Raw genomic sequence first — 144,179 nt, forward strand, 5'->3', positions numbered from 1 at the left:
GCCGATATGTAAGGTGAACAGAAATGCGAAGTTGAATGCTGTCTACTTTCAGTCATTCGTTATGACTACCATCTTCTGTACAGACATCCCTAGTTTATATGGAGAGGACACTCAACAGGTGTGCATTTATGTGGACAAGGCCTCAAGCAATACAGCCCGAAATTCCCTCCACTTTTATCAGGAGCGGGAAACAGGGATCCATGTTATCCCATTTCAGGACCTTCTGGTGAAAAGCCCTGATGCCAGTCCTATGGATTTCTGTGCACTTTTGAAACATTGTCATCCACGCATCTTTTGAAATCCTGCAGAGAGGAATGGGATAGGATTCCCATACCCATTCTTCAACGTAGTTTGCTACAATGTAAACTCCAATGTAGGGCAATGTAAGACTATAATTTCTTAGATTTAGTATTAGTGATAAAGTGGATGTGTTCAAAAACCTTGTACCAACTCAACAAAAACTAACATTCCAGGATAGGATATTTTTAAAGACTGCAGAAGTTCATTCTAATGTTGTACGAACAGGATTTCATATGCTATCCAATATTTGTAAATAAATGTGCATTGAATTCGAAAGTGTGTGTGTGCAGTGGAAAGTTTTCATTTAACAGAATTAGTTTCAGCTTTCCTTTACTTGTAGTAAATAAGAATTCAATTTCCATACCAGAGGTATGACATGTATGTAAGAATGTCTAAAATTCCCTTATATATGCAGTGGTGGAGTGGTTAGAACAGCACAGAGTCCAGAGTTGGAGAACTGCCCTGTTCAAGTTGACTGTTCTTTCTATCAACACTTTTTTTCTTTGCACATGCCAAGGCAATAATTTAGAAGTAGTAGAAGAAAGTCCAGTCTGGGAAAGGAAAAAGTAAGAAATGGAGAATGTACAGGTTTCACTGAAGATTGAAATTATGTGTAAAACATTCAGATCAGCAAAACAAAAACAAATAAATAATGTTGCTGATACAATTTTATGAATCATAGTATTATTAAACAATACACACATAACCTACACATCATTCCATTTTACATAGGCACCAATAATACACACGCACTGGCAACACTAGGATGGAGGAAGTGTGGTGGGGGACCTTGAGGTACACTGTGAAGTGAAACTCAAGGAGCACACCGCACTTGCCAGCTTGCACATACATATGAGATATTTATGCCTCTTTAGTGTAGCAGAGGGTGTGGTAATGCATAGTGCGATTTTGCAACACTGGATATAGCTAGTTGTTGCATCAGAGATAACACCTGACTATTTGTATTTTCTTCTGGTATTTCTTCTTCATTGATTCATTGAATAAGGTAGTTTATTTTGTCTTAATTATGTATTATTTTGTCGTGAGTGTGGAGCATTTAAAAATGCCCAATTCATTGCCACACCCTGTATTGGCAAGTTCCATATTTCAATAGATGGCAACACTGTGCATCATTTCCACAACTGAGTTATGCCTGTCAGTCAGCAGCAGTTATCATCAACCAGTCGCCTCATGTGGGAGAGTGCTGAAATTACAAATTACGATTCTTTTTTCTGTCACATCCATCAGTCATCCAGTTGCAAAAATCTTTGAGAGCAGCAATAAAATAACCCGTAGCACAACAGTCCGTGAGGGCCAGGGCCTACCTACCGACTGCCAGTCTCACTTCCACCTGCCTAGGTGGGAGATCATTCAAACAGTTACGGGGTGACATGTGGCAGCATGACGAACTCCCATTCGTTCTTGTAGGTTTCCATGACCAGATTATGCTACTCATTTGTAGCTCCCCAATTTCCTCATGGTGATGGGTGGCCACCGTCCCATACACAGGCCAAAATCTCAGGAGAAAAGTTGCTAGCTTCCCCCAGGAGGCTCAAACCTGCGCACGTTCTGTAGTCTGAGCCCAAAGCATAACAGCTTAGACCACACGGCCATGGTGCGGGACCTTCAAGCAGCAATGAGCAGTTACATTTCCTATATTGTGGATATTGGGTGGATGGAAAGATAGAAGAAAGAGTTTTGAACAAAATTATACATTTAATAGTACAAGAGTAAACTTTATAAAACAAGTATGGCATACTGACCCAATTACACAAAATATATAAAATGATACATTTTTCTTCTCATTCTTTTTATTGATTCTTTTTGGAGAACATCCAATTTCTCTTCTTCCTGTTCCTCCCCTTCTTAGCTCCATTGTTCTTTAGAGCTTTCACTAGAAAAAAGCAAAATGGTACTTTAGTGATAAATGTGCATTACCAAAAAGTTGGCATGGATTGTCTACCATTCATATGTGTATGAATATACTGCAGTATTAGAATATTTATAAAACTTTGAAATATAATGTATGTAGAAGCCATAGGAGGAGTAGGGGGTGGATGTAGGGATCAACATTTTTGTGACCACATTAACTGTCATAAGCTTACATAGTTTTTGAGCTGAATTTCTTATACAATATATGTAGGTAATGGTACCTAAACTTTTATAAAAACTAAATTCCCTGATCATTCATTACTGCAATTGAAGAGTAGAAATATATAGTGGGATCAGTGAAAAAACAAAATTTTGGGAAATTGAAATGTTGTTCTTACCTCTGTCAGTTTTTCAAAAGGGAATTTCAGTTTTAGGAAACATGCTCATTTGTTCAGTTTAAAATACTTTATGGGGGTAAAAATGAAAAATCTTAGTTTTGAAATGTGCTATATACATATGTTTAATAGCCTGTCATGTATTGCCACTATTCAATTGTATATGAACATGTTTAGGAGGAGGTCACTATTTTTTTCTAAATACTCACACTTAGAATCCCAGTTAACAAAGTTTAAAATATTCACTGCACATGTGAAGGTAGTAATGTGAAGACAAACTCAACAGTAGTTGACTGCTGGGTAGGTGGTAGGAAGCAAGTAAGTATCAGGTGTGGGTGAGCTTCTATATGTTGCCATGTATTAACTAATAATTGACCAAATAATGATTTTTTTCCACTGAAAATTTATAAGAATTATAGTGCAAATAATACACAATTACAGTGAATTGTAGTACTATATTACTCCAAAAACTCTACCAAACTCGCTCAAATATTGCAACAGCCATCTAGTTGGCCATATATGTTAAGTGGTCGACATTTGAACATCCTTGTCAGATATTCAATTGATGTTCCCTGGACCAACATATGGATATGCAAAGGATATCTAATTGACATCTGATGGATATTCCTGGATATCCACTTCAGCACGAACACCCACAAGACACCATTAGATGTCCCCTGGACATATGTGCTGTATGGGATATTAACTGTGTCACTGATATGGATGAAGAATATTATAACAGTTATATGACATGATTTCTGAAGAAACAGAAGTTTGAAAACTTTTTGTCCAATACATTTTCAAACTTGATTTTTAAACATTTCTAAAGTATTTCATTTTTAAAGTATAGATATCACATGCAAACTATTCTGATTCGAAAGATTGTAGACAAATTTAGAGTGGGTGCCTGATATATCCTTCTGTGGCATGTCATTGGTAATTGTTGTGCATCTTTATTTTCAATGTCACCACATTATAATTCAGAGATTAATTCATTACCAGAATTAATATTAAATACCAACTTCACACCATGCCTGGCAAGCACCAAGATATTTTCCTCCCAATATAGCGATGCTTCCTACAAAGATATAGTGATATAGCTAAGTTGGAAATTCCTGCTTGCAGATATCTGATCTTAACCTGATAGGTTAAAGCAAACATAATTTGACTGGGGTGAGATTCTGGAGTAAATGTGTTACAATGGAAGTTGTGTACTGTTTAGATTCAAAGAAACATGAGGGAAACTCACCTTTATTTCTCCTTGTGTCTGGTGGGCAGAATGTAGCTGGGACTCGACCGAAAGCTAAATTAGCGGGTGTTAAGATGTCTGTATCAATTGGTACCCAGAGCAATCCTTGATTGTGCATATCAGTTCTAGTCCTAACGTTGTAACTGGCATGTAGATCATACAAGTTATTGCTGCTAAAAATAAAAAAAGTTACACACAATACTGAAATAAACAAATAACAAAATTAAGCCTACACTACAATTTCATTCATATGTTGACTCACATGGGGATAATTTACTAGGATGGGGCGATATGAACTTTTGGTCGATACCAATAAAATACTAATATAAAATTTACCGATCCGATATAAAATTCCAAATGATCCTTGAAGAACCTGAATGGTTCATTGACCTTCTTAATAAATGTATATTACCATATGACCATAAGGTGTGTAGTACCTGTAAATTCCGCCATTGTGTGAGGGCAGCACTGCCAAGTGGCAACAGCTGACCGGCGGGGTCGAGTGATTCACGTCAGACACTTGCTGTACAGACTGTGAGCGTGCACTATGTTTGTGTGCAATTCGTGTTTCGAAGTGGGCTGGCTGTTAGTACTCCGTAAAGCTGTAGTATTTGTGTACTATGTTTGCTTCTTATTTCATTTTGTGAAATAAATCTGTTGTTCAGCATATGGGCTTTCTGTGCAGTGTGGTGTTAAGTGGCGCACGAACAACGGACCAAATATCAGACCGCACAACAAAACACGAAGTTTTTGACCGTTATGTTACGAATTGTGCTGCGAAGGGAGAAGTTGATTTGATTACGAAGGTAAGCATCTGTTCCGTGCCATGTACTGTGATGGTCGCGAATGTCGAAAATGGTCTTTGACTACCAGCTACGTGCGTTTAGTGGAAAGGATAACTAGGTCAATAGTTGCAGCAAAATGCCAGCAAAACCAGACATTGAACAGTCATTGAAGTAGTTGGAATCTAGACTAGGAGACGTATTGCAGCAGCAGCTATCTACCTTTGGATCCCAGATTACCGGCTTGCAAGAAAATGTTACCTCCCTGCAAGAGAACGTTATGGTGAGGGATATAAAAAGATGGATTCTCAGCTGTCGTCATTGGGTTTGAAGTTTTCTGAGGTGGAAAAAAGGGTGAGTGCGAAAGTGGGAAATGTGGAGGAAAATGTTACAAGGAAATTAAGGTTAGTAGAAGACTGTGTTGCTAATGTGAAGGAGAAAATTGCCAATGTAGAAACTAGTATTTCGCATGTTGACGAAAACGTGTCTAGAAAACTAGATCAATTAGAATCTAACTTTAATGACGAATTTGTTCGCCTTGAAGCGAAGGTTGAGAAAAGAGTTACTGATTTGTGTGTTCAAACTCGTGAGTCTTTAACTGATGTAAAGAATAATTTTGAGTCATTTCGTAATCAGTTAGAAACAAAAATTGACGAGGTTGCAAAAAACTGCTCCGATCAAAGTAACAAGTTACAAGAAAGGTTGAATGAACACGTGAAACAGAATGATCTTGAACTTCGAGAAATAAAGTCCATTATCGGTACTAACCAATCTAGGTACGACACTGTTCTTAATAAAGTAGGTGAACAGAATGCTAGTATTGTTCAGTTACATGAAGAATTCTCAGAACTTTCAACAAAGACAGGTCAAACAATACAGGACCTAAGTCAAAGCGTTCATTTAGTATCAAATAAATTGCAGGATGTGAAATTACATATAAGGGTTGTGTTCAACAAGTAACTGACATTGCGTCAAAAGTAGAAAATAAATTTATTGACTTTGATTATCAGTTAAGAGATATTTCGAAAGACTTAAGAGCATTGCAGGTCATTGCTCAGCAACAAACTAACAAAAGTCCAGTGCAAAGCACCAGTAGACTTAGTGATTTAAATAAATATCCTAGTAGCATTGCTAGTTATTGTTTTTCTTGTATGTACGCATTGCTTGCATGATAGAATTATTTTCCTGTAGTTTACGGTTATTACAAGCATAAGAAAACAGTTTTTTCTTTGTGACGTTTCAGGAGAACACACGCTCCTTTCATCAGACATTTATTTTCATTTTGACTAAAGATACAGTTATAACAATGGTTAGTAATTTTTAAACAAAAAGAATCTGTTATATAATGGATGTTGTCAATGTTACATTGTTGTAATATAGCAACTTAACTGTGAAAAAAGCAGTCATAAAATTGCAAAAATTTTTAGAAGTTTTAATTTCAAAATTGTTTTTAAATCACCAAGAAGTTTGGAATGTACATTTAATGAATTCAAAATGAGAAACTCGCTACCAGATGTGGAAACCACAGGAATATATAATATAAGTTGTTCATGTTCAAAAGATTATGTGGGACAAACAGCAAGGAAAATGGCAATAAGATGGCACGAACATGATTTGGACATTATAAATCTAAACCCAAGAACAGGTTTGTCAACTCATATCATCGAAGAGAAGCATTTGATTAAAAAGAGAAGGGTTTTAAAAAGATTAACGGGAAAAACAGAGTTGAATGTCTGGGAAGCCTCGTTCATTGCAGAAGAACACTGGAATAAATTAAATAATGAAAATGGTAACATAGATCCAGTGTGGAGTTTTCTTTTTCACAAATGGAGTAAGCCACCATCTTTAAAATTTAATGTAACAGAAAACATCAAGAGACTTTGTGAAAACAATGATGAATTTGAATTACCTGATGATATTTGGGATTCATAATTTAAAAAAAAAAAAAAAAAAAAAAAAAAATTAAAAAAAATAGACTGCTTTTTTCACAGTTAAGTTGCTATATTACAACAATGTAACATTGACAACATCCATTATATAACAGATTCTTTTTGTTTAAAAATTACTAACCATTGTTATAACTGTATCTTTAGTCAAAATGAAAATAAATGTCTGATGAAAGGAGCGTGTGTTCTCCTGAAACGTCACAAAGAAAAAACTGTTTTCTTATGCTTGTAATAACCGTAAACTACAGGAAAATTATTGCTAGTTATGTACGTTTTTCAAGATCTAGTCAAATAGATGAGAGATATCCAGTAGAAAAATGGTCCAATGTTACATATAGAAAGAAAACTACTAGTACAAAGTCTGATACTTCTAGTTCTGATACAGAAAGCTCAATACAGTATAAGAAAAAACTATATAGACTTAGTCATTCTTTGAGAACAAGTGGAAATGGTGTTAACAAAAGAAAATCTAGTTTTAATAAAGATAGAAAAGGTTATGTAGCTAGTGAAACTGAATCTGAAACTGATATTGGAAGGTTGCCAAATTTCAATGCTACAAGGACAGATTACTTAGCGTCTCAGTTTTTAAAAATAATTGAAGATAGTTTTGTAATGTCAGACATTCCAATTAAACATTACATGAAGTACATACCTATGGTTCTTAAGGGTGTTGCAAAACATTGGTTTGATCAAAACAAAGAGTTGATAGATGATTATGAAACTTTTAAAGCATTGTTTCTAAATGTGTTTGAAAGTCCATCATGGAAGAGTACTTGTTTGACAAATGTACTATGTAATGTAGTTCAACCTGAAATGAGTGATCAGCAAAAACTTATTCTCATTGATCATCAAATGCCAATGAAAGTGAAAGAGGCTAAACTTAATCAGCCCAATATCTCATTGGGAATTGCAGCTGAATTGGTTTCAAGACATGAAGCTCTTTATAATTTCTATGATGTAGATTCAAAGCCATCCAGTAGGTTTGTTAGACAAGTAAATGTAAGAAAGTTTGATGCTAATGTTGAACCAAATACATCCAGAAATGTAAATAATAGTGCAAGAAATGTTGGTAACAACAATCGTGATAGATTTAATTCCTATAGAAGGTATAACAACAATACAGATTATCAATTTGGAAATAATATTGTAAGCAATAGATCTCTAAATAATTTCAATGATTACCAAGGAGGTTACAGAAATGAAAATTATAGTAGATTTAATGATAGAAATAGATATAATCCATATAATAGGTTTAATCAGAGGAAGCCTCGGATGCGAACAAGTAGTACTAATACTGAATTTGAAGAAAATACTGGTGTAGTACATGCAGTAAATTTTCCAAATAGGAATAATAGTAGTGGTGTAAGAGAAAATTCTTCTTTGAGAGCTGAAGCCTCTACATTTTTGCCTCATGTAAGTTTAAACTGAATTGTGAGCCTATTAGTATGGCAGGGTACAATAGGCGAAGATAATGCTGTTGTGTCATACCAACATAAGATACAAGATTTTGACAGTAGTGATGAAACTTTATTGAAAACCACTACCATAAATTCAGAGTATAGACCTAAGCTTAACACTTCTGTACATATTTGCCAAGTAGATGTTGACTTTCATAATGACTTGATGATAGAAGAAGAGAAATTCAGTACAAAAAACATGAATTTGCCTATTAATGTTAGACAAAAAATAAAAGGTACATGCTTTATTAATTGTGAAATTAATGGTTTAGATCATAAATGCCTCGTAGACTCGGGTAGTGAACTCTCGTTACTCTCTGCAGATAAATGGAAAGAGATTACTCAAGAAGTAACACAACCAATTTTACAACCAGTAACAGACATAATACTTGTAGATTATTCTGGCAAGAAACAACACAATGATATGATCCACATTTTTATGTGACGTCACCAGTAGAAGATATGTCACTAATGTATTTATTTTTGTAAAAGAAAGCGTAATTTCTTTGTTATTATATGTAATAATGCACCTTGTTTGTAATATATATCTTTTGTTTATCGTTTATTGTATTTTATGCTACATTATAGGTAATTTAATGTATCTTTGTTTGCAAGAGTGCACTATACGAATTTGTATTTCTAAAGATGTATAGATGTCAGTTTTGTTGATAGTATCCTTTTGTAGATAGTGGATGATTCATCTGTACTTTAATCTGTGTTCTCGAAAATAGTATAAAAGCGAGGATGTCGCGTAAGAATCATCACACTTTTTCGCCACGGATCGACGAAGCTTTTAAACTTAAAAAGAACTCCTCGGTGTTGTGCATACATCTTGGTATGGTAGTTCGGGGCGCAAGCTAGGCCTATGTGAACATAGGTACGCCGATAGCCATGCATTGATGATATGCACAATACTGCAACCATTCTACGTCAAATAATAAAGTTAGCCTAAAGATTAATTTGGAAATAAAAGGCTAAAGAGCAAATATTGGCTCAGTTATCATTGCATATCTCTTGGTGTGGTAGTTCGGGGCGCAAGCTAGGTCTATGTGATCATAGGCTTGCCGATAGCCACGCATTGAGTTTTATGCGTTTTAATTGAGTCAATTCATCGACAAAGCGAAATCTTCGCCTTCGTCTCAAGTATAGTTGCATTATAATTGCAATAAATAAAGAATAAAACTTTTCAGTTTATACATACGGCAGTAATGTGGTTTTATTTCTCTGTGCTGTGAATATTGTCTTTGCCTAACACTATCCCTGTACCTGAGAGGAGTCTGTGTACTTCACCGAGTCTCATCGTTCACCGCTGAGTATTATTAAGTTAATATTAATAGTATAATAATACGACGCGTCTAAATAATTGTGCTTTAGAATGTATCAAGTGGCAGCTCAACGTGTTGGCTCGATTTTGTAGTGTACAAGGGCAAGACAATTGTTTAAAGTTGAGATTCATTGTGCAAGAGCACTAAACTTTTATATTTGTAGAAAAGCACAGAACTACTTTGTTCGAAATGGAAAGAAAACATTTGCGTAGCGCAAATAAAAATCTTGCTTCAAATTCAGAGCTTAATATTCCCAATTGTTGTCGGAACATTGATAAAGATAAAACCACATTTGTGTGCAAGAAATGTACAAAGCTTCTACATTATGAATGTTGTGGCTTAGATGTTCGATTTGAAAGCCACGAAGCTACCGATTTCGTTTGTAAAGAATGTGAATCATTGTCTACAACTATTACATCTGATCCATTAAATATGTTCGAAGCTTTAAAAACCATGATTGAAGGAATTAGCAAGCAGCAAGTTGAAAGTATGGAAACATTACAGGCTGATATTAGCAAACAGTCTGAAACACTGCAGGCTGATATTAAACAGCAAGCTGATTCCATTACCAGCTTGAAAGCTGATATCTGCAAACAGTCTGAAACATTGCAGGCTGATATGTGTAAACAGTCTGAAGCACTGAAAGCTGATATCTGCAAACAGTCTGAAACACTGAAGACTGATATCTGTAGACAATCTGACATATTGAAGGAAGATATCCTCAGAGAATGTGCGTTGCTAAAGGATGATATCGGTAAGCAGCACGATGAATCTATGAAAGCTTTAAGAGCTGAAATAGGCGAGATGGCCTGTGAAATACAACAACTAAAGTCTGAGAACGAGAATACTAGGGCCCGATTCTCTGAAGAAATTTGGCAGGCTAGAGAGATGGACTTTGATGAGTTCCGGCGTAGCTTGGCAGCCGATGTTAATAAAGCCACGGAAAGTGTTCGCATCGATGTAGAGGATATTAATTCGAGATTCACTGAGGAGTGCAATAAGATTATTGAAAAACAGCTGACCATGGAACAGATATTGGCCGAGGACGAGACTGACAAAATACAGTTTCGGGCTGAGGTCCAAGAAAATATTAGTCAGATTTCAGTAACTGTGTCTCAAAGAAGCAAGGACGTTGAGGAAATAAAAACTCAAGTAGAACAACTTACGAATCAGTTAGAGACCATGCACGTTACCCGCCAAACGGAAACAGAAACTGGATCTCGAACAGCTGGTCATCCGTCTGTAGTTGCTTGCTGAGAGTGCAGCGTTGCCAACCATGAACATTGAACTAAATGAAGCGATGGACAGAGCCGGTGGAGAGAGAACTAGAGAAGACAAACAAGTCTGTCGCCCACGAGTTACTGCTGATTCAAGAGCTAATGAAGTGGCATCTGCTGTTCCACCTACCTTTAGTCTTTCGGGTGATGACAGAGGTTACAGAGAGCGTGAATCTCGCAGGGCCCGGCACAGTCTTTATGAAGAAAGGACAAAGAGGGAACGTCTAGAAAGGAAGAAAGATCGCAGTTCCTCCTCTTCCAGCACCAGCTCTGACTCTCAGTATCAAGCAAAAATCAGGAAGCGAACACGAAGGCATGGAAATTCAAGGAGCGGGCCAGATGAGTCGCCGCCAACAACTCAGCGATCAGCAATGACTGGAACTCCAAGGATGGCAGATCTTAATTCCTTGTCGAAGTTCAAGGGAGACCTGGAAGCCCAGAATGCTGAGCAATACTTAAAAGAACTTAATATCAATTTTGATTTAATGCAGATTCCATACGAATACCGATTGGAAATTATTCCTCGGCTTTTCAAGGGCCAGGCTGAGCATTGGTTTCGAGCAAACCAGTTAGAGTTCAAGTCCTATTCTGATTTCTGCTGTCGTTTTCGCAAACAATATGCTTCAGAAGAGGCCAAAGAGAGGCAGCTGACAGCAGTGAGATCTCGCCGATACTTAAAGCAGTCCGGTATGAGCATGGAGGAATATGCCTGGTCTATTTACTCAGCCTACCGCAATCTGTCTGCCCATTACATAGAACCTGCGATTGTGAATTTAATCATCTCCCAGCTTCCATATAGAGCTCGCAGTCTGAGTCTAGCTAATTCTCCTCAAACTGTACGGCAGATAGCCGACTTTCTGAAAAGGTTCGAGGTGCTTGAAGAGCAGGACAGTTGGAAGCCTGTGTGGAATAGGGAAGGTGCAGGCCAGGGAAATGCTCCCAGACAAAATAGAATTGGAAACCAACAACCCAGAGTCAGACAAGTTATGCAGAACCAGAGGAATGGATATTCCAATTACAACAGACGACGTAATCCTCCTAGAAGGGATGGCAGGAACAACTACGCACATGGGCCGCATCGTTCCAGATCTGATCCAGAAGACCATTCCCGTGACTCTTCACGTAACGCCTCTGAACCCAGTAATTTCAGAGCGATGGCACCTCCGTTTGAACCTTCTGCTTCACGTTTGACGAACGAGCAATATCAAAGCGTCTACATAACCAGAGACTTTTGTTGGGCACCATCGACTAGTGCTAATCCGAGTGGTATGCAGTCGGATTTAGCCAGTCGCCCAACGTGAATTCTTCGTTCCCGATCACGGTTTGGCTAAAATCTTGGACTTCTCTGGGAACCGATGACAGCGATATAAATAGTGAAGATAATCATCTTTTTGTTGTGCTGACTCTCAATGAGGGAGAACAAAGTTTAGATAGAGCACTACAACAGGCAGTTAGAAAGGAAAATTTACCCAGGGCTCCGTTAATTAAAGCAACTGTAACCGGCGTCGATTTTATTTGTGTTCTGGACACTGGCAGCGAATGTAATCTCATGAGCTACGCCATTTGGAAGAAGATTAAAGAGAAGCTGCCGTCATTGCAGTTACAAACATGTCCAGATGTTAGGCTGACTGATTTCACTGGGAGAAACAAAACTAGAGTTGTAGGATGTAGACAAGTATATCTGGAGATTGCTGGAAGAAATTTATTGGACATGTTTGTCTTGAAGGGTCTCGAAGCTGACTTTATTTTGGGCTACCCATTCCTCAGGAAATATGAAGCAGTAATTGACCTACAGCGCGAGAAGTTATCCCTCACCGTAGACGGAGTTCCGGTAGAGTAGGACCTCGTGAATAATGGATCTTCGAAAGGGACGTATGTAAGAAATGTCGATCAGTGGACGGCTAGTCCTGACGACATTCTGCAGAAGGTCAATGCGAATGAGATTTTATGCGAAAGGGGTAGAAGCCAATTGAAAGACGTCTTATTGAAGCATAGAGATGTATTTTCCGAGACACCAGGTACTATTAAAAACTTCCAGTGTGAGATTGAACTCACCACCACAGAACCTGTGTATCGATCTCCATATCCCATACCTATAGCAAAAAGGAAACTCCTGGAGGAAGAATTAGAAAAGTGGAGACAATGGGGTGTTATAATTCCTTGTAATTCCCCTTACTTGAACCCTTTAATTGTAGTCGACAAGCCTGACGGTACAGTATGCCCATGCATTGACTTCAGAAATTTGAATAAAATTGTACGTGTTCCACGAAATTCAGTTGAGCCCATTTCGAATGCCTTACAAAAATTTAAAGGTGCTCGTTATTTTACAAATCTGGATCTGGCTTCTGGATATTTACAGATCCCTGTAAAAACTGACTGCCAACCATGTACTGCCTTCTCCTATAAAGGACGTCAGTGGATGTTTGCTCGAATGCCTTTTGGTATCTCTAGTGCTGTGTCAATTTTCATAGCTGCCATGCATGCTGTATTTGGTCCTGAAACCGAAGAGTATCTAACTCAATATATGGATGACTTGCTGATTTTCGACAAAGAACTCTCCAAGCATCTCGAACATCTGGACAAAGTGTTGCAGCGACTCCAAGAAGTGGGGATGACTGTAAAGCTGCGAAAATGTGAATTTGTCAAAAAGGAAATTACCTACTTGGGTCACATTGTTTCTGGAGATGCTATCAAAATCCAACCAGACAAAAATTCAGCCGTTAAATTATTTCCTAAACCTAAAACTAGAAACGATGTTCGGAAATTTCTTGGCCTCGCCAACTGGAGGCGGAAGTTCATTGAAAATTTTGCAGCTAAATCTGAACCGTTCACCAAGCTGTTAGGTAAAAATCAACGTTGGATTTGGCGAGACGAGGAAGAACAAAGTTTCCAGCTACTGAAGAATGAACTTGTAAGAGATGCTGAATTAGCACAGCCTGATTTTGAACAGGAATTCTGTATCCAATGCGATGCTTCTGGGAAAGGATTGAGTAGTATTCTTTTCCAAATGGATGGTGAAGAGAGGAAGGTCATTCAGTATGCAAGCCGAAAACTGAAGGAGAACGAACGCCATTACTCCATCCATGAGTTAGAATGTTTGGCCATAATCTTTGGAGTTGAGAAGTATGCTGTTTATTTGAAAGGTAGGCCTTTCACTATCTACAGTGATCATAAAGGGTTGGTATGGTTACAAGACGCCCGTAACTGGAACAGTCGTTTGACTCGCTGGTCTCTAAAACTCCAACAGTACCAGTATAAAATAGTATACGTCTCTGGTCGCTAAAACGATCTGGCAGATATTTTATCTCGGTATCCTGCTGATGATATACCCCAGATTCATCCTGAAAATAGCCAGCAGACATTCAGAATAAACTACCTGTGGGCCGAAAGAGGAGAAATAGATGACGTCGACAAGTGGAGAGAGGCACAATCTGAAGATGAATTCTGCAAAAATTTACTCCAATCTCTAAATTCTCAGGAACCTAACCTCAGATTGCATCGTTCCTATCGCATTCAGGAAGGGATTTTATTTAAGAAAGGATCGGATAATCAGTTCCTTTGGAAATTGTGTGTTCCGGTGGTAATGAAGCAACCTCTCTTGAAAGTAATTCATGATGAAGCTGGACATTTTGGAGTATCCAAGACATTGAAGCGACTTGCAGTACGATACTTCTGGAAAGGCATGAAGGATGACGTGATACAGTACATCCGAGATTGTTGAAATTAGTGCCCAGAGTAAACCAGACAAATTAGGGATACTCAAGGAGACCCTTCATATCAGTCCCAAGCAACCTCATGAGATGCTTTCTCTGGACTTGATTGGGAAGCTTCCTCGGTCTAATGGATACCAGTACATCTTGAGCCTTATTGATGTGGGTACACATTTTGTCTCCGCATATGCTTTACGGACTGCCAGCACCACAGAAATTATAAACACGCTTCAGAGAGGATATTTTGCTCACTATCCAAACGTTACGTTTACCCTAAGCGACAGAGGAGCTCAGTTTACCTCTAAGCAGTGGAAGGAATTTACCAAAAGCCGTGGTATCCATCATGTTTGCACAACAGCTTACAATCCAAAGGGGAACATGGTAGAACGAGCAAATCAAGAGATAGTCAGATTACTTCGTTTATTTTGTTATCGAGAACATCAGACTTGGTCTCGATACATATCAAAAGTTGTTTGGTTAATTAATTATTCCATTTCTGAGACTACTGGATATTCACCTGCTGAACTATTCTTCAACCATCCCATACCCAGAGAGATCCTAACCCATTTCAATTGGCCCGAACGGGAAGAAGCCCAACCGGATTGGAAGTCCAAATTATTCTTAGCCCAAGTCAGGGAGAAGAAGAAGCTGTCGAAGGATTTAAAACAGAAGGGAAACGCCAAGACAGTGACAGTTGGAGACTTCGTGATGGTTAAAAACCATTCCTTAAGCTCCTCATTAGATAGGACCATTCAAAAGTTATTTATGTTGTGGATAGGACCTTATCTAGTGGACAAAGTGGAAAATAATGTTGTGACATTGCTAATTCCAAGGACGAAAGAATTATATGGTAAGGTTAACTTGGATAACCTAAAACTGGTGCGTTTTTCGGAGGATAAAAGGAAAGAATTTGTACTTTAAAACTAAGTTTCCTCCAGGTAGATAACTTCCTTCCTGAAACTTAGTTTCCGAAAGGAAGGGGCAGATGATATGATCCACATTTTTATGTGACGTCACCAGTAGAAGATATGTCACTAATGTATTTATTTTGTAAAAGAAAGCGTAATTTCTTTGTTATTATATGTAATAATGCACCTTGTTTGTAATATATATCTTTTGTTTATCGTTTATTGTATTTTATGCTACATTATAGGTAATTTAATGTATCTGTTTGCAAGAGTGCACTATACAAATTTGTATTTCTAAAGATGTATAGATGTCAGTTTTGTTGCTGGTATCCTTTTGTAGATAGTGAATGATTCATCTGTACTTTAATCTGTGTTCTCGAAAATAGTATAAAAGCGAGGATGTCGCGTAAGAATCATCACACTTTTTCGCCACGGATCGACGAAGCTTTTAAACTTAAAAAGAACTCCTCGGTGTTGTGCATACATCTTGGTATGGTAGTTCGGGGCGCAAGCTAGGCCTATGTGAACATAGGTACGCCGATAGCCATGCATTGATGATATGCACAATACTGCAACCATTCTACGTCAAATAATAAAGTTAGCCTAAAGATTAATTTGGAAATAAAAGGCTAAAGAGCAAATATTGGCTCAGTTATCATTGCATATCTCTTGGTGTGGTAGTTCGGGGCGCAAGCTAGGTCTATGTGATCATAGGCTTGCCGATAGCCACGCATTGAGTTTTATGCGTTTTAATTGAGTCAATTCATCGACAAAGCGAAATCTTCGCCTTCGTCTCAAGTATAGTTGCATTATAATTGCAATAAATAAAGAATAAAACTTTTCAGTTTATACATACGGCAGTAATGTGGTTTTATTTCTCTGTGCTGTGAATATTGTCTTTGCCTAACACTATCCCTGTACCTGAGAGGAGTCTGTGTACTTCACCGAGTCTCATCGTTCACCGCTGAGTATTATTAAGTTAATATTAATAGTATAATAATACGACGCGTCTAAATAATTGTGCTTTAGAATGTATCAACAAGGTATTAGGCAAGATCATTGTTAATCTAAGTTTTGATGGAGAAGATATTTTAATAGAATTTGTAGTGGTAAAAAACCTAAATGTTGGAATTTTATTAGGTTTACACTTCTCATACAATGTAGGAGCCAATATTGATTTTTCATGTAATGAATTCTTATTCAAGACGGATCAAGGTAATAAGTTGATTAAGCTTTTACCATGTGTATCTGAAGAAGTAGATGGTATATTTCAAGAATGTTTGAATGTTGGATTAAATAAAAATGGATCAGAAATGGTTGCCAATACTACAGATTTGAGAAACAAGGTAGATCAGGCAGAAATCTTGTCAATAGAAGAAAAGAAGCAATTGTTTAATTTGGTTGTAGAGTTTCAAGATTTATTTGATGAAAAACCAGGTGTGTGTAATGTATATGAACATAACATTGAACTAGATACTCAAGAACCATTAGTAAGTAAGCCTTACCCTATTCCTTACCAATATAGAAAGGATGTGAGAGAATATATTGAAAAATTGTTAGAATGGGATATAATTGAAATGTGTGAATCTCCATATTTAAATCAATTAGTTGTAGTACCTAAATCTTCTGGAGGTATAAGAGTGTGTACAGACTTTAGGCTTATAAACTTACATAAAAAAATCAGCCAATTACGTCCAATAAATATTGAACGTGCTTTAAGAGGATTTAAGAATAAACCTTATGTTTCAGTCATAGACATGTCTGCTGGATTTCATCAGATACTTCTTACAGAAAAGTCTAGGCCTTACACGGCATTTGCTTTTGAAGGAAAACAATTTCAATTCAAGAGATTGGGTTTTGGTACATGTAACGGTGTCCAAGCTTTCACAATGGCTCTGATCTGAGAGAAGTATTTGAAAAGCTTAGGCAAGCTGGAATGACCATAAAGTTGAAAAAGACATTTTTCTGCAAAGAAAAACTATTGTATTTAGGACATATCATAGATATAAAGATGGTATTAGTATGAATCCTGATAGAGTTAAGGCAATAGCGGAATTACAACCTCCTAAAGATGTTAAAAGTCTTCAAAAAATCAGTGGATATTTTACTTGGTTAAGGAAGTTTATTCCAAATTTTTTGAATTTATGTTCACCCTTGTATGAGTTGCTGAAAAAAGGGAAAAAATGGCACTGGGGAGACAAAGAACAATCTAGTTTCGATTTGTTAAAAGAAGCAATTGTACAGGATGTCAAGCTTTATCATCCAGACTTTGAAAACAGATTTTACATTCAAACCGATTCATCTTCTGTTGGTCTTGGTGGTTACTTATAACAAATTATTAATGGTGAAAACATGTAATATCATACATGAGTAGAACTCTTAAGAATTATGAGTCACACTATACAATTAGTGAATTAGAATGCCTTAGTATTCTTTTTTGTATTGATAAATGCAAGGAATATCTCCTAGGTAACAGATTTACTATTGTATGTGATCATCGTTGCCTAATTTGGCTTCGACATGCAAAAAATTGGAATTCACGTCTTTTGCGATGGTCTTTTACAAGTCCAAAATTATGACTTTCAAGTGGAGTACTGCAGAGGAAAAGATAATTTGTTAGCGGATTTTCTTACTAGAAATTTTCCAGATCAAAGTACTCAATACTTGCATGTAAATGTAGTAGATTTATTTAGGAATGATGTTATTAATATACCAAAAGAAGTTGTTATGGATGAACAAAAGAAAGATTTTATTTTTAAACCAATCATTGATTATTTATCTGGAAACATAACTATAGGTACTTTAGAGCCTAGATCAAGAAACTGGAAAACGTATTTTAAGTTACAAGATGGAATTTTGTTGTATCGTGATTTTCATTTCATTAATCATTATAAGTTGTGTATACCTATATCTTTAGTTCCAATACTTTTAAGGTCATATCATGACAACATGGGTCATTTTGGAGCAGACAAAATGCTCAGAAGAATGAATAAAATATTTTATTGGTCTGCAATGAGAAAAGATGTGCAGAAATATGTTAAGAATTGTGAGGTATGTCAAAGAACCAAAGCTGACAGACATCCATCTAAAAACGTATTTTCATTTCATGATTCTTCTTCAAATGGTGTTATTTTATTTTTTGACGTGCAAGGGCCACTTGTCAGGAGCAAGTGTGGCAAGAAATATTTGTTGACAATTCAAGATTTAAAAACAAGATATCTTTTTGTTTATCCTATTCGTAATTGTAATAGATAGTATTTTAAGATGTTTGAAAGAAGGATACATCAGACATATGGGTATTCCAGATGGTATTGTTTCTGATAATGCTACAACATTCCATTCAAAGAAACATGTGGATACATTAAGTTCTCTAGGTATTAAAGTAATGTATACTCCAAATTATCATGCAAGTTCTAATTTAGTAGAAAGGGTACATGCAGAATTGAATAGAATGATGCGTATGTGTTGTTCAGAAAGTCAAGAAGACTGGCCAAAATATATAGTTATTATTGTTCATTTAATCAATCATAGTATCCATTCCAATTTAGGATATGCACCAGTAGAATTAATGTTCAATCGTAAGTTAGATGCCAGTGTAGTAAATTATTTTAATATTCCCCAGACAGAAGAAAAGAATTGGGATGATAAACGTTTTTCAGCCACTATGCAGGATATAAATAAGAGAAAAATGAGAAACTTGAGACATAATGTAACAGAAAAAAGATGAGATCAAAATTCATGATTTGGTATTTCTCAAAACACATTATCTCAGTAGTCTTGTTGACAAGAGAATTAGAAAATATTGTAATGTATACGAAGGTCCCTATTATGTTTTTAAGGAACTCAGAAAAGGTGTATTTAGTTTAATTGAATTAAGTAAAGGAAAAGTAACAGAAAACCATCATGTAGAAAACTTGAAAAAATGGAATTGTAGTGTAGAAAAAAGGAAATTTTATTTGGATGAATTTATGAACAAATATCCTGAAGTGTGGAACCGGATAAAAATTTAAGTTGATTTTTGTTTATTGAAATATTTATTTTGAACTTTGGACTAAACTTGTTATATTTTCTTGTATATTTTGTGTATTGTAAATATTTTTTTCCTATGTCAAAAATTTTTCTCTTGGGAGGGGGAGATATGACCATAAGGTGTGTAGTACCTGTAAATTCTGCCATTGTGTGAGGGCAGCACTGCCAAGTGGCAACAGCTGACCGGCGGGGTCGAGTGATTCACGTCAGACACTTGCTGTACAGACTGTGAGCGTGCACGATGTTTGTGTGCAATCTGTGTTTCGAAGTGGGCTGGCTGTTAGTACTCCGTAAAGCTGTAGTATTCATGTACTATGTTTGCTTCTTATTTCATTTTGTGAAATAAATCTGTTGTTCAGCATATGGGCTTTCTGTGCAGTGTGGTGTTAACCAGATGACTACAATGTAAAAGAACTTGCATATTTAGACATTTACTTTATTAAAAAGTAGGGCATGAAGATTATCCATAAAAATTATAACAAAACGGCTGAATTTTGCACTAAATTAAGAGATATATATAGATATATCGGATAGGCAAAATTATCAATCATTTTACAGATAAACCAATATGATACCGATAGAGTCTCGATTAATCTGTCCCATCCTTTTAATCTACTAACTGAGCTATCATTGAGCTAGGTCTCAGTTCTTTTTGACCCATACTTTTCACTCAATTGTACAGATTACTATAACATTTTTACCATGTTAAAGTTACTTGAACAGTTTGAATTTGATTGTGGACTGTACGATCAAACGGGGAGAATTACAAGTGCCCTGTACAAGAAGTAAATAATAATAAAAAGTGCCACTATAATTACAATTATATATTTCAGTACTTACTCCTGGCACTGAGCAGTGTGCTGAAGAACACTTATAAAGGCTCCCACTTTGGGATCATGGCTGATCACATAATGACCTGGTTGTAGCTCTGTGAGACCTGAGAGTACAGAATGAAGGCTTCCCATCGCATCAGCAGGTTTGAATCCTACATTTTCTCCTTCTCTTGATAACTTTTGTGCATCAACTAGCTCAGTCATAATTATCTCACCAGTAAATGCATTTATACGAGCTGGAACAGAGAATGAATAATTTTTATAGTGTGCATTGCTATTCAAAGATTTATCAAATATGGAAATAACAAGGACATAATTTGGCCTTGGCATTTTTTTTAAACCAGTATGTAGAATTTTACTATCTAGATATTTAGCATTTAAAAATGAGGCTCTTATCGGTGTCTCCAAACAGACCAGAGGTAACAAACATTAGTTATGGCACATGGGCGTCGGTAGGGGTGCTCGAACCCTTCGGTCAATCCCCCCTGGAAATTTCCATCTACTTTTTTTCAATTTATGGCAATTTATAAACTAAGCACTTTATTTCACATCATTTTGCGTCATTGTTTAAAAATGGTCTTGAGATATCGAATTTGGTACGAAACTTTCATAATTTGCAACACTGAAACTCTGTTAATTTCTAACTTTCACACGTTCCGAAGCTTCTTATACTACTGGGTTTGCTGCTACTGCTACTAATGTTAGAAGTAACTATTATGTCATCTTGGTTCCTACTATATTATCTATATTATGCATATAATAAACTTATTGGGTGCTAAAGTGAACTAAACTAAAACTGCTACTGCTACTAATGCTGCTACTACTGCTACTAGCAGTAATAATAATATAATAAAAATAATAACAACAATTTAAAATACCGATAATGCAATAATTTTAAAAATGAACCCCCTCGACAAATTTCTGCATATGCCACTGGTCTGTATCACAATATTTTTGAGGGGAGCGGGTGTCCTCAACATCTTCGATTCGACCCCCCCCCCCCACCCTAGGAAATATTCTGGCGATGCCCATGCTATGGAAATATTATTTTCTTCTCCCTTTCCATCATAAAAAAATTACAGAAACTCATCTTGGTTGCAGCAAGTGTCATACTGGCATAATGTAGCTGTTCATAGATGTCCTTCTGCCAATTGTTCAATCATTTCAGTCAGATCATGCACAATCATTTTAGTGAGGAACCACTTTTACTTTTTATTCCTTCTCCAAAATGTTGATAACCTTTTGAGATTTTTAGTTTCACGTTTTGTGTTTTCTCCTGATTTTAACACACATGTAAAACAGGGATTTCCAATGTTTTCTCTAATGACGCATTCTCAAAGTGCTAAATTAAATTTTAATATCTTTTTTTCTTAAATAAATAAGCAGAAAACGTGTTTGATGATTACTGTTGGGTTGGTGGCAACTACTGGCTAACATAGCAATATTTTGCTTGTAGGCACTTGACACACTTGTATTTCATGTAAGTAGCAATAATTATATCAGAACTATTTAAGAAAAGAAGAAAACACAATCATTTAACAAACTTGATATAGAACTATTTATGAAAAGAAGAAACACAATCATTTAACAAACTTGATATTTTCCAAATACATGCCTTAAGTCACAAAATCTGTCATGCTGTTCACCAGAGATAAACAGAAATTGCAAAATATTCCAAAATAATAATAAAACTAATTACCTCGATATATGAAAACTAACGGTTTCACAAGTATGTCTATCCATTGCCTTGTAACTTCACTTAGTGTTGATTTTTCTGCTCCAAAACCAGGCTGGTACTCTAGTTTAGGTACAATGCATAATCTTTTAACTTCTTTATTTCGAGATACCTGAATAATAAAAGATTAAGTACATTTCATCTAAAACTTTAGTCAAACATAAACTAGCAAGTATCACATAAAGTTAATGTTTTATACAAGAAATGGTCTTATATCTAGTGCTGGCATATACTTTATTATTTACTATATATTTATAAAAAGTACAGGTAAGTTTTTCACAAACTTATTATTTGTATCATCTGACCAACTGAAGTAGAAAGAAAAACACTTCCATTCCATAAGAACACAAATGTCCAGGAGACATTCAATTGATGTCCTTAGAATATTGGGCAGCCATTGCATATCCCCTGGATATCCATGTTCATCCCCGAAGGATCCTCCATGTGAATCGTTTTTGGATTTGTTTTGAACATTTTGTGGACCATCTCTGGATATGTTTTGAACATTTTATGGACCATTCTTGGATACATTTTGGACATTCTGTCTATCATTTTTGGATATGTTTTGGACAACAGTACTACTTGGTTTATGTGAAAAGTATGTTATCTGGATGTTTTTATTTGATTGGGGCTAAGAAAAGCATATATTGTGGACTAGAACTGATCCTAATCTGGACATTATCCTGATACCGTATTTACGCGTGCATAATGTGCGTGTGTGTGTATAATGTGCACCCTGGTTTTTGATGGGGATAAGTGACAAACAATTATATCTCATATATAATGTGCAGTATAATAATCCAGTTTCAAGAAATAGATTTCTTAGTTGTAGGTTGTAAAGCTATTTTTATGCCGATCATGAGTGAATGACATCATACCTATTCAATGAATCACCTGTTGCTATGTGGACCAAAAGGAGAAGAATATCACTTGTGTATGCAATGAGTCACCAACCCACGCTACATCCCCCCTCCCTCCACTGTGTTTAGCATCCCAAAGCTTTCAATCTTTAACCACCTTATTTTTTCCGTAATAATAGACAGCAAGATCAAAATTACATTATGGATTTGCAGTGCTCAGAAAGTTATTTTCTATTTTTTCTTGCCCATCAATACTACTGATACACATCCCATGTGACAGGAGGTGCATTCTCGAATTCTGCCAGAATGGCACTGCTTTTCTTGGTGTCACAGAACATTACATAACAAAGTGAAAAATCGTGGGAAATGGCCTTCAAACTTTTATACGTGGTTTTGCTCATTCCTTCTTTACTTTTTCTAAAAAAAAACTTAAAAATATATATTTTTCCGTGACTAACGTAACATTTTTTCGAGGCACATTCAGGACCCTCAAACTAGAAGTTAGCAGCACAAGATTTCTTCGATTAAGGCATTTATACACTACATATACAGGGAGGTTATTGCAGCATGCCACCGCTTCAGCATCGGCCGCTTGCCGGTCCAGTCATGCAACAGGTGCCGGCAAATTGCGTAACAGATAGCCCGTAACAGAAACCGCTTGTTTTGTAATGTTTCCACTTTTCACAATTACAGTTACAATTACAATTGAAATAAGCACGTACCTTGTCGCACGGATGCAGGAAAAGGTGTCCTCCCAAATACAAATATTTCCGGCACCTTATTTCTGACATCTAATCTTAGATTAGACATCGCTACTTTATCCTCAGTTGACAGAAAGGGAAGACAGCATCCCGGCGCATAAAGCAAACCGAAAGCGTAAAATGATATTTAAAAGTAATAATAATGATGATCACTAACCTCCTGTGTTATAAGAGATGTTGAAAATGACTTCCTTCAACAGCAATACAACACGTTTCTTAGGTTCAAGAGATCCTGTCTATCGTAATCCCTGACCACTTTTCTGCAAGAATTCGTTTTCACGTAATTATCGTACATAAAAACTCTATGTTCAAGACTATATTTGTTTAACGACATAAGTAATGAATGAATAACAATTAACACACAATAAAGCACTAGCACACCAACTCAATAACACAGTATAAACAAAACGCGTACTGATAAACGCGAACAGAAGTGAACATGAATGAGCGTAGACTCACTGTCTGGTAGCCGACAGTGTTGCTAACCATTTTTCGGCAATGTCCCTACAGACATAGTCAAAATGTCCCTACAACTGACCAAATGTCCCTACGCCAAGTAAAGTGACTAAAAAAAAAACACCTCATGAGCATGCAAACAGAAGATAAAATATACACATTTACTTACCAAATCTTTCTGCTCGGTGCTTCCACAATTAATGAAGGAGCGAATTTACAATACAGGACCTCTCCCCGATTTTTTGTAATATTTCGCATACTCACTAATTGAGGCCTCCTAATCACGAATTTGAAGTTAAAATTTGGGGGGTCACGTGTATAAATTGCAAAATAAGTGAAATTGAGTGGTCCGCGATCGGCACGATTGCTCATTATTTACCGGAAGATTTTGTGTTTCCAATACTTAAAAAACGAAATATACATTCCTGATATTACTACGACCCCAAATTTTAACTATGTTTGCCTATCCTAACCTAACCTAACCGTACCTGAATGGTTCGTGGGGCTATCCGTCAATGGTTTGTTGGGCTACCCGTGCATGTTTTTTTCGAGCCCAAATTTTAACTATGTTTGCCTAACCTAACTTAACCTAAACTTACCGAGAATGGTCAGTGGGGCTATTCCTGAATGGTTTTGCAGTAATTGTGATTACGAACCGATAAAAAATATTATTTTCGTAGCACTTTAACGGCAAACGTTCATCATCGAAGGCCATTTTCGTATCCTGCAATTTTATGATTGATGTACTGTTGCCAAATTTACCTGTAATCAAATCAGTTCTTCTACATCGTGATTGTCGCTGTCACATGTAAGCACGTTCTTTGGGCAATATACTGAAATCCATAAGTTTATTAATTAGCCCACAGCCATCCTCCTGCACACTCCACCTAACAATCTGTACAACATTAACAACTTTTTTACTGTTCTCTTCCGCCATTCTTACACGATCCATGCTCTCCAAGTATGAAATCAACAGTGTGGCAACGCTGTAGACAGCGTAACTAATTTTAATTTGTTCATATCAACAAATATGGCTACCATACTTGTATACGGAGAATCATTGCGAGAATTGAAAAGCTTATTTTACAACTTCTACACGTTAATGAACATTTTTTCCCCCTCACCCCAACATGTTAACTTGAGATAAATAATCACGAATAATTATTTCGTGAGTATAAGACGTAGCATAGAAATTACAGAAGGGTCCGGTATTGTAAATTCTTGCCTTAATGAATAATAGGGGTGTGCTGGACAGAATTTTTTGGGTCGGGACGGGATCGGGACGGTAATTTTTTTAAATCCCGACATTCGGGACTGAAAAATTTGCAATTTCCCGACCAAGTCGGAAAATTTTCTGGACGGGAAATGTTCGAAATTTCCCGAAGCACTGGAAATCTCAAATTTTACAAGTCATTTTCACTTTAAGTGATTGTTTTTGCATTTCTAGAATAAAAACTTACAATTTTCGATAAGTTCCAGAAACTTACAAGGCAGAAAACGTCGAGAATTAACGACTTTTTAAAGTAAAGGATCCCGCACACCCCTAATGAATAACGTTGAGTCGTTTACTGTTGATTATGTTATTTGAAGTCATACATGCTGCTGCTGTGAAGAGATAGATGTTGGTTGGTGATGCTGTATTTCCTGCATTCTTTAACAATTTTGGTCCCATTTTATTTCCCTTTTTTGTTTTTGTATCACTTAACATTGAAAATATTCTTTCCGTTTCCGCGTTAGAATGCGGCAATGTTAGCACTATTTTCGCGAGAGTGGAAATGTTTTCAAAAAGGAACTTGCCTTGAAAGTTTTTGGTAACCGATAACATGTTCCAAAATTCTGATGGAGATCTGTTAGTTAGTTCTTTTTTCTCCTCCTCGCTAAAGTATCCAGATAAACTAATTCATAAAATGTAATTTACCAAGATTGAAAAAAGTACCTACGTTTTCCCTCATTTGGCAAAATCTGTCCCTACGTTCCTACGCGGGCGAAATTTAGTGAAAAGTCCCTATGCGTAGGGACATGTCCCTACGGTTGGCATCACTGCCGACACGTGCAGTATGAAGCGCCATCTCGCGGCTGACAACTCACCCAACCCCCGATAAGCTGCAGGCGCTGTCGCGACAACTGAGAATAAAGTAGCGATGACTAATCTAAGATTAGACGTCAGAAATAAGGTGCCAGAAATATTTGTATTTGGGAGGACACCTTTTCCTGCATCCGTGCGACAAGGTACGTGCTTATTTCAATTGTAATTGTAACTGTAATTGTGAAAAGTGGAAACATTACAAAACAAGCGGTTTCTGTTACGGGCTATCTGTTACGCAATTTGCCGGCACCTGTTGCATGACTGGACCGGCAAGCGGCCGATGCTGAAGCGGTGGCATGCTGCAATAACCTCCCTGTATATAATATTATTTGGCCAGTAATACATTTTAATTATTATTTTCTATTCCTTATCTTTTCTTTCATCCGAAGAACCATAAAAATCAGAACGTTCCTTCATTTTGTGATGAAATTATTTCAACCGCATTTCACATTAGTGTCACTATCTTGAATGTAATACTGTTGCCATATTCAGAAACTGCAGGATTTAAGCTTTACAATGATATATAACATGATAGGGTTCCGTGAACATGAAAAATCAATGTAAGTGTCACAAAATCATGGAATGACACTGTACGGTTTCATGTTGGCTGTCCAAATTATTCCATGCATAATACGCAAAAATTTTGGAAAAAGTGCGCATTATACATGAGTAAATATGGTATATGTTTATAACATGTAAAGAGAAACACCTGCTAGTTCTCGAGACCTGTGGATTCTCATTCAAGTAAGCTTGCTTATATTATGTCCAAGACTTTGCTTGATGTGTGCGTTGAATATAAATTAGGTGTAACTTCTTGTAGTTGGGTTTCTTCTGGGTCTCGTGAAGTGAACTATACCATTAACCTTGCAATTACTGCCCGAAAGGTAAAACTTGTACTTTGTATGGTTAAATATATATTTTTAAAACACTTTGTTTCCTTTGCTGATTGTTTCAGTTTGTGTTTGTGTGCAGACTGGCAACTGTGTCTTACTCTTAGGAGTGTTTTTTAAAGTTTTTTTTTAAAAAAAAGGAAACTTAATTCAGATTCATGTTCATAATAGCAGAATCAAAAGTTTTGCACTGCTGTTCGACAGCCACATAACATTGGTCACTCTTTTTGATATACCTAAAATTCTCTCCGAGCCCATACTTGTCGAACATAATCCAATGTCTGGGCCGTACCTCCATGCGACATGAAAGTAAGGTACATGTGTGCTGGGCAACAATGAATCTACAAAGGCTTGTATTGAACATAGCAACACCGCTCGCAGTAACAGCCCACAGTTTGCACAGTTAAACGGACATCCTGGTAGTGACAGAGTATGCAAATCTGCCTATGTATGTGCAAACAACAAAACAAAAAAGGAAGAAAATCTGTAAAAACCAATAAACCAACGGATATGTATGAAAAAATATGCATCAACTATAAAAGGTAAAGTTCCTCATGCACATTTGCATCATGCTGTGAGGCATATATAGGGGGATGTGGGGTAGGGCCCAACACATTCTTCGATATTGGCATTTTGAAGATGATGTGATAAGCACCACACTCCAGCTGTCTTTACCTCCCAGAGTTGCTCCCAATTACCCATTAATTTGAGGCTGGGTGAGCCCCAGAACCACTTTATGAGGGGAAAAGGCCAGAAAAGACCTCAGATCATGCATCCCGTGAATCGAACGTGGGTCTAGCACGTGACAGTCAGACGTCCTGCTGACTAGACAACCGTAGCTTCATACATCATGCATCAATTGTAGATTAGGCACACATAGATGTACTACGTAGAAATTTTAAGCGAAAAATGCAGGCTTGACCAGGACTCGAACTTGGGTCTCTGGAATACCATGCCATTGCTCTAACCATTGAGGAACCGAACCAGCCTGGCCTCGCCTGATTCCACACAGGTAAAACAGCGATAGCGAAAAATCAGGTGAGGCCAGGTCGGCTCGGTAGCTCAATGGTTAGAGCAATGGCACGGTATTCCAGAGACCCAAGTTCCAGTCCTAGTCGAGCCTGCATTTTTTGCTGAGAATTTCTACATCATACATCAACTATGAAAATCACGTATTACCTGGGAGTTTTAACTTAATTATGTAAAAAATAAAAATAAAAACCCTTTACTTACTGAATAGCCATCAATACTGGACCTTACAACAATCTTCAGTTCCTTGCCTTTGTCCTCTTCGTGTTTCAGCCTCCAAAGACAGTACATAATATTGTGATTCGGTGCAGGAGGAATGCTTTGGATAGGAACTGTTTCTTGCTCACCCAGTAACCTTTCCATTCTTTTGGGATTTCCTTCTTCATGAAGTTTACTGCCCGACTTCAACATGTTCATTTGCTGTTGAAGCAGATCATCTAATAAACCTTGAGACTTCTCGTGTTCCAACTTGCTGTCAACTTTCCTTTTCTTTGCACATGAATCACTTGAGGGACTTGTGAGAGACTTTATCGACATATTATTGTCTCTTTCACCTTCAGTTTTGCTCACTGGACTGAGAGACAACTGGGGTGCCTCTTCCATACTTTCAGAGTGGCTTCTTTTTCTAGTGCTGTTATGAGATTCTAGAAGTTCTTGCACTTCGTTGCTGACTGAATCAGTTTCCATCTTGACTTTGGATATATTCATTTTTACAGAATAAGGTGCTGGACTTTTGCTCACTTGGTAACCAGATGCTGATTCTTGCTTATCTCCTGTGAGTTTTCTCACTATTGGCTTCTTTCCAACACTTTCTTGAATTAAAGACATTTTGGCAAGCATCTTGGACATACTTCTGGTCACTCTCCCTGGACTAAGAGTTAATCCTTCTTGAATGTGCTCATCAGTCTTAACTTTATGTGAATCATGGTCACTTTGACTTTCATCTTCAGTCATACTATCTGCAATTACCAGATTATCACTCTCACTGTCTGAAAGCTCATTCATGAAATTAGCCTTGCTTTCATGTGAGGACACATCAATATCTATTGACTTATACTCTTCCTCTTGCAGTACAGGAACAACCGAGGCAGCACTTCCGCTCTGGTGGTTCTGTGCAAAAAATTCTTGATTGTCTTCAAGTTCAGTTGTCCTATTAGCTCCCATCTCCAAACTTACATCCATGTCCACGTTAACATTTTGGAATCTCAGTTTTTTCGAAACTTGGCTTTTCATCCCTTCCACAATTGCAAGCTTCTTTTGTGAATACGTAAGCAAAGGGCTATTTTTTTCACTTACTTTACTAGGCGAGTCATCACTAAAACTTTTCGAATCATCACTGATATATAAATCAGACATTAGTGACATTGGAATATTACGATCTTGCACGCCAGAAGGAGGAGTGTTTAGTTTGTTGCCTGTATTCACATTGCTAGAATTCAACGACATCTCACCTGCGAAGTTACTCACATCTTTGGTTGGCACCTTGAAATCTATTTTGGTATCTGGAAGCACAGAATTTTCAGTTCTCGCAGCAAATTCCTTGGCACTTTCGGCCAGTTGTTGGAGAGTTAATCTGGTACAACCATCCTTGCTCTGGTTGCCAGATTTAATGTCTTCTCCACTTGTTTCATTGTCTTGATTCCATCCAGCATGAGAAGCAACTTTCATGTTCTTGTCTGCTAGTTTTTCTCTCTTCTTTTTCTTCTTTACACTCTTAACCTCTTCCTTTTTCACATGTATTTTAGGAACTTCGGATGTTTCTGTACCAAAACATTCCAAATCATCAAAAGAATTCATGCTGCCAAACAAATCTTCTTCTTGACTGTCTCCTTTGGCAGTTTCTTGTTTTGACTTCTGGCTTTGTTTGGATTTTTCCTTCTTGGGAGTTCTGAAAGAGGAAAAAATGAAATTAGAAATGTAGCATGCTGAATGTAAAATTCCTTACAGGTCAATGATTATTTTTCTCTAACTGCATTGTTTACACCTATAGTTGTCATGCGATGCCTTGTGTGTTAGGCTGTTCCAACAAACTTTAATTTTCTGTTTACATAAACAGGTGAACCACAATTGTACATTTTTCAGAAGACGATAAATAAAAAAAACATAAAATGCAGGTAAGAAACAACTGCACAATCAACTTTTCTGAGCATGTATTAAAAAGAATTTAATGACACGAAAGAAGTAATTCTTGAAGATTTCCTGGCAGCAAATGATGATGAAGTTTTCTCGGGATATCAACCAGGTGATTTCAGGATAGATTCCAAGCTTTTGAGAGCTAACTTTACTCTCATCTTCAGGAATTCTTGAAGATGAGAGTTATGTTAGCTCTTGAAAGCCTATCCGTAAATCACCTGGTTCATATATATCCTGAGAAAACCTCTTCAAGAAAGAAGCATTGTATACTTTCAAGGAACAAATGCAGTGAAAATCAGTGGTGGATTAACAACCTCTCCTAGTAGGGGTGAGGGACAACTGCTTTTAGCTGCCACCTATTAGGTTCGACGAAGGTTTACTGTCAAATTTAGATGCCTGAATAGGATATCCATTTTAGTTTTTAACGCTCAAGCAAGGGATTATCTTTACACACTGATAGACACATGACAGGAAGAAGAAGAATTTGTATTTATAGCATGTTATTTATTGGTTGTCATAGAAAACTTGTGTTAAATGTACGTGAATGGCTTCCAGGCATTAAAGATATGCTGTTTTAATTTGAACCTACATACTTGTGTGTCTTGTGCAAGTATAGAAAGAAATCACACACACAACAAGCAAAGTACCCCTGCTTGAATTCAGAGTGGAGCCACACATAGAATAATTAAATTTCTCACTTCAAACGTTATGTCTAGTGATGAAAGAAAGTTGTATTGAGTGAAGATTCCATGTAGCGAAATGATCAGTGTTCTTCCCTTTGGTGTTGACCTACATGCTGTGGGCAATTGGACTGGCACCTGAAAAGTAGTAGACGACTCCACTTTCAAAAACCAGAAAACAGCAGCAATGAGAGTTAGTGTACTGTCCACATGCCATCCAAAGGCTTTGGTGACACAGAGATTATTTGTATTAAGTGACTAGCGTAATAGGAAACAAATATTTAAGTTTGGAAGTCACATATGTTAACCAGTTCAATGGAGACAAGGGGACATTATAGGAATTGTAGCTTTCCTGGCGACGTGATTCGAACAAGTTTTCTCGCTGGTAACCTGAAAACACTTGCTCAAAGAGAACATTATGATACATAACTACGGACGTGAAGCTTCTGTTTTAATGATAACAAAGAAAAGTTGAGGAAATCAAAATAAAGTGTTTAAAATGTATTTGGGAAAGTTAAAGACGCAAGTTTTCGGTGTTTCGGAATCACGAAATAACACGAATTATGCCATTTTTTAGAATAACAACGAATTTTGCACTTTAACACGAAACATGCAATATAAACTGTGGATAACACTTCTTTTATTCAACAAAAATTACCTGATGCACTATTAGATCTGTCATTTCTAGGCTAGCTGGTGATAGTTCGATTCAAATGAGATTGTCACGCTTCATTTATTACAGTTTGCTGCAGACGTGACTGACAGTGTTTAACCTCATCCTGAAATAGAATTCTCTGCGGGGATCTCCCCAAAAAGGAAATTTTGTAAGAACGAGAAAATTTTCAGGGAGAAGCTCCTGTTGGTGTTTCGGAGGGAAGGGGGTGGGGGGGGATGGGAGGGTGTGTATGTACACAAAATGGTATCTTGAGGTCGCAGAGATTTGGGTGTTATCATTCAATAAATATTTCATATTTAGTGGCTGATGGGATGAAAAAAAATTCCAAATGGAAGAAATTAGGTCATTTATCACAAAGGTGATTTTTATGTCATTAAAACTAAAGTTTGTCTGTACGGTATTTTTCATAACTAAAACAATGTGCAAATCTTGTATAGAAGGAACAGTAAAATGGATGTAAAAATAACCGATTTTAAATTAATTACACTGAATTGTGCCCTAAACTGCGAAAAATAACACCGAATTGCAGTAAAAAATAACACCGTAATTTAGGGGAAAATAAAACTAAAACTTCACGTTCTTATACATAATGTATCAAATAAATCATTCATAAAAAAAATATTACAAATATTTTAACAAACCTTTCAGGTACAAGTTTTGCCTTACAAATCAGGGCCTTGAGAGCAAATTTTTGAAACCAAATATTCTTCTCCATTCTGGTCATCTTTTTTGGTGGAAACGGCTTGTCAATGTACACAATTTTCTTTTTCACTGGTACTCCATATTCTGAAGGAGAGGAAGAAAATTAATGTAATTCATAGTTTGTTACGAGCACACTTTAAAATTACTGCACTCACTGCATCTTGCAATCACAAAGTTCCAGTTCATGATGAAAGTTGTGCGAATTACTCACAAATTTAATATAAATATATTAATAACTTACGTTTTGCGAGTATGTATCTAGGTAATTCAGACGTTTCGGGATGCAACTGCTCCCTTCTTCAGGCTGCTCATGTTTAGGTTATGTGTAAATCATAATCAAGTCGACCTCTCCATAGGTACAGGATATAGGATTGGTAAAAGATGTGTGGTTAAAAAACAATAAAAATCTAAAACCCATTACAGGTGCATGTCATACTACCATGCTGTTTCCCCAATTAGAAACTGCTCCTTGGAATGTTAAAACAACAATTGCAGCACACGCAGGCCGTGGCTATTCACAGTTTTAAAGTTTTAACATTCCAAGGATCAGTTTCTAATTGGGGAAACAGCATGGTAGTATGACGTGCACCTGTAATGGGTTTTAGATTTTTATTGTTTTTTAACCACACATCTTTTACCAATCCTATATCCTGTACCTATGGAGAGGTCGACGTGGTTATGATTTACACATAACCTAAAGGTGAGCAGCCTGAAGAAGGGAGCAGTTGCATCCCGAAACATCTGAATTACCTAGTTACATACTCGCAAAACGTAAGTTATTAATTTATTTATATAAAAAAGTTCCAGTTTTGTATTAATATATAATTCCAGAGATTTGGTAAATCAAAGAAACATAGTGTCAACTACAAATCTGAATTTTGAACATTAGCATGTTTCACATGTTAGAATATTCAACTGCCTATTCAAATTGAACAAAATAAATTTATACGGTATTAATGTTGTGTTACTTCATCTTGAACTATTCAACTTATTAAAAATATTAATGGTTTAAGTTCAGTTTTGTATTATTTCAATTCTGTTTGTACACATTCGAATAATGAAAAAGCATCCATTGTATTCTATGACATGCACTCTTCCTAATGTGGCAGTTACAAACAGCTCTTTATGATGCTTATTAAGTTAGATAAAAGAGAGATTCATAATATCATCAAGTGTGTTTTTAGACTCCTGTGTATTTCTTTTCAGAACATTAAATCTTTCTTCTTTCTGTTCACCTCTGTGGTGAAGTGGTTAGCACAGTGTGATACCACAACATGGGACCCAGGGGTTCGAATCCCGGTCTGGGCCTGGGTGTTCTTTGTGAGTGTCCCTTCATGAATTTCATCATATCATCACTCATCCTTGTCGCCGTGATTAGCCAAAAGTGGCAGAAAAACAATGCTAAATAACATGCTTCCAGAATACTTAGAAAATAAATATTTCCATAAGCTCCAATTATGATTCTACTTTCTACCTGGCACCAGACTGCATATATATATATATATCTCCTTCTATTTCAGCTGTTTGCACTTTGTGAGGGAAACCACACAGCATAATTACTACCATAATTTGGTGCAATTGCATTCTGTGCCTCCAGACGAAGCTAGGTTGAAATGTAGATTTATTAAGGAAACATGTTCATGTTAACAGTCACTAGAGTTGCCGAGCTGTATCTTTGCGGGTGACCTTGGCTACTCCGCGCAGTGTGAGAGAGATACGTTTATGTAGTTGCCACCTACTCGCCCTTTGGGTGGTCGACAGCAAGGACAGAACGTGAGGATAATGACGTGCAGCCGGTAGCTCCTCCACTTTGCTACTGCGCAGCCGGGCTTGGGCAGAGTTCACCCGCAAAGATACAGCTCGTCAACTCTAAGAGCACATTATTTGCATTAATAATTCTATGCAAAACAATATACTTGTTATTTAAGTAATCACATACAAATTACAATTATTAGGATTAAGATGCAGAGTTGCTTTAAGAAAATGCTAGCACAAGAACATTGTAAAATTAAAAAGTTCCAATATTTCAGAGATCTCACATTTTCAGTAATATGACACAGCTCTCCGATACTCTTCATCCCTGTGTTGTCCTTATCCTGTTTTGTTCATGAATAATATGTAACTTTCTAATCAAATATGGGGAAACAGACTGATTTGAACACCTACAATTTATAAATATAACCATTTGATTACAAGTACATAGCCTGAAGCACTAGATTAACAGATGGTGGAAACCCCATACCCTGAGTACAACTTGTACATTCAGATGGATGTACGTGAAGAACAACGATAAGGTGAGGACATACATGACTCACAACTGCATAAACAATAATGAGCAACTTTACAAAATTGCCTGCCTGAGGTCATAAGATATTCATTTTGAGCATGTAACTACTTTGTAAAATAAAGCTACAATGTACAACCTTTGCTTGAGAGGAGAGATGCATAGTCAGAAGTAAAAGTGAGTTTAATGCTGAAATCAAATCAAATGAATACTTCAAAAGGTATATGTATTTAAGTTTGTTTTTTTTTATCATAGAATTCATGGACACGTCATGTATTAATGTGAACAAGCTTCCTAATTATTTAGAAATTTTAAGCTCAAACGAGCTTAGGAAATCGATCTTCTATGGCTATTTCCAATGCACTTTCTGTTCATGAGTGGGCACATTTTTGATAAGTGATGAGTAGTTAATATGCTAAAAAACATAATCTTGATTTAGTTTCTGTCCACCTCAATACGGTAAAACCTGTCTATCCCAAAACATGATGGTTCCGAGCAAAATTTTCCGTCTTAACAGTTTTCCTTCTTATACAGGGTTGACTTTAAATACAGTACAGGGCACATTACTTATAATGTAGAGTACTAATGCATGTAAGTACATGAATAAAAATGCGATACAGTCGCAATAAGATTACAATTATGTAACTACACAACATGTTGGTACACTTTTTACAGTATTGTAAGAACGTACAGTATGTACTTATGTATCATTTCCCCACAGCTGCTTCAAAGTTGGTTGACATGTTTTGCTCACAACACGACCAAGTACATAGTTCTCTACATCTTGCAAGAGTTGTGTCAATTCAGTTGTTGCGAGAAGCAGGGAATTCATGTAGTTCGTTGACATTGAAGAGTGCATGTTTGTAACAGGATATCTTCAACTCGCCTGGCATTTCTTCTTCCCCTCCATCATCCTCTTCTACAACATGTCCTCAGCTGCAATTGATAAATTAGCCTGTTTACAAATGTCGGCAATGCAACCTAAGTTCTCCTCGACTTGATCATGCTCGACGTTTTTACTATTTTTGGGGTGACTTTCTTCATTGCTTGGTGAATCCATTCATCATATCATCACTCATCCCCATCTTTGCAAATTAGCCAAAAGTGGCACAAAAAGTGAAGTAAAATGGACACTCACAAACATCCATGCCCATGCCAGGATTTGAACCAGGGACCTCTGGCGTCGTAGTGCGATGTGCATAGAGGGAAAGAGAAAGATTGAAAGATGGAATAAGAGAGGTGAAGAAAGATTGAGATAAAAGTGAAGAAAAAAAGAAAGATAACAAGAAAAATAGAAAGATGATGAAAGAACAGAGGAGAAATAGACAAAGAAAGGTGGAGAAAGAGAGTAAGAGATGAATCAGGTATAAAATCGGTCCGTTCTGGGGACCTTTTTTCCGTATTTACAGGTCTGCTTCTTATAGAGGTTCCAGGATATGCAGTTTTTACTGTATTTATATAAATTGTTATCAATACGTACCTATTATCTCATGTTCTTTAACAACCACAGGTATTTCCCAGCTCTTTTCAAAAGATGGAGGATGATTGTCTGCAATATATTTTAAGCCACTGGTTGAAATCACAATATCTGCACTGGTCAGCTTAGCCAATTCTTCTGCATTCCCGTCTTTGCTTACTACAAATGTAAAATGATAGATAATCATCAGAACAATCAATGCATAAGACAATTAGAAGTTATGGTTTAAAAAAAAAAGAAATGCTTGAACAGTCACTGGCAATAAAAATGGGACACCTAGATCCTTAAATTCTGGCTTCCTTGCAAGGCGTTATATGTGGTGCCTAATTCTACGGCGACAAGTCAATTATAATAGCAAATTTTCAATGGCAACTTCTACACGTAACGTGCTGTAGGGAAGCAAGTATTTCAGGATCTAGGTGTCCCAATTTTATTGCCGATGGCTGCACATCTGAAACACATGTTAAATATGCATAAGTTGCTATGTAAGAAAGCTTTCAGCCCGAAGTGACAAGTGACACAATTATAAACTACACACAGTGTAATAGGCACTTTCACCTCCAGTGTCAAAATATTATTCACTGTGCATGCTATTGAGAAAATGGCCCAGCCCAAGTGACATGCAAGTGGCAAGTGACAAGTGCAACTTCATGTGTTATTTTGGTACGAAATGTTGTGAAGGTTTGCTTTGAAATGATAAATCTCACTTGTTGCTTGTCACATTAATCTGAGAGCTCACTAAAATGTCAATGAGACTGAAGTTGTAACTTACGTCACTAAAGAACTGTACACACACTTCTCCATGTTTGGAAAACAGCATTGCTACGATTTTTTGATCATGAAATTCCCGACATTTCAAGGCTTTCCAGTCCAAAAATGAAATTTTTGCAGACATGTTTATCATCACGATTTTTGCTTTTGAACCTTCTGTTTTTCAATGAAATATATAATCCATTATACAGGGTGTCCATAAATTATCTTTACAACTTTAGACTTGAATAACTTGAAAACTATACTAGATAATGACAAACGGTTTTCAACATGTGACAAGAAAACTGAGTTTTTTTATTTTCCAGGTAACGCAGATTTGATGAAAAATGTGGACGCCACAGGAAAAAGCTCAGTGCGTAGCCTGGTTTATAGAGACGAAGTCCAGTGCCCAAGTGCAACGTAATGTTTGGACACTGTATGGAAGGGAACCACCGTCCCAACCCACCATTCGGGCTTGGCATACGTCATTCATGGAAACGGGTAGTGTTCTTCATAAACAGGGGGTGGGTCGGCCATCTGTGTCAGACGCCAACGTGGACAGGGTGCGACAAGCATTTGCAAGGATTCCGACAAAATCAGTGCGTACGGCAGCCAGAGAGTTGGCAATGACACGAGCAACAGTGCACAAAGTCTTGCATAAGAGGTTACGTCTGTATGCCTACAAGGTGCAGCTGCTTCAGGCGCTTGGGTATCGGACTTGGTCTCTATAAACCAGGCTACACACTGAGCTTTTTTCTGTGGCGTCCACATTTTTTGTCAAATCTGCATCACCTGGAAAATAAAAAAAACTTTACGAGTTTTCTTGTCACATGTTGAAAACAGTTTGTCATTATCTAGTATAGTTTTCAAGTAATTCAAGTCTAAAGTTGTAAAGATAATTTATGAACACCCTGTATTATGAATATTCACTTTCACAACTTTTTTATTTAGCAAATTTCACTCTGCACACACAAGAATACGTGAAAATTTGAAGAGTAAAATGTAAAATTACAATCGGCATCAAATGTACTGGTTGCTACAATCACGTGCATCTAGCCTTCAGGCTAAGGTAACAGATGTACATTAAATCACCATAACAGATCTCCACAATATAAAAACAACAGAAAAAGTTCATAAACCAAACACAATATTACATTTTCTGGCAGATTTATAGTGTCGTAGAAAATGCTGCTTTTTTGCTTGGCAAAATTACACAGCATCTGGAGAAATTTTTGTTCCATATAGGAATTCTACAGGAAATGCCAGCAAGACTAAGATCTATAAAATAATAGACGATAACCTCATCTTCACCAACCTTTCTGATAATTATGATCATATTGTGAATGTACTTTAGTTATCAATCAGATATCTGGACTGCAAGTTTTACTTTGATATTCTTTCTAATATCTAGTATTATGAAAGTGAAAATTTATTACAGAAATTCGAAGAAACCATAATTTTGCCCAAGACTGAGAATCGTGAGAACAAAAGAAACAAGTTTCTAAACAATCTTTTTTGGGAGTGGAAACACAAGAACCGAATCCAGAAGTAGAAATGAACTGCTTGTTCATTTTACAACTTTTTTTCTTGCAGACTCCAAAATGCATGTAAATTCCAGACGATCTGCAAAATTCCCTGACATTTCCCTGTTTTCCAGTTTTTCCAGACATGTAGCAACCCTGGAAAGTTACTTTTTAACGTAACCGAGTTACAATTATAGTACTTTTTTGCTAGAAATTTTCTTGCAAATTACACACAATCAATGCAAATAAGTATATGAAGACTTACATGTGATTTATTTATGTATATTTCTGGTACACTCCTGTTCAGATGAAGTGGCACATTCTTCAACTATTCAACCCTATAAAGGGTGTCACTTTATGTGAATACAAGTGAATATTAGTCTTCATATATTTATATTGTTACATCAAATAAAAAACTAGAAAATAAGGAGTCAGATTTGCTTGAATGATGGTTCTTGTTACATTCCTCACAAAAAGTTTGGAATATTGTTATATTAGGCAATAGGTGATAGGCACGGTGGCATTTGTTGGCAAAAAGGCAAGAATGTCCACCAGACAGATACCATGTGTTGTTGCATTCCAAGGCTGTGTCTATCACCTATTGTCTAACATAACAATGTTCCAAACTTTTTGTAAGGAGTACATTTTAATATCTCAATATATGAACTCTATCTCATAGAAGAACAATGACTTCTTTTCTAGCTTGACTACCATATTCCGAATTAATGCAGTACCACACAAAACATTGAAGTTTTCGCATGCAATTATACATGATGAACTGCAATAAAGCATGGATGTTCTAAATTTAGTATGCAATTAAACCTAGATTCATTGCCAAAGGTGATTCCATGAAAATTCCTTTACCTTAGCACCCAGAGAAAACAAAAAGCGGGAAAGAGAGTTTGCCACATTTAGCTCTTTCCGATACAACAAATTTGCAAGTTACAATTGAAGTGTTGCAAAGTAATTATAAAAGTAACTTGATAATGTTACTTCTACTGCAAAAAGTAACTCTATTACACCAATTTACTTTTAAAAGTAGCTAACAGTTAGAATTCCTCAAAAAAGTATGTTATTTTTCAAGTAATTAGTTACTTCCAAACATTGTCCTTCATAAATAGAAAGAGCCCACTTTTCTTTCTTCACTACTTTTCCAGCAATGTCAACATTCTTCTGAGTTTTAAATTTGTATCCAACCTGCTAAATGAGCAACTGGAAGCTGACTGTATCTGCATGGATCTTCAAGGAAAGAACAAATGTGACAATTTTTCTAGGGATAGGAGTGGTTAAAATAACCACAACATGCAAGGAGAACTAAGAATAATGTGTTTCTCAACTTTTTCATAAGGGCAATAAGGCTATGTAGTCACAGGGAGAATTAAGGGAAGAAGAGAAATGGATCATGACCGTGGGGAAAAAAGAACAGGTACAAGGAGATCGATTTGAGGAAATCACAAAAGGATGCTCGTAGGATTTGTGAAACAGGGGAAAAATAAAAGAGTACCGATATGATAGGAGGAAAATGCTGAGGAAGAGAATGGGGAAAAGATAAAGTATAAATACACAGGGATCCCGTATTTCAAAGAAGTTTCAGAGAAAATACAACAGGTGGCCAAGGAATATGGAATCAAATTTGGAATGAGAGCAGCGAGAACAATCAAAGAACATTTTACTGAATATAAAAAGGATGGAAATAATGGAAAAAAGGAAAAAGGGGTGTATAAAATAAAATGTGAATGTAATAAGGAATATGTAGAGCAAACTGGAAGGACTATGAAGATTACATATGGAGAGTATGATAAAGATATTAAAGAGGGAGCTCCAAGAATGGGGGTTATCTGAACATGTAACTGAAGAAGGGCATAGAATCAGGAAAAGAGAGGTGGTCAAAATTGAAAATAAAACAATAGGTAGAAATGTGTATGAAGCGGCAATGTATTTGTAAGGATAGAAGTAATAAATTGAACAGGGAGGATGGAAATGTAGACGAATAATGGATCCAGATGTTTAAGCGGTGGGATACAAGCAAGGGGGAAAGGGGGAAATTGCTTTCCAGGTCACTCCGGCCATAATCAACGCGACCCGCAAGATCCAAGATTTTCAGTTTAAAATTATGTAGCAGCAGGGGAGGGGAAAAGGGGAGGGAGCAGGTGGGGGTGGAAGTCTGGCAACTTCCGGCATTGGGCGAGAAGCTAAATCAGTTACCATGTAGACAATGTTGCTTGAGGTTGGGTTTTAACATGTAATGGGAGACATGTTTTTAAGGTTGTTTTTAGGTTTGAGGTTCATGCTTGGCAATGTGAGAAAGTGAGTTTTTACGTGCACAAAGGGCAGTTTTAACAAATACCTTTTTTAACCATGATCTATTACTATCACCTTATTGACGTAGGCATGAAGAAATTCCGATTGCCAAGAAGTGCACCTGAGGAAGAGACCAGTTGCATCTCGAAACGTTGTGTTTTCTATAAAACATATACTCACGAACCGTAAGTAATCATTTATATAGTATTTTTTTAAGTGCTTATATTGCATTGATTTGACATTACCCATGCACAATCCTGTATTAATTTATTAATACATTAAGTCATTACCTGGGATTTTGTAAATGGCATTTCTCTCATTCAAATCACTCAGTGAATTATCAGGTGGATGAACGTAAGTTAACTTAAAGTAATTATTTAACACTGTAGTTTGTTTGACGAAGGTTGGCAACTCAAGTCGAGGAATTTCACCCTAAAAAAAAAGGTAAGATTTAATATAATACACCCAATTTAAATCCAAAATGAGACACTTGGTTTTATGAATACCTTAACATACTGGAACATACTGGAGGCCATTTATCTGCTGACACTGTAGGCAAGAAGGTCAAATGCTAGTTATGAACTTGAAAGCAATATTATTTCTGGGAAAATATGACTGTACCTTCTTATCAAACACAGTATTACTATTACACAATTATAGAAGCAATAAAATTTTTTCATGGAAGTATCAGTAAATAAATTCTCTTAGAAGATGATTTAAAATGCAAATAAATTAAAGAATGCTTAATATGGTGTCATTAAGTACTAGTTTTTATCTCGTTCATTTCATTCAAGATTTTAATGCTACTTGTTTCACATTTGCATATTACTTTTTGTGTGTGTAATGCTCAATTGGGTATAAATGATTTCTTACTAAAATTCTTCTCAATTAGTCAGTTCACAATAATATAATTTGCAACTTGTTATAATATTTAAACTGTGACCACAGTGCTGTATTTTGACACGTACTGTTACCAGCAGTAATAAAACATAAATACAATATCATATCTCAATGTAATCAACTGCAAAAACAGTGGCGATTCCTCCATGTAGGAAGTGAGGAACTTCCTACAGTTTCATTTATACTTATTTCCAGTTTTCTACTTTTTAAGAGTTTAATGAGCATTAAAAAATTTTGAGCGCAATCAAGGTTCGCTACTTGACTGTCAAGAGTCAATGTGCTAGCTATCACCCGCTCGTTCCAGATCTGTTGCCCAAAGACTTTATTGCCATCTTTGCCTGCTGCTGAGAAACCTTTCTCGTCATCCTAGACAGATGGGTGAGGGGTAGTGCAAGGGAGGGTGGGGGTATGTGGGGGGTTGCCCAGTTATACGGTCTGTGAGAAAGGTCCCATGGGTTCCTCAACAGTGATGCCAACTCTAGCATAATGGTTCTAAACCTAGCAAAATTTGAACTTCGTTGGCACCTAGTACTCTGTGTTTGGCATAATGGAAAATCCGGCATCATCTCAAAAACGGGTGTCCCTAGGAAACAGAGAAATTGAATTCTAAAAAAGATATTTTGAGGAAATATTTATTTTGAAGAAAGTCTCAAGATCTTTTTTGTACTTCTCTAGCGGACTTGTTTCAAACAAAAGAAAGTATGCCGACCAAGGGACAAGCTTTTACAGGCCCTGATCCATCCTCTTGTTTTCATCTTTTCTTTATCCCCCCCGATTTAACAAGGGAGGAACATTTAATAAAAGAAAATCGGTACAAAGAGTTGGAGGTCACAAATAAAACAAACGGATGCCGTTACCAGTCACGGAATTTTCTTCAACTTTTTTCAAGTACTATGCTAAACCCATTTTATTGAATGGTCGAATTCCTAATGTTGCTTAACTACAATAAATAACCAATAACGCAGTTCACAACTCCAAAATAGCAAAATAAAATTGAACTTAAAACTACTACATTCATCAGAAAATGATAATAAATTAATAATAATTGTATAATAATAATAATAAACCCTAGCATAATTTTATCACATTTGGCGTAATTTATGAGTTGAAACATCATCTTTTCTTATCAGGAGGTTGGTATTGGCAAACCTGTTCTTAATCCACACATGACAGGCAGGGAGGGCCTGCATCTAACATTATAAATCCAATGGCTAATCCAAGGTACAGGCGATACATGTCACTGTGTAATTGAACGCAGTTTTGAAAACTTTCCTCGGTCTGTTTACCATAACTTCCTACACCACAAAAATTCCACGAGTTGCCACTGTGCAAAAATATGTTAATAAACCAATTATTAAGAAGGGAGACATTATAATTATAACAATGGAAACTTGTATGATAAAACTGAAATATAGTAAACAGATTTTGAGTCTAGGTAAGATTTTAGAATACAGAATAATAGTATTGATTGTTATTACATATCATTAGGGACATTGAATTTTCGCGATGCGCGAAATATGAAAAAAAGATTTAATTTTGAACATTCTGCACGTAACTACACCCCCCCCCCCCCCCCAATGATGAAATATGCATGAGTTTTATTCGCAAAGTAATGCGAAATGTGTGCTTTTCCACGAAATGAACGCTTTTTCACGAAATAACCATGAAATATCATCAAATTAAGTAGAAAACTCACAAAATCCGTCAATCGAGGTTGAGCGTGCAAACTGTCGATTAGTAACAATACGTTTGCCTAAAGTTTCCTACCACTAGCAGCTGAAAAATGTTTTATCTTCGATCACATCAGGAAGATGCTGCAAATTGGGATTTCCCATGCACATAATCTCAGTTCGAAAACTTCGCTCCCTGTCAAGCTGCATTCCTTTCTTCCCCCGAATGTCTACTCAACTTCCAGTTTCATTGAACTTGCTAGCTGTAGCAGCGATAAGATTAGTCTGTTCCCGCGAATCAAGGGAAACAATGGTGTCATTTGTGTTCAGTCATGAATGAATTTTGTATATCATCATGTGATTTTTAACACGTGTTTGTGTATGTGCAGTAGTGATTATTTTATTTGTTGGACAGCAAGGATATCCTTTAAATACATACAAAGAATAAATCACTTGAGATATGCAATTTAGAAATGAAGTGATTTTGTGTTGATGTTCTCTTTTTGGTTGGACAGCTAAATACTTGTGCATGTGTACAGTATATAAAAATGAAGTAGTTTATCAATTTATAGCTCTTTTGTATGTTGTTTCCTCTCATAATGGAAAAGTGTGTGCCAATTTTTTTTTCACCGCTGGTATATACCGCTGATCTAACATTTTATTTACCGCTCTCCTCAGTTTTTATTTACCATAAATTTGTCTCCCTACGTATCATCTTACACAATGATGGGATCGAACCAACCACTCCCAATAGATTAAATGGAAAATGTAGCTATTCACCATTCCTCCTCGTTAATGATGAGACCACTTGTCCTCATGACAAGTTGTATGCTTGGCTGCGAAAGGTACAACTGAAATACAATACCTAAATATACCACTAGAAATGGCAAATAGTCACTCATTCGATTTTGTGAACCTTTGAACTTTAATCATGCATTTTATGGTTAGGATAATTACCTGTCTACACTTAGAAGAACGATGATGATTTTTAGGAAACTTAAGAGTAAAATAAACTAAGCTCTCTCTAGGCTTCGTAGGTAGTTCACCTAAGTCTGTCAGACTGCTCCTTCTGTTCTTTTCTAAGTCCTGTTGTCTGTCTCCAATCAAAACCAAAAATGACTCTCTTCCCAGTCTGTCCGTCCCTCTCAACACCTCTCTCTGTAGACTTCCTATACACCGACCAGTCAGTTTTTTCCTTCCTGCTCATGTAAGCTGCTTCTTGTTTACCTCATGTAAACCTTGCAGCTCCAATATATCAGGAAGTGGAGCCTCCGTAACACATGACTGTGCATAATTCAAATACCTGAGAGGACTGGACAGCTGGTGTAAACAAGTACATGAACTCAGGTGAAATGAAGCTTAGAGAAAGTTAAAATAAAAATAAAGAATAATCCTATGGATTGATATGATTATTAGGGACATCTAAAAGATAAAAACAGAAAATATTCTAATTTTGACATTTTCATGCAATAAATAAAGTTCTATTTACCCTATAAATTATAAAATTCAAACACATGTTCAAAGAAAATAACATGATCCTCACCTGTTCTAATAATACTTTTTCCAAATACAATTTCACAGGATCAAATTCTTCCTGTGGAACAAGGGGGACCATTTTAACTTGTTCATACATCTGTGGATAATCTAGAGGTCGTTTCAGGCGATGCTGTAATATAATGAATATTTTATACATAAAATATGCCAGTGCAATAAGTATATGTGTGGGAATCATGCATAATGAAGGAATTGGGAGTGGATCTAGAACGAAGGCATTTTATTGAAATCTTTCTTTCAATCAGAACATTTGACTACCACACATATCCACCAGATGCAGAGCAAAGTAAATATGACATTTTCACTCTGTTCTGCAAACTCAGTGAGTGCATGGCCCTTACTGGTAGTGAATGCATCGCAGCTGAGGATATTCTACCTCTCTACCTGGAGGTGCAAAAGACAGAGGAATTTGGATAGAATAAATATGCAAAGAAAACAGAGATTGGAAAGAGATTGCCAGGTGAAACCAATTAACAGCAATATTGTTGAGAGGCATGGAAGCAGGTCTGGTCCACCAGCCAAGAAAAAGAGTTTGTGAAAACATTGCCGGGATGTGGTGAACTTAGTCCTGCATAAGATCAATCCTTCAGAAAATTCCCAAAACATTACGTCACTGCAAATGATGACATTTGCATTATTCTTCTAAGAACCTGTGAACATTGGCAAATATTTCACGGGTATCTGAATGCACCGATTTCCCCTTCCTCACATTTTAAACCAAAACCACACTCAACATGAACGCAATAAACACAAAACAAAAAGCAAAGCAAAAGTATTTTAATTGTGAACTCTCAGCAACAAGCACCGACCTCTTTGCTACCTGAAAATTCATGTTCAATGGTAATGTGACAACAAAGGACTACGTAAAGGAAACGGCAGCCTCTGATAAGCAGAGAATAAAACACAAGCTGTGTCCAAGGCAAACATCCACATGATGCCAGAGAAAGTCAGCTAGCAGAAGGAAATCGACAGTTTGGTGCCAATTGTGCCAGGTTAAATCTTCCAGCCTGTAATGAAAGCAGTGGTCATTCGAAGTTAATGGGATCACCAACAAAAACTGCAATGTGGAAACATCGAACTATACCTATGCAATACTAAAACTGCATTTCCATCGCTAACCATGAAGGCTAGGCTAGACTGGGGTGACTCCAATCTCAACTACATCATGGTCCACAATTTTCCTGCATCCTACAACCAATTGATTTATATTACTTTGAGTTTCTTCCATTTTTGGCTAATTGTGAAGATAAGAATAAAAGATGATAACATGAAATAGATGAAGGGACAATTGCAAACAGATACAAGTTCCATAAAGGATTATACTGGCCAGGGGTCCAGAAGGCAGAACCTAGGAGCTGGTCTACAAAATACAATCCAGGATGTACCATGTGGAGGTGAAGTTGACACTTGTGTGTCTTGAACATCCCAACTGACAGAGGTATAACATCTGTCAAATTATAATCACATCTACTTCCAGATTCACATTGCCACAGGCAATTTTACCCTCAGCCCAAAGGGAACCTGCCACTTCAGACCTCATCTACATCCTGACTTGTAACATTTTAACTGGGGAAACATGCACAGGTAATATCTTGATCTAAACCACCAAACCCTGGATTTCACTGTTGTCATCCACACCAGCAGTTATAACACCTTCAATGACTGTTTTCAGGTAGCAATCATGCAGCCATTCCACCAACACCTCAGTACATATGCACTGAGAGAGGGCTTACATATCAGCTACGAGAGTAAGCATACCCCATGGTCTGATCACCCAGTAACTTTCCCAACTCAAATTCAAAGTTCAACCTAATTCTCCATTCCTTACTCCCACCTCCTGGCCAACTTGCCCTTATCCCCCACTCTGCTGCTCACACATTTACCAAGCCTGGCAAGAGGTCCATGTTTTTTGTACAAACTTCATCTTCACTCTTGATCTGACAACCTTGTAGGCAAAATTTTTCCTATGACTGGTTCCTCAAATTTCTTTCTTTCTCTCTCTCTCTCACACACAAAACATACGGACAATAGGATAGGAATGATAAATCACTAGAATCAAAACATACCTAACACTAATTTAACATGCATTTCAAGGCATAGAACACCAGGAGGCAACAAGGAAGACACAGAAAAAGAAATTGAATACATTGAAACTTAGATTTTACGTTTTTCAGGGAACCAAGTTGAAAAAACTTAAAATGGAGGAAAATTTTTGTACATTTTGCTATATTGGTACCATCAAGATTGAATGTTTAATCTGGGAATGTAAAATCAGGGTTCCACTGTACTTAAAGGCAAATGTGACAACACAAGTTTTCATTAACAAATTAGAAAAAAAATCCATTATTATCTCCATGATAATAAGTCTGTATATATTGTTTAATGAAGTGGTACCCAAAGTGTGGACTGGGGTGCCGTGGCTGTCTTACAGGGGCACCACAAAATGTTCCAATTTTTTCACTGGAACGACACTTGTTACGCAACACATGGTCTTAGAACTTTTTACACATAAAATGTTTATAAATTTAAAATATGTTTATTTTTTAACTTATTTAGAACTTTTTACACATCATAAAATGTTTCTGAATTTGAAATATGTGTTTAATTGTTAGCTTAAGGCAAGCATCCTAACCACACTAACTGAGCGTGGCAAGTGTTAGATAGGCCTACATTCTGACTTGGGTGCAGAGAAATAATCTTGAAACAATAAGAGCGCTGCAAAAGGAAAAAAGTTTGGGAACCACTGGTTTAATGGCATAAGTGATGCATCTCTTGAAAAAGATTCACATTTGCACAATTGAAATGTCAGAATAGAAAAAAAAATACACTATAGAAGGGACGGACACTGCTTTAATATGCAAATCCAAGTTCATATAATTACATAGAACATTATTTGTTAACTACATTATTGATATGAACAAGTGTGTGTGTTACGTTTATAGTATTATAGTATGTTTTTCTATATAGTAGTATTATAGCATTATGTTTATGTTATATTTATGTATGCTCTTATTCAAATGTCTTTGCTTTCCTTTCAAATGTGCAATGCAAATAGTTAATAAAAAAGAATTGCAGAAGGAAAATTTACACTAATAATGATTGAATGAAGGATAAGATGTACAATTCAACTCTACCATGGAAAATAATAAATAAATAATAAGTGTGCAGTGTGGTATTTTGAGGGGGTGGGGGGAATTCCCTCCTTTGGATACTCGTGTCCTACCCTCTGCTTGGGGGATGATATTTGGGGGAAACAAGAAATGATTGGCAATTTACTTACTTTTTCCCACTTTGCCATTCAATTGCAACATTTTCTGTCAGACAACTGGAAGCTGAAAATAGGCGAACACAGACGAGGCCTCAAGCACTGCTCTATTGCTGGAACTGTCAAACAAGTGGGCAGGCTTGATGACCACCTCCCTTCTTCCCTTTTGTTTGTCCACGGAATTTGGCAAGAAAATGCCACCCCAATCAATGTGAAAGTTACAAATGAATTGTCAGGTGACACTAACTTGTCACCACAGAATGTCTGTATTTGTATGAGTGGAACAATAGTGCATGAAGATAGCCTACATGGAATTTTTACATGAACACGATAGCCCTTTACGAAGTCATTTTTTAAAGAACAAGTGTGCTCCTTTTTAGAACAATGAACTAGATTTCTTTGTGAAGCTAAAATGTTAGTAGAAAAAGTGAGCATTACGAGTTCCAGACTATGCAATATCAGGAATCTGGCTAAAAATGAATGAAATCTGGTGGTGGTGAAGGCTGTGTTGATCAAAGGATGGATTCTGAAAATTTGCAAGTCATTTACACAAGAAGGCAGGAGGATTAAAATGGTGAGTTTCTTTTGATTGTTGGTTGCCTGTGAAAAATTTAACAAATGAAAAATTACACTGCCATAGCTTGATGTATCAGGCGCGGATCCAAGGGGAGGGTGATAGGGGCGATTGCTCCTCCCAACTGCCACGTTTTGAATATATAATATTCAAGACTCATTCCTTCTGTACTTTTATCACCACATTTAACAGGCTCGAGAAGTCCACTTTATGCTCATAATAGGCTAATCGGAACAGGACCTACAGTTCAAATTTGGATCAGAACGAGTCTACAAGATGCGTTAAAAGGGAATCGGAGCTGAGACCACTGCAGAGAATGCATTTTTATTTCTTTGTTTATTTATTTTACTTCTCTGTTTAGCGTGACAATGGGAGAAATTATGACAACAACATGGGCATAGCAAAGGATGGGCGAAGTGGGTGAGTGACCGAGGCCTCACGTCCCATGGGCTTATTATAATTATTATTATTATTAATGTAATAAATAGACGTGAGAAAAATAGATGGAAAGGGCTAATTTTTGTGGCCAATAAAATTACAACATTATGTTCTTAATCGGTTATAAATTCTAGTGAAACATTACACTATGATTGAATACATCAACTATTTAGTATTTTAAATAAACCGGGTGGTAGCCGTCTGATTTTAGAATATTCAGGAAGCAAAACAACCACAACGAAAAGTTCTCTTCAAAGGTTGAGAAGGATAAACACAATTTTAGACTTCTCATAATTTAGCAGTTCGAGAACATCGAAATACATTATACACAGCAGAAACAACAGAAAATTCAAGAAACTTCATATATTTGGTGAATTTTCTTTCGAAATATGACAAATTACCACAAGAACATTTCGGAAGTACACAATAAAATGAGATTCACAATAATTAAAAACGTTCTGAAATTCAAAATGAACTGACACAAGTAATGAGCAACGAAGTCAAAATGGCTATATTAAAAAAAGTAAAATTAGCTAAGTACAGAGATTTACTAACTTCACGTTCAGTTTCAATATTTACATTCCTTATGCTCGAAACTTCTTCTTTTACATGCTAATTATTTTGTAAGTGAACGTGATGTAACACACAACAGCACAACAATGTTTTTAACATGCAACACTTATTATTTACTGTTGAAGCTCGTTACAGTAGCTACGGAACTACATTCAAAAACTGATGGCCCAACGTGTATAAGAATTCTATTCTACATTTACTTAAGAGAAAAGTTCTTAATACGGATTTCCATTCAAAAGTGGAGAGATACTGGCAGCTGCAGGATAGTACGTAAGTTTTTGAATTTTATTATTTTCAATCACTTTTCTGTAATTTCTGGCTAATAGCGACGATGTGACCAAATTAATGAAAGGACACTTACAAGGACACTCATGCCCAGATCGAGATTAGAACCCGGGAACTTCGGTGTCAAGATCGAAAGTCAGCGACTTAACACACTCGGTCACCGAACTGGCGTGTTTCTGTTATTAATGCTACATTGACTTGGCTTATTTTACTTCGTTTTTCTGCCACTTTTGGCTACTCGTGAAGATGAAGATGATGGGACAGTCACGTCACACGGAACACCCATTCCCAGGCCCGTGTTCGCATATATAACATGCTATATATGTTCAAAGGGGTTTGTATGTAAAATAGATAAATCCTGTGGCCAACAGGTGTTAAGTGTGCCAAAGCTTGGCAACCAGATTTCAGTTAGATGGCACCTAGTGAACTCATAGAATCCCATCAGCGCTCCTGTATAGAGCTTGATAGATTAGATTGCAGAATGAATGCTAGTTATTCTTTTATCTGCTATTTTATCTTAGTTATATCCTGTGTATTATATTATGTGCTAACAAAATAGAACACACAGGATTTTACTGAAGTAACTTGGATTCTTGTTGCAACACAATTATGCCTTGTTTCCATATTAAACACACTATAGCTGCTGACCAAGGCATTATTTTTTAAAAAAAATTAAAAGCACTTTACACGTTATGTTTCCACCCTATATCTCATGGATTCCTGTTATTCGGATGACAAGAAAAACTGTAGGACCCCTCCCGATAAGGTTTTTCCCTACCGTTTGGTAAGAGACCTCGTAGCCCTATACTAGGTGTGATAGTACATGAAGTTTTCCGAGCTAGTACGAGTTCGTCTGCTCTGGAATATTGCTGGGTTGGGAAGGTCCTATGTTTGCTCAGCATACACTGTTGTTATGCTGGGGTGAACTTGGCCAGCTTAGCACGGTACAGTTACAGTAATAGCAGTAATCCCTGAGATCTTCCATGTTACTTCAGGAAAATGTAGCTATGTAGTATGAAGTAAGTCTTGATAGCCAGTGTCTGTGGATGTATGCAAATAGCAGGTATGTAATGTAAGACTACTAATGTTTTTTTCCTTTTGGGTCTGAAGTAATTCCTTAAGGTTGTAGGTTAGGTTGAGTGATAGGTATTCCAAGTGCTTTGTGCAATTGTTATTACCTTAGATTTAACCATGTCAGTATTGGAGACTCAAAAGGAAGAATGGTGTATTACAAGAGATCACTAAAGACATGAAAGCGAGATCTTGTTATACACAGATGCAATCGACATTTATATCGAGTGTATTTGCAAGCGATATATCAAGTCGATTGAAGTTGGTTCTCTGGCGCAAGGCTGTAAGGTACAAATGGCCTTGCATCCCTCTTCCAACTAAAAAAAAAAAGAGGCCCTCACAGATGGTAGAGATGTTGATGGCGTTGTGAGGCTTTGAACTGACATCTACCTGTACCAACCAAGCCACATTTTTCAGGATCTTAAGAGACACAGATTGCCCAAGAACCATCGACAGAATTATGGAAGCTATTGCACCTGCAGGAAAGCATATCAGATGTCCTAAATTCACGGCCTCAAAATCAACAACACAAGGATGTTCACAAAGACGAATTCTAGGTCCAGAATTGTGGAATCTAAACTTGAAACCATCTCTAGAAAAATTTGGAAATATTTCGGGATCAGAAGCACAAATAGACTATGCAGATGACGTAATAATTGTAATATGAGGTAAATCAAGAACAGAGTTGAGAGGAAGTCCAGTATTGCGATAAACTCTTTTGAGAACTTGTGTGATACGGCGAAATTGATGATTGCCACCCAGGAGACCCACTTTATAATCCTACAGGGTAAGCTGAATGCTAATAAACACCCACAGATGAAACTTAGAGAAAAATCTTAGAAGAGTAAAGGAAGCTAAATATCTAGGTGTGAAATTACGAGAAATGCACCAATGACATGGATTATGTAACTTCAAACGCTGAGTTTGTACTAAATAAATTGGTAGCAAAAGGTTCAAATACATTCAAACTTCCTATGTCGCTTATAAACTCATACATATTCATAGCCTACAACGCGATTGTTGCGACGGACCAATCTGAGTAGACTACCTAAAATATTCAGTCCGTTTGATTTGGCTCTGGCCCGAGATAGTGCTTGACATGACGTAGATACCGGCATTTTTGTCTCGTAACGTCTCGCTTATCTACGCACATATCTTTAGCATGCAGACAATTATATTTATATTGCATAACAAGTACTAACCTGTGTTATAAGAGTTGTTCAAAGTTGTTCACGCGTTATCTCGACCCAGAGCCAAAACGAACGCACTATACAACATATGTAACAAAATAACTTCATAAAAAATGAAGACGATCATTAGAATAAATGGTGCATTTCAAACATCATTACTGATAATTACGGGACTATGGCTTATCGACAAAATAATCAAACACAGAGCCACCATATGCTGGTGCAAGAAAGGCCAAGAAGAGAGAGTTTACGAAGTAATTGGCAGATATGCCCCTACAATTGCCAAATTAGCTCCCAGATCATCCAGGAGTGGAAGGAAGAATGGACTAACAGCCTACATGGCAGGAGACTTCTTCCCATGTATAAGAGAGAGGCTGATGACGACAGATTGCTGTCGTTCACTCTCCAACGAGGAATGGACACTTCACTTACGGTAAATGGTCGACCATAAGAAGACTGAACTCTTAGAACAGATTAAAGAATATACTAAAGTCGGAATCACGAACCTTCCGACCCTCTGTAAAGAAACGTCTCACTTCGAGTAACGTATCACTCCACGTCAGCTGTTCGTGAATGCCGTGGCCATCATATGCTGTTCACTGGTACTTCACCCGATCTTTAATTTTACATACCATGAGCTATAAGAAAATTTCGATAAGTTATTGAATACGTGTTCTTGTTCAAGAATGAACATATTTTTCTACGCCAAATGTTCCATTTATCTGACACTGTGTTAACAGTTCCCTTTCCCCCTCCTCTTTCAGTATGAAATCGCCAAAGTAAAACTTACAAGAGAGTGAGAGATTCGTTTCAGTAAATTCAAGCCTTTTGGTTTTGTTGCTGCCTCTTCCACCAAATTATTGCCCAACATTGTTGACATACAGTGTATTGTTTTCTCCTTTGTGCAACAAATATACCACCAGTTTTAGCGGAAGCTAAACAAAGATAAGCCGAGGAATAAAAGGAGATTGTTTATATTTGTTTGTTTCTCGTGCACTTGAAAACAATAAGACAATAATAATCACATTATTTAAAGACCCACGTCTCATGTAAGTAATGTATTTTCTTACCTTGATTCAGCAGTTCCTTTTTGAACTGGAGGCATTTTCGGCGCTAGACAACGATATCGTCCCTGTCAATGAGTGTCGTCTGTCAAATTTGCTTCCCCAAAACGAAGTCAACGTGCCACAAGAGGCGATTTAACGTCGAACCGGGAGATCGTCATCATCACTATTAACATCAGCCAATATCTTCTTCAGTGGACAGCTAGCTCTTTGATTGAAAAAATACAAATGCACCTTGCGCCGTATTGTGCTTATCTCAAAATCGGTGTACTTGTTTATGCAAGCAACAACGTGTTCCTTCACGGGACTCACAACTTGACCGGTCGTTTTCCTTTCTTTCACCAGACCGAAAACAAAAGACGCAGAGACACAACTACACTCGGACACTAACTGCACTGCTTTCTCAGGATAGCACCGGCACAACGTCATATACATGTTAAGATCAAGCTGCTTCTCGCCACTTCTCAAATGGCTGTATTTCCGAAAGAAACTCTGAGTACACTGAGACCTTCCTGCATGCATGGAAGTCGCCATGTTCGAATCTGGTGCTATTTTCTTGCTGCTCACGTGATCGGTTGTAATTTATACAATCATCACATATTATTATTATAAAGAGAAACCTTTAATGAAAATATATTTTAAAATGTTTATCCCAATGTAATTTACACATTTTTCTTGCATTGGCGTACTTTTATAAAACGGACTACGTGCTGCGGAAGAAATCCGTTATTAGGCTGTTGCCAACCTCAAGACTTCTCACTAAGTCAAGTACAAAAACGGAAGTGATGCGGGGGGGGGGGGGGGTGCAGAGGTGTTCACACTCCGGAATACTTTTGCGGGTGAAGAAGGGTGAGTCCTGACGATGAGGGTGAGGGCAGGCCGTCAGGGTGGGGGAGGTTGAATTAAAAGGAACACCCCTCAACAAGGGAGAGAAAAAAGTGACAATATTTAAGAATTCACCTTATTTTGTATGTAGGGTACAAGAAAATGTGACTGCCTCAAAATATTTGTGTATCTTACTGTTTCCTTTCCCCACTTTTTTTTGCCAGGGACAATGCTTCACTAAGTTTCCGTTTTAGTTTCCCTTGGTGATTTTGCTGCATAAACCAGCATTTTCAAATGGGTTGACAAGGACATACGAGTGTGTTTTTGGATGATGTATCTTTAGAGACATTGAGATACACTCTGGAGGATACTGGAACGTGTGGCATTGAGCTGTAGATCGACCACGTTGTGAGACACGTACACATTTGTCATTAGATGTATTTTGTGTTTGATTTTTGTTATTTATCGTCGCTTTTCTTCCATTTTTGGCTAATCCCGACGATGCGGATGGGTGATCGTCAGATGAAATTTATGAAGGGACACCCACAAATAACACCCATGCCGGGATTCGAACCAGGGAACTTCGGTGGCGAGTCCGAAAGTCTGCCACCAGGCAAGGTGTACATTTTGATTTTTCATTTTTTACATATGTACGTTACCCATCATATGTGAAAGGCTTACCCATCATATTTTTGAGCAGGAGCTGACAAGGCCTGCCAGGGTCAACATTTTTTAATTGAACGGGGTATGGTACGACACTCCCTTTTGCGAGACAATTTTTAAAATTGAAATTGTAATTATTAAGAGTTTAAATTGAATTTTCTGCGATTTATCAAAATTTAAAAAACACCCAACAGGTCACCAGTGAAACACTGCTTATTCCGCGTCGTTTGACAAATGGTATATCTTTACACCTTGTGGCTATGTGGAGTATTTTATTTTCCTAAGTTGGCAACACTGTTAAGGTACACGTGCTTCTGTTTACAGAAGGTCTTAAGTTCTATGATTCTCACTTTAGACTGATTTTTTAAGACAACATTTTATTAATTTTGTTTCCTGAGTCCTTTGCAATGATTGATTCACAGTTTCCAAATTCCTCAGCACACAAAATAACATTATGTTTAAGTACTGCATCATATGAGTGATGCTTCTGTCTCCCCATTTTTAATGTACGTTTGATGTGCACTTTGCAAAAGTTGGCTCACTGACCACCACGTTACTGCAAAGAGCATGAGAACAAACCACAGTGTTCACCAATAAAAATAAACTGACTCTTTGTTGTAAAATGCTGATTGTTCTAACACAATAAGTTTAAAGGAAACAAAATTTTGTTAAGGGGGTTCTAAAGCCAAGTTAAAGCATAGGCCCAAATTTCAATGGATAACCATACAACTAATATAGATTCAGTAAGGAAAAAATCTTCCGATATAAAAGATTGTTTTATTCACTAGAACTTGTGAGCCTTACAATTTTGTTACGACTGAAGGTGTATATAAGTAAATAACAAAAAATGAAAGGTCTCCGTCATGTTCAAACTTCTGTGTACAGATGGCGCTGAAGAGGTAGTTTTGTCAATACCGGTGCATTTTTTTTCTTTTATGATTAATATGGAAGTATCACCATATTTGGCTAGCAACAGTGACAAAAATATAATGGCATGTTTATTATTATGATGTAATGTTACACGTGATACAGAAAACACACAAACATTAAAAAAAAACATATATTGTGCTCGTTATTTTAAAAAAAAAGGCAATGGAAATTTTCATAAGTGAACTAGAAGTATTAAAAAAAAAAAACATTATTTAGCACTGAATTGGAAAATTCAGGCTGCGGTTCAAATATTTCAGGCACCCTGTATTTTTGATTAACTGATTTGATTGATTTAGTTTATTTTACTTCGCTTTTTTGCCACTTTTGGCTAATTGCGAAGATGGGGATAAGTGATGATGTGATGAATCGACATTTACCAACACCCATGTTCAGGCCGGGATTCGAAGCAGAGACCCCTGGCGTCGTAGTGCGATGCGGTAAGCACTCAGCCACAGGAGCTGGTGCCCTGTATTTTTCTACCCCTGTTTATGCATACATACTCTGATCAATACGTCATCGATTCCATGGTTGACCTAAATTTTCAAGATCAAATACCCAAGAAAAATGTGCACCTGGAATTCGAAGAAATACGGTATTTATATTTCATAATACTTTGCTGACATGTGCTTGAAGATATTGTATCTATTCACATTGAGATGTAAATTTTAAAGAACGGATTGGGACTTTGCCTTCTCATCTCGGCAAGGGGCCCCGCAATATGATGCTACTCCAATGGATAACAATATGCAATAATAACCATCCATTCCACCCTGGACCTCTTTACAAAGCAAATCTGTAAAATCTGTAGAGCATAGTTGTCTCCTGCTAAAGGAACCATATATTGTTCATATAAAACAATGCAATTGTATGTTTGGTGAGGTATCAGACTCTGAAATTTGCTACTTCTAACAGTAATTTCTGGATCCGCCACTGTGATGTATCTAGTAATGTTACACATACATTATCTTTGAATACCACTGAATTAAAACACATGAGGATGGCATAGGCATGCACAGACCCTCTCATTAAGGGGGCAAAAGCCTTGAAAGTTCAGTTGGGAAAGAAAAACCTCATTTTATCTCACTGTTTTAGTTTTATTGCATACATGGGTATATACATGTGTGTGTGTGTGAGTGAGTGTGTGTGTGTGTGCATATATACATATATCATATTATTTAAATACAACCAATTCATCCACCCCATAACGAACCAACAGCAAAAATGATATAAATTGTCTCTGAAATGTGCACGCTCCTTTTGCTCCAAACAAAACTGTTATAGCAGCAACTGTCTGAAGCACTTAATTGTTCTTGCTTCTCTCTGGTCATTTATAATGCACTACAGAAAACAATTTGCAAGCAAAGCAAGCAAGAAAATTTTACGAAATGTATTGTTGTTTTTATAAAATTTGCCCCTCTGTGGCCCCTGCAGGTGCTCTTGGCCATCGGGAAGAAATGATGCTACAAAGACATGAAAACTAATTCCATTTTGAGTAGCCATTTGTCCTGCTACTCTTAATTTCTGCTAGTCTTGTTTTCTCTTACTTCACTGTATGCTCCCCCTAGAATTGATTTCCGTCCAAGGTTGGGATAAGGCAATGCCCCTCTGCCCTTTGTGGTTGGGGCACTGCACCCCCCTCCCTCACAGTTGCTTTGAATTTTCTTCGGTTGAACTACTTCATTTTTTCCAATAATATTGTTTAATAACAGTCATAAGATTCCTCTACACTAAATTTCTATGTGAAAGTATAATAATGTAGGGGCATGGAACGTCTAGAAGGGGGGGGGGGGGAGACAAGGATGACCATACCTCCCTCTTCGAAAATGCATATCAACCTAAAAGTATATATTTCACCCCTATAATTTGATTTCAGTCATAGTAATTTATATTAATTATTATGTAATTGGGGGACACAGGTATGTGATAATTTAAAATTCAAGTCGAGTTTCTGAGGGGGCAGCAGTATTATCGGGGTAATAAGCCCATGGAAAAACATCTTGCTTGTCCCTATGTGGAAAAAATCTGCGAACAACTGTGAATAGGGAAGGCAATTGCTCCCCTTGCCCCCCGTGTGCATGCCAATGTGGGTCGGTCCCCGTGGCAGAGTGGTTAGCACATTGTGCTACGACGCCCAAGGGTCCTGGGCCGGAATCCCAGCAATGGTGTTGGTGAGTGTCCATTCATCAATTTATCATATCATTACTCATTTCCATCTTCGCAATTAGCCAAAACTGGAAGAAAAGTGAAGTAAAATAAACTAAATCAACCAATCAAACTAAAACATATTGGCGAGTTGGAATGTGGTTTTCTTTGTTGGAAATATTTTTCAGTTTGAGCATGCATTGTCAAGTTGATAATTTTTTAATTTTGCATCAAGCTAAACACATTTATAACATATCATGACAAAAAGTACAGAAGAATCAACATTGAATTCATTCTCTTGATCAGTTCCATAACAACAAATGATTATGAAATTAGGTAAACAATGATGGGCATTAGATATATAATAGTGGTAATCGCTATTGTCTTGTATTCAAGGAGCCCCAGACTAATTACACATAACTTGGCGGGGGCACTTGCCCACCTAACAAATTTTCAGAATTAACAAGCTAACGCAATTTGCGTTAACCTTCTGGGACCTGAGAAGCAAGTTAATGAGCAATTTTTATGATTTTGCAAATGTAACCGTAACTTTTTTTTATGGGATAGAAAGCTTTTTGATTAATCCCCCCAAAAGGTATGCCCATGTTCGATTCAGATCCCCAAAAGTTAGGTCCCATACTATAGATTTCTGGGGATGGGTGTCAAAATGTCACTTTAAAAATTGTAGGCACAGTCCCGATTAGCTGTTCTGATCATAAAATGGACTTGGCCTTTTCTTTCTGTCAAGATACAAATCTAAATCGGCAATTTTCAGCAATTATTTAAAAGCTTTGTTCAAGCTTTTTTAAGCTGAGTACCATAAAACGAAGTGTGGAATGACTCCATTTACCATTTAAAATTGTCGAGTTACCCCCCGCAATCCCTCTTCTCTAGCAGCCACAAACATATGTGTGTGTGTACACACACACACACACACACACACACACAAACACAAACACACACACACAGATACATACGAGGCACATGTAAAAAAAAAAGGGCCAGTAGTGGGATTGACTGTATTACCAGCACCACTTACAAGTGTAGAAAGTATGAACCCCCCTCAAGCAGATTTGGCTATACTTAAAACAAGCTCAACATGAGCATATGAGCTTTTTGCTCAAGTGTGGAACCCTGTCTAATCCAAGATTTTTGTAAAAATGCCCTCGGGAATTTCTCGGAAAGTATGAGCCCCCCTCTGGCAGATTTGTCTACACTTAAAACAGGCTCAACATGCCCATATGAGTTTTTTGCTCAAGTGTGGAACCCCGTCTAATCCAAGATTTTTGTAAAAAATGCCCCTCGGAAAGTATGAACCCCCTCAGATTGATTTGCCTATACTTATAAAAGGCACTTCTGTGAGATTGTTGTCCATAAATTTGTTAAAAATATGCCCCTCTTGATATTTTTTTTGGCCACACTTAAAACTAGGCCACCCACACCCATACACACCCACCTATACACACCTACACCCACCCACACCCACCCACATATATTTACTTCCGGTTCACTTCCGGCTTGCCTACTTCCGGTCCACTTCCGGTTTGCCTACTTCCGGTCCACTTGTGGCCAAGTTGTGGCCTATTTCTGCTTTTTTTATCCAGCATAGATAAACAAAAATGCCAAGTCAAAAATATTGCAATCAATGCAATAAAAATATATCCAGCCCCAATTGGGTTAAGCACCAAAAGAATTGTAGTCCAGATAAAAGCAGAATAGTCACAAAAATATGCCCCAAATGCCATAGAGAATATAGCATGAAATACTTCACATATACACATAAAGATACTTGCTCTGCACAGTCATCAATATTTCCAAACAAAATTGATTGGAAATATTTGTGTGATTGCCCTGTATAACTTAGATTGCAAGGCCAAATTTTGTAATTTTGTAGACCAGGAGCTGGATCCTATGCTCCAGAAACAGGCTCTCCACAAATTATGTGAACATCATGGAGCACACAATATATTTTACAATTTTGAGAATCTCAATTTAAATTCAGGAACAAGAGATTTGGATTTGATGTATCTGGAAATATTTTTGCATCTTGAATCAACCTGCAAACAATATTACATGTTAGGCTGGGCTATTTCAACAGCAGTAAATATTTACCAAATGTTTCAATGTTAAAAAACAATCAGAATAATATCTTCCAGGAAATATAGATACCTGAACATGCAAACATATTTTGAAAGAAGAAACATTGCAAGATATATAAAATCAGACCACCTGTTGGATTGTTTTAGGGAAAAATTTGAAAATCTATCAGAGTATGATTTTTTTAAAGTGCAAAATGAAACAGAGGCAAGATGGGTACTTGACAGTGATGTTGGGTTTGGGTATGTGAGCATAGAATTGGGTTCTGAATATGATGATTTTGAATCCAATACATACTGGCATAGAATTGATGCATACCTGTTGCATTGTTATTGGGGAAAATATGTTGCTTTTTTTACAAAAAGTACTTCAAGTTTAGAAAAATTTAGGTTTTACAAATTTTTCCATGATCATAGAATTTATACAAACAGCAGGTGGCCTGTTGATGACATAACATGGGACACAACAATTTCCATACTTGATGAGGCAGGAAAATTGGATGTAAATTCTGGTTTATATTTTAATGAGTTGATTATGTACCTGCTTAAAAACAATATCAATTCTGGCTTATTCAATACAAGATGGACTTAAATAATTAGAGTTTTTACACAAAATATTTTTTTGCTAACAATTTCAAGTTTCTTGAGTGGGAATATGTTGTTTTTAAGATCAGCATTGATTCTGTAGTACAGTATTGCTGTGGAACATGTCAAGTCCTTGGATTCTGTCACACCTATTCTAATACAATTAATATCACAAGTACCATTACAAGGCACGCACTGCATAAAATCATAATTCCAAGCGATGGAATGGAGTAATTATTTTTCCACGATTCCATATCATACAAAAAAATTATACTGCAATTGGAGCTTCAGCAGTTCGGGACTGTGCAATATATTGTCTACAAATGTAGGGAAAATAATATTGTACGGGTTGCAAACAAAACTCCCAAAGCTTATGTATTTCAGGTTTCTTAAATTTGAAACAGAATCCAAACTGTCTGGAAGTTCATAAAAGTGAAGCCATTCTACAAGCGGGTCTATCTCAGCTTTTGCATGATATATTTGAGCAAGAGGTGATGTGTTTATAATATTTGTTGGTATAGAGGTTTGTTCTGAGTACAATTATATCTTATTAATTATGAACAGCTCTGCTGCATGTTGTGATGATGAATATCTAGTCCCTAAACCTAACAGAGCTGTGCAGTGATGTTGTTATTGGGAACAGGATTCAAATCCTACACAGATTTATGGATAGGAGTGAAGAATTAATTTTTGCCATGAAATTATATCTAGATACTCAATATCCCTGTGCAATAATGCTGTTATTGGGAACAGGATTCAAATCCTACACAGATACAGATTCTTGCTGAGCTTAATAGGTGATTGTCATGGAAGATACTCAATATTTCTGCTGTTATTAGGTACAAAATTCAATTACACAGACACAGATATAAATAATAATGCATAGAGAACTGTGGTTTCTATAAATCTATACTCAATATCCCTATACCTGACAGCTGTGCGGTGATGCTGTTATTGGGAACAAGATTCAAATCCCACACAGAAACAGATTTTTGCTGGGCTTAGAACTATTATGGATAGGTGATTGCCATGAAATAATATCCCTATACCTGACAGAGCTGTGCAGTGATGCTGTTATTGGGAACAATTTTAACAGAGCTGTGTTTTCCATAAATCTATACTCAATATCCCTATACCTGACAGAGCTGTGCAGTGATGCTGTTATTGGAACAGGATTCAAATATACAGATCCTTGCTAAACTTAGAACTATGCCATGAACAAAACTGTGCGGTGATATAATTATTGGGAACAAGCTTCAAATCCCCGCACAAATACAGATTCTTGCTGAGCTTAGAGTGAAGATACCAGTGATATAATTATTGGGAACAGGATTCAAATTTTGGAACTATTATGGATAGGTGATTACCATGAAGATACTCAATATTTTTGTTATTAGGTACAAGATTCAATTATACAGATACAAAAATATTCATTAACAGAGCTGTGCGGTGATGTTGTTATTGGGAACAGGATTCAAATCTTACACAGATACAGAGCGGAATTATTATGGATAGGTGATTGTCATGAAGATAGATACTCAATATCCCTATACATGACAGAGCTGTGCAATAATGTTATTATTGGGAATTGGAACTTAGGTACAAGATTCAATTACACAGATACAGACACGGAAATAATATCTAGATAATATTTTTTAACAGAGCTGTAGTTTCCATAAATTTATACTCAATATCCTATACCGTGCAGTGATGCTATTATTGGGAACAAGCTTCAAATCATGGATAGGTGATTGTCATGAGGATAGATATTAGACACAGACACAGAAATAATATTTTCCATAAATCTATACTCAATATCCCTATACCTGACAGAGCTGTGCGGTGATGTTGTTATTGGGAACAGGATTCAAATCATGGATAGGTGATTGCCATGAGGATAGATATTAGATATAGATATAGAAATAATATTTATCCATAAATCTATACTCAATATCCCTATATTTAATAGAGCTGTGTAGTGATGCTGTTATTGGGAACAGGATTCAAATCATGGATAGGTGATTGCCCTATACCTAACAAAGCTGTGCGGTGATATAATTATTGGGAACAGGATTCAAATCTTACACAGATACAGAGCGGAATTATTATGGATAGGTGATTGTCATGAAGATAGATATTAGACACAAATACAAACAGATACAGAGCCTTGCTGAGCTTGGAATTATTATAGATAGGTAATTGTCATAAAGAACACAGAGAATGAAATAATATCTAGTAAATAAATTTTTGTAAATCTATACTCAATATTCTTTTGACAGAGCTGTGCGGTCATAATGTTATTGGGAACAGGATTCAAATCATGGATAAGTGATTGCCATGAAGAGGTAAATAATATTTATCCATAAATCTATACTCAATATCCCTATACCTGACAGAGCTGTGCGGTGAAGCTGTTATTGAGAGGATTCAAATCCTACACAAATACAAATCCTTGCTGAGCTTAGAATTATTATAGATAGGTGTGTTATTGAGAACAGCATTCAAATCCTACACAGATACAAATCCTTGCTGTGCTTAGAATTATTATGGAAAAGTGATTGTCATGAAGATAGATATTAGATACAAATTTTATAAATCTATACTCAATATCCCTATACCTGATAGAGCTGTGCGGTGATGCTGTTATTGGGAAGAAGCTTTAATACTGAGCTTGGAATTATTATAGATAGGTGATTGCCATGTAGATAGATATTAGACACAAATTTTATAAATCTATACTCAATATTCCTATACCTGATAGAGCTGTGCGGTGATGCTGTTATTGGGAAGAAGCTTTAATACTGAGCTTGGAATTATTATAGAAAGGCATGAAGATAGATATTAGATACAGACACAGAAAATAAAATAATATTTAGTATTAATTCTATACTTAATATCCCTATCTCTAACAATTACAAATCCCACACAGATACAGAGCCTTGCTGAGCTTGGAATTATTATGGACAGGTGATTACTATGGAAATAACATCTAATAGAGCCTTGCTGATATTTCTACAGCATGGAATTGTTATGAATCCCTAACAGAGCTGTGTTGTGTAGGTACATATCTCACACATAGATATAGAGCCTTGTTGATATTGTTATTGTCATAATCCCTATCTCTAACAGAGCTGTGTTGTGTAGGTTGCTTTGAAAATATTATTTACTCTTGCTGATATGTTATGGATAAGATGTGAATAATACATACCCTAATAATCTGATTCTGATATTTTCCACTATTGTTCCTTTATAAACGTTTCAACATACGTTCCAGTTTTGTACCTGACAGAGCTGTGCGGTGAAGCTGTTATTGAGAGGATTCAAATCCTCAAAACTGGAACGTATGTTGAAACGTTTATAAAGGAACAATAGTGGAAAATATCAGAATCAGATTATTAGGGTATGTATTATTCACATCTTATCCATAACATATCAGCAAGAGTAAATAATATTTTCAAAGCAACCTACACAACACAGCTCTGTTAGAGATAGGGATTATGACAATAACAATATCAACAAGGCTCTATATCTATGTGTGAGATATGTACCTACACAACACAGCTCTGTTAGGGATTCATAACAATTCCATGCTGTAGAAATATCAGCAAGGCTCTATTAGATGTTATTTCCATAGTAATCACCTGTCCATAATAATTCCAAGCTCAGCAAGGCTCTGTATCTGTGTGGGATTTGTAATTGTTAGAGATAGGGATATTAAGTATAGAATTAATACTAAATATTATTTTATTTTCTGTGTCTGTATCTAATATCTATCTTCATGCCTTTCTATAATAATTCCAAGCTCAGTATTAAAGCTTCTTCCCAATAACAGCATCACCGCACAGCTCTATCAGGTATAGGAATATTGAGTATAGATTTATAAAATTTGTGTCTAATATCTATCTACATGGCAATCACCTATCTATAATAATTCCAAGCTCAGTATTAAAGCTTCTTCCCAATAACAGCATCACCGCACAGCTCTATCAGGTATAGGGATATTGAGTATAGATTTATAAAATTTGTATCTAATATCTATCTTCATGACAATCACTTTTCCATAATAATTCTAAGCACAGCAAGGATTTGTATCTGTGTAGGATTTGAATGCTGTTCTCAATAACACACCTATCTATAATAATTCTAAGCTCAGCAAGGATTTGTATTTGTGTAGGATTTGAATCCTCTCAATAACAGCTTCACCGCACAGCTCTGTCAGGTATAGGGATATTGAGTATAGATTTATGGATAAATATTATTTACCTCTTCATGGCAATCACTTATCCATGATTTGAATCCTGTTCCCAATAACATTATGACCGCACAGCTCTGTCAAAAGAATATTGAGTATAGATTTACAAAAATTTATTTACTAGATATTATTTCATTCTCTGTGTTCTTTATGACAATTACCTATCTATAATAATTCCAAGCTCAGCAAGGCTCTGTATCTGTTTGTATTTGTGTCTAATATCTATCTTCATGACAATCACCTATCCATAATAATTCCGCTCTGTATCTGTGTAAGATTTGAATCCTGTTCCCAATAATTATATCACCGCACAGCTTTGTTAGGTATAGGGCAATCACCTATCCATGATTTGAATCCTGTTCCCAATAACAGCATCACTACACAGCTCTATTAAATATAGGGATATTGAGTATAGATTTATGGATAAATATTATTTCTATATCTATATCTAATATCTATCCTCATGGCAATCACCTATCCATGATTTGAATCCTGTTCCCAATAACAACATCACCGCACAGCTCTGTCAGGTATAGGGATATTGAGTATAGATTTATGGAAAATATTATTTCTGTGTCTGTGTCTAATATCTATCCTCATGACAATCACCTATCCATGATTTGAAGCTTGTTCCCAATAATAGCATCACTGCACGGTATAGGATATTGAGTATAAATTTATGGAAACTACAGCTCTGTTAAAAAATATTATCTAGATATTATTTCCGTGTCTGTATCTGTGTAATTGAATCTTGTACCTAAGTTCCAATTCCCAATAATAACATTATTGCACAGCTCTGTCATGTATAGGGATATTGAGTATCTATCTTCATGACAATCACCTATCCATAATAATTCCGCTCTGTATCTGTGTAAGATTTGAATCCTGTTCCCAATAACAACATCACCGCACAGCTCTGTTAATGAATATTTTTGTATCTGTATAATTGAATCTTGTACCTAATAACAAAAATATTGAGTATCTTCATGGTAATCACCTATCCATAATAGTTCCAAAATTTGAATCCTGTTCCCAATAATTATATCACTGGTATCTTCACTCTAAGCTCAGCAAGAATCTGTATTTGTGCGGGGATTTGAAGCTTGTTCCCAATAATTATATCACCGCACAGTTTTGTTCATGGCATAGTTCTAAGTTTAGCAAGGATCTGTATATTTGAATCCTGTTCCAATAACAGCATCACTGCACAGCTCTGTCAGGTATAGGGATATTGAGTATAGATTTATGGAAAACACAGCTCTGTTAAAATTGTTCCCAATAACAGCATCACTGCACAGCTCTGTCAGGTATAGGGATATTATTTCATGGCAATCACCTATCCATAATAGTTCTAAGCCCAGCAAAAATCTGTTTCTGTGTGGGATTTGAATCTTGTTCCCAATAACAGCATCACCGCACAGCTGTCAGGTATAGGGATATTGAGTATAGATTTATAGAAACCACAGTTCTGTATGCATTATTATTTATATCTGTGTCTGTGTAATTGAATTTTGTACCTAATAACAGCAGAAATATTGAGTATCTTCCATGACAATCACCTATTAAGCTCAGCAAGAATCTGTATCTGTGTAGGATTTGAATCCTGTTCCCAATAACAGCATTATTGCACAGGGATATTGAGTATCTAGATATAATTTCATGGCAAAAATTAATTCTTCACTCCTATCCATAAATCTGTGTAGGATTTGAATCCTGTTCCCAATAACAACATCACTGCACAGCTCTGTTAGGTTTAGGGACTAGATATTCATCATCACAACATGCAGCAGAGCTGTTCATAATTAATAAGATATAATTGTACTCAGAACAAACCTCTATACCAACAAATATTATAAACACATCACCTCTTGCTCAAATATATCATGCAAAAGCTGAGATAGACCCGCTTGTAGAATGGCTTCACTTTTATGAACTTCCAGACAGTTTGGATTCTGTTTCAAATTTAAGAAACCTGAAATACATAAGCTTTGGGAGTTTTGTTTGCAACCCGTACAATATTATTTTCCCTACATTTGTAGACAATATATTGCACAGTCCCGAACTGCTGAAGCTCCAATTGCAGTATAATTTTTTTGTATGATATGGAATCGTGGAAAAATAATTACTCCATTCCATCGCTTGGAATTATGATTTTATGCAGTGCGTGCCTTGTAATGGTACTTGTGATATTAATTGTATTAGAATAGGTGTGACAGAATCCAAGGACTTGACATGTTCCACAGCAATACTGTACTACAGAATCAATGCTGATCTTAAAAACAACATATTCCCACTCAAGAAACTTGAAATTGTTAGCAAAAAAATATTTTGTGTAAAAACTCTAATTATTTAAGTCCATCTTGTATTGAATAAGCCAGAATTGATATTGTTTTTAAGCAGGTACATAATCAACTCATTAAAATATAAACCAGAATTTACATCCAATTTTCCTGCCTCATCAAGTATGGAAATTGTTGTGTCCCATGTTATGTCATCAACAGGCCACCTGCTGTTTGTATAAATTCTATGATCATGGAAAAATTTGTAAAACCTAAATTTTTCTAAACTTGAAGTACTTTTTGTAAAAAAAGCAACATATTTTCCCCAATAACAATGCAACAGGTATGCATCAATTCTATGCCAGTATGTATTGGATTCAAAATCATCATATTCAGAACCCAATTCTATGCTCACATACCCAAACCCAACATCACTGTCAAGTACCCATCTTGCCTCTGTTTCATTTTGCACTTTAAAAAAATCATACTCTGATAGATTTTCAAATTTTTCCCTAAAACAATCCAACAGGTGGTCTGATTTTATATATCTTGCAATGTTTCTTCTTTCAAAATATGTTTGCATGTTCAGGTATCTATATTTCCTGGAAGATATTATTCTGATTGTTTTTTAACATTGAAACATTTGGTAAATATTTACTGCTGTTGAAATAGCCCAGCCTAACATGTAATATTGTTTGCAGGTTGATTCAAGATGCAAAAATATTTCCAGATACATCAAATCCAAATCTCTTGTTCCTGAATTTAAATTGAGATTCTCAAAATTGTAAAATATATTGTGTGCTCCATGATGTTCACATAATTTGTGGAGAGCCTGTTTCTGGAGCATAGGATCCAGCTCCTGGTCTACAAAATTACAAAATTTGGCCTTGCAATCTAAGTTATACAGGGCAATCACACAAATATTTCCAATCAATTTTGTTTGGAAATATTGATGACTGTGCAGAGCAAGTATCTTTATGTGTATATGTGAAGTATTTCATGCTATATTCTCTATGGCATTTGGGGCATATTTTTGTGACTATTCTGCTTTTATCTGGACTACAATTCTTTTGGTGCTTAACCCAATTGGGGCTGGATATATTTTTATTGCATTGATTGCAATATTTTTGACTTGGCATTTTTGTTTATCTATGCTGGATAAAAAAAGCAGAAATAGGCCACAACTTGGCCACAAGTGGACCGGAAGTAGGCAAACCGGAAGTGGACCGGAAGTAGGCAAGCCGGAAGTGGACCGGAAGTGAACCGGAAGTAAACCGGAAGTAAATATATGTGGGTGGGTGTGGGTGGGTGTAGGTGTGTATAGGTGGGTATGTATGGGTGTGGGTGGCCTAGTTTTAAGTGTGGCCAAAAAAAATATCAAGAGGGGCATATTTTTAACAAATTTATGGACAACAATCTCACAGAAGTGCCTTTTATAAGTATAGGCAAATCAATCTGAGGGGGTTCATACTTTCCGAGGGGCATTTTTTACAAAAATCTTGGATTAGACGGGGTTCCACACTTGAGCAAAAAGCTCATATGGGCATGTTGAGCTTGTTTTAAGTGTAGACAAATCTGCCAGAGGGGGGCTCATACTTTCCGAGAAATTCCCGAGGGCATTTTTACAAAAATCTTGGATTAGACAGGGTTCCACACTTGAGCAAAAAGCTCATATGCTCATGTTGAGCTTGTTTTAAGTATAGCCAAATCTGCTTGAGGGGGGTTCATACTTTCTACACTTGTAAGTGGTGCTGGTAATACAGTCAATCCCACTACTAGGGCCGATAATTTTTTACTTGGAACCGGCAACACTGACAAAGCTGCGCATGATCATAAGCATGCTTTAGTATCCTGTGACTGCAACAGAGGTATATTTCTCAGTGTGGAGGTGCGTACGTGCGAGTAGCAGGAAGTTGAAATTGCTGCTGTAATAGAAAATCCCGCCAAATCATGGCAACCGTGTTTTGGGACCAAAAAAAGGGTCGATTGGTTATTACAGAAAATAAAATCAAGAGCAAAAATTATTATTTTGATGCTATACAAGTGCATACCCTGTATATTTTTCTACATAGTCACCATGACCTTCCAAGCATTTTTAGTACCGTGGAACAAGTTTACGTAGACCCTCTGCATAGAAATCTGCTGCCTGGGATCTCAGCCAGTCGAGAACTGATGTCTTGAGAACTTCACTATCATCGAAACGTTGAGAAGCAAGCCACTTTTTGAGGTGAAGGAACAGAAAGTAATCACTTGGGGCAAGATCGGGACTGTATGGTGGGTGATTAAGACGTTCCCATCGGAATTTTTGAATTGTCGCAACAGTACGGTCAGCTGTGTGTGGACGAGCATTGTCATGAATAAGCAGAATTTCTAGACTGTAACATTCTTCTTCGCCGGTTGTGAATGGCACATCGCAGATTAGACAGTGTTTGGCAATACATGACTGTGATGGTCCCGGTTCCAGGAATTCCATGAGGATTACACCTTTTTGGTCCCAAAACACGGCTGCCATGATTTGGCGGGATTTTCTATTACAGCAGCCATTTCAACTTCCTGATACTTGCACGTACGCACCCTCACACTGAGAAATATACCTCTGTTGCAGGCACAGAATACTAAAGCATGCTTCTGTGCATGCGCAGCTTCGTCAGTGTTGCCAGTCCCAAGTAAAAAATTATAGGCCCTTTTTTTACATCTGCCTCGTATATATAAAGCATTATCTCATGCTGTCTCTAGACAGCCAGTAGAATTTCCCCCTCTCTGGAAATTTCTTAAATACCACACTGTATATGTGACTGTGTAAACTTGGTGTTTCATTTATACTCCTAAAACATATTTCACAATTCAAGAATGCATGTATAATCACAGCCAACAATATAACCATACTTGAACCATCAAAGCAATATTCATCATTTAATATATAAGGTACCTGAAACAGGCACGTTTGAGTTGAGTGTTTTAAGTACACTTTATGCACAGTAAGGCTAATTGGGACTGGACCTACAGTTTAAAGTGGGATCCAGACCACTTGTGCCTCCACCGGGTATCGAACCTGGGACCCCTTGGTTACAAGGCAATGACGCTACCACTGCACCATGGAGGAGGCCTCGAAACAGGCACGTATCTAGAATATGTTTTCTTTTTTTTTTGGGGGGGGGGGGTCCGAGCCAAGTGTCTCAGGAATAATAATAATAATGTTTAAATTTAAATAATTATATTAAACCAAATTAATACTAATTACAATACATAAATTAATATTATATTATTATTACATGATTAGGTAAAAAGAGTGTATAAGAACAGAGATATAACAGCGTATATTAATTACGTAGCTTACCTTGGAACTGTCTCCAATTTTCAGTAAACGTCCAGAAATGTTCCCTCTTTTGAATCTTTCGATTAGTTTTACCTTTCTGACTTTGTACACCTTTATAAACAATCAGAAACCTTAGGTGGGCCATATTGGATTCAGGTACCTTACATTTTAACATGAGACACTAAGCTTTTCACCATATTTATAGACTCTTCTAGACTGAAGTAAATCTTACCATCCATACTTCTTCCACGTATCTTCGTGCATCATGACTTAACACTTGGAATCTATTTTGATTTGTGTCTGAAAACTTCTTAATAAATTCCAAATACTCAGCTTGCTCTGGTTGGACTCTGCCTTGAAGCACCTGAAAGAATAGACATTAGTATGTATGTATAAATATACAGGGTGACCCAAAAGGCCTGCATCATAGGACAAATAACAATTTTTATTTTATTTTATTTATTAAACACTACAGGCAAATGCCCAGTTACAGTGTTTTGAGGTTAACTGAGTTCAGTTTACATACATATTGACAAGACAAGTAATTAAGAATTGGAAAGAGAAAACAAAGACAAGGGGAAAAGAACTACGTATAAGACGGAACAGAATAATCACTACATAACAACAATATATAATACAAGGGTGGTATATCATAAAGTATACAACATATTTGGTTACACTGCTATTATATACAGGGTTCACATAATAAGTTTGCTTTTAGGTCTAAATAGATCAATGTCAGGGGTATTATTGGAGACTATATTGTACAACGCGCACATCCTCCTCATGGGATCCGTTTCAGCCATCCTGGTTCTACCGCGTGAAATTTTAAAGAGGTCATTTCTGGGTCTTAATTTTGAGTATGGAACGTAAAAGTTTATTTTTGCGAGAAGTGCGGAGGAGTCTATTTTTCCATTGACAAGTTTCGAAAGGAATGTTAACTGGTGCATCTGTCTTCTTTTTTCAAGGGACGGGACACTCAGCATGTTGCGTAAGATGTCACCCGAAGTGAATTTTGGATAAATGCCATCTATTTTATATACTAAATACCTTAAGAATTTATTTTGAAGTTTCTCTATTTTTTCAATTTCCTTTATAAATAATGGGTCCCAAACGACTGAGGCATATTCAAGTTTTGATCTGACAAATGTATAGTAAAGTAGCAAAAAGGTTTCTTTTTTCTTAAACTGGCTACTCATTCTCATCACAGTAGCCATTCTCATCACAAATCCTAGGTTCCTGTGCGCTTCACTGAGGATGCGCGCAGTGTGTGTCTGGAAATTTAAAGCTTTGTCAAATGTGACTCCAAGATCAGTTACAGTATTCTCTCGTAGGATTTCTACGTCGGAAATGTTATACGAGTATTGGATGGGATGTTTGTTACGTGTGAATGACACTACTTTGCATTTCTTGAGATTGAGACTAACCTTGTTGTTCTTGCACCAATCAAGTACTTCGTTAAGTTCGTCTTGTAATTTCGTGCAGTCGTGATCACTTTTAATTTGTTTGAAAATTTTGACATCGTCCGCAAAGATTAATTTTTCGGAGCTTTTTAGTGCGTCTGGTAAATCGTTAATGAAAATCAAGTACAGCAGGGGGCCAAGGTTCGAACCTTGGGGGACACCGGAGCTGGCTATGTAATAGGAGGACCTTAGTCCTTGGTGCATGACATATTGTCGTCTATTCTGTAAATAAGAAGCAAGTAGTTTTGTAAGTTGAGGGGAGAGGCAGATGTAAGCTAGTTCTGAATTAAAGTATCGTGGTGTACCGTGTCGAAGGCCTTTGAAAAGTCCGTGTATATTACATCGACTTGTCCTTTATCGTCAATAGTTGACGCAACGTAATTTGTTAATTCGACGAGATTAGTCACAGTTGAACGGTTTTGTACAAATCCATGCTGGTGTGGAGAAAGGATAGGTTTGACATGCGAGTAAATATGATTATAAATTATTTGCTCAAAGAGTTTAGCTGGAGCTGACAGTTTCGTGATTGGTCTGTAGTTACTTATGTCTGTCTTATCTGCTGCTTTCGGGATTGGACAAATCTCCGTCGTTTTCCAACTTGCGGGGAATTTTTCTGTTTTCAAGATTAAATTAAAGAGGGCATGGAGAGGGAACTTGAGTGCCTCTGAGCAACCTTTCATAACGTAGGGGGGGATTATACTGTGCATAATAGTTTATTGTAATTATTATTAATTAATTATTATTTATAGTTAATTTTATTTGTTGCAGGTAAAACATGTTGACTATTGAAGAGCATGTGGAGATTATTCTGCTCTGTGGAAGAGAGGGATACTCCCAGAGAGACATTGCAGCATAATTCAATGAGATGCATCCTGAACGACACCCAGTGTCACAAAGCACAGTGAGCAGACTGCTTGATAAATTCAAGACGACAGGAAGTGTGGCAGATGCACCCAGATATGGATGCCCAAGCACATCAACAGAGGTGGAAGAAACAGTAGTGGTGAAGGTAGTTGCGAGTCAAAAGAAATCAATTCTCCAAACCAGCTTGGAACTGGGTGTTCCTCAAACAAGTATTCAGTGAATCCTAAAAAAGCAAAAGTTTCACCCCTACAGTTGCAGGTGTTGCACCACATGACAGAAGATGATCCAGACCAGCATGTTGAAATGTGCAATTGGCTTCTGGTACAGTTGGAAGAGGGCGAAGAGTTTCTATCCAAAGTTATGTTCTCAGATGAAGCTAACTTTCATGTGAATGGTGAGGCAAACTGACAAAATGTACGCTATTGGTCCGACGAGAATACTCATTGGTTTACCGACAACAAACAACAAGGAGCTGATCGCATCATGGTTTGTGGAAAGACCGAGTCTTCGGCCCTTACTTTTTTGAAGATACTGCGGTACTTGCCAGAGGGCGAGGGTCTCCTGGAGCTCAATGTGGCAATGGACGAGATCTTGCTCAGCCGGTATATGACAAAGAGTAAATGGGACAGCAAGTAGTGGAAACAGCCCTCATCCCCGCAACCCAAGAAAAGCAGACAAGTAGACTTTGTTAGCAAGGTGATGTTCGTGTTTTTCTTTGATCATTGTGGTCCACTTCTCGGTCCACTAAGTTTCTAGTGTATATTTTTATACAATAAATTTTGCCTTCGCCAGCATTTTAATGTTTTATTAACATGGGAACAAGGCTAAACACTGTCACAAAATAGCAGAATAAATCTTACTTTAAAGTGGTTTTTATTTTTATAGTGATGTTTCATTCTCGTTCCCCAGAACTTTTTCAGGTTGACTCCACTCAGATACTTATATGTATAAATACAATCTTACACAGCCAGTTACTGTACAGTACTAAAATATCTCGAAAAAGTTGTTTAGATCTAGAATGAATGTTACTAGATGAATAAGAAAACATTTTTAAAAGTGTATTTCTTCAGCTTGAAAATGGCAAATAGGCCAAAATATGTTACTGAGTTACTCTTATGTTTCTTTCACCTCCTTCCTTACATTATTTTATATACATGAAGTATGATGTAAAATAATATACAAATATATGAAATGATGTAAGGAAAGCAGTGACGTAAACACAAGAGTCGGCCAGTGACAAAAACCTTTTTTGAATTGAATTGAAAAGTCTTTTTATTTACTACAGACTGAGATTCAGCCTTGGGCTGCTCTACCACTTAACTCTGGTGATTAAAAGTTACAATACATATATTTATAATACTGAAATCAAATATATAATATAACATGAATGAATTTAACATAAATGAAAAATAATAACATTTTAAGAGAATACAATGAAAGATACATTAACACATACACACACATGCACACACATACACATGTGTATACACGCAATTTCCAAATCTATTCTAAAATAGCATGCACACAGGTGGAAATATTCGTTGTGTCACATAAGTGTTTGCAAAATACATGGTTTTTACTTTACTTGATTCTTGTTGCTTAGCCGTACGAGCTAATGCTAATTTGTTGTCTTTGCAATAAAAATAATACGACTTGTTCTGTGAAGTTTTTGGGTGTTCTAGCAAAAGAAACATAATCGGGAAGAGCATTCCAAACCTTTGCAGCCCAGAGGGAGAAGGAGCCTTTGAAACTGACAGCAGAGTGGCGGGGAATGTCAATTTGTCGCCGACCTCTGGTTTATTGGTTTCAGGAAGAAATGCATACAAAGGAAATCTGGTATCTGTGGCCAATTTTCACAGAGCTAATATAAAACAAGGGGAAAAAGATTATTTTTTAACAATTTTGTGCTTGTTTCCAGTGATGTTTTACAGAGTACCCAGTATTGTGAGGCAGTATGTGATGACGGACACTTTGAAACATTCGTGGCAAATTGCATTATAAAGTATGGTGTGGGCAGATACAAGTAGATCACACTTTCCCTGGGAAATCAATACATGAACAAAGAAATACTATTTCTCAGATTTTGTCTAATGAGTGGATTACTAACATCATTTGAGCATTACCAGTAAACTACATTGAAAAACTAAAAGAATGAAATATCTTGAAACAGGGAAGTATTGATGAAATGTAACGCAAATCTGAACACTTACCCTATAGACTTGATATGGTTTTTGTTCATGAGGATGTAGATACGACTTTCGAACACATCCAAATTTTTGCATCAGGTGGACATAAGCTCTCTGTTCCTCAGCATTCAGACATGAAAACCTTGGATACTGGCATGGGGGCCGTACATGGGGAATGTACTTCTTCTTTGTTTCATTCACTTTTTGTGTATTAACTTCAGTTTTTTCTTGTTTCTTGGTAGATGCATTCTTCTTCTCTTGTTTCACAGCATTATTGTTCCCTTTATTTGTTACAAATTGCTTTTCTTGGACAGCTTCATCACCTGAGGAATCACTATTCCAAGGTCGGCAGAAACTGTCATGTAATATCTTGTAGGTGGCTGATTTTTCAATAAATGCATCATTGTCAATAAATTCCTTTCTGTTCCTTTGAGATTTTCTGCACCTGTAAAAAAAAAAAAAAAACCATCATCTTGTAAACTAGTTAAATTTTCTCTACTCTACCTAGCACAATTTTTTAAAGGAGACATCATAATACTCATCAAAGTTTTAAGAACATGGGATCAGAAAAACCAGCACTCATTGCATCCTGAAATTGGATGCATATGGTGCAGAAACCAAGTAAGGATAATTCAGATTGGTATTTTTCAGTTTTGCCAATGAGCTTCACCACAAGTGACCTTGGCTTTTCCACTTTCATTTTGTTCTCTGATAAGACCAACTTTTATGTGTTCAGCAAAGTTAATCAACAAAAGATGTGTTACTGATCACCTGAAACAGTGGCGGATCCAGAAGTGGCATTTGGGAGGGGCAAATTTCAGTTTGATACCTCACGCCACTGAGAATCCATTCTAACCTACATTTACACAATTTTGAATAAACAATATACAATACTGTAAACAGGAACAAGTACGTTCTAGAGATTAGCATTTTGAGGAGGGGGGGGGGGGAATGGGGTCAAAGGCTGGAATAGATGGCTATCATTGTACTATCCCAGATAGCACGTAAGTTAACTGCAAGTTAAATCGAATGTCGATTTAACTTGCAGTTAACTTACATGCTATCTGGGATATGTCCAGAAAATAAATGCTTGGTTGATGGTGGCGTTGCAAGCAAAACTTCAAAGATAAAAAAATTTGAGGTCAAATGTGTGACTGAACACACCATTCCCACCTCAAGTTTTTTAAACGAAGATATTCTCTTTTCTGAGAATTGCATTTCACTATTGTATTCCACAAGGATCACCATGGGTGGCAGAAGGTAAAAAATGTACCGGTCTGTACACATCTGAAAGAAAATAAGCTAGAAGAAATTCCCATCGGCAGTAGTGAAACAATTCAAAAACTTACATAATAAGTAAATAAATACCTACAATAGAAGGTGTAGGTGAGTGGTTAGTGTTACGGATTCACGCTCTGAAGGATGCGTGTTCGAGCGTGGTTACAGATTTTTTTTAGTTGCCAATGAGGCACCAACAAGTGTGTGTTCAAATCCGCATTTAGAGTGATGTTTTTTTTAAATCTGTAACCACAGCACATGCATTTTTAATCCATGATTTCAGCTTCTAATTTCGAAAAGCACCTTAGATTTTTCTTCTTAAATAAATAAATAATAAATAACCCATAACTCGAAGGGCCTTGGCCTATCTCCCGACTGCCACCCTCCCTCCCACAATCCTATATATAGGTGTGGAGAACATCAACTGGTAATGGGGTGACATGAGGTCAGCATGTCAAACCCTCAGCCGTTACAGGAGATTTCCTTAATCGGGTTACGCTACTCGCTCGTTTCTCCCCAATTTCCTCATGATGGTGGGTTGCTACCAGTCCTATACACAGGCCAAGAACCCAGGCAGACTCGAACCCATGCCATTCCTCAGTCGGATTCTTATACACAGCTACAGATTTTACAACACAATCATAATGTTAAGATCTGGACTAAATCTGTCAACTCATCTAATATGTTCTCAGCTACTTTTAGTTTTAAACATTGAAATTCTATTCACAACTCAACCAATATTTTTTTTTCAATAAAAACTCGAATTTTTGATGTGGCTGCTAGGAATTTCCACATTAATGTTCCACTGTTTCTTGATGTTGCGTGATATGCAAAGCAAGAACTGTATGTCTCGTTCACATGCCTTTCCACATTTTGTAAGAAGTTTAATATTGAGTAGCTACTCAAAAACCCATTACATTTTTATTAAAAAATAACAGTCGTGGCGATATGTCTAATTAATTCCATCCTAGGTATAACCTTGTTGGCACTGCACTGTAAAAAAAAAACCTGCTTTTAACGATAGGCGAACCCAGGATCATTGGTATGTTGGGAAGCTATCATATTGACTTGACCACAATGTCACATACAAAGCAATTCATTTGTCCACTTAGGCTTCTGTAAAAAAAAAAATATTATACGACTTTATATGGACTCGACAATAAATGCAAGTTTAGATATTTAAGGGAAGTGTAGGGAAGCAGGATCATGCACAGAAAAGCCTGTTTTACCCAGGATAGAATTCAGACACGGAAGTTTGTTCCTTGATTGCTCTCCAATAGGACGTTACCCAAAGGGTCGTAGAAGAGTTTTGTCTTCCTCAGCGTGTAGCATCCACAATACGATATACAATGTCACACCTTGGTTCAATCACATGGATTCACAATCGAAATGTCCGTGCAGTGGAGAGAGGAGTAATTTTGTAAGCAAGGGATGTGTTTGTCGGCCAGGGATGGGGGGGGGGGGGAGGTGATGATATTCTTTCAATTTTTAAGAAACGTTTGTATGTGTATATAAGTGCAGTGATACAAAGTCGATATCTTATTCGCTCACTGGATGTATACAATGCCTAAAACTACATATTTTTTTCAAGGTATAAAACAACATATATCATTTATTATTTTAGTAGAAACTGAAGAAATACCTATAAATGGAAAATTGCTAGAGACATCACTTTTTGGAATGACAGCTTCCCACGAGGCTACTAACAATTACAGCATTAACGTTTGTGTCTGTTTATGGATTTAGAGGCAAGATTTAATAGCATACCTTCATCAGTAAACCCATGATGCACAAGCAAATATTATAGTTACATCAATTCTATGCAAACACTACATTTAAATAACATATTATTTACAATTTTTTATTATTACATTTATGTGGCCACGGTGGCTCAGTCGGTAACGTGTCTGACTACCATGCTAAAGGTCCCGGGTTCGATCCCCAGCCGGTTCAAATCTGGGAACTTTTCTAACGTTGGAAGCGGCCCCGGCGCCCACCCAGCATCGAATAACATGGGTACCTGGGGGAAAACCCTGGGGGGTAAAGGCGGTCAGGGGCATGATGCTGATCACATCACCCACACTCACGACCGGATCAAGAAAGTGTGGGGCCCCCCACACCCCCTATATGCCTTCATGGCATGGTGCTAAGCACAGGGGAACACGTTACCTTTTACCTTTTTTATTATTACATTTACTTTATTCATGTCTCATATTATGGTTTCAACTTTATTAAAGTAGTTTTGTATTGAGCAGTTCCAAAATTATTTGCAATTTCTATTAAAAATAAATATATTTGTCATCAAATATGCAATAAAATTCTTTACAGGCTTACATTAGTTGGCCTTCTATCTTTAAAAAAAACAGTGCTATGGGTAGAATCGAACCGGGGACCCTTCGTGTGGTGAGCAGGTATCATAGTGACCGGACCACACCGTCCTTTTTGATTTATCGCTTATATGCTCCTACCCATGTGTTGAAACCATATTGCACTATTCTATCTACTCTTCATAAAAAGTATATTAAAATTAAATTAGTGTTCCTCGAAACTACGAAACAATGTTTTCTTGTTAACTCTACATATTGTCAACTAGGACATTTAGAATTCGGTCACATACAGGATTGCCCATGTCATGTATGATTCAACAGTCTACCTAAGAAGATTGCGAGCTGAGCATGCGCAGTTCTACGATTGGCAAGATTCGTGATCTCTATCTGAGCCCACAATTCACACAGCGAACGCAAAGGTTTTCTCAGCAGTATGACGTCATCCTTGGTTGTTTTGCAGCATGGTGTCCAAGAATTTGTAAAGGAGGTATATTCAGTGACATATGGGGCGGGCAAAATGGGCGACCGCCCGAGGCCTCGTGTCTCTTGGGGTTGATACAAAAAAAATATGAAATAGAAGTGAGGGGAATAAAGATGGGACAGGCTAATTTTTGTAGGCAATAAAATTAAAACATTCTGTTTTTATCTGGCATTAATTTCTAGTTAAATGTTACAATATGTCAAATCAGGGCTGTAACATACAGGCTCTAAGCGTAAAGGGGCCCGAAAAAATTATTGTCATATTTCTCATTTGTAACATTTTCGCAAAAATTCACAATATATTGTGTGGACATTTTTATCAATTTATTCATTTCTCGAATAAAAAGCAATTTGTCTAGTCTTTTCTTCTTTCTCTTGACCTTGCGCTCCCGATTTTAATATGTTAACATTAAAGCACCTCCAACTGGCACAAAGCAAGTGCGAGGCATTTCAATGTTTGGGTCCTTTGCAACTCAAGAAGGCAATGGATAATATAAGCAGTTCTTACTTCCTTCCTACAGCTTCATATTTCAGCTCCCGGAAAACAAAGAAAGACATTAGAGTGAGTGAAATTATGAAATATAATTTTCTTCAATAATTTATTATATAAATATGATAATTTTCTAACGTATCTCTGAAGATTTTGAATCGAGTCACATTGAAATTTCAAATTTAAAACAGGTTGGGGACTCGTATTCTCATCTCGAACAGGACCTCACGATATGTTGGTATGCCATTGGGTATATGGGTTGTCATTGTTCTTCTATTTTATTTAAAAACAATCAATTTTACATCACAGGGTGGTACTCAAAGGGTTAAGATTTTCGATAATATCTCTCTGTCCACCCCATTGCCACCTGTAAGAAGTAATTTAGTATTGGAGAAACTACACGAAAAATACATCCTAAGTGGCATCGATGAGGAATTAGATTTATCATATTTTGCTTCTTATAAATGTCGACAATACACTAATTCTACTTAACAAAAAAAATAATCGGCTCTAAAAGAGATTCGAACCTGCGATCTTCAGACAACTGGGCCAGGCCTTAACCACTACAACAAACTAACTTGAAATGTTGTCTTAAGGATCGTCAGCAATCTTGCAAACTTTGCTAACATACACTAGTTTACAGGCATGGAGCGTCCATGTAAGCCGGGCTTACACCTTATTCCTGTTTGTTAGATTCCAACACTTCAGCACCAGGGGTCACATGGGAACTCCCGCCTTCTGCTTGCGGAAAGTTGTAAGCCGTCTGAATGTTGCCTTAAAAAATTCTGACTGCGAAGGAGCAGTGCCTACCGTATCTGGATGGAGAAGAGCAAGGAATATAGGGAGAAGAGCGGGCCAAACCCTAGGTTTGTAAACCTACGGCAACAGGCTTACAGCAGCATTGCAAACCTCATGTTTAGAAAAAGTGTTGTTCATGGACGTCCGCAGTATTTCTTTCCACCAGGGAGGATTAAGCAGAGTATTTTTTTTTCAGGGGTTGGGGTAAACTAGGTATATTTCCCTTCTGAAAATATACTAATTCAATTTGAAGTTCTGCAACGCCCTTACAATAATTAACAATTTGATGTGACTGAAATAAAATTGTATGTGTGAAAATGGTTGACATTCATTTTTCAGGAAGTGTCTCCTTGCCTTGCCCCTTCTGGACATTCATGGTGTCCTTTAAACTCCGAAATTATGCTACATACTACTAAATTCTTGTGATTTTCATATTATTAATATTAATTTTTAACAAAAACATAAATATAAATTCGAATGGTTCAACCAACGGCATGGGTTCGACGTTATATGTGAAAAGTTTGAGAAAATTCAACCACAACGAAAAGTGACCCTCTTGTTTTATTTATATCTCCAACTTACAAACGACTTTTTAAACTTGTGCGAGATTTAGCACCATTATGCTTGAGTTGGCTTCACTAATAACGTGCCAGTGAGACACAGGTCCTGCAAGAGGAGGGGTTCCAGCGTTGTTGGGTATGAATGGTTGACTGCAAAGGAAATTTGAGCCAGTGGTGCTTCAAGAAGGTTTTTTCCAGGAACAGAGAATTCTGAAGCAAAAATCTAATAGGAAGGGGAAAAAGGAGAAACCTAAAAATGAGCGGGATACGGGAAAACTAGATACACATTGATGTGCTAAATTCTTGTTTCTGTTTTTAGCTTATAGGAGAGCATAAACATCAGAAATATTAAGATCTCTGTTCTCCGTTTATGTATGAACTCAGCTGGTAATAATTGTGCTAAAAAGTGCAAAAATAAATAAATAAATAAATGTTAATGAAAGCTGAAGATTGAACCAATTTTACAAATCTCATGTCAAATGTGAACCAAATATTATTAATTACGTAGTCCGTGATTCAAACACTCTTCGAACAGCGTTCGAAAAGCCTGTTTATGATCTTTTAGGTGCTAGATTTGCTTTTACAGTATCCTAAGAAAGCACTTACATCTCCTTTGATAGAAATTTCTGGATATGTCCCTACAATTAGTGAGCATTTCTTTTATAATTAATATTGTATTTTCTTTACTAAATATAGGGAATTTTAAGGCAAGAGAGGGAATTTATTTATATCCGAAAGGGATAGTCCCCTCACAGTCCGAAAGATCACTGCTTTGAGCAGTGACCAATTTTGAATCTGGTTTCTTTTTGTTTCCCCGTTCTTGTTGTCGAGGTATTACTTTTGCGAATTCCATCTATTGAAAGCGGACTGTCGGCCCTGTGCTGTTGTGTGATAGTGAAGTGCATTATGGAATAAAATGAGTGTGATTGTGAGGTGGGGTGGAGAACTTGTTGAAGACGCCGTTATCCAGCAAGGATTTTGCTGCCAAGAAGGAACTTGAGGATGTAGGTAGGCCCATCCCTTCCTTCTTCAGCAGGCATAGTAACAGAAACGAAAAATAAAGTGCGCCGATTTTGTGATTCAGGGTACGAAGCTGATACTTGGTTACACGGTTGTGAAAAGTATTCAGCACTTTTCTGTTTCCTTCTGTTTTCGTTTCTTTATTATTATTATTATTCATTTTATCTAACTTTGCATATTTTTTCTCGTTACGTTACTCACTGTGATAGGAATAAGACTGACTTAATTATCAGTTGAAATGTAGGATACATAGCCTAGCAAAGAAACCACCAATCCCAGGGACATATCCGGAATTTTTAATTTGGTGAAAAATTCCAGGGAAGTGTTCTGAAAAAATACGGGGGAAGGGGGGTCAATGTGTGTGGATAAATCACTAACAACGTCAGCCCAAAAATAAGCACAACGGGAAATAACCATCATCATGAGAGGCTTACACTGTTGGAAAGGTCACGCTCCGCCACTGCCAGTTTATTTTTATAAGCTGGAATAGACTTAAAGTCTGCAACTCAGAACTAGACTTCTGTGGCAACTTCTGTGACAAATCTCACGTACTGTAAAGGTGAAGTGGCATTGTTACATGTTGCAAATAATTTTTCATCCCATCGTTAGTTCCAGATTTGGCCACAGCCACTGAGCATTTAGTTTGTGGACATATAGTACATGTAATTACCATAATTCCTCCCATTGTCACGGTAAACTGAACAATCAAGATATGGGAAGAAATGTGAAAAACAAAGCAAACAAAAAAATCTGTAGGGTTCGATCCCCTTTTGCATCACCTTGCAGAGTGGTTTGGATCCAAATTTAAACTGTAGGTCCATTTCCAATTTGCATATAATGATTAAACTTGCATTAAATCAAACTTAAAAGAAATTTTCACGAGCCTGCTAAACTTGGTGACAAAAGACAGAACATTTGAGTATTCAAAAATATTAGGCATAATAATATATCCAAACTCTGGCAGTTGGGAAAGGTGATATCTGTGCCTGCCTTGAAATCAGTAACTGATATCAGGATAGTAAAATGCAAGGACATCAATATGTTCCTTTTTAAGAGTTCCCATCACTCTTGATTTGTGAAGAAAACATTGTTCAATTTGAACATGAAACTTCAGATTTAAAATCCACTGGCTTCCATGAAAGGATATACATGCAAAGGGCAGATGGTGTTAAAGAGGTTTGAATTCTTCTCAGGAGAAGTGATAGAGATGTAAGAGGTGCTTACTAGTGTTGGGCAATATATCATCCAGACGATATATCTTGATATTGACAAAATATCATCCAGGCGATATCAACTAGATGATATTTCATCACGATATTTTGGTGATATATATCATGTCAGCGATATATTGTCAAGTTATTTTGGTGATTTGTATTGTGTCAGTGATATATTGTCAATATATTGTCACAATATTTTAGCAATATAAAATATTGTATCGTCATCGTTTGTGACGATATATTGCAATACCAAATTTCCTATATCACCCATCCCTAGTGTTTACTCAACTTTCTTTCTCACAACACACCCTTAAGCTAGCAAGGTTTTTTTGATGAGTTCATGTTTTAAGTCCACTTTATGCACAGTAAGGTTAATCTGGAATGGACCTACAGTTTAAAGTTAGATCCAAACCACTATGTGCTTCCACCAGGTGTTGAACCTGGGATCCCTTGATTACAAGACGATGACGCTAGGGTCATTCCATGTCAAATCTACCAATTTTTTAAAAATTGGTTGCATGACCATTTTAGAAAAAATTCATTTTTAGTACATACGTTTGTATATGTTTCTAAATATCAAATCCAATGTTCAAAAAAAATATTGTCTTTAGTTCTCCTGGGGCAGCCATTTTTCCAACATGGCGCATGGCTTTTTTTTGCTCATGTAGCACTTTTCAGAAACCTTAATATCTCAAAACCCACTAGAGCTAGAGCCCTGAAACAAAATTCATTTTGTAGCTAATGAAGTATACTTCCTATGGTATTCAGGTATGTTTTGCTTGAAATTGCATCGTAAGTACGAAAATTATGGTGGAAAATGGGGTAACAAACGTTAAAAAATTGCATTTTTAAGCCCGATTTTTTTTTAATGAAAGGGTTTAGTCTAAGGCTTGATTTTTTTTCATGTGTAGACCTACCTGCAGGGTGTCTGTAAATAAAATATCAGTGCTCAGAAATGCACCCCTTTTTTACAGCATGGGCTCAAACATGGCCGTTCATTGAATTTTGACAGTTTTTGGGGTTAAATGAGATGGGTCCCCTTTAAAAATTCTGAAATTTAGCACATAGGAAGCCCTTCATGAACCTAACTCACAGTAAAAATCTCAACTTTTATATTCAACTCGTTTTGGTCAATATGAGGTAACGTATGTCACCTAATTTCTGATGTTGCAAAGTAAGGTTAAAATATATCCCATACTTAAAATAATGAAGTCTTTTCTTTTTCTTTTTTAACCTTACTTTGCAACATCAGAAATTAGAAAAAATCAAACCTTAGACTAAACCCCTTCATTAAAAAAAGCAGGCTTAAAAATGCAATTTTTTTACTATCGTTACCCCATTTACCACCATAATTTTCGTACTTACGATGCAATTTCAAGCAAAACCTTCCTGAATATCATAGGAAGTATACCTCATTAGCTACAAAACAAATTTTGTTTCAGGTCTATAGCTCTAATGGTTTTTGAGATATTAAGGTTTCTGAAAAGTGCTACATGAGCAAAAAAAGCCATGCGCCATGTTGGAAAAATGGCTGCCCCAGGAGAACTAAAGACAATATTTTTTTTTGAACATGGGTTTTGATATCTAGAAACATGTACAAACGTATGTACTAAAAATGAAATTTTGTCTAAAATGGTCATGCAACCACCATTGGATGGTTTGGCATGGAATGACCCGCTACCACTGCACCATCAGGGAGGCATTTAAGCTAGCAAGTCTCTTCCATCTGAAATTATAGCCAGGAAAACCATATGTGGTGTTTCTCACACTATTAGAATGGGCAGACACTTTCGAGACACCCAAACACTTAAGGCATTATATTACTCATTAGTACGTTCAAAACTTGAATTCGGGTCTGTTGTATGGAACACTGACAGTATAGTAGAGACTACAAAAATAGAGCGAGTACAATCAAAAATGTTATGTTATATGAAGTATAAAGTTGAAGGTATTTATCCCAGTTTTGATTCGTACAGTAATCTAATAGAGGAGCTTCGAATACACAGGCTTGATGATCGAAGGACAGTCCGCGACCTGCTGCTGCTCTGGAAAATATATAATGGAAAACTTCGCTCTCTTCTTTGGATCACACAATTTAAATTACACGTTCCTAAGAATCAGACACGATCCAATCATCAAACCTTTTTTGTGAATAGAGTGCGAACAAACATTGTCAAGAAATCCCCTATCTGGAGAATGAGTGTTCTCTACAATGCCTTAGAAAAGCGTAACAAAAATATTGATTTGTTCTCTATGCCATATATACAATTTAAAAACAGTGTAATGAAAACAATATCAAATAACGGACACTGAAGCATGCATGAAAACCTGTATCTCTGAATTCTCTAACTGGGCACAAGCCTGTTGAGTTCATTAATGGAAATAAATAAATAAGTGCTTATGCATCCGAAGTAATTTCAAATGTGTATGCTGCACTGTGTCATGGAGGAACATAAGTGGGAGTAAGTTTCTCACATTCTCAATCTCAGCCATATTAGAGTTGATGTGATCAGCACCACATCCTAAATAACCACCTTTGACTCTCCCCCAATTTCACCAAGGTACCCATTCATTAGAGGTCGGGTGAGCCACAGAGCTGTGACTTCAGGGTCATTGTTCGAAAAATTCCCACCTGATATCAAGCACCCAATGGATATAACTCAGGGTTTCGTGTGGTAGTCAGATGCCTAGCTGTCTCGAGCACAGTGGTTCCTTCTCAAAATGAGAAACAACAGTATTCCCTACATTAAGCCAGCTGAACAAATCATTAGTATTCATTAGGAAGAGATGCTACTGAGATGAGGTTACGACAAAACTAAGGGTTTCACTTCATCTCATATGTGAGGAGGTCTGTCTCATTCACAATTTCTCAATTACATCTTGATTCATAAACATTCCATCCTGTTCTCGTCTTGACTTATATAGTATGTATAAGCAACATTCATTCCATGTCAAATCAACAAGTTCCTCAATCTTACATCTATTCATTTGTTTTAAATTTGGCATACTGAAAGGGCCACCTGAAGCAGGAAATTATGCAAAGTTGCAGATCCATATCTTTTGTATTTCAGAAACTACAGGGGTGTAAAATGTGTGATTTTCACCATTTTTTCAACATCTTGTAAACTTTAAATTGCAATATTTCGGCAATCAGAGCACCCATACACGTGGTATGGATGGCGTTGGAAAGGTCTTGAAGGGCTCTTTCATACTAGATATTGCAGGGCTTAAAGTCAATTGTGTATGAAGAAAAGATGACATCACTTCATCATTTGCTATGAAGAATCACAGGTGCTTGCAAAGAAATAACCCCTGATGTCCTACATGTCCTCAATTAAGGGGTTGTTTTTCTGAATGTGGTAAACGGAAAGACGGTTGGTACTTTCAATACATACTTTTACCTATACTATATAACTTATGAGACCCTGCACATTCTCGAGTTACATACAGCCTACAAAACTTTGCTCAGCAGCCATAATATTTCATTATATAATTTAAATAGCAGGGCTAAGTGAAGAACACAAAGTAATATAGCTTACCAGTTTATCTGCAAAAATTCTTCCATTATTTTCTTTTGCAATTACATTCCACATCAAAGACCTGAAAGAAATAGAAACACTAGAAACAAAATATGTTACAGAGAGATTTACATATAAAAAAAATGTTTGTATGAAAATTTGATTACAATTAAATATAACGTGTAATTTAAAACTCTGGTTTTCTTTGCATATCCTAGATGGCCAACATATAATTAGTTTGTCTTAGTTTTGTACAGTGAGTATCTAAATATGCTGATTTCTTTGGTTATTAAACTATTCATGTTCTTCGCAGAACACTTACCATTCCTATCGGATCAGTAGAATATTGGTTATTTGGTATTGCTGCATCACATGGTGCCTGAAAGGTACTTATTGTACCTGGCGTCCCTGATTACAAGGTAACGATGTTACCAGTCAGGCACGTATCCAGAGGAAGGGGGGCTTAGGGGGCTTGAACCTCCCGAAAGTTTTAGGTTTACACTAGATAAAATGAGGTTTTTGGTTTCTTGTGGTGTGAAATAAAATAATGTGACAATAATTTAAGGAGAGAAATAATTATCGAGGCAAGATGGAGAATGTTCCGTAACCCTGTTATTGATAATAGCACGTATCCAAGATGGGGCACAGGGGGCTCGACCCTATCCCCAGAAAATTGTTCAGTTTACTTTAGATAAAATTAGGTTTTTGGCTTCTTGAATAATGTGAAAGTAATTTAAGGAGAGAAATAATTATTGAGGCAAGACGGAGAATGTTTTATACCCCTGTTATTGTTAATAGCATGTATCCAAGGTGGGGATGAGGTGGCTCGAGCCCCCCTCAGGAAATTTTTCAATTTACACTAGATAAAATTAGATTTTTGGCATCTTGAATAATGTGAAGATAATAAATTTATAAATCTGAGAGAAATAATTATCGAGACAAGACTGAGAATCAGGAGGCTCGAGCTCCCCTTCAGCAACTTTTTCTGTTTAGATTAGATAAAATTAGGATTTTGGCTTCTTGAATAATGTGATGATAATTTGAGAGAAATAATTATCGAGACAAGACGGAGAATGTTCTATAACCCTGTTATTGTTAATAGCAAGTATCTAAGGTGGGGTTGAGGTGGCTCGAGCCCCCTCCCCCAGGATGTTTTTTTTATTTTTAACTAGATAAAATTAGGTTTTTGGCTTTTTGAATAATGTGACGATGATTTAAGGAAATAGACAATTATCGAGGCAAGACAGAGAATGTTCTATAACCATGTTGTTGATAATATTGCACGTAAACTTTTCTTGCGCTTTCGGTGTTGTCGCAGCGCACTTGAACACTCTGTAGAGATTTGTCAGCATTTGGAAGCTGCACAACAAAGGTAGCACCGCACGTAGGGCGGTTCGTTGTAATTTCTAATCTCTGGAAGGCGGGAGAGGGTACGTTCTTGAATGAGAGAAGGAGTCAACTACTGGCAATATTAACGAATCGTTTTATCTGCGGAACGTTCTAGAATATAATGATATAAATACGCGGATTCAATTTTTCGGTTGATCTTACAAAGAATCGGTTAATGAGATTTCAGAGGTAAGTGTGACAATTCATACAGTCGATTAGTGATCAGTCAGCGTCCTCTGGTTGCTTTGTAAGATATAGTGATTCGAAAATGAAGACATTGACGACAGCAGAACTTCCGGGGCCTCAGTGTAGTGCTAGTTTGGGTCGAGGGCCGAAGAGATGAAAGGTCTCTCTCTAAAGTGAATATTTCAGCAATACCGGATATTGGAGTGGTTTATTAAAACAGAAAAAGCTGCATAGATCAACTGAAAATCAAAGTTTTAAGTGATGATTTAGTTTTGCCAGAACTAAATTTCATATATGCAGTCCGAGAATTTCATGGTATAAAAAAATACTTTTGTTTAAGCCTACTGGGTTCGAAACACATTCAAACACTTAACTACCATAAAGAGACACCCGAAAATTTTATGAATGTCGAGAAGAGAAAGCAAGAAGATGTTGCATATGTAGACATTTTAGGCGGAAATTGCAGGCTCTACCAGGACCCGAATCAGGGCTCTACCAACTGAGCCACCTAGCCATCCTTTACTTCAACAGATTTTTCGTTAAAATGTCTACATAGTACATGTCCTGTGTATATCAACTCGTAAGGTGCTGCCTGTATAGTGAACAAGCACAGAAAATATAGGAGAGAGAAGAAAACTGAGGAGCATTCCCACCGGTTGAGGATTTTTTTTTCTGTGGTCAACAAGAGCTACTACTTTGAGGTGACAATGACAGTGATCTAATAAGGGAGATTTCACACCGTGTCGCCTGAGGATTTCACAATTCGAAATTAGGTTTGTTCGGCCTTTTGTGTCGCTACGGTGTGAAACGTTGCTGTTGATTGGCCCATTCCAATCGACATGTATCGCGTGTCCCTTCGGTCTGAAACCTTCCTAAGTCTTGAAAATCCAAGTCACAAGGATGGAAAATTAGGGCCTTGTTAAGGTTAGGTGTGAAAGCAGGTAGACGACAGCACCCTAAAGGATCATATCCAAACCTGCAGGAAGAACGCATCTTACTTCAATACGGAATGATAAAAACTTCTGGTGAGTTGATTTTTAAAAACGTGTCCGAGATAAAGTGGCGTGCCCAGGATTTTCGGAAGGGAGAGGGGTTACGCATACTATTTTTGGTAGTCAGTCCTAATTTTGCCATTTTTTCCTGTCTTTGACGTTCTTTTTTTTTTTTTTTTTTTAAGGAATACTGGATCAAATGAGGTTATGACCTCACCAACCCTCACTTGGGCACGTCACTGGAGATAAATGAATAAGCATTTGATCATACTGGGAGACGAAACATTAGATGTGATGGGAACGGAAGGGTTTTCATTGTGCATTAATTGTTTCGTGATCCACCTGTATTCCAGAAGACTTCCTTTGTTTCGTGCCGTTATATGACAAGACAGTGGAAACTGACAGGCATTTTTGAACATTTGTGAGTGCTAAGGCCTGAATCTGAACAATTTGGTAGGTTTCGGCTTTTATAAGAGCTGCAAACATGGGAGGACAAGACACGTTAGTGGTGTTCAGGCTCGAATCAGAGAGAAATATTCGAGAGCCGTCTGCGTCCAGTTTGCAGCCCACAATTTAAATCTCGTGTTGTCGAGTGGATTGTACATCCTGTGCATGTGTAACAGCTTCGTAAAAACACTCAAAGACACCATAGATGTTTTTATGCCTGATGAGATGAAATGGACAAACACACATACTGAGATGGTTCCGGCACACAATGTTAATGCATGGAAACAGAGGAGTCGAGTAGTAAAGGTCAATGGTTCGTGGGGCTAGCGCCAATCAGGGTGGCGACAGACCTGGAAAACCGGGAAAAGTCAGGGAATTTGAGGTGTCAAAAAAAGTCAGGGAATTTCGCCTTTTTTAATTTTTTTTTTAATATCCTTATGGAACTCTGCACGGGAACAGGAAATCTCGTTCGTAAGTTTCAGCCTCAACTTTTTGGCCCCTTTTATGCACACCATGGCGCCAGAAACCAGTGATGGCAGGAGGAGAGAGAGAGAGAGAGAGATAGAGAGAGATAGAGATAGATAGATTTCTCTCGCCCGGGCTTGTCGGCGGGAATTTTAAATTCGAACACTCTTTGAAGGAAAATTGCTATAACTCGGGCACTATGGGAGCAATCTACTTCGGATAACTTTTGTTTTGCAGCTAAAACATCAGAGCATGCAACCGTGTACAATTGAGAACGCCGAACCGAGTAAGGGGGGTTTGGGGGGCACGACCCCCGAATTTCAATGGGAAAAAACATAAAAGTCTGGAGTTTCCTCAAGAGAGTGAAACATGTTTCATGTTCTTGGGTGCCATACAAGTTGAATAATAAGCCAAAATGTGTTTTTTTTATTACGAAAAATAGGTAATTTGCATTTTTGGAGGTAAATTGTTAAAAATCGGGCACTATGGGAGCAATCTACTTCGGATAAGTTTTGTTTGTCAGATAGAGCATCAGAGCATGCAACCGTGTATAATTCAGAACGCCGGACCGAGGAAGGGGGCTTGGGTGCGCGACACTCCAATTTCAATGAAAAAAAAACAACATAAAAATCTGGAGTTTGCCTCCTCTTCTCCCGCTATTTTGGAGAGAAGGCGCAAACCTTAGTATTCTCTTCAAAAAATGGACGTTTCCAGAGAGAATGAAACATGTTTCATGTTCTTTGGTGCAATACAAGTTGAATAATAAGCCAAAATGTTAAACTCTGTTTTTTACTAAAAAATAGGTAATTTGCATATTACTCAGGAAATTGTTATAACTCGGGCACTATGGGAGCAATCTACTTCGGATAAGTTTTGTTTTGCAGCTAAAACATCAGAGCATGCCACAGTGAACAATTCAGAACGCCGTACCGAGGAAGGAGATTTGGGGGGTGCAGCCCCCGAATTTCAATGAAAAAACTATAAAAATCTTAGAGTTTGCCCCTTCTTCTCCCGCTTCTCATGTTCCTGGGTGCCATAAAAGTTGAATAATGAGCCAAAATGTGAAACTCTGTTCGGAAATGTGGCATGGATATGTTGCGGGGAGAAAGGGGAGGTTGGTCATCAGTGTGAATTTCCCAGGCTTGCTCCAGACCTGTGTCAGAGTTTCCACCCAAATATAAGAGTATGAAGTTCCGAAAAGCATATCTATTTCATAATCAGCACCATGATACCATATGGTATCATCGGGCCAGTACGACCTTACTCTGATGATACGTTATCATCGGGGGAGTAAAAGTTAAGCCTCTAAATATTACATGGAAAATGCATTGAATTATCATTTTTTTCTTGTCTGTATAGGAGTAGTAAGGGGACTTGTCAAGAGATGGAGGGGATAAGAGCAGGTGGCGCCGTCCGATAGTTGTTGGACGTCTACTAAGGCATTTTCTTGGGCAAACTGAAGGAACATTGAAAGAAATAGGTTCTTTTGATACATACATTTTTTGTCGAATATCACCACCCGACAAAGTATCTCACTACAACATGCGACAGAAATAGCATTGACTGCAACATCCAACAAAAATTTCATGCATAAACAAGACGAGCTTTAGACTGCAAATATGCTGCTGGAATTTTATTACTCTTCTGACTCACTGCACCTTCTTTAAAGTATCAGTGCTTACGAAGGTCTTCTTTCATCATCCTGATGTATTACTGGTTTCGCACAAGTTAACATAGGCTACATACGTTATACGTTTACAATGACATTGCACTATTCTTAGATATCAAGAAGAATCCAACCAAACCGGATATATTTTGAATACTATCACGAAAAAGTGAAACATAAATCTGCATTGGTTAACATTATAAAAATTGGCAAGTGCATGCTCCCAACCTCAAATTTACTGCAACACTAGTATTGCAATGAAATTAACGCCACCCTCTGTCCTGTCTGTTAGTAGGGACATTGATTTTTCGTAAACGCCAAAACCGTGAAAAATGGTAATTGCTGCGAAGTTATGTTTAGGAATGTGCAGTGATGTCTGGACACATTTTTCGCCCGTTAGAAATATCGAAATAATGCGTATTTGGCATAAAATGCAAATTTTTGGCATTTTTAGCGATTTTTTTTAAAAGAAATGTCCTAAAACAATGAAAAATTCCATGAAATCCAACATGCTTGTTGTTTGTAGGCCATGTTTGTGTACATAGAACATGCAAGTTTTCCAACATTTTATTCAAGAGTAAACTATAGAGTTATACGTACATGGAATAATTCCGACAGCCACATTAAATCATGTAAAAGTGGCAGGGTTCTAACAGGAGATCGAGTGTGTATCTACCGTCACACGGGAGCAGCATCTTCAATATTTTTCGCATGAGATATGTTTTGAATTACCAAGCTAAGTGTGCACCATCGGCATTTGTCGAGCGAGTAACAATGGAGCTCAGTCGTTAGGGCATCTGACTAATATGCGAGAGACCCGGGGTCGATCGCCTGCGGGGGAGAACCGGGATGTTTTCCACCTATTCAAACTGCTCCAGCACCACCCAGCATCATATGAAGCTGGTACCTTGAGGAAACTTTGAGGGATAAAGGTAGCCAGGAGCATGGTGCTGATCACATCACCCCCACCTTCAGCCGTGATCAAGAAAGTGTGGGGCCCTAACTCCAAACCCCTATACACCTTCATGGAAAAGTGCAGGGGAGCACTTTACTTTTACTTCCTCAAAAATCTGTTCCAACATATCAAACTGTCTTGAAAATACGTAGACCATGTGACCTACAATTTAAAATTATAGTTTAAAAGCACAATGGAGTATTAAGTTTCAGTATATTTGGCAGATAAATGTTCTAAAACAAAAACGCTAATTTTGGGAAACGTAACACTAACAAGTCAAAAAATGATAATGCCAATTTTTGGTGCCATAATATATCGGTATCTGTCACGTGAAATTGATTGATTTTAATTGTTTGGGTGCGTTGCCACTTATGGTCATTATGCACCCTTCAGTATATACGGGGAAATTTCCATTATCTAAAATCCATACCTTAAAATTTAAAAAAGGGGTATGGAAAATAACTTTCCCAAAATAACTTTCAAGATACCAAACTCTCACGAAGAGGCGTAAGCCATGTGACTTACAATTTGAAACTAATTTTAAAACACCATGAAGGTATAATTTGAGATTTTTGCCAGAAAATGCACTAAAATGAAAATGTGAATTTTGGGAAAAATAACAAGTTATAGTAAAAAAAAAAATACAGCAATTTGAAAAAAAGTAACAGAATATCAAGGTCCCTAACGATTAGGTATAAATAAAAGAAGAATATCAGTTGTAATTTATTGCATTAGTAACAGTGATTCCTAACCTAATTTTCGGAATAATCACCACCGTTGTTCTGGCATTTGTCGTAGCATGGCACTAAATTTTGTATGCCCATGGTATATGTGTCTGACAGCAAAGACTGGAGCTATCTCTACCGCAGTGTAGCTGTGAAATCCTTGCCATGCCAGAGACCTCTTCAGTTAAACAAAGAGATGAAAGTCGGTACATTCAAAGCCAGGGCTGTACAGGAAATGGTCCAAAATCTCTCACCTGAAGTGATGGAACACCCGCGTGTACTCAGCTGGATGGGGTTGTGCACATTCGATTGGCCTTCTTGAATTGTCTGCACCATCGTCTGACCATCCTAACATTCACGACATCTGGTCTGCACACATCACACGATTGCTGGTGGCTCTGTGCCAAATTCTGAGCGTGCAAAAATCTGATTACTACACTTAGTCTACATCGCAGTTGGTGGGAGACTGTATGAGAGCTGTAATATTTAACCTAGAACTTTCCTAAAACGGCTGCATTGCAACTGTACCAGATTACAGCTACATGCCACTTCTACCTGCCTGCATGTGTGTGTGTCGCTCTCCGACCACTAGTGCTGCGTATAGGGACCATTGGACCTTTTTTCAGGATGCCCCTCGTATATGAACTTTCAGAAGCTTTTATTATTAGTGTGTTCCTGTTTTAATGTGTGGTTAGCTAAGTCAGGTACCTATACAATGAAATTCTATAAATTGCTTGCGTTAAATTTCTAATACCTACATACCCTTTTCGTCAGCATTAATGGTATAACTGCATGTTGTCAGTTTCACAGTACTTCACTTGGATATACTGTACTGAAGCAGAAATCCCATTGATAATGTAAGGAAACATGACACTTTATTTTGTTCGATTCAGTTGTTTCACTTATATGCAAGAGTTAAGTTGTTTGCTTTACAGAGAAGAGAGAAGTAGCTTTATGCATTGAAAAATGAGTCCACACTCATGGTTCTTGCATGCAGAGGGTTCCAAACCTCAGTGGAAATATCAACATATAATCCCGAGAATGTATAAGGAGACTGATAAATTACAAATTGTATTTCTTAATCAATCACTCTTCACTCTTATCTCATTTAGTCGTAACTTTAAAATTAAGTATTTTATTTTAAACTTACTGCGTATGACAACATTCTGTAATCCTTCCCTAGCTTGTGAATTGTAATAATTTTCCAAATTCACTATTTTTCAGTTTGAATTCCAATCATAGAGAATAGAGAAATTAAGTCAATTTCATAGAAGATAATATTGGTACTTAACAAAACCATACGTGGATCTGTATGAGTTTATTATTTCCATTTGCAAAAACATCGATTTAGTTTAGTTTCTAATTGTCAGGGAAAAATGTAAATTTTGTTCTGGAAAACCTGGAAAAGTCAGGGAATTTCATTTCTGCTTGTTTGTAGCCACCCTGGCCAATGGTTCGTGGGGCTAGCGTCAATGGTTCGTGGGGCTAGTGCCAATGGTTCGTGGGGCTAGCGCCAATGGTTTGTGGGGCTAGCATCAATGGTTCGCAATTATTTCCAATTTCTAGATCCTGATACTAACACGACACCAAATTTTAACTATGTTTCCTAACCTAACAGAACTAACCTATCCACGTGCCAATGGTTCGTGGGCCTAGCTATTCTCCGTCGGAGAATTAATTTTCAACAAACAACATGAATTTCAGCTATGAAACATTCCCACATCACACAAAACACCTTCCCGATGTTCGACAATGCTACAGGAACTTATTACGGTAAGTAGTTTCTTCTGTAAAAATAAATAAATGTGTCCGAAGGATAGTAAACTTGTACTGATTAAATTTGACATTGGGTGGTAATTTGATGAAATATGATAGAATATACTTTCTCCGTTATGTTAAAAATTTACTATCCTTCGGACACCTCTAATTTTTTCTTATCGTCAATTTTTGACATTCGTACTTACATATCGGCTTCGCGGAACATTCCTGAAGGTGTAGAACATCTAGAAATTGCAAAATAAGCGAAAATAAGGTGTTAGTTTTCGGAATGGAAACTGTCGATTTTCGCGATTTTTTTTGTTTCACAACCAAATATATATATTCCTGATACTACCACAACACCAAATTTTTTAGTGTTTGCCTAACCTAACCACGTGCCAATGTTTTGTGGAGCTAGCGTCAATGGTTCGTGGGGCTAGCATCAATGGTTCGTGGGGCTAGCGCCAATTGTTTTTGGTGCTAGCGTCAGTGGTTCGCAATTATTTCCAATTTCTAGATACTGATACTAACACGACACCAAATTTTAACTATGTTTCCTAACCTAACAGAACTAACCTATCCACGTGCCAATGGGTCGTGGGCCTAGCTATTCTCCGTCGGAGAATAATTTTCGGTGGTACTAGTTTACTATCCTTCGGATAGATTTCTTCATTTCTACAGAAGAAACTACTTGCCGTAATAAGTTCCTGTAGTATTGTCTAACATCTGGAAGCTGTTTTGTGTGATGTGGGAATGTTTCATAGCGGAAATTCAACCATTGACGCATAGCCCCACGAACCATTTCCGGTAAGGTTAGGTTAGGTAGGGTCACAATAGGCTACAATAGTTAAAAGTTGGTTTCGAAAATAATATGCGTAGCCCCACACACCATTCTCGCATAGCCCCACGAACCATTGACACATAGCCCCACAAACCATTTGCGGAAACGTACGTTCTTCAGTTACAAAAACACTTTTTTTAAAAAAAAGAATTGATCAAAAAAACGTGAATACACGTTAAAAAATGATCCGCAAAGCAGATAGGTAAGTACAAATGTCAAAAATTTACGAAACTCGGAAGTTATAGGTGTCCGAAGGATAGTAAACATTTACCATTTAATCTACACAGATTAAAGTCAAGTCGCATTAAAAAAAAAAACTACACGAAACGATCTGAAATGCTTGCACCTCACAAATTGTTGAATGCATCCTGCAAGAAAAGTTTCTATTCTGTGTAAGAAGGTTCATACATATAGAGGAAAAACAGTCGATGTTAAAACAAAACAAAACAAAACAAAGAAGGGGGGGGGCTCTAAAATTTATGCATGGAAGATACTATATAGCGCAATGAAAACTTATGACACATTCCACTTGTAAGTAAAGCAGACAAAAACAAATTGTTGTACCTTGTCAACCACACGTAGTATTTCCTGGAATTCCGTAAAACTGAATAAACAACAAACTCTCTCCATTACCAATGAAAAAAGTTAAAATAAAATTCACAAGTGCAAGGCACACGTGCACGGTTGACAGACGTCCGTGGTAGCAGAAGAAAACTGTGCGATGCGATGCGATGCGATGCGAAGCGAAGCGATGACAACCCTATGATAACAACTCTGCTTGCCTTGTTTTGTTTGTTTACTTGCATCGTAGTCACGAAAAGTAAATAATTTAGTACGCATGTTTAAAAACCTTGTTAACGTAGAGGGTCCTTAATTAACTAACTTGAGAAAAAAAGTTCTGCCGAAAAGGAAAAATTGTAAATACTATTAGCATGCAGTAGGAAAACAAAAGAGAAACAATGTCCGCTCTGGAGTCTGGACGTGAGGTAAAATCTGGAAAAGAGTTAAGTTAATTTGTAATATAAGTTTGATACTGTGATTTGACACGAAAATAGTGTTAATATTTTTAAAAATATTAATGATTTGGAACAAAATTATTGCTCAGGTAATTTCATACGTCAACGATGCATTTCCTGCACAAAATGGTTATTGTACGTTATCTTTGCGTAATTTTCTCACCAACTGCAGTAAATACATTTGGGATATATCCTCGTTTTATTAAATGTCAAGTATCCCCGAAACGTCTGAAATTCCTTTATTTTCTTCTTTTTCACATTGTTACTTACGTATTCTGCATTCCTAAGAATTCTTGAAGGTGTCATTTCGCTTTTTCATGCAAGTAATCTCAATTTTCGACATATCGAGTTATTCTTGTTTGTTCGTTTTCGCTTGCGTTATACGCAATATGGCGGAGAAATCTGGACCAGCGTTGTCGATGATCAGTGGTTATGGAATGTTGCAACCTTCTTTATCGAAAAATACCTACTTTCGTGTTACTGATTTTGTATTTTTTTTCCAGGTTCGAAAACCCCCACGAACCATGCACGGCAAGGTTAGGTTCGGTTAGGTTAGGCAAACATGGTTAAAATTGTCATCTTCAAAACTGTACGTCATGTTCTTGGAGAACAACAGTGTGGTTGGAAACACTGACCGGGGGTTACATCATCAAATGCACGCAACATTTGATTCACGTAGTGGAAGGACAGAGGCAACAGCTTTCGTGCATTTGAGAGATATTAATCTTCAAAAAATACATGATTTACCGGCGAAATAAATTAAGGGATGGGAAAAAACACTTCCACGACCTTTCAAAAGTGTACGGAAAGTCAGTTCGGTAAGTACTTTCTCCTGTAAAATTGAAGACATTCGTTTCGGGGATACTTAAATTTTACCGGTTAGGCAAGTCAGGTTTAGAACTTTTAGTATTCAAATAACCTCTCTAAATGCTTTCATGATTAGGTTATCCAGACCAGGTTTAGGGCTTTTTAGCATTACAATAATTGTCATAAATGCTTTCAACAAATCATCATTTTGGTGCTGGTCTGCATTACTCCCCTTTGAGCCTCGTGTCGGCAGTAGTCTGTGGAATGCCTTTCCATGCGAAGTGTGGATATTTGGTTTTAAGGCACCTTGTATGTCTTCTTTTTGATGATAAATAGGACTTTACTGAACTCCAAACAGTGCTACTTACTTTCAGAATGATTCAAATTTACTTTCACAATTATTTCCACTATTCTGTGATACTTTCTCTTTCTTCTATGACTGAAATATGCATTGTTGATGGGAAGTGCAGATGCTTGGGTTCGGTAGAGCCCAACGCAGCTATCTTTGCCATTGCGCAGATAGCTATCAATTTTCACTTCGTCACCCTCTCTCTTAGCATCACGTCTTCTATCCTTTGCCATTGTTGCCATATTGTTATTCCATTCCTGGACGCACTCGCGCAAACATCATTGAAAACAATTGAATAGTGCTCCAGCTCGCGGTTCACACCGTTCGGCAGGGACGGTAATGTGGCAATATAGCATGCATGGCGTAGTGGTTGCTTCTTTGATGCAGTGCATGTTCATTGGCTAGCTAGTGACTAGTGTTGCCAAATGTAAATATGAAGCACTATTTCTGTTACGGGAGAAAGGCAAGATGACTGTGAGTTTTGTTGGATTGTAAAGTGTAAACACCATATTTGGTACTACTTCCGTTTAGTCAACACCTAGGCTATAACTCATTAATTTCGTACTTTTTAAGATTGCTACTTACTTATTCTGCATTGCGGAACATTCTATAAGGTGTAATTATGAATTTCTCACAAGAATAATTTCAATTTTTCATATTGTTAGTAATTATTGTTGTTTGTTTTCTTCGCTTGTGTGAGACACAATGTGGCACGAGCGTTCTGGATCATCGCGCATTGTTCTTGTGTTTTGTCGAGTGATGCAGTGTTTCCAACCTTCTAAACAAAAAAAAAAATGCCTACTTCCATGTTATTAATTTACTATTTTTTCCTGGGTAGCCCCACAAACCATTCACGGTAAGGTTAGGTTAGGCAAGCATAGCTAAAATTTGGGGGCACGTCATCTTCTTGAAAGAACGCGGGGTGGTTGGAAACAGTGACAGGGGGTTAAGTCATCAAGCACACGGAACATCCGGTTCGTACATGAAAGCAACAGCAATTGCAATATTTTTATACATAAAAAACATGAATTATCGCTAAAAAAAAGATGAAACAATGGCAGAAAATACATTCGGGAACTTCAACAATGCTACAGAAAGTGATTTGCGTAAGTAGTTTCGTCTGTAAAAATAGAGAAATCCGTTTTGACTAAACGGAAGTGTTACCCCATATTTTTATTTTAAGTATTTGACTGGTTTGACATTGTGTGCGTGTATTATGTAAGTGAAAGTGCTTGTGTTTGGTTAGTGAACGTTAAAGTCCATAATGCCTAGAGTATTATTGTTCATATTTCATCACTTTAGAATTGCTGAAAAGAAAGAAATTATGTGGATGCATGAGCAATTCAACCCTCGGCACCGGCATGTGTTCTTGTAGGAATTGTATGATGGAAGCTGTTATTTTTGCTGCCTAATGCGATGCATTTTTTTTTTTAATTGGCATGTTTTAATGGGTGACAAGTTCATAACAAAAGAAGAAGCCGCGCGGCTTATCGTCTGGTGGCAATATATGTAGTTCTTATTCTTGTTGCAGAAGCCGGCATCATTTGTAAATGTACAACAAAGGGAGCCGACTGTCGTCCATCACAGAGAGGCAATAATACTGCTTAAGGAGGAGTGTTTGTGGTCCAATTGTCACTGTTTAACACGTTCACAAGTTATACTGTTCTACAAATTTTCACTTTTTTCTGTTACAGAAAGGAAAGTAGCTCTTTCTTACTGAAATTGACCTCCTGAACACGAAAACGAATTTCATTTTGTAAGATTGGCTCTTAATTTGAGTTATGGCATAATTCATGTTACATAACAATTAAGGGTCATTCCATGCCAAATGAACCAATTTTAAAATAATTGGTTGCATGACCATTTTAGAAAAATTTCATTTTTAGTACATACATTTGTACATGTTTCTAGATATTGGTACCATTGGTACCTAATAAATGAAACCTTTTGCAATGAGATTTCGCAGATTTTCAATTGTCATATCTTGTAATTTCAATTTCTGGTAAGTCAAGTATTAAAACCTTATGTTACCATATTTTCCGAGGCTTTATTTAACCCAACTTTAAAAAAGAGAAAGAAGAGACTTCATTATTCTAAGTATGGGATGTAGTTCAACCTTACTTTGCAATGTCAGAAATTAGGTGACATACGTTACCTTATATTGACCAAAACGAGTTGAATCTAAAAGTTGAGATTTTTACTGTGAGTTAGGTTCATGCAGGGCTTCCTTTGTGCCAAATTTCAGAATTTTTCAAGAGGACCCATCTGAGATATTTAACCCCGAAAACTGTCAAAATTCAATGAACGGCCATGTTTGAGCCCATGCTGTAAAAATGGGTTGAATTTCTAAGCACAGATATTTTATTTACAGACACCCTGTAGGCAGGTCTACACATGAAAAAAATCAAGCCTTAGACTAAACCCCTTCATTGAAAAAGGTGGGCTTAAAAATCCAATGTTTTAAATATCGTTACCACAATTTCCACCATAATTTTCGTACTTATGATGCAATTTTAAGCAAAACATACTTGAATATCATAGACAGTATACTTCATTAGCTACAAAATGAATTTTGTTTCAAGTCTCTAGCTCTAATGGTTTTTGAGATATTAAGGTTTCTGAAAAGTGCTAAATGATCAAAGAAAGCCATGTTCCATGTTGGAAAAATGGCTACTCCAGGAGAACTAAAGACAATAATTTATTTTGAACATTGGTTTTGATATCTAGAAACATGTATTAACGTATGTACTAAAAATGAATTTTTCTAAAATAGTCATGCAACCACCATTGGATCGTTTGGCATGGAATGACTCTTGTCATAATAAATGTGGGCCTAATTTATAAATATATTAAGAGTGCCCGCAAAGGGAGGCCATGGGGGCACTTGGGAAGAATTAATACAATTCAAATTTTAAAGTTAAAGCGTGAAACCATAGATGAGAGATGTCATGAAAGATAGATGCAAATTAACTTAATGCTGGTGATGCTTTATGATAATACTCTTAACTGGGGGAAAGCATAACTCTATTTCCTCCACTTTAAACACTTACGTATTCAGCATCCTCATATTAGTAAAGATTGGGTACTCTCGTTTCTGTAACAAAAAGTGTGTAGAACAGTGTTATTAGTTCTCAAACCAGTGGTAGTGTCAGTCATGCATCACATGTTGTTGCAGTTCCAGTACCAGTGTGGACGGGCTTATTGGGAGTAAACAGTTAAAATGCCACCAGGTTCATTAATGCAACGGAAAAATAATAAATTGTTTAATTTTATTTGAAATCACTATGAAGAAGTGTTCTTTACATCATTTTGGGTAATTTTACGCAAGGATTAGTCCACATTTAGCAGTTTTAGTCCATACGTATGTACATATAAAGCCACTTGTTAGCACATATAAATACCAGCCCTGGTTATAATGTATGGCATTTTAAACTCCACGTTAGAGCTGAGTTTTCTAATTTCCTTGTTCTATGAACAGCTGTGCCGCGATGCACTGTAGCATTTTTCTATCGAGCAGATTAGCAACACTGGTTCTCCCATTCCACTGCATCGATCGTGGCAGAAATATCTGGGTTTGACTCTACTCTTTACGTCTTTTTTTGCCAATAAATTGCACTTTTCGGAAATCCAAACAGTGGTAATTACTTTCACTAAGGTTCATATTTACTGGAAGAAACTTTTTTAAAATTGTGACGTATTTTGTCTTGGTTCTATGAAACTTGCATACAAACAAAAAATGAAATGACAACAATAAAAAATATATTAAATCTTGTCATTCCAGTGTATAACGAAGTTTGTCCAGTAGACCAGGAGAGTAAGTTCAATTCCAGGAGACCCCTGACCATTCTGGAAGTGTTGGCTAGCCTATTTAAAAACCATTTATTGCACACATTTATTGTTGGCATGTTGTATTTGCCTTCATTAAATTTCTATGCAATTGTGTACAGGTATCCCATGCCATGCAGTGTTTACACACTGTTGATACTATTCAGATTAACTAAACATTTCTCCTGAAGTAATTGTGTGGTTATTCTATATTTCTTTATTGCTAGATTTGTCAGCCTGGTTAGGTTGACTGATTTGATTCACTTGTGTAGTCGTCTGTCTGAGATTCATAAACATAACATAAACAGTGAGGTGTATGTTTCTTCCGGGTCTCGTCCAGGCCTCTGCTCATGATCAAGGAAGTGTTTTGTGCTTTCATTAGTTTAGTTTATTATTGTTTCAAAGTTATATTTTGCTTGTTATTATATTCCTTAAATTATTCCTTATTGCTGTGAGTGTGTAGTACCCTGGGTAGCCACAGAATAGCCATAATGAAATTCTCTTATTTTTCCAGGACAAGATGTGGATTTTCCTGACCAATATAAAATACACATAGGCTGGCTGCAAATTGATGCCACGAGGGAAGGTCGTGGAGTGCTAGTAGACAGAGTACCCAGTGGCTTGTCCAGAAATTTCACAAGGAGATTATACCTTATCTTGTTGTAACAGGAGAAATTAACAGAAGGTGAGGGAATTGAAGTTCTACCAACCCTCCTTTAGTATGTCGCTCAGAGCACCTCTGGCAAACCAAGGGTTTTCAATATTACTGCCAAGGATGATTTTGTTGCTCACTTTAATTCAGATTTTGCAAAACAGTTTCTGATAGAATTTCAAAGTTTCAAATGTATACAACTAACTTTTCATAGTCTGATGCCATTGTTGCATCTGTCTATTTTGTAACCAACACCATGCACTCAAGTAAAATGGCTCCAATCCTAAGAGCATGCTAAGTTTGGAACACTGACTGCGATAAATTTAATACTGCAATAGATAGTATTGAACGGCAATGTTCAACAAATTCTTAAATTATGAATGTAACAAATACGTTTTTGTGTAAAATATGTTCTGGAACAAATACCATGCAGTTACCAATAAACACACACACACAAACAAATCAACTATTCCACAGTAATCATTTCAGTATTTTCATACATAGGGTTTATCGATTCAATGCATTAAGAAATATGAGTCTTTCTTCAGCTTGTTACAGTTTGAATGAAAGAGAGAAAGAACTGTTAGACCCTCAAAGAATCTAAATCCCAACAATTTTGAAAGATTTCAAAAAGGCACAATAGTTTGCAAACACCATAATAAAGGCAAATGTAAGAAAGGACCCAAACATTTCCACTACTGCAATTCTCTACCTCCTGGCATGGCTCTCCAAGAATAAAGACTGTAGCATCACTTTATTTTCTACTAAAGGTCCTTTCTACTCCTCTATATGCTGGCAAGGGAAGTGGGGAGCACAGACTATATAGCAAACCAACCAGACAGCAGTGGTGGCGCCGAGAGATACGATGCGGGGGTAGGAAGTATTACGTGAACCTAGTTCAACAGGCTGCTGCTGGATAGGTCGCTTTCCCGCTCACCACTTCCTTGCCAGCGAATAGAGCGCCCACCGTAAGACTGGAAAACAGCTTTAGATAGTGCACTTTTTGTTATTATTGGTGATACTCTTTGTACGAGGGTCATCCGGAAAGTAGTACACGTTCGTGCCATTTGGAGCTCTAGGGATGCAAGTAGCCGCCACTCAGAGTCAAACTACTTCAGTTGACTGTCTGCTCAGTGTGTGCGAAGTTTCGTAGCTCTGTCATTGTGGTTATTGTTTCTGTGACATTTTACAATGTTCAGAAGAATTGAAAACACTTCCACTTTTGAAGTTAGGGCTGTGATCAAATTTCTCAATGCCAGGAGTGTGCGTCCATGCAATATTCACCGTCAATTGAAGGAGGTTTATGGAGACAATGTTATTGATGAGTTGTCTGTTCGGTGCTGATGTCGACACTTTTACTCCATGATGACGAACGTTCCGGGTGCCCGTCTGTCATTGCAGACTAACTGCTGAGTGCATTTGATGAATTGATCAAGAACGATGGATGGTTTAAAAAATGTTCAACCATACATCCTGGACCTGGCTCCTTCAGATTTTCATCTCTTCACAAGACTAAATGACTTTTTGGGAGGAAAGACATTTCACAGTGATGAGGAACTGAAAGAAGGGGTGACTACTTTACTCGATGGACTGGCGGCAGAGGAATATGAAGCTGAGTTACAGAAACTCGTCACACGTTATGCAAATGCTAAAATGTACATGGTGATTATGTAGAGAAGTAGTTTAAAGTTTAACAATTACAAAGTTTTGTCAAAAATATTTTTTTGTTTTTTTTTTTAAATTAAAAAAACGTGCACTACTTACCTTATGCCCCTCGTATATCAGTCGTCTGCCAGCATCTACAAAAATCATCACAATTGTACTTACCAGAGGTAGAAAATTTTTTAAGCAAATGGGTGCTAACACTCAAAATGGTTATTTAGAGGCACTATAAAAATGTATTTACAGACTAGAAACACCACGAAACAAACTTAAAACATTACAGCCTATATTTTACTACAAAGGAATAAAATAGGCAAAAATCTGGACCCTACTTATAACGTAGTAATAAGAATAGGAACTTTTCAATCAAACTGTACATATGTAGATTTACATTAAGTTGTAGTAAATAGAAATTGATATCCTTTTTTTTTAATTCTGTGCCATTTTGTTTCCCTAGATCACATTGAATATTGTATTCTTGAGATGTACAGTTTTAAAGTTATTTTCTTACTTTCCATATTGTAATAAAATTATTTTACAGTTCACCATTATCCCATTGGCACATAATAAAATGGAAGCTTTATGTTATTTTCTTATAAATACATCTTTTTTTTTCATAGGAGTTTTGTCTTCTTCCATGTATTCAACCAACCAATGCAATCTTGAATTTGACGACTGGAAATTTTAAGTTTTTGTATTCATCATCGATGCATTTTCCAAGAATTGAAACAGTGCTTCTTAGAACTTAGTATGGGACCCAGGGAGAAGTCATCTTTCTCATCGGTTGCTGGTTGTAGAAATAGGACTGTCATTTCAGTGCATCATGTGTAATTTGTGTGTTCCCTGTGAAAGCATGATGGTGTGAATTAAAATGCGTTCTTGAAACGATGTTGTGTGGTATGGTATATTGTATTGATTATAGTTGAATTTACATTTATATAAGATCAAAATGTATGACCCATCACTTGATTACGTAAATTCCCTGGTGGATGAAATTGCACTCGAAGGGTTGGATGGCATTACAGTACAGGGACTGTGGGTACGTTTAGGTGATAGGCCAAGTTTCTGTATGTCTTTGGATGATAAATCAAAGGTGTTCATGTGGGAAGTAATAAAGCAGATGCAAGAAGTTGAATTCTATGAATTACAGACTCCAAGGAAACCTCTGGCTCTCTTTAATCGGTATGATTTTGTAGATCCAGAACTTGGCTCTGTGCTGGAACCAGATCATGAAATTGATGACATTTATCCTTTTTCTCCTGTTGACGACAAGGAAAATGGGATAATGGGTTCTTGCTCCACATATGATCAGCGAAAGAATATTACAGATGAAGTCAGGCAAGTGTCGTTGCCAGTTGCAGTTGAAAAGTGGAATAATAGCTTGGTTATTGTAGCGAGTCAAGATGTCAGAAATATGGTGCTTATGGGTGATAAGCTCAGTTTGATGATGGAAATGTCAGCAAAGCAGTATTGTGTTCTGGAAAGAATTGGTAGGTCCAGGTACCATGGTGAAGTAACTCAGGGTAAGATAAGTTTGAATCAGTTGAAGGAAGACCCAAAGTCTCTGTTTTACTACCGAAAGTTCCTGATAAAACACAGCTTAGTGTGCAAACAAATACATCACCAGAAAACTAGCAGTGGACAAAATTGTACTGGTAGCCTGTTCCATCTACCGCGATTTTATGTAGAGAGGAAACCTAAGGCGTTATTTTTGACTGAAAAGGTAATTGAAATTTTGAAAACCAGACCAAATTATCTTGCTGAATACGAGGAGATTAGGCAGCAGTTGGGCTTGGTGAATTCTTTAAAAAAACTTTTCAAAGCTGTAGAGTTTCAGCGTTTTGTAAAAACAGACTTAAAGATACCATATCGTTCATTGTATCCAAATGCGCCTCCATCCGAGTGGAAACACAAAGCAAATGACAGAGAAAAACAAATCCGAGTTATCCAGTTAGTCAATCCAAATATGGATATAAGTGAACTTTGGCAAAAGGATGACGATTTGGATGATGACGAGGAAGAAGCTAGCACTTCTGGCTACCTCGATCAAAGGGCGGTTGTTTTGGATCGGCCGTTGCTGCAACAAGCATATTATGCTATAGAAGATGCAGGACCAGATGGTTGCACTCAGTATGAACTTGGCACTAAGTTAGGCCAACCGAAGCTTGAATCGCGCACTCTGTGTCGTAATCTTTTGCGAAGAGGAATGGTCTCTACCTTCATGAGAGATGTTGGCAGACAAAGGGTCTTCCGATTCATATCAAAGATCTACGAAAAGGAAGGTGAACTGTTAAGACAGTTAAAAAGGGAAAAGGATAAAATGTTGGGTCTAGTAAAACAACAGAAAAAGGAGCAAGAAAGCATGGAGAAGGACCGGGAAGACTGTGAATCTGTGCCAGAAGTCAAAGTAAACGAAAATGAACCAGAGGAAAGTGAAGTCGCCATTGATGAAGAAATTGAAAAAAGTAGCCCTTCAAAAGGTGCGGTAGATGCGAATGAACCTGGCCCCAGCAAAGAGAGCGCACACGAGGTGGATCATTCGGAACCAAAAGTTGAAACTGAAGTAGTTGAAGCATCCACTAGTGTGAAGGGTCTCAAGAGCAATTCGATCAGTTTCACTGAAGAACTCAAGAAATTTACTTGGAATCAGAAGAAAGACATTCCTGCGATAACTTATCGCCTTTTGAAACGAAGCAATTTGATTATGGAACAGGTGCGTGCTCTTAAAGTTATAGATGACCACACAAAACTTATGCGATTGATTTTTGAAGAAGAAAGCAAAGAAGGTTACCACGTGAAAATTGACAAAAAATCCTTGCTCCGCTTACTTACCAAACTTGGGAAAGATGGCTATGTGAAGAATATAAGAACAGTCTTACAATGTGGAGAGAAAAAAAAAGTTTTGAATTTTGTCTGTGATCCGAGCATTTCAACTGACCACACTATTATCCAGTCAGCAATTGAACAAGCCAAAATGAAATATTTTGTTCCTACCCGTGAAAAGATGAAGAAAACACAGGAAGCTAAAATACAAGAAGACAACCAGAAAGAGCTTTCTAAAACTTTTGAAACTGACATGATAAGCAAGAGTGTCTTGGAATTAAAAGAAATGACACCACAAACTAAAATTGAAGGTATGAATTCAGTACCGTGTGATAGAACTGTAGGGAAGAAATACGGAGTGTGTCCAAAATTTATCAGAATGCAGCTACTTCATCAGTTCTTGTTTTATATTGTCTATGAATATGAGGGAAATGACGATTTGGATCAAAATGAAGCAATAGAACAATTAGTTGCAAAAGGTTGTGAAATTTCCGACGACCTCCTTTCAGAATTTTCCACCATATATGTACCAGAGGTTTGCTGGAAAATGTTCATAAATCCTCTACCAAAGCATACTGGGTGGCCCACAGGTTGGACAATAATGTGTGATATCTTGCTTCGTCTACCTCTGTCGGTATTTGTTAAAATAGTGAATATAACTCATGAAGTTCCCAACCTTGAAAGCTACTTAAAGCATCCAATTCGTCAACATTATCTTGTTAAACATTTACCTGTTCAAATCCGAAATTACCTCCTGCTTGGTAGAAAATACATATTTAGTGTTCACGAAATTGTAAGCCGGCTTTGTTTTATAGGTTTGGTGCAGTTTGGCCCTCAAAGACTGAAAGAAAAGGATCAAGTATTTATTTACATAAATCGCAAAGCTTCTCTTCTTGATACCAGAGCCTCTAAACCTGGCTATCACCAAATATCAGAAGAGTGTACTTACGATATGCACAATTACCTATTGATCAATTTGTCAGATGTCGACAAGTACTGGTATGACATGTGGAATATATGCCTGCACACGCAGCTTGGTGGAAGAATGTGCGTTGCAGGAAAAGATATTACGTTGGAAGTGCTGCATCAGAAAGCTGCCATGGTGCAAGTGAGTCTGCCAAGACTACCAGAAGAGGCTCCATTACTAGATGACGGAACAATACCCGGAGATAAAAAGGGAGCAGGTGGACTAGATTCGGCGCTCTTTTCGCACCTGAAACGTAATTGGAATTGGCACAATAATCCAAACCCAAGGCAGTCTGCTGTGAACATGTTAGGTGCAGGACATTTACAGCCAGAACAGAGAGCAACTCGCCTGGCACGGCTTAAGGCAAACACGATGCGTTTCAATGTGGGCGAAGCTATTAAGAAAAAGAGCACAGAATACATGCAGTCATCGTTGATGTCAGGAAAGAAGAGAACCAGCAGAGTTCCAAAGAAAATGGAACCATCAGCTAGTAAGACTGAAACGGAAGCACCGCAATCGAAGAGAGGCAGAAAATCAAAGCAATTTGTGCGGACCGTGAAACCATACAATCAGACAAGAAGGAAAAGACCATACTATGATGAAGTTGATCAGAGTGCATTGAAGTTGATGAATAAGTTGCGTGTTGATTGGTCACCTGAAGAGGACACTTTGCTACTTCTCTGCAAGGTGGCTAGCATGTACCTCTGCTCAAATCCTCGTAAAATGAGTATCAGTTTTACAACTGTGAGAGACATTCTCCATAAGAACATACCAGCATCCAAAAACAAAACCTCAAGAGCATGCCAACGTAGAATTCTATATGTAATGAAGAATCATGCAACATCACACAGTGTTGCATTATGTCTTGAGGAAGTTAAACAAGACCCTGTGGTTACAGAAACTTTTGGAAAAGTTGTAGAGCAGTTGAGAAGATCAGCAGAAAACATTGAAGAACTGGAAAAGTTGATTGCTGAAAAGTTTGTGCAACTGGTTGAAATTCTGCAAGATAAATTCAAAACATCGCCTGAGAGTGACTTTGACACCATCATCCCCACTTCAATGGAAGAGTTTCATGATCAGTACACTGTAATTTTTCCATCAGCAACGTTAAAGAACAGAGGAAAATTTCAGGATGTGAAAAACATTGTGGACATTTACTTGTGTGTTGTGAATGCCATGATTCATAGTTCTTTATGCTGCGTGTCAGACAAAACCTCATGGGCATATCAGCTCTTCAAGGTGTATCAACAGTACCCAGACAACCTGTTGAGAGCAGCAATGGGTAAACTTAGGTCAGATCAGATGGTTTCATTGAAGAAGTACTACATGAAATCATTTTACAAAGCAGGCAATTACTTGCCTCTGTCTTCATCTCCATACCAACTTTCCATAAGCTACTGTCATCTACTTCAAACAAAATACCATTACGAGATATTTTGTGAATCTTATGAAATGCTTGAAAAGTTAATTAAAAACAACAGTGATTCGCTCAATGGTGAAAGTTCACAGTTTGAAGTCATTGCCTCTAATGGTGGTATGGGTGCAGCTGTAGTGGAGCTCTTTTCAAGAAGGCATTTGTGTTTGGAATTGGAAATCCCCGAGCAGATCATAATCTTGGATCCAAGGTTCTCGGAAAAGGATGAACCATTCCGGAGAATATTGGAACACTATCGTGAGCTGCTGAGTAAATCTAAAGTTGCAAAGGAACTCAAAAGTTCTTTCATATATTCTGACATAATGATGGATCATTCGGAAGATACACAAGATTCTCTAAGTACGAGGAAAAGAAAGCATAGTGAAAATACTGAAGCAACCACTTCTAAGAGGGCAAAACCATCTACAAGTGAGCAAATGGAAGATGAATCTTCGAGATTGAGCACCAGCGAGCTGGATGAAGATATAGATAAACCAACAAGCGATGCTATTCTTCCGGAAACTGAAGACAAAAAGGATGAAAATTCAGAGTCTGATAGTAATCTGACTCATTATGTCACTAGCAAGAATGCAGAGCAGAGTGCCCTCGCCAGAGCAGCAACTAGGATAGCATTGTATATGATGAGAGAGGATCAGCAGAAATCTCCGCTTGAAGAAACTCAGCATGCTCACGATTTCTTTGTTGTGAATTCATGCCGCGTATTTAGCAAATTGGTAAATGAAGGAAACAGAGACAGCAATTTGGCACAAATTTATTTGGGACAGTATGGAGAATCTGTGTCCATTATGGAAGACCTTTTACCATTAAATCCTGCTACAATTAAAGAAGTTCTAGAAAACGTAACAAGTCACACCCTAGTTCCATCTACTATGATCACTACCAAAGAAATTGAGAAGAGGTATCTTTGTGAAGAAAAATCTGCAGCTGACTTTAAAAATGCTAAAGATATAATCAGTTTCATTGCTCTGAAGAAAGAACTGGGAGCTACCATTAAAGATCTGAGGGAAAAATTTTCTGGTAAATTAAATGGCATGAAGCTTTCAGAGCATCTGCACCTACTTTCAGACATGATGGTAATAATTTATTGTGGTGTGACAACGGTGCATTATGTTCACCAGAGCTTTTCAAAACCTTGGTTGATACATGCTCATAAATTGCATCGCACTTATAAAGAGAAGTTTCAGACGACGACTGCCAAAGCTATGGATACAGACAGTCTTGCGTATATGTGTGATGCTGATCCATCAACATCTCAAGGAACTACGGATGGGGAAGCTAAGGAGGAAACTTTAACTGATTGTGGAGATTACTTGGAAGATTTGAAGAAATTATCTGTTGAAGGGTACAAAACCAACACTGTTGTCCAAGGACAATCTAGTGCTACGGAGAAAACTGGTAATGCTCCTTGTGAGGCTAAGTCTGCTGAGTGTGAAGATGTCAGTACAAATGAAACTAAATCTTGTGACAACGTTGATGGGAATAATGCAGATAAAGCAAGTACTTCTGGTTCTGAACTTCCTCTTAAAGCAGAAAATCAAAGCAAGTCTGAAGATAATAGCCCACGCATCAAACGGCGTAGAAGAGCATTATCGATGTCACATGACGTTGAGGAGAAGATCAAGAATATCGATTGGTCTCCAATGGAACAAATACACGTTAGAATCCGTCCGTGGGTGAGAGTGGATGGCACTTTGAACAGGAGAGTATTGGATAGAATGTTGGGTACGGTGTTGGGTTACAGCATGCAGCAACCAGCAAATACGCTGAAAGAGTTTGGAGAAAGATTTTCACCTGCTTTGCAACCAGTTCATACTAGGGAATTAATTGAAATCCTGGAGAAACTGGGCTGTGTGAAAATGTATGTTGTTCGCAGATCGTGCAAAACAACCTTATTCTCAGATCCAGCCAAAATCAAAATTGAAAGGGCAGATGGGACAGAAGATGAGGCAAGGGTAATTGTTGAACCTCAAGTTGATGCAGTTTTAAAACTAGGGCAGTTCATTGGGAATAAAAAGTACTCTAAAGACTTTTTACAAAATAGTGAAATTTGAATGCATACTATTCAGAGCATATAAAATGTGATACAAATATATTATTTTGTACAGTTATAGTATAAGAATGTACTTAGTGTAAATAATACTAGTGTACAAGTTTTACATTGAACTTTAATGGACAACAAAACAAGTTACATAACAAGTCTTATTATGAGATCAGTAAATTAAAGACAAAATTGTTTTATAATTCTTGTGACAATTGGAGATGTTAAACAACAAATTTTGGAACTGAATAAAATATTTAGATCATGCGAGAAAATGTTGGAAAGTTGTATCATTAGTTGAGTTGAACTCCTTGAGATGAATGTGTGTTTCTTTATGTTTATATTCTTTTGCTGTTGTAACATATTACGTACCATCATTAATAATGTGGATAACATATTTTATTATTGATTATCAAAAAGAAAAAGTTGACGAGGAATTTTCTTAAAATTATGGAATGAGTTGATAACTCTTACTGGTATTGTGTTTAATTGCAAAAAATATTTGTTTATAACATTTCATTTTAATAACAGTTAAAAAGTATGCTAATTATTTCTACATAATTAAAAATCAAAGAGTTAATGTAATATAATGGTGTGGAAAATGTTAAAAATACATCTGCCATTTTTAATTATAATATATTGTACAGCTTTAGTATGTTCATGAATTGTTCTTTAAGTTTCCTTATAGGGAGAGACCCCTTAAATAGTATCCGTTAAAGATTATAGCATGGAATGGAGTTATATATTTTTTACATACAATGTCTTTCACTACCTCATGTAGTGATGGGAAGATGTCATTTTTTTTATTAGTGAGAAAATTTGTTAAATTATGGAAAAAGTAGTTTCTTGCTGCAAAAACTTGACTAAAGGCATTCAGTGTATAATATTTTTGAGTAATGTAAATATTTCATACAGGCACTTTGTTAATAAAACAAATGTAAGAAAGAATTTTTTTGTTTATTCAGTTGACTTTCGTGTGCAGTGAATGGAAAACAACTTTGAATTGTACGAGGGTCACTTTTATATTTTGAGCCTAAAAATGAAAAAAACAGGAATTTGTCATTGAAAACTGCTTTATTGTTTTTCAAAGTATTCTCCTTTATGGTCAATACACTTTTGCATTCGATCGAACCATTTGTCAAAGCAGTTTTTCCAATCTTCGTGAGACACCTCCATAATATGGTTTTTGAACGCATCAACGGCGTCTTCCGCCGACGAAAATCGTTGTCCGCTCAATTTATTCTTGACATTCGGGAACAAGAAGAAGTCATTGGGTGCCAAATCAGGACTGTACGGCAGATGACCCATCAATTCGATTTTTTGACTGTTCATAAAGTCGGTTGTTAGATGAGATGTGCGACAGCTGGCATTGTCTTGATGAAGAATGATCCAACGGCATTTGTTTGTTTTCCGTATTTGACCGAAGACCTCTGGCAAACAAATTGTTGTGTACCATTCAGAGTTGAACGTTCTACGTTCCTCTAAAGGCACAGTTGCCACATGACCAGTTTTCCCGAAAAAACAGGCGACCATTTGTTTCGATGTGCTTCGAGCGCGAACAACTTTTGTTGGATTGGGTTCATCTTGAAACACCCATACAGTCGACTGCTGTTTACGTTCCAGCTCATATGCATATATCCATGATTCGTCACCTGTTACAATCTTATATACGTCTTTTGAACACCACTATTGTATTTATTGAGCATTTGTTTGCATCAATTGACACGAGCGTCTTTTTGAGTTTTTGTCAAATTGTGTGGGATCCAACGAGAACATACCTTTCTCACAGCTAAATGATCATGTAATATTTTATATATGCTTGTGGAACTAATGCCTATGGTTGCTTCAATCTCACAGTATGTCACATGATGATCTTGCAGTATTAGGTTTTGCACAGCATCAATGTTTTCTTGATCAACAACTGATTTTGGACGACCTTGGTGAATCTCGTCGGTGAGCGAATGGCGGCCACGATTAAATTCGTTATACCAGCGTTTCACAGTGGCAAAGGATTGGGCTTCATCGCCAAATGTGGAAGTAAGTTGATCGATGCACTCTTGTCTTGATAATCCACGTCGAAAATCGTAAAAAATCATCGCACGGAAATGTTCACGAGTTAATTCCATTTTTTTGTTGTCGTGCAATCTCCAAGGCAACATAAACAACACAAATGAAGCTATTGACAAAACATTTGAAGTACGTTATGGTCAATAATGCCAGATGATTCCGTGCAAACGTCAAATCGCACCTAACTTCAATCAGTGTTGCCAAGGCTCAAAATTTAAATAGTGACCCTCGTATATTACACATTGAGTTTTAACTATTTTTGGGTTGTCTGCCATTTAAGGGTTCAAATCGTAAGATTTTTTGCATGTTTGAATTCTGTAACAATTCTAAAGTTCTCCTTAATAATAAAACAATGGATAATAAAAACTAATTTTATAGGATATAGGTGATGCCAACGCTTGTATTTCCAATCACATTGAGATTTTAAGATCATTGTAAGCAAAGTAGTTTTCAAAATTCCCCACCTTTTGCAAGAAAACTATGTTATTCCAAAGCATGAAAAATTACATCCTACTTAGAATTCCTTGTAAATCATTCAAGTGAATCTTCGTGTGGCCTTCTATCACTGTTGTGTAAATGCTCTATATTGTCAATAATGACTGGACATGAAGGAACGTGCTTACCTGGAGCTGTTCTGGCATCAGTATGGGGTAGGTCTGCCATTTGCCGCTATCACAGACACTACTCTTTGAGGAAGTCTTTCCATCAGGTTGCGGTAAGGTCAGCCGGTAATCGCTTCCATTCCTCCTACAAAATGGTGAATGGTGAATTTTCAATGAGATTGAGATCGGGGCTCTGAGATGGCCAACAGACTTCATTCACTTCCATGGCCCTTGTTTTATGGATAGGCACATTGTTTGAAGAGGGCCACTTCCGACTGTTACCACAAGGTGGGGAGCACGGAATTATCCAATACTGAGCAACAGGCATTGGCATTCTAGGTTCTGGGCACCAAAACCAGGGGACAAACACCATACTGTGGAAAACAGCACCTACCATGATTCCACACTTGCAAAGTTTCACATTGAGGGCAATACACACTGGTAAGAACCGCTCCCTGGATATTCGCCATATCCACACATGCCCATCAGATTGCCACAACATGTAGTGTGATTCATCACTCAACAGGATGTTTTTCCATTGTTCTAGGGACCACTGGCAACGTTCTTTGCAGCACTGTAATTGATGTACTGCATTCTGGGTAGAAATCATTGAGTTACATGTTGCAGCTCTCCCATGGAATCCCAGTGCCACCACCTCTTACCAGATGGTACGAATACTGGCATCACTTCCAGATGCCATTCGAAAATCTGTGGCTACAGTTCCTGTTGGTAATTTTTTTTGGCTTCCCGAGTCATGGTTTTATCACCCCCCCCCCCCCATTTATATTTCACCACTACATCCCTGACTGTTGTGCGTGGCATCTTTAACCTGTTTGAAATCTCATGGATTGCCCGAATTGGTGGGTGCCGGTATTCATACCCCGTTCAGCCTCACAGAGATCCTGCCATCCACTCATTTTCATTCCTGGCAGCAGTATGTATGTCTACAGCACTCTCTCCTTCATGAGTCATTCTAGTGGCTCATGATGTATTGATGAGGTATGGGTGATCCTCCTGACAGTTCAAAGGGTGTCCAGTCATTAATGGCAATATAGTGTATCAGCAATAGTTTCATGGCAATGTATTTTCTATCACATGTCTAGATAAAGCAATAGCAAACAATATGGAGATTCACTTGAATGCTCTAGCGGGGAATTCTAAACACACGTAATTTTTCAAAATTTGAAATATCAGTGTTTTTTTTTTAATTCAGTGTCATCTTAAAAATGCAATTTTATGAAGAAGAAATTGTACATTCCAAGCATTATGTTGAGGCTTGGCTATGGCCATTGTTGTGTGGTGATATTGGGGCTTGGGAAGTGACTGAGTTCAGTGGCTGTTCAAAGGGGAGAGGGCCGTGCCATGGCACTACTCTCTGAAGAAAAGCATACCTCGCCAAAATATTCTTAAATTCATACATTTATAGTTTACAGACAAGGAAATTCGAATCTCGGAATCGATTAAGCTGACGACCACCCCAACCTCCTTGTGGCATCGCCAGCTTAGCCAGTTTTCGTTTGGCACAACGAGGGAACTTTCACAGTGTTGATATAGTTGCCACCTTTAGAGATAGGTTGCTAAATGTAGTGTAAGACCCGTTGGAGAAGTAATTTGTGAGAAAGGTACTATCTACTTTTCTGCCGACAAAAAACGAATGTAGTATCTTTCCAAAGTTAAATTAACATTTAGATATAAGATGGATGCATCTAAAGGGCTATCCAGACTCTTGTGTATCAATTTGTTCCTTAATAAAATATATATCTCTTCCGCTCACCTTCTCCTCGCCCATGCATACATATGCACACGTATTCCAACTAGATGCCGAAAATATCCTAGACATTTGCTGTAAAAGAAATTGTCGAAATGTCAAAGGAAACTCGCATCACCATAGAATTTTTGTTTTGACTTTTATATTTTTAAAAAAAATATGCAGAAAATCTATAATTATACATGCACGAAGTAAGACTAGAAGCTTTCCTGGCGACGAATGACGAAAAGATTCTCTCGGGCTATCCACCAGGTGGGTTGTGGAAAAGATTATAAGCTTTCGAGAGCTCTTATCTTCATTTCCACAACTCACCTGGTCGATAGCCTGAGATAATATTTTATACATGCAACGATGGAGATAAGATTTCAATTTGCTGCATTGCATTTTGCAAATTTTAGATCCACATTTGATTTAGCAGGTACTACTCTAGTTTTATCACTAATTATAGTTTAGTTTTTCGTAACACTGGTTGCTTATGTGCCTTGTTGGTGTGGAGGAATTAGAAACAAAGCAAAGTGTTAATTCAGTTTTTGACTTGGCATCTGTAATTGTTGTGTTTTTAGGGAAGTGTTGTATAGTGTATAAAAGATAGGATAGTGAGTGAAGCTGAATCGGATTAGTGCATCATTATTTCTTATTACATACACAGTTTTCCATGTTGCCAAATGAGGATATATATATATATATTTTTTATCACATTGGCACTACCCATCATAGTAGCCACCGGCTGCCACTGACTTGAGTTTAGGGTCAGTAATACTTGTGATTGCACATGTATTACAGCTGAACCATTGGCTTCAGGAACAGGTGTCGACACAGTCCATCCACTTCCCTATAGAAATTGACATCCTTAATTTTAAATTAGAAGAAAGAAAAAAAAGCCTATTATTATTGTAGTCGATAACCAAAATATAGTTTAGTTGATCAGTATTCCACCAGAAATAATGATAGTAAGAAATGCGTTAAGACAGAAAACTGATTGTAAAAAATGCATTAACAAGATCGGAACTTCATGTTTTCATATTCAACCATGCAATCAAAGTAGTACATGGATCCATGAGTTTTCAAAATTCCCAAAATAAAATTTTTAACTGAAGAGGTTAATAAATTTAAACTTCATTGTCTAAAATTTCATCCCTACTTTCAAAGGTTTTTCTTGAATGAGGTGTGTAACAGTTAATAAAAAATAAAAAAAAATAACTATGCATTTCAGAATATTAAATTCAAAAACTCAATATGCTGACCAAGGCAGAAATTTATTTTATTATAAAACATAAAACTAAACATTTCAACCTTCTAGAAAGGTCTTCTTCAGACTTTGACTATCATCCTGTCTAACAGACTATCATCCTGTTTTGTACCTTGTTACATTTGTACTTGGTGCAGAGTCTGAAGAAGACCTTGCTAGAAGGTTGAAACGTTACGTTTAGTTTATGTTTTATAATAAAATAAGTTTCTGCCTTGGTCAGCATATTGAGTTTTTCATATCATGGAATCAAGGCTTAATGGTGTTATAATTAAATTCAAGAATATAAAAAATTCATACTTGTGTCAGATTTTCATTTGTATGGTGCCTTGAGTAAAAGTCTCTCCAAGGTTTTAATAATAATAACAGTTGCCATTGCCATTGTACTATTCAGTTTTATGACATGGTCTGACAATCCCTACAAAAATTTCTGGCGATACCCATGAGCTGAGCTGGTACCATTTTGAACCAATACTTGAACATTGTAACAATTTAAAGCTGATCACAAAATATATGGGTATTAACTAACTCTCTGCCATACCTAAACCCAAAGATTTATTCCTGCAATTACACCTTTTACTTATAAAATCCTCTTTTATCACATAATAGTGTCATGTAAGTTATGAAAATTCAACATTTTGAATAATTTCTTAAGTATTGCGACTCCACAAAAGTGTAGTACAGTGTTATGGGAACCTTGCGAGATACCCAGTCTCCGGAAAATATTGGCTAATATCAATGATGGAATTCCAATCAATCATCCCTTTTTCATTACATTCCCTACATATCCTATTGTGTCTTTCATTTTTTATATTTATTTTCTTTCCAACTACCTCCTTTAATACTTGAATCTCTTTCCATTCAAATTGAACCTTTGTTTCATTCCAAAGGCCAACTCCATACACATGATTTTATGAATGTTTCCATAACTCCTTCTCCAATATGCCTGCTCAAAAGTTAAATGTATTATCAATGTCTTAGTCAAAGCTTTCAATTTTTTAATTCCTGAGACACACTCCATTGTTTTGTGCAACAACACTTCTACGTGAAATGATATTGCCTGTGTCAGGATGTTTCAAGTTGTACAGGATAGAAAGTATCTCTCCTTGTTTGTCATCTACTAGGGGTAATCACTACCATTGTCGAACCCAAGTTTGAAGTCCAGTTTGGTAAAATTCTTCAGGTTGCTTTTGTTCCCACAACTTTACAGTTCATTTAATCTCTTCAAGTTGTTGAATCTGAAACCATGTATGCTGTCCTTTATCGGCACAAACAGGTAGAAATTAGATGGGGTCAAATCAGGGTTGTAAGGTGAATGAGGGCACCATAGACCACTGTATTTTGGCATTTGCTTCGGTTGTGAAGATTGTCACGTTTGGTCATGCATTACCATGATGGATCTGTATGGAATGGAGGTCTATGTGTGGTCTCTTCTTCCTGATGGCCTCTTTCAGCTTCTTAAGTGTACGTAGTGACATAGGTCTTGCTGATGACTGTTTGACATCTACCCAAAAATTGAATGTGAATAACGTCCTGTGTGTCCCAAATCAGCTGTCATCATCATGTGTATTGGTCGGGCAGACTTAATTCTTTTGGGATGTGGATAACCACTGTTGTGCCACTCCTTGGATTGAACCTTACTCTCTGGGTCATACAGGTATGCTCACTTCTAGTCTCCAGTGACCATGTTGATGAAGAATGCCTGTTCTTCAAATGCATCCAGGAAATCTTCACACGAATTTAATCCACCTTCTCAGATTGTTAACTGTTAACAGCTTTAGAACCCACTTAGCACAAACTTTTTGGTACTTCAGGTCAGAAATTATCGCCTTTGTAGAACCAAATGACACTTTCAATGCATCAGTAACATTCCTTAACTGTGATGCATCCGTCTTTTCGAATCAATGCATCAGCACGTTGACTGTTTTAATTGGTGATTGATATTGATAGACAACAGGCACGTAGCCAGGGGGAGGACTCAGGGAGCCGAAGCCCCCCCCCTCCCAAATCCTTCAAATATCTAATTTAAATAGTGTAGTGGTAATTAATTTTACTTCATTAACAGGATTAAACATTTTGTATAATAAGTTTTTAATGATAGAGATATTCATCTTAAATTCTTCTAGCCGGACCCTGTGGCAGAGTGGTTAGCACATCATGCTGCGACACCAAGGGTCCCAGGTTCGAGTCCCGCTCGGGCTTGGTTGTTTTGTGAATGTCCATTCATCAATTTCATCATTTCATCACTCATCCCAATCTTCGCAAATTAGCCAAGAGGAACAAAACGTGAAGTAAAATAATCTAAATCAATCAATCAATTTCTTCTACCCCCCAAATTTTTCACCTTTAGATGGCAGCTTCTGATAAAGGATGAGCCCCTCTGAAATAAATTTCTGACTACAAACCTGATGGACAACAACCCCTCAGCCTATTTATTATTTTCATTTCTTCTCCTTGAAACTTCTTCACCCAACAAAGCACATTGCTAATGTCCCCTACAGCATCCTCAGAAGCCTTCTGCAGCCAAACAAATATGGATTTCTTAGGTGAGCAATCTTTTGTCAGAAATTCAATGAAATCTTGTTGTTTTAACTCCACATCTATGGCCCTAAACAGTCAATTTGAAAAAAAAAGAACAACATACATTAGTAGGGTAAGGACATCTCTATAACATCGTACATGGACATTCATGATCATTCTACTTGATCTAAAATTATAAACATGGACAGATTATATTTTGATTGCCCAGTAAAATAAAATTACCACCCCCAGAACTGCATCTTAAAGTGATATTATAAATCTTACATAAAACTGGAGTGGAACAGCTACAAAAAAAAGTGTAAAAATCCATTTTGAATTCAGTGTGGTCATTTTTTAAATCTGTGAAGAAATTAACATGGAATTTCTGGTTGGTAGGCACCCTGCCATAGATTTGTATAAGTGCCAGGAATAAAGTTCTAGGAGGGAAGATAGAAAATAGAAGCGTACAACTAGAGGACATTATGGATAAGAAAACACCAAGAAAACATTATGTATGTGTATGTTTGGCTCAATAAAAGTAATAATACAGAAAATTGATCTCCATTCAAGATCAAACTAACACCATTTTATGTTTTAACAACATATAGCTTTTTTTTCTTTTGCATTTTCTCATGAATTAAAAGCATGATGCTATGTTAAAAAAAAAGTACACATGCTCACATCTGAAGAAGCAATGGTATCATTATAAACATTTATTTTATATGAGGAAAGAAGCTAACGAGGAAAATGATAAATAGTAATTTTGCTACTGACTTAAAATTTAAGTTTTTTTGTACAACATTTTCATTGTGTATCACAATATATATTTTACGAAACTTTAGAGTATTAAAAACAAGTAACAATTCACTTGAAAACTATAAGTAGCTAGGACATTACCTTCTTTTTTTTAGTATTTACAGTAACATTTTAAAAGACTAAATACATATAATGAACAGTTTCTTGTATTATTTTGGCATCTTGGGTATTGATAAAAAAAAAGCAGTTTCTGTGTTTTCACTCAGTGTCACTTTAAAGTTCAAAACAACCAATCACATCTCAAGTCGACAACTCAAGACAATTATGCACAGAGTTCTTTGAGCGTTCACCTTGTTGCTACAGTCACAGCCGCTAAGTGATTGAGGTCCTTTGCTACCACATTGCTACCTCTTGATGGTTGATTGAAGGACTCACTCTGGAACAGAAAAGTAAAAGGGGAATCAAACTTCATTCTACTGTAACAGTTCATCTCGGTTTCATGCAGACCTCAACAAAATTTGCTACCCGCAATTTAACTTTGTTCCTTAAAGAAGTAAAGCAGATTAAATTTGTTACATCCGTGTATACAAGGATTATCCACATGCAGGGTTGGGAAATTATGTGTGAAACTTAGGTTTTTTTACTTGATACGTGCAATATACATAAAAAATGCAGAATATACACAAAAGCTTACAAATTCAGAGATTTTAATGTCCTTCCTCAAAAAACTGAATGTAGATCATGAGCACCTGGAAGGGTCTCAAACTGGTCCATCGACCTCACCTAGGGAAATTGACATATGTATTTCAAGTTGCTATTTTTATTGTCAATAATGTAAATAAAGTTCAAATTGAAAACTGCTGTATCGAAAAGAACAGAGAATAAAATGCAGTACCAGATTATGTTTTCATTCTATAATTTAATCAAAAGAATAAATGGTTCCACAGTATTCAAAATTCCAAAAATTAAAGTTGTTTGCAAGACATCAAACAACAAACTTTGTGACTAATATTTCCCTACAACTTTTAAGCTTTTTCTGAACAAGGCATATGTAACTTTAATAACAAAACAGAATAAACTGTGTGAAGTGCAAAAAGATAAGGAAAAACAGTTGTGCTGGATATCCAGTCATCTGCTGAATCGAGTTAAAAAGTCTAAGGATAGAATAATAAATTGGAATACAATTGGTTTATTTTAATTTAAATTGGTTAATTTAAAATAAAGGAGAAAAAATAGTGAAGGACTGGGAGGTCTCGATAATAATCCCTATTTTTAAAAAAGGAGACAACAGAAAATGAAAAAACGATAGAGGAATTTCTCTATTGAGTGTTCCCAGTAAGATATATTCTAGACTTCTAGAAACAAGACTGAGGAAAGAAATAGAAGGTAACTTGTAAGAAATGTAAAGTGGATTTAGGCCAGGAAGAAGTGTGCAGGACCATATATTTACTTTAAGACAGATCATAGAAAAAGTAATTGAATATGATAGAGAATTATACTTATGTTTCATGGACTTAGAGAAAGCCTTTGGAGAGAGTTCCTCGACATGTGTTATGGAAAGTATTAAGAAAGAGGAATAAACCAAGAACTAATAAAAGCCATACAAAGTTTTTACAAGGAATGCAGAAGTTATGTAAGGACAAGCAATAATAAATTAGAGGAGTTTGAAGTTACAGCCGAAGTAAGACACGGCGATATACTATCACCTTACTTGTTTATAATTTTACTGGACGATGTGCTAAAAGAAATAAAAACAAAAATGAGGAATTCCAAGTAGGATATTGGAGAATGAAAGCAGTAAATATTTCAGAGCTGCTGTATGCAGATGATATAGTTCTCTTTGCTAATTCACAAGCAAACTTACAAAGAAACTTGAATATTATAAATAATAGCCTATTAAATAAATCAATGAAAATAAATAAAGATAATTGTGAGAATAGCCAGAGAACAGAAACCATGCATAATAGAGTTTGAAAATGAAGAACTGGAACAAATTAAGAGTTTTAAATACCTTGGAATCACCGTCAACAGCAATGGAAGAATTAAATACAAGAATACAAAACACAAACAAACTATATTATGCTATCAATCAGGGGTTTCTAGGAAAGAAAGAAATCAGCCAGAAAACAAAAATGGCAATATATAAATCAACGTATTTACCAACTATGCTATATGGGAGCGAGTCGTGGGTATTTACAAGCAAGCAGATACAGACAGCGCAAATGAAATATTTAAGAAGAGTGGTTGAAAAAAGAAGAAGAGATATAATTAGGAATCAAACGATCAGGATAAAGCTACATTCAAAACCAGTGGAACAAAATGTCATCGAGGCACAACTGAGATGGTTTGGCCATGTTAATAGAATGAAGGATGGAAGAATACCAAAGGAAATATGGGAGGCAAGGATCAAGAGGAATAGGAAGAAAAAAAAAGGGGCCCCAAGGAAGACCACGGCAAACATGGAACTCGAACATTGAGCAGACCCTGAACAGAAGAGGCATTAAATGGGATCAAACAAGGAAGATAGCAGAGGATCGTAACCAATGGAGACCTCTCTACAAAACCTCGACACCTTTGGGTAGAAGAGGATCCGAGTAAGTAAGTATAATATTTATTGTTGTTTAATAATCATAACCATGATAATAATTATTGTAATTTTTTCTACTTCTAAAGTTTTATCAATAGCGTGATCCCCCTACAAAAATTTCTGGTGACGCCCATGATCTAGATTTTATACATTCATTTACTATTTGTATGCATTCTTTTATTATTTAAATTATCTTTCTATTCTATTTATATATTATTTACACACACACACTAAAAAAAACAAAGGCAGCAGGATGCAGTTTGCAGACAGGTTGTACTTAAAATTCTCTTTTGCTATTTTGCAACAACACTTTTCCCTTGTCACTTGTTTAGGTTGATTTGATTTGATTTAGTTTATTTAATGTCACTTTTCTGTCACTTTTGGCTAAGTGCCAAAATATGTGTCAAATAAATTACCTGTCCCACACTCCCTGTTCCCATGTAATGAATGTAGCCAATAGAAGAAAGTAGGTAAATTGTGTTAGTGTTCAATATGGAGTTTGAAGTAATTATTATGACTACTAGTTAAATCTCCCTGCATCCTGTTGACAGTAATGATTATATATATGGTTCATATTCTTAGGTGTAATTGTTTTATATACAGCGTTCTTCAGGAGGAATCTGGTAGGCGAGTACTGATGATTTTAAGGAAAAAAGTATGAATGTGAAATCAGACCTGAAGCTTTCCTGGGTTGAATGATGAACAAATTCTCTCTGGCTACTGAGCAGTTTAGATTTGGAGAGCTTTCCAAGCTTTCGAGAGCTAACGTCACTCATCTTCAGGGTAGAATTGCAGTGCTGAACGTTAACCTGGTTTATATATATTTGCAGTAGTAGGTTCCTGATGTAGATGGTAGACCAATTGGGAACCATGTCTGATACGTCCATTCTGTTGTTTGACTATTGCTAGCCAGGCTGGCCCCAGTTCAAGTCCCATGACGTGATTGAGATCCACTTCTTCCTCACATATGTTTCTTTGGTAAAGCGGCTCCAATAGTTGGAAGACATGCATAATTTCTGTGTTGCCAAAATCTGTTCTATGGCCCTCATTGATTGAATGTTCTACCAGTCCCAACTTCTCTGGATGGAAATTCATAATGCCGCACTGTTCAATTGTACTGCACATCTGTGCAAAGTATGCTTTACCACATTTGCAAGCAATACTGTAAACTCCATGCGTTTTGAGTCCTAAATTGTCCTTGGGGTTGCTCCTGTTTCTTGATTTAGGAATGTTTTTTTATATTATGTTTGGCAAGGATGCAGCTTACAATTATAGAGGTTTTCAATGTCAGGTAGGATGGCTATCGTCTGGTCCTCTGCTTTGTCCAGTTCTCTCGATGTGTTCATGATTCCTGGCATGTCCAGATTGCCTACAGTGTCTGGGTTTTCTTAAGGATCCAGATTTCTTGATGTATACAGGGTTGTCTCTGTGCTAGTCTTCTTGGACAGTACTCGGTTTAGTATTTTGTTCATGTTGTTTTCTGAATACCTGTTCCGTATGAACACAATGTGAAGGTGCTTGTACTACCTCTGGTAGATGCTCGGCATCACTGATTGAGATGACCTGCTAGAACAAGACTGAGAGTACTGTGGCTTGTTTAGATGGATGGTCAAAACTACTGGCATTAAGATATAGATCAGTGAGAGTCAGTTTCCGATATACACCATGTCCCAGAGTTCAGTGTGGCTTGCGTTTGTTGAGAGTATCCAAGAACAGAACGTTGTTATTCTTCTCTGTCTCCATGGTGACATCTACACCGAGAACCTCCCACTCCAAATACATATAAACCAGGTTGATACTCAATAATGCACTTCTACCCTGAAGATAAGAGTTCTAGAGCTCTCAGAAACCTATCCAGAACTCACCTGTTGATAGCCTGAGAGAATCTGCTCATATACAGGAACATGAGTCAGATACGTAACGCTTACCAAAATGATGTATGTAAAATGTACATACTTCACCATGCATGAGGAATGGTACAAATTACTTTGATAAGGAAACAGAAAATGGTCTGTTCTCATAGTGTAGGTTGGAAGGCAGTTCCCCTGACAGCAAGCAACCTGAAATTAGATTTGCTTAGAATTCATCCTAGAGCAGGCTATGCAATAAAAAAATAGGTTTACAGCACCATGAAACTATCACAAACATGTAGGCAACAGTGAATGGATGTTCTAAGTGGAATCCTAATTAGATGCAATTCTTCAAAATTTAGAAACTAGACATTTTTTTAAAAATAGTCAATGTTGAAACATGATATAAGGTCCAGTCGCTGAGTGGATACTTGTGATAAAATAAAGCAAGAGACATTATAACAGTATTCAAATGCAGAAACAATGAGGTGTGAAATAATATTGTGCATTGCAACCATGGTAAATAGGTCCATGAAGATTCATTTGTTTATTTATTGTCTAGTTTCGTAATGTTCTGTATGAGGTCTGTCAAACTTGTGGCCCACAGAAAACATGCGACTTCCTTTGATCCTATATATAAATATAGCATACCTACAATGTGTGAAAAAAAAGGAGAGAGATTCAGACTATACTACACAAGTTCCCCTGGCTGGTATCATCTTCAAAGTACTTGCCCTCTGAATGTCACAAGTATCCACATTCCATGCTGTCATGATGGAAACCGAGCTCGATTTCATGGTCTGAAATATCTTTCAGAAGATGTTCCATTTATCTTTAGACCTTTTCAACGAATACAAACCTGCTTGTAATGGAACAAGATTTGGTGCGTAAGGTGGATGCCCAAGCACAGGGATGCTTTTAACTGTCAAACACTGTTGCATGGACAAAGCGTTCTGCGGATGGAAGATTCACCCATTTCTCTACAACTTTGGCCATATTTTCCATAAATTTTTCTTGGAGTCTGGTCAAGATAATTATGTAAGATTGTTGATTAACTTTCCCATAAGCTTTCATGAACATCTGAAATATTTGTTGTCAACTTCTTTGCCAAAAGATTCAACTCCAAGATATTGTATGCTGTTACAGGTTTCCCTCTCAAAATAAATTCCCTAATTTGGCAAGTATTTTGAAATATGTTTCCAGATCATTCTGTAATGTTTTCTTAACTTACTTTAACACTTTAAAGCAGGCTTGGGCAAGTAGTTTGCACTTGTGCAGACCAGTGAGCACTCTATGCACCGCCTTTCCGTCTCTTTCTTCTTACTAACATTCACATTTGTATACAAGAAATAATACTCCATTCATTTTCATGTGAATGGAATCAATGAACAATACAATTAAAGAACATTACAAGTCTTGCTCAAAGTGGGCACCTCCATTACGAATGTAGGCATGCAGGTTTTTAAGGACATTTGTTCTCTTAATTCGTGATGTGATGGTGTCCTTGATGTGTTGACCAGCTGTTAAGATCCTCTCCCTGAGCTCTTCTTGCGAGTTTACCGGTGTCTTGTAAACTAAGTCTTTCATGTGGCTCCAAATGTAGAATTGTAAAGTGGATAATACACTCTAGGGGGCTAAAATTGCACTAAGGAAAAAAAAATAATGATCATGGCTTGCTTGATTGAGTTGGCGTTTAAGCCCACTTTATGCACAGGAAGGTTAATCTGGACTGGACCTACAGTTTAAAGTGGGATCCGAACTACTGTGTGCCTCCGCTGGGATCTGAAACCGGGAACCCTTGATTACAAGCGGCGACATTACCACTGCACCATCGGCGAGGCCAGTAATGGGGGTTTGCTTGATTGATTGATTTTACTTTGCTCTTCTGCCACTTTGGCTAATTGCAAAGATCAGGATGAGTGGTGATATGATGAAATTGATGAATGGACACTCAACAAACACCCATGGTCAGACCGGAATTCGAACTCGGGACCCCTGGCGTCGAAGCGCGATGTGGTAACCGCTCCGTCACGGGGGCGGCTAATGGGGGTTTCCATTTGCCACTTATTTTCTTTCTTAGGTTACGAGTCCAAATTCTCCGACAGACTAGACACCGCACAGCGGAATATTTATTTTATTTGGGAAACAAAGTTTCTGCCGATTTCCGTTCATAAACTATTTCTGGAAGGAGTACATTCGTGATTCTATTGTGTTCAAGCTGACAGAGACAAATTTGAGGGTGTACTGCCCCGCACACTTGTATTTAGGGTGTGACCAAATTGAGGAAGGATGAAAAGAAACGGACAGACCGTCAGCCAAAGAGAATGGGATACATCTCTCTGCCGTCGGCATTCAGGGCCAGAAGCCTGAAGGTCCACTGGGCTTTTTTCCGCCCTCTTGTGTTTACAACCGCGGGAGGTTTTCTCTGACATCAAGATGAAACTGCCTTCCGAGTATCTCATACTTCAGTAGTACAAAACACGTAGTGCTGTTGTTTCTTAGAGTAATGAGCAGGGGTGTAGATTTATAGACGCTAAGAACTTTTAAAACGGCAGGTAATAGGCACCCAGCATGATGAAAATACACGTGTGCACTTGATGGCACAAATGTTGACTTGATTCTTTTGATATTTTATTGTATTTTTCTTACATTTGCGTCACTTTATTTACATTTGGTTTATCGCAACGAATATGATGAATAGTAGCTAGATGAAATTGATGATATGGAAAATGCTTTATTCAAAGAAAATAATAATAAGAAGAAATGTAAATTTTAGCATATTGCAGGGAAGAACTTGGAAATTATGGATACATTTACTGCTTTTGCTTCATTGTTATCCTCCCCTTTTATTCCTACGATAATATCTAGTATTGTTGTATTAAATGCAGATACATACATATTTTATGGTGACATGTCAATTCCTCCCGGCGTCCGGCCAGGAAAGGCATTGAAAAACAAAAATGTTAGAACGAATGTTGCTAGTTGAGCGAAAAACAGCTATTATAATGCCATGAAGATCAAACATATATTAAATTAGTCAAGTTTTATTATATATTTACAGCATTTACGCATTTTTGAAATTTTAAATCAGGGAACGCCGGGAGAATGGGCGTACTATAATGCTACGCCACTGTTGATATGTCTGAATAATCCATATAGTAGTTTAAATATATTTTAAGTAAATTCTTCAAATATGATACCAAAGTTTTGAACGAGATCGTCTCAGACATCAAGTATCGTCTTTTCCAGAGATTTATTCCAGTCTTGTCTCGAAATTTGAGAGGAAACATAGTATTATTGTCTCAGTATTATCTTTAATTTCAAGAAATCTCTTTCTAGACGTTTAAGTATAACTTTCCGAATACCCTCTCGAAAACAAGACGAGACGGGAAATTGAGGAAGTATTTAGTTTGAGAAAATTCCATTTGAAAAATTCAAAAGGTAAGGTCAGATTTATATTTTATCTTCGAATCGATGAGACCACTTCTCTAGAAAAGTATACCCCCCTTCATGGACGTCCGCAGGATTTTTTCCAGGGAGGGGCAAGGAAGGTATTTTTTCCAGGGTGGGGCAAACGAAGGCAAATTTTCCCCCAAAATAGTGTTGTTCCCTAAAAAACATGGCTTAAATTTGAATTTATGGTGTTCATGCAATAATTAACACATATTATTGTGGCTAAAATGAAATTATATGTGTGAAATACATATTTTTTGGTTGAATTTCATTTTCCAGGGGGGCCACGCCCCCCCCCCTGCCCCCTTCCAGACGCCCATGCTCCCCTTACACAAAGGAACATTCATCAGCAGAGTGATTTTCTGAAAATAAATTAAATCTGATTCTATCGTTCCACACACATTTTAAACAATTTTCATCTTAAAAATATTTCCAAGAACCCAAGTCAATGAGAAACTAGTAGCACAATGTAAAATAATAAGTTTACAATGATTTGAATTTCTGTGGTAAGGAAGATAATGCTTATAAATAGAGCCCGGAAGTTTGGCAAAATGCCTCTTTTTATCTACTGCATATATTGATAAAAATTTTCCGGATATACGTTTCTTATGTTGTTTCGAATGTTTTGGAAGCCTTTTCATTTTGCCTATTTTGCCTATTTGGGACCCCACTGCCTATTTTTAATTATAATGCCTTTTTCAATGAAATTTGACATTTTTTTAAAAAAAAATGTGTATATAAATTATTTTTCTCCCAAAAAACGTTGTTGGCATTTATTTTTCTTCCGTTTATTATGTGAATAATTTTCGCCTTATTTAAGTAATATTGAACTCACGCATGTTTCAACATTGCTGAAGGAGAAAAGTGTGAGAAAAAAGTATTTCATGCTGAGTCAGGATATTGCCTTTCGGTTAACATTTCTTGTGCATGATTGACCGATGAAGTGGACAGGTTGATTTCGAACACAAAGAAAAAAATTCTGAAATCTCCCTCTCGAACCCGAAAATTTCAGGAAGTTGCGATTGAGCTTAGTTTACCTCAGCAACCAGTCTTGACGAGATAGGGAACCTGGATATCAGCAGCTATATATTATGCTAACAACCTTAAAAAAATCAGTGAGGTGATCGATGCTCTTCCAGAAAATGAAGCTGCTTCAATTCGTGAAGTGAAAAAACTCCTGTGCTATTCAAGTTTACTTTTGCACATTATGTTGCATTGCCAGAGACAATTATAATTATAGCATCCATGAAAATCTTCGAGGAATCTATGCAGCAGATGATGGAAGTGCCAGGAGAAAAGGGGTCAGCTGTTGCGGAAAAGTGCTAACGGGTAGTGAGTGCAAATGATGACTTGAAACAATTGAAAACAATTTGTGATATTCTAAAAGGTGAAAATGCTGTTACCAAAATGAGTCCAGCTACATTAGCTTGTATAGGTATGCTCCAATAACTTCTGTCGAAGTAGAAAGATCATTTTCTATTATGAAAAACATTCTCTCTGACAGACGACTATCAATGAATGTTGAGAACTTAAAAAGCACCTTGTAGTTATGTGCAATCAAGACGGAGAAAATTGAAATGCTCTTCCCAATTTAGATTTTAACATTTTGCCAGAAATTATAGATAAAAGTAAGCGACTTCTAAATGTGCCTTTTTTCGGTTTATTTTGCCTTTTTTTCATTTTTAGTGCCTATTTACCACATTATAAATGCCTTTTTGCCTGCCTATTTTAACGAAAATAAATGCCTGAACTTCCGGGCTCTACTTATAAACAATGTACACTTTTTGTATTGAGCGATTAGAAAATGGGTTCTTTTAACAATAGCACCTTGGGTCTATCAAATTATCTGAGGAAGGGGGGGGGGTACAACTTGGATCTACGGTTTAGGGGGTACGGTACTCCCTTTCAAAATATTTCAGGGGTATAATGTACCCCTGTACCTCCCGTTCCTGCGTCATTGGCCCTGGTATTTGATTGCAAATATGAGAGAGGTTGCCATGACGTATTTGTATTTCTTATGTTTATATTTAATATTCCTAATTTTTTCAAGAATTTGATTTTTTTTGTTGAAATTCCCTGACTTTTCCATGATTTTCAGGTTAGAGGGAACTTGTGTATTATACATATTATACACCATGTTTCAAAAGTTCCTCCAGGATTTTGAAGTTTGGTAGCAAACTCGTACAACAGATGAAAGCATGCAAAATGTATGTGTTTGTTTTGTAGCAGATGTCATGGCTGAGTTACCACTTACCAGTTTCTCCACTAGTAGCCAGTAATGTGCACCTGTGCACATGGCATGTACAGAAAGCTTTTTGGTCCTGCAATATTCTAAAAGCGAGTCAATTGTTACAGTGTAATGTTGTTTTTGAATCAAGGATCGACCGACATACTCTCACCCACAGGGGTGAGTTGGCCCTGTGCTATCAACTTCCGAAATCCCGGAGGGGCTTAAGAAATACTGTGTAGATATAAGTTAATTCCTTGTTCCAAGCAATTAGATGCCTATTAGAGCTGCAAGAAGATAAATTGCCACCATTGCTGAATTGAATTTTATAACCTTACCTGGTTAATTTTTTGTGAGAGCTTGCCACAGAAGGCACTATGATAGACTGGCTGTCAGAGGAGTATCGCCCACCTCTTGTAAGGAAAGACAGACCCAGACTCGACGCACTGGATCCCGAGGAGTTCTGCCTTCGAATATCTTGCAGGGGATCCTTGTGAAACACCTCTGCTGCGGAACTGGCACTCGAATCACTTGAGTCTTGAGACGCACTACGATGGAAATTTGGTATCACCGCCATTTCCGGTCGGCTCTGTCTTCGAAAGCTCACGGACTTCTTTGAGCTTGACCTCTCAACTGCCATCGTCCTCTCCAATCCTCGATGCAGCAAGTGCGGATACCGCCATGGAGATTTAGGGGGATCCATTTCGAAGCCCTCGTTGTCCAAACCCTGGCGATTTCCAAAACGTTCCCGTTTGGACAACCTTCTGAAATGAACAATAAAAGACAATTAATTTCTGATAGAAAACTTCGTCAATCCTAACGTATCGATGTCTTGAGATTCTTGGACTATCGTCTGCTTGAGTCTATCCTTACACCTACTTTTAATGATATATCTCTTCTAAAATCTTCTAAAATGTATAAAGTAAAGATAGAGGACATTTTGTTCAATTAGGAAAATATCTCTTCCGCACATTAATGGTACAGTGTGTATTTTATAAAGTTTTGTCAAGGTAGGTTTTAAATCCAGATTGTATAAACTCATGTCATTTTCGCTTAAAGGCAATACCAGATCGGTTATCAGGTGTATCTAGCCATTATGAAAACTTCAGCTCAAAGTTCTCGTCTCCCTGTTTTTCCTCCATATTTTATTTCCTCTCTTTCTCCCTCTGCATGTATGTCTCGTTTCTAATATAATAATTTTTCCTCTCTCTCTCTCTCTCTCTCTCTCTCTCTCTCTCTCTGTCTCTCTCTATGTCTATCTCTCTCTCTGTCTCTGTCTCTGTCCAGAACCGAAATTAGAGAGGGGAAACTCTGGCATTTACCCGAGGTCCCGCGCAAGATAAAAATAATTGTTTGTGTGGGGTTTATTAACAGTTTTGTAGGACGCTGGTACTTCCAATCAAGCAATTAATGTGATTTTTCCTGACTTCATAGATTGTCTTGACATAGTTAAAACATCCAAAATTACTGAAATTATATTCTACATAAAGTACTAAATAAAAATCTTGTTTAAATATTTCAATAAAAAATAGTTAATATGAAATATAGAATAAAATCACGAAGTGAAAATATCGTTTTCTGTGAAACAATGTAGCGTGCAAATTCAATGAAAGTAAACGAAAGATAATTAGGATAGAGAATGCTATTGATGATTAAAAATTGCACTTTTATGTACAAACTCATAGTTTCCTTTTGAACACACCCAGTTTAGTAATTAAATATAATGAACGTCTCACCAGTGGCGCGTCAGAAATGAAGGAAACATTAATTTAGAAACTTGTAATAGCTTCCAAATTATTAGTTCAACATGCTCTGTTTATTCCCCTTATTTATGTAATAATACGAAATACTATATAAATTGATTGTTCATTAATTGTAATAATGTTTGTATTGTGATTATATAGAGCACATGTACTTCACACTAAGGAACAAAAATCTCTTGATTTTTTTCAGACTGAGAACTTTTTGAAAAATATTGTATGACCCAGGCCCCGTACAGTGTCCCTGTGTCTGGCTTCTCTAACCCGTAAGGATGCGTGTAGTGTAAAGATTACCCAGGCAAATTAGAAATATAATTTTAATCATTTCTAACGAGAGCCTGTGACCACCCTTTTCAGTATCTTTCCAGTGAATCCTTCCGACTGTAGAGACCTTGAATCAGAACTTCGTTAGTTCCGCTCGCAGGGCGGTGAAAATAATGTCTGAGTAAATTTCACCCATAGGCGCGAACATACGTTTCTTTTTGGTATTTTTAATTTTAATCAATCGCGTAATACAGCAAAAATGATCAAACTTAATAAAATCGGTTTAATCAACAAAGGTGTTCTTATTTACATACTTTAAAACAATAATAATTCGGACTTAAGAAGGAATTCTCCTTATGGGTAATATTTTTTACGAAGCGCGTCCTTGCGTCTTGGCGGAGAGTGCGCGTTCTGTTCTCTTTCTCCTTTCCATAACTCTCTCGCTTCTCTCATATCCTTTTTTTTCTCTCTTCTTTAAACGATTTTCTCTTCTAATGCCATGCATGAAACCGGTAGCTGCGATTGGGTTGCAAAACTGGGCGTGGTTTGTAGACAAGGCTTAGCATTAAGAGGTCATAGTACAGGGGTAAAACTGGCAAAAAGTGAGGGGGGCAACTAATCGCCGCCATTGTATGCAACTTAAGGACGCATTTTGATTTTGAGCTCTTTCCCCTCCAGCGCTTGGAAAATATCCTCCGTGCCCCCAAAATGTTGCATAATCGAATTAATTTACCTCACACGCATTGATTAAAGAACGCCATCTCCGTGAAAGTATGATAAAGGATAATAAAAAATCATGCCTTCCCTTTGCTTTTTTTTTTTTTTTTTTTTTTTTTTTACAAAATTCCTCGGCGGCAACTCAAGACATTCCCTGAGTTACAAAGAGAAAGATTGCGTCTATGCTATGAGTGAAAATACATATGGAAGATTAAAATCAGCTGCGGATGAAGCTTAACGCGATAGAAGCATTCAGTCAAGACATTTCAAGGCGGCATTAAACTTTGGTATTCTGAGCGAACATCATGTAAGATTGCGCAATCTGTTGCTTCACAGTGATAAATGCGTGGCACTAATCTTACAGATAGCGTCACAACCGTAATTTCCCAACACGATTTTCTTACTTCAACAAGGACAACTATAACATTATCCTGTGAAGATGGAATCCATATTTTTCTGTGGAGCAATGAATCACGGGAGAAGGACATGCGCGCCATCTGAGATTTTTGGTGTACGTGCAACTAATGAAATGTTAATTTCGCGTTTCTAAAGACCAAGAGTATAATCTTAAGTTATTGTGAAAGATTCGCTCACTCTAAAGCATTCTATTTCCTGAGTCTCACGTAAGTTTAGGAAAACAGTGGCTTCCATTTTCTCTTGTAGCTGCAGAAAACTGTAGCTAGGTGTGGTGTAGCGTTAGCGTGGTGCTCTGACAACTCAGTGGTTGCAGGTTCGAATCCTGGAGAGGACGTTTTATTTTCATTCATTGCACCAATTCATCAATCATCATCATCGTCGAAATTAACCAAGAGCGCTCGAACTGCATAAAATAACCAATATCTCGTATATTAACACAAAGGAACTTTCTCAAAATATGTGGATGCCTCCTCGATGGCGCAGTGGTAGCGTCGTCGGCTTGTAATCAAGGGGTCCCGGGTTCGATACCCGGTGGAGGTACGCCTACATAGTGGTTCGGATTCCACTTTAAACTTTAGGTCCAGTCCCGATTAGCCTTACTGTGCATAAAGTGGACTTAAAACATCAAATCAATCAAAATGTGTGGTTAACAAGGTATACATTTCCAACATCATCTGTGACAAAACTACGTTATTTGTAATTGTGAAATATTTTAATTAAATTAAATAATTATTATAAAACGGTGTGCTCAGTAGAGTGACCAGATTTTCGGGAACGACATCATACACAATTACTAATTAAAATAAATCTATGCGTTTGAGTTGAGGGCGTATGCGCAGGCTGTGTGGTTCCAGCCGCTAAGCAGGGTACGCGTTCGAATGACACAATAACTAAACGAAGGAACTGTACTATTTTAAGACACCGGTTTTCAGTCGAACAATCGAGCGAGAAATGTTGGCTCGGCTAAGAGTAAAAATCCGATTATCAGGTGTACCATACAGGGTTGGCATGTTTAAAACAAAAGTGTTTACAACAACTTGTTTTAAACGTTTAAAACATAGTGCTTTAAACATTTTTTTTATACTTGTTTAAACACAATTTGATACTTAATGTTTGATAATGTGTGGTTATTTGCGTGTTTTGTAACTTTGTCTTTCATTCAATGTGTCATTTTGTTTACTGTGCACAGAAATCTATTCAGTGGCTAAAAATGTATATTCAATTAAGAAAGAAACATCTCGTGATGAATACCCGTGAGGTAAGTTTTTTTTTTTTTACAAGTATTTAAAACATTTTCAAAATTGAATACTATATGGATGAAATCGTTTTGTTCCTGACTTAACATACTTTACACAGTTGTTAATGTCAATATTTTGTTGCATACACGATAAATTGTCGAATTTCGAAAAACATAGTCTACCCTACCACGTGGACTGAGTGCGGCCTGTCAATGTGCATTAGTTGAAGCTTCTCCAACAACCTACATGCAAGAATAAAGATTATCAAAGATGGATATTTTAAGAAGTTAGTGAAGTGTTTACATTGTAACTAGGAACACAGTCTGTCCTTGGATGATTAACAGATTCCTAATTAATCATTATTCTTAGGAAATAAGTCTTCTGGGCATAATGTTTTAAACGTTTCATTTGTTTAAAACATGTTTTCTTCGGTCCTTGTTTAAAACATGTTTAAAACAATAAAATTATTTTTTTTGTTTCTTTTGAAAAAACAACAAATTTTGTCAACCTTGCTACCATACCTCTTACATATAGGCGGGATTTCAGCACATTTGTTGAAATAGAGAAGTGTGAGGGTGAGGGAGTCAATATTTATAATTTTTCACACGTGAAAGTCTAGTTTTAAAAGTATTTACAATGTAGTCCTGAGTACCACTTTACTAATATAAAACCAATTTCAAAAAGTGACATCTTTTCAGTGCATGTTATGTTTCATATACACCCCTACTGTTACCGTACCCGTCTCGAGACGATAGTATCACCTGAGTATTCTTGATCCAAGGCCCGCGCTCGGAGGCTCCTCCAGTCTGTTCTTGTTCTTCGTCTTCTTGGTATCGTGGCTCTCCTCTATGATGATATGCCTGTCGTACGGAGTGTCGTAATCTACCTCTAGAATGGTGGAGAAGCGGTGAGGGTAAATGAGATCCACTATGGAAATGATCAAGCCAACTGTGATGCAGAGAATACCTGCGAAGGCAAAGGAACAATCGTTAACATCATAAAAGGAAATAATTGAACATTACGCGTACACACACAAATATTGCTGAGTTTATAGCCACGCATTCTAGACTCTAATGTTCTAGAAAACACAACTTTGAAAAGCCTGTTGAAATTACCTAAACGCTTTTATCACTTCATGATTTTCTGGACAAGAAGTACATAGTTCTTATTCACTTGGCTATTCAGTTATTCTCACGCAAGAATTTCATTTTAGACTAACTAGTCCAGAGGATCAAGGCAAAATTGTATATATTTTATGTGCAAAAGTAGCTATAGAATTTAGAGCTAATGAGTGAATTTAAGCGTTGTAGATATCGGGGAAATGATACTTATTAAGTTGCACAAGGCTGGGATGGTTGAAAACTCATGCCATTTATTTCAATTGTACTAACATCCACACTTTAGAGTAGGGGCCAGTTGGATCCAAGTAACGGGGCCCGTGCTAATTACAAAATAATAATAATCCTTTTAAATGCCTGAGTGCAATTTCGCGTTTAAATTTTGGTATGCATGATACATGAACGTATCCTGCCTATCAGAGAAACGATCATAAAAATAATTGTGATTTTCTGTTTACAAGTAATCGTTTACCGCGTGCCTATGGCCACGTCAGACAGTGGTACGGGTCTGAGTTCTTGGAATATTAAAAGAAACGCTTGTAATTAGCGTCATGCAGGTTTTATTGCAAAGTACCGAATGCCAGCAACAAAGCCGGATTTAGGGGAAGTTTGGAGGTTCAGTGCCGGCTCTCCACCTGCAAAACGAATTTCACGAGACTCGGCGGCAAGCGGCCCGGCGTCAGCGATTGTCTTTCCCGGTGAACGGGGTCCGCGACAATCCCACGCTACAGTCTATTTTTTCGCTCTCCCCTCCCTTCGCTCTCTTTCCCTTTCTGTTTACGTTGCAGACTGACGCCAATATAATCCTCCCTCGGAAGTTGTGTTGTGTCGTGTCCGTGTGTTGAAGATTGTGGCTTAATATGGCACCACAAAAGTTTACATTACAACAAAGGATTTATCTTGTCGAGTGTTGCTTCGGAAAGAGGAATTGTGGAGAAGTGCGACGACGTCTTGCAACGAAATTTCCTGGTGTTCCCGTTCCACATAGGACCACTATATTAAACCTCGTAAAAAATGTAGAGTAACAGGGTCAGTTCTGATTAAAAAATAAAGTATACAAAGACAATCCGCACACCATCCGTGAGTTAAAACATAGTATTGTACGAGCAATCGGGAGAATTAAAGTAGACGAACTTGCACGTGTAAATGCTAATTTCCTTCGGAGATGGCAGGAATGTGTTACAGCAGAGGGACATCATTTTCAACACCTTCTGTAGTCAAGGTTAGTACACAATATGAAAACTGCAATTTTAATAGCAGACTCTAGCGACTGTCGCGGACCCCGTTCACCGGGAAAGACAAGCTCTGAAGCCGGGCCGCTTGCCGCCGAGTCTCGTAACGAATGTCAGGGAATGCTCTGTATTATGAGTACTTTGAGTATATATGACGCTGCATGAGCGTCGTATAGTTATATATATATACATATATCTATGTATGCTAAATCCAGGCGTGGTAAACAAGAATGAGTTAATCTGAGACCACAGATTAAAACATCCTTTTTCCCATACAATGTGGTGTGTTGTAAAGCGCATAATATGCATCTTACAACACTGCTTAAAACACAGGGAAAGGTTTCAGCTGTGTCTATTGTTCTTTATTTAGCGCTAATATAACACCATTTACACATGTTACGAGATTCGTTGTAGTGGACCTTCCAGGAAACAAATACACATTGTTTGGCATGGCGAGGTGTTTAGTATGTGCAAATCTTCTTTATGTATCAACTTCTCAAATATTCTCCTCCCTGCAGTTTAGGACTGATATGGGCAGATATAGTAGAGCTCAAAGTTTTTTACTTTGAGTAGTATCAACATTCTCCATTAGTATAGGCTTGCCATAAAAAAGAGGAATAATGTTTCGTAGATGCATACACACTTGTAAAGAAAATTTCGAGTAAATTGACATTTTCAGAAATATGCAGAGGAACATAACCTGAATATAAATGTTAATTTTTACATACCCAGATATCGCTGCTGAGAATACAGACAAAGATACAGGGATATTTTCGTGTATCTGTTTAACGTGACGAGAAATTGAAACTCAATGTAGTAAAGCTAACCTTGGCAAAACCCACAAGGCTTCCGCACAATGAATTTATTTTACGGATGAGTTGTTCCTTGATAATGCTTGGAGAATTCTGGAAGCCTTAAGAATCAGTAAACAAGTCGTAAGCTTCGAAAGTGGAAGAATGCGCCAAACCCTTTCGTCCTTTTATGAACCATAAATTATGGTTTACAATCCATTTCGAGGGACTATTAAACTTTCTGTAGAGATGTTCAACTGTCTGAAGATCCGAAGGAAAGATTTTGCAAGAGGTGTGTTGGCAAAATTGATGTGCATCTCATCTGTGCACTTGCACTGGACTTCATTATATAAATTTGCAGTTCATTTTGTAATTAATTTTCGTTATTATTGTGATCGAAACTTGACTGTTGATAGGGGGTTGAAACGTTACATGTTGTGCTTTTTACAGAAATATAGACTGCCTTGGTCAGCATATTAGTGTCTTTTGTATCATGGAAACGAGGCTTAATTGTGTTACAATCCAAATTCATCAATTGTCTTGCTGGCAGGGACACGTAAAAAGGGAGAAGTTTGAGAGAGTCATAAAGTTAATTCATTCACATATATTATGTATCATCGTGTGTGTGGATGTTTATATTTCAGCACAAGCAATTCCAAACATAGACGTATGTATGTGTACACATGAAAATCAAGATAGCATGTATACGATGATAAGGAGGAGCGTACTGACTCAGCTTTAATAAACTTTATCCTCTCGTTTACTATAAAAAATCTAAGGGTTACAATATACGAAACAGTAATTTTGTATGAATGTGAAACGTGTTTTTGAAAATAAACTCTTAAGGTCGATATTTGGACCTAAACAGACGAAACAGATTAAGTGGAGAAGGTTACATAATACTGAACAGCATAATCTATATTCTTCCCTTGGTATTATTAGGACAATTAAATCAAGAAAACTTCGGTGGATAGATCGTTTAGCACGTCCAATGCAAAGATATAAATAAAGGTCGGCCCCAGTGGCGTAGTGGTTAGCACATCGCACTATGACGCCAGGGGTCTTGGCTTCGAATGCCGGCCTGGGCATGGATGTTTGTGAGTGTCCACTCATCATATCATCACTCATCTCAATTTTCGCAAATTAGCCGAAAGTGGCACAAAAATCGAAGTAAAATAAAGCAAATCAATCAATCAATGAACAAAGATATAAAGAGATACTCCGAAGGAAATTCATAAGGATGGTCAAGCGTGGATCCATTTTCTCCATTTTCTGGGAGACTTACTTTGCTGTCGCAATAAATCTTCTAGTTTAGGAATGGCAGAGAATTAGTTATTTCATTTCTTGCTCCGATACCACAACCTCAGATTGCTAAATATGCAATGAAATATGAGCTGTGGGCGAGTTGCTGCATACCTCCCTCTGGTTGACTCTGTGCGAGCAACCTCTTGCATTGTTGAACGCGGATGGTGCCTTCCATTACAAATCCCATCAAATTGAGAAATCGTTGTGAGCAGATAGTTCACTCCACATTGGAAAGGAGTGAACAGTGGGTGGCCTCCAGTTACCAGAACAGGTTCCCGGCGTTTGTGGAGCTGCCCCTTCACGCCTTTCCCACTCACGATCCGCAAAACAATCTCTCTCGTGTCAGGTATCAGGTGTCGCGGGCTGCAAGTAATTTTGGCCCTCGCCCGCGTGTGCTGCGGTAACACTTGTTCGCGAAAAACGAAAAGTGAATGCATCTTATATATATATCTCATGTCCTTCTAGATGCGTCCATTCATACGTGTTCGATGTACCAACAGCCTTCGAATTACGAGTAATGCATAAATGTTTGTGTTCGTTTTGCTATCAATTTCAGCATTTCATCATCATCGTCGAGATGAAATACCTCCCCGATGGTACAGTGGTGATAACTTTGCAATCGAAGGGTCCCAGGTTCGATTCCAGTGGAGGCACAGTGGTTCGGATCCATCTTTACAACTGCATGTTCAGCCTCGACTAGCCTATCTGAACAGAAATTGAACTTGAAACAAACTTTGACAAAGTATTGACTTCTTGAATAACATGATTTCATATTGACCACCACGATTTCTTCCATGTAGAGGGTTGATTGATTGATTTAGTTTATGTTACTTCCCTTTTCTGCCACTTTTGGCTAATCGGGAAGATGAGGATGAATGGTGAACAGATGACATGGATGATGGAAACAGTCAGAAACATATATGGACGATACAACATGAGCTCCACATATGATTATACTGGCTGTGAATACAGACGCCAGAGCCTCCTAAGTCTGCAAAATGCAGTCCAGGGTAAAGTACACGGAAGGTGACATTTGGGAAAGGATCACCCCTTACACCACTCCATGTAGATGGAAAAGTCACATGACGGAATAACATATTCTCGAAAGAGAAGTAGCAGAGGTTTGAGAACCAATTTCCTGATTCAGCCGACAATGTTTCTGAAGGGCAGCTATTGCGTATAGAGGGAGCTCCAATGCAGATTCATTCCATTCAGTCGCCAGAGGGAATTGGCAGTAACCTGAAATTATGTCTTGCATATCTGCGAACAAATTTCTGCTGAAAGATGTTACTCATGAGGTGTGAATGGTGTTTCTTGAGCTAAACGGGCAAGGAATCGCCTAGGAGATGAAGAGCGAATGACAACTTGCTGAACATTCATGCTCCTCAGCTTATTTCATCACTGGTCCAATCAGCATTAGCTTCTTTCTTCAGGGAAGAGTGGAATTCACTTCTAAGATAAGGTAACGCTGTTCGAGGAACTAGAACTCTTGTGAGTGAGATAACCTACCTCGTTAACGCCTCGATAATTGAATTGTCTCGTCCTCGCCTTGGTCTGGAAGGGAAAGTCTTAACCTCTTTCCGAGTAGAGTCGCGAAGTAATGGATGAACAATTTAAAAATAGGTTTCTATACCTATTTGGTGTGATAATTTCAAATATGGTGTCTGTTTTTCTCCATCGCTCAAGGATTTTTCACAAAGTCCATTAGAAGATTTTGTAAGAGAAGGGCCTGTAATAATCAAGACGAGACCGAGACTTAATGTCCCGTTCGAGACTTGGTATGATGTTTGAAAATTTTACCTGAACCTAACCTAAATCTAAGAAAAGCCATATATTTTGTTTATAGTTATTTGAAAGTAATTGCAAAGCATCAATTATGAACCTGTGCTGTTTGGTTACATGCACACTCAGAATAAACCCCAATTTTTTCGAGGGCTCCTAGCATCGAAACGAGGAACAATGAAAGTTGCTTGTCTTAATGGACTTAATACATTGTGAAAGTTTGTTCAGTCACTATGACATTTGGATGCGAGATCCGGAATTAACCTTCCAGACAGAGACGAATATTTATAAATTGGAGAGAGACCGAGAATGAGACAGCCATTTACAAGTCGACATGAGACCGAGACAGTGCTAAGTCTTGCCTCGATACCATACTGGCCTATTCTAAAGCTATAACTTCTTGGAATACACTTATCAGGTTTTATGTCAACACTTACAATTTACAGACCGTTATACTGCCTTTATCCCCCTTCCACCCATTCAAAGCTTCTTTTGTCACTTTATCTCTTAAAGACAGAGCCTGTGGATTTTCTCTTGCTGCGTCTTAACAATAGTCTGACCGACATCATGTTGACGTTGCACCTACACTGGCATATCTACGTCCCATCTCCTTGAGATCTTGATAAGACCTTTCCCCTTGTTCTCACACAGAGTATCAAGATTTTCGCGAAAGTGGTCCAAATGAAATTTTAGAAGGGCAATTTAAAGATTATATCCAACACGACCCCCTCACCTCACCGCACACACAAATCTTTGAATTTACTAATTTCAAAAAGTAACTATTCAGAACTACCGTTAGTGGGATAAGTAGCTACTTACAAATACTGATATCGCATTTAATTTACTCACTTTATCCATAACTTTTCAACGGTATCCATGGCTTGAACCTGGAACCTTGTGACGTTCCTTTCTGGTGTTCGCCACTGGATCACGGATTACTACGTCACGGTAGCTACCCAATCTCCTTGTGCGGCGTAGTTATGAGACTCTCCTTAATGTTATGCTACAATGAGCATTCTCAGGACGAAACGGTTTGAACAAAAAAAATAGCTTCTTGCTATTTTACAAATTTAATAACACATTTTGCCTTTAAACAATCACTGCAAAATAACAATAATATTCACAAACGCAATCACATTTGAATTAAGTTGAGGCTTTTCCTATAAAACAGTGTTTTTCACTAAATAAACATCATCTCACGCAACTCAACTCACTTTTTCCTTTTTACGCACTGTTGTCCTGGCAACCGAATCAATAAAAGATTGGACAGTTCTACAAATGTTTATAAACCGGAAATGACTTCCGCTTCCGATATTGCGTGTAACAAATATACAGCAAAAATTACAAATTTAAATCAACACAAACAACAGTATTGAAACTAACAAATATATCGAACAGATGTCTGTGAAATTAACAGAAAGCAAATAAACTATTATATATGGCCAAAATAAACAAAGCGTATCAAGTTCTCCTCCCATACAAACAAAGAAAATTGACGTAATGTACATGAAGGAAATTTTCTTTATAGAATAAACTTCTTCGAGCTTACGTCAGAACTCTTCACTCTTCATGCAAACTCGCTCTAAGAAAATTCATATGATCCTACATTTTTTAATCATAAAAACAAATCTTCAAACTATCTGTTCTCTTGCTTTGTGTAGAACTTCTTTTCTTTCTTTAACCATCCTTTCCACATCTTCTAAGAGCTTTTTAACATTAACAGCTTGTTCTTCATCCAACTATACATGTCCTAAACATTTGTATTTCCAAACGTTTAACTTCTGAAATTGTTCTGGGCTTTAACGTAATTATTGACATTGAAATGTCACATAAAATTATACATTTGTTCCCTATTGGACCTTTATCATTTTCAACTATGGCTGTCCTTTCCCTTCGACTTCGCCATTCATTCTCAGATTGGTCTCCTGGAACTAAATTATCAACATTGTGAACTTCTAATTCTTCTGGGAATTATACCTAACGTCAGCCCTCTTTCGGTTTAATAATAATCATTACAGGAAATGAAATTCAAGTTGTATCCAAATCGTGTACACAATGCAAGCATTATCTGAATAATTATATGGCTTTGTAAACTCTTCTTTATCCATTTTCTTCAAAGAATGTGCAGGACTCTCAACGATTACTTTCTATGATGGAATATATTTTTCAACCTTCACAATGCAAACAAAAGATAGATTTTCATATAAATTTGATAACACTTACTTCACATCTTCACGTGCAAGCTTATTTGTTAGAGTGTTTTACAAGCGGTTTCTTTTTGTTTTCTGAACTGTTTTCTTCTTCCTTCTTTTTCTCCATAGATCAAACATTTCTTTCTTCTCTTGCCACTTCAATAATTCTCCTTCCAACTTTTTCCTCTTGGACAACGGAACCGGATAAGGATTGGAGAAAACAGGTTCTTCACTGGTCAGATTTATTTCACAGATAGAATTTCTAGATAATCCTGGCTTGTCGGCGAATATTCTTCTATATTTCAACAATAAATTAAATAGCTGCTCCTTTTCCTCAACTCTCAAAACATCTGAAGCAAAGGCTTTATCTCTTATGTCTGATTCTGTTGCAGTCCACTCATCAGCGTTAGCTTCTTCCTCCGCTTTCGTACACTGTATAAAGGCTGTCTTCTCCCGCGACTCGCCCTTCTCTGAATCTCCAGCGTTAGGAAGTAAATGTTGCTCTACTGTGTGTCCGTCATTGATCAGATACAATTTTTCTGCGCCTGCATCCAGAGTGGCTTTGTATCTTCGAAGGAAAGGATAACCAAATAATAAGTCAGCTTCTAAGCACTTGACCACATATACCAAATCTTCAAATATAAAACCACCAATTTCAAAATTTATTCGCCTGCAACCAGCTATCCGTGATCTTTCTTTTCCAGCAAAATCTTTTAATATTACGCCTGGACACTTCTGCAATTTAAGACCTGGTAATCGCTCTCGTACTTGAAGCCAAATATTATAATTCATAAGGGTACATTCGCTACCCGTGTCCAGAGTGCATTTTATTTGGAATCCTAATACCTCGACTGAAATTTCAGGTTTCTTCACATTATCCCTATCTTCTTCCATTATCGTCTTTCTAATTTTTAAATAATTTAGAGGAGTGGCTTCGATATTCAAGTACAATACTTCTAACGGATCTTCTGTTAGGAATGGGTCTTCACT

At 37.1% G+C, this 144,179-nt stretch overlaps 3 protein-coding genes across 10 annotated transcripts in view; 1 reads left to right on the forward strand and 2 right to left on the reverse strand.

Moving 5' to 3' along the window:
• Positions 1–1,996: 1,996 nt before the first annotated feature.
• On the reverse strand, positions 1,997–96,445 carry LOC145986555 (little elongation complex subunit 2-like). Of its 2 annotated transcripts, none has more exons than XM_083120700.1 (13): positions 96,288–96,445; positions 86,321–86,381; positions 74,636–75,056; positions 70,331–70,462; positions 44,540–44,662; positions 40,717–40,858; positions 35,856–36,011; positions 32,031–32,175; positions 28,105–29,788; positions 21,783–21,930; positions 20,091–20,319; positions 3,817–3,986; positions 1,997–2,194 (listed from the first exon to the last, which is right to left on the reverse strand). In XM_083120700.1, the coding sequence occupies exons 2-13, from the start codon at positions 86,344–86,346 to the stop codon at positions 2,112–2,114; spliced, it is 3,459 nt and encodes a 1,152-aa protein (XP_082976826.1). In that variant the 5' UTR covers positions 86,347–86,381; positions 96,288–96,445; the 3' UTR covers positions 1,997–2,111. The 2 variants fall into 2 exon arrangements, with proteins under 2 accessions (XP_082976826.1, XP_082976825.1); XM_083120699.1 differs by having other exon boundaries at positions 3,817–3,989.
• A 310-nt stretch (positions 96,446–96,755) lies between these two features.
• LOC145986556 (general transcription factor 3C polypeptide 1) lies at positions 96,756–112,228 on the forward strand. 2 transcript variants are annotated; one of them, XM_083120701.1, is made up of 3 exons: positions 96,756–96,828; positions 102,235–102,405; positions 104,655–112,228. In XM_083120701.1, exon 3 carries the CDS (start codon positions 104,984–104,986, stop codon positions 111,308–111,310), a length of 6,327 nt encoding a protein of 2,108 aa, XP_082976827.1. In that variant the 5' UTR covers positions 96,756–96,828; positions 102,235–102,405; positions 104,655–104,983; the 3' UTR covers positions 111,311–112,228. The 2 variants fall into 2 exon arrangements, with proteins under 2 accessions (XP_082976827.1, XP_082976828.1); XM_083120702.1 differs by lacking the exon at positions 96,756–96,828 and adding an exon at positions 97,537–97,557.
• A 7,790-nt stretch (positions 112,229–120,018) lies between these two features.
• Positions 120,019–144,179, reverse strand: part of LOC145986558 (dual oxidase maturation factor 1-like) — a 445,828-nt gene continuing 421,667 nt past the window's right edge. For 5 of the 6 annotated variants that reach the window (XM_083120706.1, XM_083120704.1, XM_083120707.1 and 2 more), the window contains exons 7-9: positions 135,531–135,735; positions 130,712–131,137; positions 120,019–120,692 (exon numbers count right to left, since the gene is read on the reverse strand). In XM_083120706.1, the coding sequence (XP_082976832.1) occupies positions 120,650–120,692; positions 130,712–131,137; positions 135,531–135,735 (674 nt within the window). In that variant the 3' untranslated portion in view covers positions 120,019–120,649. The remainder of the gene's footprint in view (positions 120,693–130,711; positions 131,138–135,530; positions 135,736–144,179) is intronic. The other variant, XM_083120708.1, reaches the window with a different exon arrangement.

This window comes from Lepisma saccharinum, chromosome 4 (assembly GCF_977018435.1).
Source record: "Lepisma saccharinum chromosome 4, izLepSacc3.1, whole genome shotgun sequence".
Taxonomy (NCBI): Eukaryota; Metazoa; Arthropoda; class Insecta; order Zygentoma; family Lepismatidae; genus Lepisma; species Lepisma saccharinum.

Coding starts and splice junctions, on each gene's coding strand:
- LOC145986555 (XM_083120699.1), bottom strand. CDS start 86,346: ATGGAAGAATTTTTGCAGATAAACTG. Junction 29,789..32,030: donor GCAAAACTTGTACCTGAAAG/GTTTGTTAAAAT, acceptor TTCCTCTTTCAG/AACTCCCAAGAAGGAAAAAT. Junction 3,990..20,090: donor CACACTGCTCAGTGCCAGGA/GTAAGTACTGAA, acceptor TTTTATTTTTAG/CAGCAATAACTTGTATGATC.
- LOC145986556 (XM_083120701.1), top strand. CDS start 104,984: ATGTATGACCCATCACTTGATTACGTAAATTCCCTGGTGGATGAAATT.